The sequence below is a fragment of the Pempheris klunzingeri genome, chromosome 13 (assembly GCF_042242105.1).
Source record: "Pempheris klunzingeri isolate RE-2024b chromosome 13, fPemKlu1.hap1, whole genome shotgun sequence".
NCBI classification, from domain to species: domain Eukaryota; kingdom Metazoa; phylum Chordata; class Actinopteri; order Acropomatiformes; family Pempheridae; genus Pempheris; species Pempheris klunzingeri.
Genome location: NC_092024.1, coordinates 15,351,372 through 15,495,550, shown reverse-complemented (window position 1 = coordinate 15,495,550; position 144,179 = coordinate 15,351,372). Strand labels below are relative to the sequence as shown.

General features: G+C 41.3%; 5 protein-coding genes across 7 annotated transcripts; 3 read left to right on the top strand and 2 right to left on the bottom strand.

Moving 5' to 3' along the window:
- The first annotated feature begins 54,924 nt into the window (after nucleotides 1-54,924).
- Nucleotides 54,925-86,600, top strand: spred1 (sprouty related EVH1 domain containing 1). Its single transcript, XM_070842475.1, has 6 exons — nucleotides 54,925-55,750; nucleotides 68,982-69,258; nucleotides 74,035-74,203; nucleotides 78,603-78,649; nucleotides 83,831-83,986; nucleotides 84,208-86,600. Exons 1-6 carry the CDS (start codon nucleotides 55,719-55,721, stop codon nucleotides 84,904-84,906), a joined length of 1,380 nt encoding a protein of 459 aa, XP_070698576.1. The 5' UTR covers nucleotides 54,925-55,718; the 3' UTR covers nucleotides 84,907-86,600.
- Nucleotides 86,601-91,218: 4,618 nt separating this feature from the next.
- fam98b (family with sequence similarity 98 member B) lies at nucleotides 91,219-93,823 on the top strand. Its single transcript, XM_070842912.1, has 8 exons — nucleotides 91,219-91,341; nucleotides 91,497-91,645; nucleotides 92,126-92,254; nucleotides 92,346-92,521; nucleotides 92,749-92,829; nucleotides 92,918-93,034; nucleotides 93,292-93,459; nucleotides 93,554-93,823. The coding sequence occupies exons 1-8, from the start codon at nucleotides 91,304-91,306 to the stop codon at nucleotides 93,821-93,823; spliced, it is 1,128 nt and encodes a 375-aa protein (XP_070699013.1). The 5' UTR covers nucleotides 91,219-91,303.
- Nucleotides 93,824-94,890: 1,067 nt separating this feature from the next.
- On the bottom strand, nucleotides 94,891-110,485 carry ptpn21 (protein tyrosine phosphatase non-receptor type 21). 3 transcript variants are annotated; one of them, XM_070842034.1, is made up of 20 exons: nucleotides 110,324-110,485; nucleotides 109,154-109,462; nucleotides 107,582-107,751; nucleotides 106,997-107,094; nucleotides 105,644-105,711; nucleotides 105,487-105,557; nucleotides 104,917-105,004; nucleotides 104,701-104,789; nucleotides 104,063-104,150; nucleotides 103,641-103,720; nucleotides 103,411-103,518; nucleotides 102,614-102,674; nucleotides 102,370-102,451; nucleotides 100,725-102,238; nucleotides 99,752-99,892; nucleotides 98,485-98,703; nucleotides 97,721-97,849; nucleotides 97,382-97,616; nucleotides 97,096-97,256; nucleotides 94,891-96,998 (listed from the first exon to the last, which is right to left on the bottom strand). In XM_070842034.1, the coding sequence occupies exons 2-20, from the start codon at nucleotides 109,331-109,333 to the stop codon at nucleotides 96,870-96,872; spliced, it is 3,711 nt and encodes a 1,236-aa protein (XP_070698135.1). In that variant the 5' UTR covers nucleotides 109,334-109,462; nucleotides 110,324-110,485; the 3' UTR covers nucleotides 94,891-96,869. The 3 variants fall into 3 exon arrangements, with proteins under 3 accessions (XP_070698135.1, XP_070698138.1, XP_070698136.1); XM_070842037.1 differs by lacking the exon at nucleotides 99,752-99,892; XM_070842035.1 differs by lacking the exon at nucleotides 103,411-103,518.
- Nucleotides 110,486-111,069: 584 nt separating this feature from the next.
- spata7 (spermatogenesis associated 7) lies at nucleotides 111,070-117,266 on the bottom strand. Its single transcript, XM_070842802.1, has 12 exons — nucleotides 117,169-117,266; nucleotides 116,222-116,284; nucleotides 116,033-116,122; nucleotides 115,812-115,859; nucleotides 115,108-115,211; nucleotides 114,455-114,921; nucleotides 114,302-114,347; nucleotides 112,983-113,104; nucleotides 112,837-112,887; nucleotides 112,596-112,673; nucleotides 112,366-112,423; nucleotides 111,070-112,209 (listed from the first exon to the last, which is right to left on the bottom strand). Exons 1-12 carry the CDS (start codon nucleotides 117,209-117,211, stop codon nucleotides 111,580-111,582), a joined length of 1,800 nt encoding a protein of 599 aa, XP_070698903.1. The 5' UTR covers nucleotides 117,212-117,266; the 3' UTR covers nucleotides 111,070-111,579.
- Nucleotides 117,267-121,401: 4,135 nt separating this feature from the next.
- On the top strand, nucleotides 121,402-136,962 carry kcnk10b (potassium channel, subfamily K, member 10b). The gene is made up of 7 exons (XM_070842799.1): nucleotides 121,402-121,456; nucleotides 124,425-124,840; nucleotides 132,804-132,921; nucleotides 134,429-134,589; nucleotides 134,774-134,966; nucleotides 135,061-135,203; nucleotides 136,309-136,962. Exons 1-7 carry the CDS (start codon nucleotides 121,402-121,404, stop codon nucleotides 136,951-136,953), a joined length of 1,731 nt encoding a protein of 576 aa, XP_070698900.1. The 3' UTR covers nucleotides 136,954-136,962.
- The last annotated feature ends 7,217 nt before the right edge of the window (nucleotides 136,963-144,179 follow it).

Below are 144,179 nucleotides of genomic sequence, written 5' to 3'. Positions count from 1 at the left end.
AACTCTCCCATGGAATTTGAATCTAGACTAAAAACAAATTCCATCTTCAAATAGCTTAGTGTACAATGTGATAATTACATATTTTCACAGCTCAACTGTGATTTAGAGACAGGAAAAGACATCAGAAGTGAGGCTTGAGTTGTTCCTGAGAGATAGAGGAGGCAGCGGGAGGACAGGCAGAGTGCTGGAGACAGAAAGTCGAGGACAGAGAGAGTGTTACTTTTTGGGGGGAGATCACTCCTCACGTTGAGCTGGAGCTGTCGTACCTGTCGCTGCGGTGCTGACAGGCGGTTTGTTTGGACGGGGGGGTCAAGCAAGGAGCAGGGGAAGTGAAAGAATGCTAAGGACACTCAAAGTTAGTGATAGCAAGAGGGGATTGGGCAGCAGAGGTGACATCGTGATTTATTGACTCCTCGGGGGGTCATCTTGACCCGAGTTTGAGGTCACTGTAACCGCCATGAGGAATGGGAATTTTTGTTCCCTTATCTTCACTTTACACAAACTGCGCAGCACGTGTTATGCAAATACATATCAGGACATCTCATGACCTACTCCTCAAAATTCTGCCATTTTGCATTATTTTATGTCAAAATCATTTAAAATAGGATTTTGTTTCAGGCTTGCGTGATTGAACAATGGACCAAACTGATAATGTTGTGTTTAAAAGGTTACAAAGCAGCAGTCTCTCTCACTTGAGCAGAGGTCTGCTCCCCTTCAGCTGTTGTTTTTGTCTTGTTTACTCAACATTCACTGGCGTCCATGTTGTCATCACCTGTGAAATGACTAAGCTCAGAGTATAAAGCTCTAATGAGAAAACACACAAAAGGCGCTCATTTGGCATCGCATCATTTCACAGAGATACAGTATGAACTAAAATCCCCCCAGCTATCCAAACACGTAGCTTTTCATGTGGCCTGTTGTTGCCAGCCGTTTGGCTTGCGTGGCCATGGGGGCAGCTGTTGACACTGTTACCATTGCATTTCCTGTTAAGCCTACCAGCTGCCTCTCCTCTATTCTCCACGGCCCCCTGGAAGGGTGGGTGAAACAAGTGTTACCAGCCGTCTCGACGACAGACAGCTCCTTTCTGCCTCTGGCTGTTACTGTATCGCCGGGCTTTCATGGCACAAAGAAAACCAGCGAGCGTGGCGACCACAATGGCCTCACAACACACCTCACCAAGCCCTCTCTCATTAACACACACCCTTCATGCTGCAGGTTCAACCAACAACTGGAGAGGGGCGTATGGAGGGTGGACTGTATGCCACGTGCACAATGATAACATGGCTGCAGATGAGTGTGTGTCAGCATTAAAGCTGACCACAATGAGATGCAGCTGAATACATAGAGGCTCAATTAAAATAAGATGTTAAACATAAACCAGGAACTGGCTATTGATGAATCCTTGGCCTCATCATTGTAGGAGAATCAATTGCCAAGTTTGACATAAAAAACAACCTACAAGTACAAGACTTCAGAAAATGTGAGTATTGAAACAAGAGTTACAGTCCTAAAGAGCAATAAAGGTACCTTCCTGCTATTTAAGTTAGTGGTAGCACTGCAGAGTATGTCTTTATATGCAAACTATAACTCCAGGAATATGTTTGTGTTTGTGACTGTGTGTGAGGGCCACTCCATCCCCCCTCCAACTTCAAATATTGACTGTCAGAAAGAGTGAAGAGTATTCAAGTAATTAGTTTATATGCATAAGAAAGACAGTGGAGGACTTGTGATGTAGATGTATTATCGCCATGTTAGGGATGTATGTATAGTTTCTCAAAGTGAAGCCAAAACAATGATTGCCTAATGTATGAGAGAGTCTCTTTTTCATAGCGCACAGCCGATAATGAAATCTGACCATTTTGATGGGACAGGGGCTTTTAACAGCAGACTTTGAAAAAGTTCTCGTCGTTATTGATGCCGGCAGTTTTCTCTTGTGGATGCAGGAGGAGGAGGGGGTTGCTGAGAAGGTGTCACATGATTAAAGCGGCGATTGGAGATAGCGGGATCGGTAGGGTATGGGAAGAGATAAGAGGAGAGTAACCATGTTTAAAGTGTGCTGTGATCAGCCATTGCATGAGGGAAAGCAATGACAGGTGTACTGTAGATAGGCTTGCTGCGAGGAAAACAAGAATGGGTGACTCCTCCAAAGCTCTGCTGCTAAAATTAGAATATTTTAGAAGATGTGAACAATAGAGCGTTAGATCAGGGGATTAAGGATTCAAAAAAGTATTTTTATTCCAACTGATAATGACCCTCCATGCTTTTGCATATTGTTAATTCAACAGCGGTGGAAAATATAGCTTTGCCAAGATTGAGGAGCTGTTCCGTCTTGCTTAGCAATGACAAAAGTAAGGCCAGGCAACACTGGAGGACAAGGCCAGCCCTGAGGTAGAGGAGGTGCAGGAGAGGGTGTTTATTTCATACTTTACAGACCTGCCTTGTCAGCATATCATGCTCCGAGCCAGCGTCTCACACATGAAGCCACAGCAAGAGAGACACCTCCATCGCTACAACATTCGATAAATATAATAAACATCCCTGTGAAACAAATTGTTCATAAGCTACCTGTTTAATTTTTCAGATCTCCTTGAACCATATATTTCCTTATTAGTTTGGAGACGTTCGCTTGGCTTGAGTGGATGGATGATGCTGTCAGGGGCCTGGGCATTATGGCGGCTCTGTGTGAGTGATTTCTACCAAGGAAAGCCTATTAGGCCTGACAGGGGGATGATGATATTAGGCCATCATCATTCAGGAGACACCGCCCCCACCAACCCCACTACACCCTCATCCATCAGACAGCCCAAAACACCCAGCCATGCTCCCTCCTTTCCTTGCTCCCCCTGACTCTCTTACCCACTTACTCTCCGTCTTCACTCCTTCCCTTCTTTTTTTTTTGTCCTCCCTCCCATTTCCCTCCTTCCCAGTTTCTCTCCAGCTCTCGCAGTATTCCCCTCACATTCTGTCTTATCCCTTCATTGCTTATTTTCGTTGTTTTATATCTTTCTGTCTATCATATTCTCTCTCTCCCTTTTCCCCCTCTCTCTGATGGCAAACACAAAGACAAATTCTGCCCTTTTCTTAGCCCATGAAACATTTAACATTTCATTCCAGATCTTGGCAGACGCAAGTAAAAAATGACCTAATGAATCTTACTTATTGTCTACCCAGAGTGCAATCACGAGCTAAATATGAGATCCCTGTCCCCTGGCCTGTATCCATTGTCTTCTTGGCCTTCCCTGTCCTTACTCATCCACTGCAGATTGAGATCTTTACCTTTAAGCTATGAAAATTGTGCAAGCCAGAAAAACCAGCACACTTGGGTAAGTGGTTAGCATTGTTACTCTGAAGAGATGTTTCATTTTTTTCATTTCTAAAATATGTCACCTTTGCATCCAGAAGCATGGCCTAAATTATCAGAAGGTGTAAAGGGACATTTTAATTTGTACATTAGGGGTTTGCTTGCAAGCCGACCCATGTAGCTACTGGAGTTATGGTGTAAACAATGTGCACCCCCTCAAAAACATAACTACACATTGATGCCTTGCGTTGAGTAGTAGGTTGACAGGTTTGATTCCCATATGAGTCACTTCTAACTCAGTTGCATGGCATACTTGCTTGTTACTTTTCTCTATAGAGGGCAATACTGACATTTTTCTGTTCCCACAGGATTAGACAACAAACAACAAATGGACGGAGCTCTCTTTAGTGATCCATCTGACCCCTAAGTTTCATTGTCTGTGTCCGCACCCTTTTGTTTGAGTGTAAACCCGAATCAGCCCCACTGACCTTAGCTTTGGATCAGGGTGCCCGTAGCTGTGACCCTTTAGACCCTGAGTCCTGCAGTGACCGGAGGAGTTCTATTGATGAGAAAGCTTGGCTGGACCTTCGCTCTAAGCTTGTTTCACATGGTGATCAGTTCAGCCAATGGCTGCCTGTTGGCCTTGACAATGGACGGTTTATGTGGCAACAGTCAAATGGTGTCAACAAGCCATTGGTCTCACATTGTCCATTGTCAGTCTATTCTGTTTTTGATCAAACATGCCATTGTCTTGTGTTTGAATTATCACTTCTAAATGTAGCAAATATGGCATATGTTGGAAATGAGTTCCATATACGTACACTCCAAATACGTCCATATACGTCTAAGTATGCAGACATTTTTATAGAAACATATATATATATATATATACACACACACATACATACATATATATATATATATATGCATATACATATATATATACACACACACACACACACACACATATACACACATACACACCTGCTCCACAACACTTTATTCATCCTCCAAAGATACAACAAAAGAAACAGAGCTTTCTATGTTAAGTGAAGAAAGAACAATTTAATTGGAGCTCATTATGCACCACGCACGCATACATTTAAAAAACTGATGATTCCAAAACATTCAGGCCCACCACTCCTTCTGAATGATGTTGGCAAAGAAAGGTCCAACACCAAGACAGCCTTCTCCCAGGAGAGCAGTACACATCTTCAAACAGCATTCATGGTTTACTGCTTTCCATCATGTCCTCTTTGAATATTGTCAAAACTTTCATTATGACATGACAGGGCTTGCTATGCAGATGCAGGTCAGATGCTTTTTAAGACGCTCCACCCATATATTCTTTGTTTTTGTCAGTCATCCTCGGAAAAAATGGGTGCTAGGTAAAGATACTACTCCAGGCATTAGTCAATAGGGTTCCTGATGTCTTCATGTGTTGTAAATGTCCCTCAGGCCATCACAAGGGGCCTGCAAATGACTATCTGACAGATTTTGCCTCCACAATAATCCCAATTATGTCAGAAAAATCTAGCTGTAATATGTTTATTTGATGATCTTATTTGACATAATGATAATTTCATATGATTGTGATTGCATCTATTTGCACATTAATTATCCATAATGGCATGACATATGTCAAGGATGCTTGGGATGCGTACATTTTTATTTTTTTTTTTAAAGTGCAGTAAAATCAGTCAAATTTAGCATGATCAGTCAAAATATTTGGAAGAGTTCACTTAGAACACATAAATGTGACGTACATTGGTTAATGGCTGATTACACAAAGGCTCTGGCCTTTAACAAGGAATTATTGTATTCTTTATGCTGATGTAACCAATTCAATGATAGTTGTGTTTTTATAAACATGATGTGACTGTAACAGTGGTTTTGTGCAATAAAATAAACTAGCCTTCACAGAGAGACTGATCATCTTCAGCCCTCGCCCCAAAATAGATTGGGGATTACCTCGGATGCGAATATGTCAGTGTGATCAAAATGAGGGAGGCAGACCACGTTGTGAAGCAGTGGCTTTAAAGGTTTTATGCAAAACATGATATCTGTCCCTGCCTTTCCATTAACTGGCAGTATTGAATTACTTAATATGGTATAGACATTTTGCCATGAAGCAATTAAAGGATTACTCTAATATAAATCGCACTGGCTGTTTTCTGTTGTGCACACCCATTCTGGTTCAGAGCTCCAGCGGAGAATGGCGACTACACATGAAACATGCAAGTGCAGGACAAAAAAAAAAAAAAAAACTCATCCTGATGATGGTTAGTTACTGTAACAAAGAAATGCAAAACCCAACCCGTCTATCAAGAAATGTATGTTGTAGCCTTTCCAGACAAAGTGACAACAGAATTTGGCCACTGCAAACAACTTAATTTGATCAGCTTTATGTAAAACAGACATTTGAGGGGGGAGCGCCGGTGAGAAGATTAATTGCCAATGTTTACAGTGGAATTTGGACTGTGTGCTCAACACGATAATCCAGCCAGGAACCAAACAGAGGAGAAATAACAAATTAATAACAATGGAAGCCTTTGCTTATCACAGACTGCTGTCTGTTTAGTGTGTGAGGAGTCCAGACGTCTGCCAGTCCTAAACACTTGCGCGTACAGTGTAACATGTTTATTTAAGGCTCAACCGTGGTTAGTAGCTCCATCCAAGGAAATGTTTGTTTCTTCCAAGCATTTCTAAAAGTAACATCTGTCAGAAGTTAGTGGTTGCAGCATTTTTCTTATTTGCCCCTCTGTTTCATTGGCATCATTAATTTTCTAAGTTGCTTGTTGATGTAATGTAATGTAATTTCTGCAGCACAAGACATAATTTTATCAGACCAAAGTCAGACTAAGGCCAATGCATTAACATGTTATCTGCCATCACACGATACTGGTGACAAGTGAGGAAGTCATGTGGTAATCGGCTCTGCCTTCAGTCAAAACTATATTATTAACCAGTGTTGTTATGAGGAGTAAACACAGCTCACTGAGCATTAAACCAACAGTTACCATCAACAACCTCTGCCCTGACCCCTTTCCCTATGTTTCATCAGATTTATCCATTCAGAGAAAGAAAAGTAGTGAGTTATTAAACTGTTACTTGAACTACAGAGACCATTAAGTGCAGCATTTCTCTGTTTTATTTTCTGCAATAATTTTTTTTCCCTCAGTAGTCACACCAAATTGTGTTGATATCTTGTGTGTGAAAGGACCCAGTAGCTAAAATAGCTTTGATATTCAGTCTTGCAGATCTTTTCAGCCATTGAAACAAAGAGTGAAAAGGTTTTTTTGCACATAACATGCAAATGCACGCACACGCAAACACACACACACACCACACACGTATTCAAATTATTGTACCTTGACCCTTTACTGAATATGTGTGTGTGTGTGTGTGTGTGTGTGTGTGTGTGTGTTTGAGTCACAGGCAAAAGATGGGGTCAGTCCTTAGCCAACCCCCACCTCTTAAGCTACTCCTAATGCCCCTTTTACCTCCCCATTTTCTCCAGCCTATTCAAACCCTGTCACTCACTACTATGAATTCCATTAAACCTAAAGGGCATCATCCATTCACCTGAAAGAAAGGAAAAATATACACTAAGAGTTGGTGAGCATTTATAATACACTATAACTTTAAATGTGTTTGTCTTTTTTAGAGAAAAAAAAGAAAAGTAAAGATGTTTCCTCAGCTTGTTTTCTTTCTCCAAGTACTGCAAATTCAAAACTAGCATCTCACAGCTCTATTGTCAGCGATCTCACTTTTTCTGAACATTCCCTGAACATTGAAACTAAAATCCTAGCATAAGGTCACATATTAAACAGGAGCAGAAATGAGGAGTCAGCAGAGCTGGCTGGAAGAGAAATGTGTGTCTGGGTCTGAATGTGCTGAATGAATGAATGCAGGTCATGATTTATCGGGCCCAGAGAGCCACTCTCCGCCTGTCCTGCTGAGTCCTGATGGCTATAGCCTTTATGTAAAACAAACCCTGCCTTTTCATTCTGCTGGTCCCATCGCACCACTCTGCAACGGCTAGAAAGCCAGACTCTGCATTCCCCAAAGTAGCCCAACAGCCACAAAATGACCATAGGTTTCTGCTTTATTGAAGTATGAGCTCTCCACATGAGAGACAGTTATTACGCAGGGTCGAGATAAAAAACAAAGGAATGGTTCATTCTGAGCTCTGTCTAACTGGAGGGGGGTCGTGGATTTAGCTGACTGCGCTAATATTCAGCAGGTATCTGTCATTGATCATGATTCTGGCAACATATTAATACGTTCCCTACAGCTTAACATCTGTAACGTTGAGTTTATGTGAGGTATAATTGGTGGCTACTGAAATCTTAATGGTTTTATCACCATTTTAGCATCATGAATCAAAAGTTGTAATCTAAAGAGAAGAGCCGTTTTCTGAAGCGAACATTATGTATTGTTTTAAATGCATAGTCTGTGCCAATCAGTCTCTCCTTTCAGAGACTTGAGCAAGTGTGCTTACTCGGACTGATCAGGGAGTGTGTGCAGAGGGCAGCACCTTCCAACCTACCATTCAAAGGGCTCCAGAGTTTGCACTGAAAATGACCCCTTTCAGTTTAATTGCTGAGAATCTCATTGACCCGACATGTTCTTTTTAGTCCGGCAAGGGGAGGGAGGGGCGTCCGTGAACAGCTCAGCCTACAGTTTGACAGACGCCGTCTGTGGTAACCCCACAGCGGCCGTGTGCGTCCCTCCACTGGCCCGCAGTATTTAAAGGGACTGACAAGTGACCAGGACAAAAGCACTCAGTCAACAAGCTATTTAATATCCATTATTATGGAGTGAACATTGTGCCCCAAGACAGGTAAACACATCTCCATTGATCCACTGATGGCAAGATAGAAATATTTTCTCTCGCCGCTCACCTCCATAAGGTGCCCCCTTTCACAAAGGCAGGGAGCAAACAATACAGACAGAAAAGCAAAGAGGTATATAGGAGGGCTGGCTGACATTCTGCTCCATTGGTAAATAATAGCGTCGGCAAGCTGGCCTATCTATAACCTCTGAAACTGCTGTCTGCCAAGATAAAATGTTGGGCCTGTTTCTCCACAGCCTTCGAAAAGATCAACACGGCTGATGTGGTTTTATTTGTCTTTAATGTCACACTCAGTCTGGGCTCTCTAAAAAACAGTCTCGAGTAAACACTAATGACAAGAATGCTCTTAGACACTTCAAATTGGACGTAAAGCATGGTGCTGAAAAGCCATTGCACCCCAGTGGATCGCTAATCTGTTGAACCTCTGAAGTGGATAAGACCTTGATGAAAAAAACCTCAGGAGCTCTTCACAATACAGATTGATGATGCGTGGGGCAACCTTGTGCCTGCTCACACAGAGTCAAAGGAGAACAGATTCTAGGATTCTTCTCCTTTTTTTTTTTTTTTTACAATCGCTATCTCATAATTGAATTTAAAATATTGCATGTGCCATTTTCTGTTGAAAAACATCAAATTGCATGTTTTACCATTGTAATTGTGCATTTTCATGTACGGCTGACACCTTTCCTCCTCTGCCATCTTTTAACTGTGCGCTATTATGACTTCTCTCTTGTAAGCTGTGAATTAGATGCCTGCTTTTAACTTTAAATGAAGGCGTATCCTTTTCCACGGGCTCTTCGTATGAGCCCTCTGTCAAAGAGAGGGGGACAGACACTTGGTATGCTGTTATTTTGTGAACTACTCCGCTTAGCGTGAAAGCAGAGGGCATCTCTTCCCAGCAGGAAGTGGACAGCTCTTCCCCCTGTAATGACGCATAACTAGTACACTTCCATTCACTCTTGCAAGCCTCAATGAGGATGGCCTCTCAAACCTAACTATTATAGTCTAGCTAATGTCAGAGAGTCAGCTGCATTCAATATTATATTTTGGTCTTTTTTGCAGTTTGATTACTCTCCTTTACAAACACTCAACCCCCCCAACCACACCCACAATCTCATCCATTTCCCTCTGTCTGGCTGTGTGTCCGTCCGTCTGTCTCCACCAGACCTCTCTCAGTCTGTCTCTCTGGTTTCTCTACCATCTTTAATTCCAACTAGGCTCGCTGCTTATTTTCAGTCCTGTTTCGGGCTGTATAAACAAGCACGGTGGGTAATTCACACTATATTAAAAACAGTTGGTGTAACAAAGAACTCTAATCAGTCGAGGCCTGCATGAGCAAATTATCACCGCTAAATTAAAACCCTAAGCACAGCCTAGATGGTAATAATATTGCACATCTCTGGAGCAACAATCGCAACTGAAGTGCTTAACTTTGTTTATTTTTTTACTCGGCAGGCTATCACAGGCGCTCTAACTGCATCATCAAAATGCCTTTATTACAGCATACGTATTACAGGTGACATAGATCGGGATCCGTTGAACCGTATGAATGAGCGCAAATGTGGAGCAGTGTTATGGCTTTTTATTCTGGAAAGCATCCATATTATTCGGTAGATGTATGACAGCACAACAGTATTACTACTTGTTAAGATTTCTATGGTCAAAGTGACTTCCATCTTTGTTTTCCAGAGAATTCACTGCTTCGTGGTGCAACATTAAAACTCCATTACTAGGGTTTCATTTTAGTCTGTAATAGGGTTCATATTTCAAAACACTTCTTTGTTCCCTCTACTGTTGATTGTTAGTCATGCAATGCAAAATATCATCTCCATATTCCTTGCAAGCCTTACACTGATGCGTATCACAAACTCTTGTCTGCCTCCCACCTTTCACGCCGCAGCCTTAATGCGATAGTGTCAGGATTAGTTCTTGTTTAAACTTAAGGTATCATAAACGTGCAGGAACGGGAAATTTGCATAAGCATCAAGAAACTCCATTTAAACATCATCTTACTGGTTCACGGGATTTAAATGATACACAATGTTCTGTTACTAATATACTTTTATCCTGTCTGAAACTATAAAAACATCAGTATTTTGGCTTTTACTAAATCTTAAGTGTTTTTGTAAAAGCATATTGTGCATATTTTCAGGTGCTTAAGTGTTAGGGGTTTTCAGGGTGTTTAGTTCTGGTCGCAGTGGGCAAGGGTGGAGGATTTTTAATGGGAGCACAGTCACATTTTAATGTACCACCAGAACATGTTACCGTTGTACCTCTCTTTCAGCTGTGGCCTTCCTGAATTCAAGCCGATTATGGATAACAACCACATTACAGCGTGATACATCAAAGACCTAGCTTACTGCTCAGTGGGGAGCCACTCTGGCACATTTCAAAAATCTACCCATTCAAGAGCTCTCACTGGAAGCATGTTATGCATTAAATGTGTCACACAGGAAAAGTGTCTTCTGATCCATCCGATTCCAAACCTCACTGCTGCTGCCATGTACTTGTGCTAGTTTCATCAAAAAAAAAAAAAAAAGGAAAAAAAGATGAAAAGAACAAACCGTAGCATAAACAGAGACTTGAATATCACAGTATCATAACAAAGAGCTTGAATAGAAAATGCATAGCATAAACTTTTATCTGCTCATTATGCTAATTTTTCATTCATTACTAGTTTTGAGGCTGTATCATAGATTACTTTGAAAAATTGCAATCACATCGCATTAACTTCATAATCACCGCAAAACTAATACAAATGTTCATTAAATGCTTCACTAAACATAGAACTAACTGTTCTATAGAAGCCATTGGTTCAGGTATCTCTCAATCCTAAACAAGGAGAAAAATATAACACCTCTAGTCAAGTCCCAAAGGACAACTCAGCGTTACTACAAGGCTGCTGTGTATCTATGAACTACATCATGCAACTCTTCTTTGGACCTGCTCAATTTGGCATCTTTATTTTCCATATCACATCTATGCATGTGCATCTGGACACCGACACATGCATTGTAGTCCACTTTAATTGAATCTATTTCTTCTAAACTAATTGCAGGGATGTTGTGTTAATAAGCAGCTGTTTTTCACATGCAGGTGTGAGGACGGTGGGCTACCACAGTGTGTTTATGTATTTGCATAGCTTCACACCTGTTAATGAAAGTGCTTGTTTTTCCAATGAATCTCCATGCTCCTTTAATAAGACTGAGTTTCCTCCCACGGCTACCCTAATGACTGTTATCACACCACCTTCGCAGGTACCAGCGCAGGAGTTATAATAACCTGCGTACTGTAGCATATGTGTGTGTGTGTGTGTGTGTGTGTGTGTGTGAGCACACGGTCATGCAGGTGAGCTATGATCCATGCAAGAGGCGAGAGGAACCGGGGGAGGAGCCTTGGAAAGTGTAATGCACTTCAGATTCAGATCAACTAGACCGTTTGCACCATCTGTAAACACTCAAACACAAAAGTAGACACTTATTGATGCTTTTGTCGGTTATTCTTAATATTCCTTATATGATATACTATATTACACATTCTTAATTTTATTTCTTCTCTTCTTTCCTTAGATGTTTTATCTGGTCTATAAAAATCCAGATCTCAGCCTGACACTGACACATTTTGCAGGTGAGAACAGGTGAGGGCCTGCCAAACCTTTGCCTAAACCCATTAGCAGTCTTGAGAGCTGAAAACATGCCAAGGCTGCCTCAGATAACAAGCAGAAGATGTGGAGATCCTCCTCTGGGCAGTAACAGAAGTAAGAATTTTCATCTTACCCTCAAAAAGCTCCGTCTCAGTGTCTGCTTGTGACTTACCACGCCTGGAACTGTAGATATTTCCTGCAAGCCAGCTGCTCCATTACCGGGAGCTAAATTAACAGCATTTAAGTATCTATTAAAACACCAATGCTTTGCTGCCTCTGGCTGACCTCGCCTTGCCCTTTTTCCATCCACTGCTGCTCATTAAAATGGCATAATTGCAGGTAAGCATCCTGCAGTATCAACACACTTAATTACCAAAGTGAGAGAGGTTCATAGTCCCACATTGGCCCAAATAAACCTGGGTAGCAGTGGAATAAATAACAGTTATCATTAACAGTCCTAGCCTGTTTCATTACTGAGGGCAGGGCCTCTATTGCCTCGTCCTTATTAACAAAAGAGAAATGTTTTCTGTTATTTCTTATCATTGAATTACCAATTAAGTGATGATAGTATTTTTGACAACACTAATAACATTCTGTCTTTTATATATTTTTTTTTTTCAAATTTAACAATTATTCAATCATGCATGCATTCTAATCAAGGAATAATTTATTTTTCAGTCATGGCATGCCAACGGATTACAAGTAATTGGTAATGTGCATTAAAAGGCTGGTAAACTATGGGGTAACAATTCATCACACTGGCTAACAGCTAATGTTGGATTTTAATGGAACTCACAACAACACAAACAGTACTGAAAAACACTCCAGACGCAGTGGCCATATTATTTTTTTTGGTTTGGATTAAGAGCAACGGACCGTGAAACAATCACTGCCCATGGCATCAGGCCAGACCAAACGCCACAGCGAGCAGTGCAAGAAGGTAAGAAGGCCGGCTAACCCAACTTGGACCCGGCCATTCGTCACAAGAATCAGAGATTGTAAAAAAAAAAAAAAAAACAAAGCCCTGGTTTCATCTTGGCGGCCTGGACACAGGTAGTGCACTCAATAGGCGGATCTAGTTCTTATTTTATTTTACTTAATATGTATGCACATGCCAGTATGTGGCAGAAGAGGTGAAATGCTGCCCCCTGTTTATTTGGAGCAGGTAGCCAGATTTTACATTTTACAAATTGCACCTTTAAAATTCACACAAAAAAACGTCTCTCTCTTAGTTAAAAGTAGCGATGTTCTTTTTTCTTTTCAACTTTTATTGTGACCCCACTCATAAATAGGCCTTCGATGTATCCTTGAAAGAGTGCAAAGTACAGAGTATGGAGCTGTATTTACCCCCTCCTCATGTGAAGGTTTAACTATGGTGCTAATCGGCTGTTAGATTCCACTTTTGTCATCTGCTGTCCCCTAATATGCACTAACTGGATATATATTGTATGGGAATGCTCTTAGTTTTTTAGCCTGCCTCTGAACCGTCAAATTTCTGCTTGCTCTTGATCCGTCCATTTTATACATTTTAGGTCCTTTAAACCCCCTCAAAGCTTCTTAGTAACAGTCGGTCGATCAAAGCCACCACAGCCTTTCCATCCTCTCCTGAACTGAAGCACAAGTTTAAGATTGTCTGAAAGGGGACTTGGGGCAAAATAAAATGGCATTGTTTGCCACTGACCTGACTCAGTAAACCAAAATGGGCCATTCTTAAGCACATCACACTGGAACTGGTGCTGGTTTAATTCATCTGACTAAAAGGTTTGGTTTTGAGGGTTTTAGACTTTATCAAAAAACTCTGCAGTATAATTGTAAAACTGAAAAGTCAGGGTGAAATGAGCACTGGTGTTACTATAACACTGATGGTAGTGTTTAATTGGAATCATTTTCCAAAAATGGTTTTTATTTTTACCAGGATTACACCTTGACATACAAAGTTATAAACTGAGCTATCATTATTCTAAGTGCTATATAAATAATATATTAATATGTTGAACCTGAGGATACTGCAGGTTGTTGCTTTTCTGTGTTTTTGCACAAGCTTACATTTGTGCCATCAGTGTAAAAGCACATGTGCACTATGTGTCTGTGTGTATGAGAAAGCAAGTGCGCGTGTAAGCCATGTGTGAATATGTGTGTATGCTCTGTTTATGTGCTTCTCCCTGCATGTGTGTCTGTGTCTGTGTCTGCTCGTGTGGAGGTAGGTATTATTTGGCGGTCTGGGTCAGGGGAGGGGCAAGGTATCAAAGATCACAAAAAGTGTATGACAGCTGACAATTTCAGGCTTTTGATTAGGATTTGTTGATATGACCAGTCCCTGGGTCTCTCCCAAACTCACTCCAGGGATTCTGGGCTGCCTAGCTGTGCCGCAGACAGAACAACCCGTCAGTTGACAGAATCAGGCGGTACAGGCGCCTTCTCCTCATCGCCTGCCTTACCTCCCCGCTGAAACCCCAGTAATTAGAGTCTGGGCAACATGCAGAAAAAACACCTACAGAGAGCACAGTGTCATGGACATCGCCAATTATGCAGCCATTTTGCTCATGGATGCAACCAGCTCTTGTTGTAATGACACACACATACACATCCACGGGCAGCCATAGCCAAGCGTGCGCACACACACACACACACACACATAGACAGAGAGGAAGAGACTCACATACACATGATGCACATGTGGATACAATGAGATCATTACAGGACTAAATCAGGTTTAATCCTGACATATGCTTATTATTTACCAGAGTGTCATGTCAGCAGTAACACCAAGAAGACATGATGTTACTTATTATTACTATTTTGACCACTAATCCCTACCAAGGTCCTCCCCTGCACACCTTTCGTGCACCTGAGATTAATGTCACCAATCACACAGTCATTAACACTCTTAGTATAATATAGTTGTATTAAAATAACTGTCTGTTAAAAAGGAAAGAAGTAATGGTGCATGGTAAAGCAAACAATTGTTTTGGATAGAAAGTTGCTTATGCATTTCATTTAATGACAGTAATAATGTCTAATGACTGTCTTCTTTTACATTTTGTTCCATTAAATCATCCTTGAATAATACAGCAAAATGGGTTATTATCTTCAAATGTAATATTAAGTACCATTGGAAAATAGAAAAGTTTTGCAGGAGCTTGAAGATGCTGTTGACTGTTGGCTAATGTCTTTAAAACACCTTCTCTCCATAGAAAAGAGGACGAAAAGTTAATTGCAGCATTTGCTCATTGGGGAGACAGAGGGCCACTCAAAGCGTCCCCTCATTTGTGAATTAGAGACACGCATTTAGCCACAGGAAATGTAAAGTGGGATTGCTCACCATGAAGAGGAGGTTAAGTGCACTAATGGAAAGCAGTTAAGTGTTTGTTATTGTTGCTGTGTTATTTCTTTTCTCTTCTATATTTATAGTTTCCATTCGTAGATATAAATTTTGTTTTAATGTTTTAATGGAAGTTCTTCAATTCATCCCTCCAGTAATAAACAATGCTGGAGTGTTGCTGTCGTCTTGTCAGCTACCTTGTCCTTGCAGTGCTTTGATTTTGTGCGATTATACGGTGGACAACAAATTTCAGTGGCATTAAGATGGCACAGGTACACAGTACATCACATCTAACACCTGTGGATCAAACTATTTACATGAACACAGGAGAAAAGGATAACAACAGTATGACCCATTTGTGAGCTTCACACCTAAAAATATAATGTTTCTATGTTTCCTTTACGAACTGGCATGTTTTTGACATACAAGAAGTATGAGACTTTTCTTAAAGGCTTGTCAGTGGCCTTTTTTCCTACATGGCACCTTAATGTTGCAGCATAGAGTCACCATCATAATGGTAGAGTAATGAATCAACCCACCACCCCCACCTCCCGCCATGCATGTTTGGCCTTTGAGGAATTTGAGAACACACAGTTTTAGCAATTATTTGCGCAGCTCCCTCAAGTATAACTTGACATGTATTGTAAATGTAATCCTGCCCATGATGTGCAGTGGAATTAGTATTTCAGTATTTTCTCTAACATGGTTAATAGTATTTCCCCTGGAAGAGATTTCTGAGAGGATGAAATTAATGGGTGTATTGTGGCTACTATTGTTGGCTGCAGTGCAGCACATGGACACAGTAAAATGCTTGAAATTGTATTTGTCATGTTTAAACTAAGTCAGCGGCATGCAAAAGAGTAGGTGTCAGAGGAGAGAAAATCCTCAGTGTTGCTCTGAGCTGTCTGACACAGATCTTCAGCATAACATGCTGCCACTTCCAGAATAAAACAAGCCAGGCAAAGCTAGCAGACTTACGGAGCCACCCTGTCTAATGAGAATTTTGTGTAATTGATGTCACGCTATGGCAAGATTGGGATCATTTCTCAGTTTCTTCTCTTTATTTGCTGCCATTTCAGAAATACGCCCTCTGAACTTTAACAGTCATTTATTCTTTCATTCCCTTCTCTAAACAAAAGCGTGGCCCTCTTTATGCTCATCACCGTGCCAGTATGAGAGAAACACCATCTTGTCACGCAATGTAACAAAACCATTAAACATGCAGCATTAAAGGGAGACGAAATGCAATTAGCCAAGAAATTACTCTGATCTTGGTGACATTTGGGAGAAATTGTAACACAATATCCGAGGCCGACGCTTGATTGACAGCCTAATCCAAGTTTGATGGGCGCGGGTCCACGTTCACCGAGCAGAGCGGGTCGTCGGCAGATAACGAGTACAGCTGCACAACTCTGATAGCTATGTCCGCCACGATTCGTCACCGGGCAAATTCCTCTGGTTTAAACGATGATGAAAGTATCGACCATTAATGACAGGATCATCTCCCTGCCTGAAATAAACGCTCTAATCCCTTTTGCCAGGTCCATGAATTCCTAATATGAGTTATATAAACTGGAGCAATAAATCAGTGTTAGCTCAGTTGTGTTTGGAAAATTGTACCAAGGCTCTTTGCCCCCTGTTTAAAATGCAAGATGGGCAACTGAGGACATCTTTGCTTAAGCTGTAACATCCAATGAGTTATTGCTGGGGATAGATTAACTTTCTCACAGCAATAAGAATTGCAAATGGGCGAAGAATAAGGTGGAATTTCCCTTTGCTATTGTGAACTCAGACGTGTGTTTGACTGCAGTCAGTGGATGGTGATGAATATCACAACCTTTCATTGCCCGGGTCTTGAATATGTTGAACATGAGTGATGGGAATATCATACTCATTACATTATAATGACATTAATCACAATCATAGGTAAGTGGGCCACAGAGACGGAGAGAAAAACAGACAGAGGTTAACAGCAAAATCTGAAGTTAGTTGGTGTTAGTGGGTCATATTACAAAGTGATTAAAGCTACAAAAAGAATCAAAGTCCTTATCTGTTAGTTTCCTTTGAGTGCGACTTTTTATGCAGTACTTGTAATGTGCAAGTGCTCGGGCCAAGTGTTAGCAGCAATAAGTTGTATGCTCTCAAACACAATGATTATTTCCACGCCACAAACAAGCGCAACACATTCCTGAAACATTATGTGAACTGTAACATGTATTAATTCAAATGTATTTATCCATCTGCATGCAAACACAAATTACATGTCCACAAAACTAGTTTATTTCAAGTCATTTCAACATGTATGCATTTGTCAACACAGTTGGTTGATTAAAGCACGGATTGCCAACTGAAAACATGGGGCAACATCATTGGTCAAGCGAAGACCTTTGACTGACACTTTAATACCAAAACGAAAAATGTCCACAAGTGCCACACCTGCCATAAAAGCAACAATGCATTCCCTAATGTACCTCCCCTCAGCAAGATGATTGTAGCCTTTTTTTTGGCAGGAGAGGTGACACAATGCTGCCTAAACACAATGATTAGGGTGAGTGGAAAGCAAAAGTGAATGGCTGATGAATATTTCATAAATGTTAGCAGCACTTACTGGACACAAGGCCTGATTGATGGCAGAGTGGCTGTAAAGCTTGGATGCTGAAGGGCCTCAGCCTCCTTTCACGCCAGTGCTTTCTTCGAGCACCATCGTTAATCGCAGAATAAAGATGTATTTAGCTGAAGAGCTCTTCATTAATGCCCTGCTCTAAACAAAAGTAGCTGCATAGGATTTGTGTCATTGGAGCGAAATGCAAAGGACTAGGGAATGGAGGAGAACAACGGGCATGGTGAGAATACAGGGAGTACTTTTCTTGTTTTACCTCTGTGATATTTCCACTGCCATGTTTGCAACTTTAAAGATCAGTAATTGTTCCAGTGGCACACCAATTTCACATTTCATTATTTGGAGTCTAAACACACTGTTTAAAGATACATTTGTAGAAGTTACAGCAACAACACCTCTTTAACTTTAATAAAGGTTTACTCAAAAATAGTTCACTTTTAAGAAATGCACAGAAATGCTTAAATTGGAGGTATCCTGTAGAATGTTGGCGTAAAGAAACAAGTCACGATCACATTGTTTCCCACAGACACACGTTGCTTGTATCCTTGAGGCCTCAACAAACATGTTGAATGCATTTCCTTCCTTATGAAACATTTGCAAAGCTGATTTTCTTTCATATTCTGACCCTCCATACTTTACTTCAATGTTTACTGGCAGTCTTCTCTGCCTTTGCTGGTGCTTTGCCATGTTTATCTGGTTACATCACATGGCACTAGAATATCATAAAACCAGAGATAGACTGATTTTAACTTTCTGCAGATTTAATAGTATATAACTATAATAGCAACTGCAGTACAAACATTCTACACTGGGTTTAAGGTCATTTAGAATCCTGGTCACTGTTACATTCTTTGTCTTCCAGAGAGCACTGACAAGTTAACTTTTTTTTTTAAATGTAAGATATCCAGCGCATCTTGGTCACAATTCTTTAGATAAAAAAATCTAAAGGATCCATATTGAGATTGTTTGTTTATGTTTATATGTGCTTATGGTCAAACAAATTATTGGCTAATATTTCTTTATTATTATTTTCTAAACTCAAGAATGTCGATGTCAGTATCAGCCCCAAAGATAGGAGACCCACACTGAAGGTCTTAGCCTGACTGTGTTTGTGCATTAATATTATATTTTAACTCAGTTTAAGTTATGCAATAATTAAGTGAAACTTCGTTCTGAACCAACTCTGCACAATTTGACAAAACCCTAATTCGTATTAATGGCAAGATAAACAGTCAAAGAAATCACAAACTTGAGCTAAAAAAGAGGCAAATGTTATGGCCCAAAATCAAGTGTTTTAGCATTTAGGCCCATTATTCAGTTCTTCATGTACTATATCTGTCTGGTTTACATTCTTGTCCGATTATTGAACTAGTATGATGAATATTTCCTTTTCATACCAGTCTTCAGAATGAGCATATACGCTTGTGCCTGTGGCTCGGGAACCCTCTAACACATGACCCTGCCTGTACAGATGTGGAGAGACACCTAAATCCACTCTGGATCCACTTGTCCAGCCCTCTTTAATTAAAGCGTGTGCATTTTTCTGTTACCGACAAGTCCATTTGCAGACAACCATCCATCAGACATCTGCCCCCTCTCTGCAGGCATGTAATGAATTGAGCAAAAGTGATTTGTGGTGGTAATCCTTTAGAGAAACTGAATGAAGTGTAAGCATTGCATGTATTTTTTACCCATCTCCCTTTATTTCTTTGTGGATGAATAGTGCCCCATAGGCATTGGTATCGTATAGATGGCAGCGAACATTATGTTGACTAAGGTTTTGGTGCCATTACCATGTATTTCTAATAAAACTAAAGCCTTAAGAATGACTCTCCATCTCATTTTTCATTAGCTTTAGTGCCCTTTACCTGGAGACTTGTGCCAATTCTTCAGCTTTGCCATGAGCCTGCTAATAACTTAAATCTCATTCAGAACATTACAGGAATTGAGGATTTGAGCAGTTCTAAATGAGGTATTAGTGCAGAGAGGGTCGATGGATATTACTACTTGCCATAAAAACGGCCACAGTAGATGTCGTCAACAAAAAATTACAGTGTTTTTAGGCCTATTTGTTTAGCTTTCTTTTAAATCTTTGTTCCAGAACTAACACTTAAAAGGACAAACCTGGAGATATTCTATATTTTGTTATTGTTAAAATGAAAAGACCAAAACCAACAATGCAACTGATGTCTCTCAGTACTTTCCCGTATCCATTGACACCCATTAATTCCAACTGTGAATACAAAAAGAATGAATAAATAAAAAACAGGTGACAAGTACTTAGCTTCATTTTAAATCATTTCCTATATCAGATGGACACTGAAAACTAGGGTTTTATATATGTGGAAATGACTCTAAATAAGCTACAGTGCCAATGCTCATCGTAATAAAGCAACGTTTAAAAAGAAAAAAAAAATCTGAGAACATTATTTTACATGTAGTGTAAAGGGCCTCGACGAGCCTTAAAGCTGTACCGCTGCGGTAACAATTCAGCCTTTATGACATGTGCTCCACCAGGTGAGCTACCACAGAGTCCTGCACTGATGTGTTTTTAATACTTTTTGAGCAAAGATCTATGGTACAGTGTAATTAGCAATATCAGTCTTTTTAACAATTTAAATCACATAAATTTTAAATTAACTACAGCTGTGAACGACATGTAAAACACTGTTCTTTTGTATATAATAAACAGTACCAACTAATCATGAATTCATCATGAAATTTGTTTGCTCAGGAGAGTTGGGGGTCATGAATGCATCCTTTAGTGGGCGAGCCCTAGACATGCCCAGCCCTGCAAGGTCCCAAAGGCCCTCCTGTCAGCCGTGTGCCTCCACCACTGTCACCGTGTGTGTGTGTGTGTGTGTGTGTGTGTGTGTGTGTGTGTGTGTGTGTGTGTGTGAGCGCGTGCGCACACGTGTCCTGCCGCAGAACAAGACCCAATTTGATTTGCTCCACTGGCCTGTGAAGCTCGGCTGTGAGGCAGCACCTCTCTTTATTCCCCTAATGGCTTCCCTTCCCCACTGCTCCTTACTCTTCCCCAGACACCAGTTATGTGCACTCTTGTAAATATACATACACACGATAGCGGGAGAGACAGAGGAAAAGACTGTGATGCATAGATCTCAAGGCAGACACAGAAGAGAGAGAAAGAGTGAAAGGGAGTGGAAGAAAAGTGAGACAAAGGGAGTGGTTAAAAAAAAAAAAAAAAAGGGTGTTCGCTCATGAGAAGAGGCACTTGCTCCGTCAAAGGCTGACCTTGGGGCTGGGGTCTCTTTAATCTAAGGATACTAAGAGCCTTTCGATGGGCCAGGCAGATGCTAGAGTGGTGGGACCTGCCTATCAAAGTGGGAGGGGAAGCACCAGAAGCAGTCCGCGGCGGAGGCCACCAGTCGGGTTTGTCATGGTGTCATTTGTGTTTCACCGAGGATGGAGTTCAGGGGCAGCGGAGGTTAAGCTTTCTGCTGCTGTTGCCATACTCTCTATACCACGGCAGTGCATACACGAGGTATAATACCAGAGCTGTGGATGTAGCTTGCTCCCTCTCCCTTCCCCCATATGCGATCTAAATGGTAGCTCTTGTGAGTTGAACCATATAAGTGAGTGTGATGGAGAGACATGTAAATTGCATTGCACGGGACATGCAATTGGCACAGTCTGTAGCGAACTAACAGCACGGTTCTGCTCAAATAGGTTCTCAAAGCGTCCATGTGTGACTTTGAGTTTAAATGGGTCATACAATACAGGTACAATTCAATCACATATGAAATGAGTTTGCTGCAAGTAAACTTTGGAAATGATTTTCTTTGTCAAGTCTAATGTGTTGAGTTCAGTGCATGTGGTTGTCGGTCTTGGAAAACTGCAAGGGCTGTGTGAGGGGGGGGCACAAATTTAAGAGGCTTAATAATGACCCCCTACTATTCTCTGCAGGAACTGCCTTCATTCGCCCATCACATCACATGCATGGCATGACATGGAAACAGGAGATGCATGTCATTTTTGACACAGCTTGGCACTTACTGGCTGCAGGGGAAACTTCTACATGAATCTCTTGCTGCATTACCTGCCTGTTTCAAGGGGAAACAAGGAATGAGTTGAAAAATCGCTGCCTTTTCTTATCTCCTCTTCTAAGACTGAACGAAACAACACAGTCTCACCGTCTTCCTTTTATACATAAGAAAACAGTACTGAAAATTCAGAGCAGTCAAAATGTACAAATGTAACTTGTTTATCGCCGATATGAGGAAATTGGATGACTTTTGAAACATGTGCCTAGTTAAATGAGAATCTTTGTAAGATTAAGGTACATCTCTGTGTTTGAGAGAGAACACATTCATTGTATTGCCTTGTACAAAAGAGCTGCCGTGAGATTCAAGGTAAATGCTACACATTTCTCCCAGAGACTCAAAAGACGACAGGGGGATTTATTTTTAATTGACAGGCTTTTGTCTATAGCACTCACAGCAGTGACAGGGACTATAAATAGACAAAGTGGGCTTGCTGGCCACATGCGTTTGTGTATGAACAATTTAAATCTTCCGTGCTGTTCGGACTCAATAGATTAATTGATCCTATCTATGGTTGACAAATCAGCATGAGAGCAGTTAGAGAAAATTAAAGGTGAGCTAAGAGGGCAAGGCGCACACCATGTTTGAGGTAAATATCCAGGGATTTGCAGGGCTCGGAAATCCAATTGGATGACCTTTTTTCTCTGGCTAACAAGAAGGCATCGTTGCTATTAAAAGGCTGTTTTGAGCTTCCAGGGAGAATAAAGTATGTATTTTACCAGACTGATAGAGTAAGGCATGTCAGATGCCATGAATGAACAGCACATGGAGATGTAATGACATTGACAGGCACTAAAATGGTGAGGCGCATGACATAAACAAGAGCTCCAGGCCTTAATTAGATACTTTGTATAGCACCAAACTTTGTACTAATTCTTAACATATTAGTATATTTTCACATTTCTCTGTGTTATTCTCATCTCTCTCACACACATTACATGTGTATATATATTTATATATTAGTATTAGTAATTCAGCTCATTTCTATGCAAATACTTCAGGCACATAGGGTTATTTTCTGATATCTGATTCCACAACATGAGTTAACACTTCACTCTTAAATCTGGTTCGCTCCTTTTTTCAGAGACCAAAAACCCTGGGGTGCGTTGCCAGAAAGGGGCCCCTTTGCATTGCCCCTTGATGCAACAGTCACCATAATGCAAGTGGCACGGTGTGTCCGCTCTTAAACGATTCACATGAGAATCTCTCCCTCCTTCTTCCCTCCGTTTATCTTAGTTCTATAGTCTTCCTGTCTTTGACCCATGTAGAATCTAGCTTCCCATTTGGGCCTCCATGCGTCCAGTCATTTACATTTCAGCACATTCAAACCCTTATAAATACGATCTGAAAGCGTGTCATCACTCTGACTGTCGGGAGAGGCAGGTCCCATAATTTCATTTAAATTTTCATGTTTTTTGGGGCGTTTCAGTTCAGTTCTCAGAGGTTACTGTTTTTAATGATTGTGGGCTCAATGTGAATCATAGCAGTATGCTAACATCTTACAGTCTGAATAAAACCCAAAGGAATATTCTTCACAGTTTTAGTTGGGCTCTCTTAAAATCACTTCCTTCATCATAAATTTATAACTGCTGAATTGTAACCAATAGCTTTCATAGTCAGCCACCTAAAAAGGACCCAATGCGACAATTCCAGGTGAATTTTTGATATTTCATTATAAAACGAGCCAACTGTCTCATTTATATCTCCGAATATTCACTCTGCCAAAATCATTGCAGCTCTCCTCGTCCTCCCGGCCCCCCTCCCGTGGAATGTGAGGCTTGTCTGATGTTCTTGGACCAGCTCTGGCTCATCTGGTTATCATCTCATATTCTTCTGTCGTTCTGAAGCATGTTTCACATTTATCACCATTTATCATCATGAAATGCTACTCTGACTGCTAGACAACATTATTTAACATTTTATGTGGCTCTCAGATCGCAAAGAACAGATGAAGAGAACTTGAAACTAGGCTTTCAGAAAAATTAAGGTCATGGGGAAACTGATTGGACATCATGAGATAAGAGTATATTTTATAGCAACCACAGAGAACATTTCCTTGACAGATGATGATTGGGGTAAAATACTTAATGGTGAGTAAACACATGACATTATGTGACACGGCCACCTTGTTATCCCACATACATCTCAAAGAATTATGACAAAACCATCTGCATTTCGGTCGGGAAGAAAGTGTTGTCCAGTCTTCTTACTTACCAAAGATTGCATTAGACAGCTCCTGAATTTATTTCTTTAAACACTTGACAGAACTTCACAACGAACAGGGCCCTGACAAACACACACACTAACACACACACACACACACAAACGTAGACCAAGTTCCTTTCCCCTTTGATGATATTCTGAAATTAGCCCTCTAATCAAACGCGCCATGGTGCTCAGGTGTTGAAAACTCCTTTTTTCTCCCATCTTCCGGAGGTTGTTGTTGTTGGAAAAGAATTCTGTGGATTACACTGGCACGCCACCTCTGAACCTTTCTAACTCTGTAATCCAGGGGAAGCATGGCTCGTTTTTATCAGGAAGCTCAATAGATAAACAATAATAATACATTTCAGCTAATGAAACCGACCACGATGTATGGAGAGCTTACCCGTGCCGAGCGCCTCAGCCTCGTCGCCATTTGTTTGGAGCTGTTTGTTTTTAACTGCCTGCTATTGTTACTGTTTTTAATCCCAGGGAAATAAACTTGTTTGAATGCTCCATGGATTAAAGAAACTGCGATTTACCACTTCAAACACACGCAGCGTGTCGGGTGATAAAACGACTGAAGCTCAGAACCAGAGTTTCATTGTCCTTTTTCCTCCTGCGCCAAATGCTGTTTATTTTTACTGTACCCTTTCTTTTTTTGGTTTCTCAGTGTCTGGATGTCTCTGTATTTTTTTTGTTTGGGGGTATTGTTTACCTCTTTAGTCAAAAGCTGGTTTGAATAATCCTAGAGCCCACCTGCTCAAGACAAACCGCTCTAAAAAAAAAAATAAAAAGGCCACATTGGTCCATGTGTGTGCAAGTATGTGTGCTTTTGTGAACAACCAAACATGGCAATAATACACACTAATTCCTTCCCGAGTTCTAATTGCAGAGCAGAAAAAACAATGGGCCCTTAGGAGGCTCTGCAGCCACAGGCTTTATTTGCATCGCATTGATCCCTTATCTCTGTACCGCCAGTCTTCCATCTACCCGTAATTCCAATTAGCACTCTCCCTTTCTTTGTGGTTTCAGGAAGTCTGGTCAGATGGCCATGGTAAAGGCCAACTGTGCTCCATTGGGGAAACCAACGCCAAGGCCCGAGTGAACGATGGAGAGGAGGAAGTGTGTGTGTGTGTGTGTGAAAGAGAGAGCAAAAGAAATGCGAGAGAGAAAGAGATTGAGAGACATGGAAAATGTTAGAAAGTTTGCATGAATTTCAGGGCTTGATCACACAGATAAAAGATGACAGAGGAGCTGATTGCCAAAGGTATGATACAGCATGAATCAGAAAAGACCTCATATGAATATTTATGAGGCAGCTGTGTGAAGACACACTCATACAACCACAGGAAAGAGTCAGTTATGTCCGGACAGAAGTACAGCCACAAACCTAAATCACTGCTGAATAAATTCATTAGTTACTAAAGACACAGGAAACTATTATTAAAGGGATGCTACCCTGACAACTTACATTAAGCAATGTAGTTTTGTTTGACAGTGAAAGCGGAGGGATATATTCTATGTACAGGAGTTTTTAAAAATACCAATGAAGCGTTTACATATTTTATATTTTACAAAGTAAACCAGACTATTGAACTATCCTAAATAATTAAAGGGATTAAATCAAACAATAATCAGAGGCTGAACTTGAACCAAAACATACAGACAGAATTTCAACAGCTTTTTTTGGTCTAATGATAATCTCGATGGGCAGCCCAGGCCAATGAGGCAACTTTTATGGACTTAACTGTAATTGGCAAGACTACTTTTTGAAATGCAGCTTCTTGAAATACAATCCATGTGTGTGAATTTGCACATTATTATCTCTTTAAAAAAAAAAAAAAAACTGCAACATTCTGACAGTCTAGTCTGTCCCTCCACTCCCACCAACACTGCTACCATCCTGCAAGGCTGGGGGCATTTTAATTGGCCCACTTCCGAACTGTAATTTTTTTAATTGCTTGGAGACACTCTGCTCTCTTTAAAAAAATCAATGCAGATGTAATAATATCTGTAATTGTCTGCCACGCTCCAGGGACACCATAAAAGCCTCAGATCAATGGAGGGAAAGCAGGGAAGCTGGTAGGGGTTAATTTTTCCCTTTCTGTAGGTAATGACAGGGAGGCAACGCTTGGCTCCTGGCATAGAGGCACAACTTGTGCTGTTCCTATTGTCTCTACAGCGCCTAATTGGGCCAAATGCAGTTAGTTCCCCCTGGCAGAGGCTGTCGAGGTGGTGATTAATGAAGCCTCCAGTCACGTAACCTGATAAAAAGAAAAGAAAAGGATGAGAGAGGGAAAAAATATCAACCTGCTTTGTGTTCTTCATCCTTTTTCCTTTCTTGTGCTTTTTCACTGCCTTTGTCAATTCTCCAGAACTTCTTTCTCTTAGTAAACAGGTGAAGTAGTTCAACTTTGCTAAGGTTTATTTCTCCTCAGGGAAGGAAAGGGGGCAGGCCCATTACTGCATAGTGGGAGTAATTAAACAAAAAAGAAGAGAAATGGGGGGGGGGGTCGCTCAGCTTGAATCCCAAGTCTCCAGTCTTGAAGTGTAATATCACACATTCTTGGTAAAAATTGGCTGGAGTGTCTGGCTGAGGTGACAGTGTTTGGATTTTGCAGCAGTCTTTCCTGTACAGTCTCCAGAGACGTGTGTCAGGAATCCAGGATCAAGAGGTCACAGGTATTAGCCTCCCAGGATCGTCATGGCCTTTGACTAATTACCTCATTAAGCTGGTCTCCAATACTTTCCATGGTCTCTGTGGCTCGGCCTTGTTACTTCGTGTAAAGAGGACAGAGTGGACACAGATTCATCCACGGTGACCTGGGTGAGCTGACCGAAGCTTGTTGCTGCCTGGTGGGTGGGTCGTAGGAGGGAAATCAATCCTCTGTAAATATATTAGATGCAATTACATCCTGCTGGACTTTGCCTAACACGTTTATGGAAGCATTAGGCAAAGTCTTCCTTTATCAACCCCCAAAGGCCATTAGGACAATGACACGTAATTTTCACATGTAGGTGGTTTTGGGAAGGTATTGGAAAAAGAGCACGGGGGAGAAGTTGCACGTCTGAGTTTTGATTGCATTCAGAACAATGTGTTTTTTATTACTTTTATTAGGTTGATGTCTTGTTGTGGTTCATTGTTATCCTAATAGGAAGGCTTAATGCAACATGGCAGCCAGGCTTATGAAGAAATCTTAAATGAATGGTTACTTTTACAGCAATAACTAGAGCAAAATGCATAATAAATCACTATCGATATCATCACATATTTGCGATTTATAAATTGTAGATGATGCCGTATAAACCTTGCTATTCCTTTGATCACTTATTAATTTAAGCACAAATATATCTTCAGCTCCATTTGAATAGCTATCATTCACATAAATTAATTATCAAAATTGCGTTTCAGTTTCTCTCAAAGAAGAGACTGATGTCCTAATTTTTAATGTTTCCATTCAGTACTTTGTTATGTGATTAGCAGCAGCTGGAATGTTGTTATGTTATTTCAGGGATTTGATTAATGTTTGTGTCTGTGTGTGTTCATTTTGTCTGGAAAATTACGTAGGCACCTTAATTCCTCAGTGAAAATATGCCCAATTACCATAAAATGTATGAATGATAATTGTGGAACAATGTAATGTCAATAGCCCTCTGATGAATCCCTGTGAACGCAGCCAAATGGCTGGCACAGTAACTCCATAAGTGATAAGCAATTTCATTTGTTCCTAATTACTAAGAGGCCCATTTTGCCACTGTCATGATGAGATTTCTAAACCTCCTTAACCAGCCAGGGCTTATACATTTATAAAAGCATTTTTTTTTTTTTTACCCTGTCTCCCGCTCTCCTTTTGGAAGGTATTCAAGTCTAATTACTCACAAGAGGGCATGTGTGCTTACAGTAGCACAAGAGGTGCTTGACAACAAAGTTTATCCCAAACAGCCAGGACTCTAAGTACATTCAGGTACTTTCTGAGAGGAACAGGAGTCGTCCTAATGGGAAAGAGTATGTGCGTGTACGTGTGTGTGTGTGTGCACGTGTCCCCATTGGGCTCTATGAGCTCTCATGAGTGTGCACACAGCTGCTACTGTGCCTGTGAGTGTTTTTTGGGCATATTATAAGGTTTTTTTTTCATGAGGTTTCAGAGCCAATAGGGCAGGTTTGTTTGTGGTCATCCATGAAATAGCCTTGGGCCTACATGCCATAGGTTCTTCAAACAGCCTGACTTTCTTCCCACCTTTCTCTTTCTTTCAGTAATGGATTGAGGAGGAGGTCTGGTCAGATGGCCTCAAATACAGCATCACACAGTTTTACCTCAGGGCTTCCTTGCTGTCACCCAAAAGCACCCTCAAGACCACTATTCTCCCTCTTATCCCAGACCTGAATTCTTCATTTGGTCACACTGCTTGCTCCTGAATAGTCACCTCTGAGGAGATTAACCCTTTCATTAAAAATGCCTGACCAGGGTCAATCTACTGCCTGGCTCTGCAGTCCCTGTGCTTCGCTTTGATCTATCAGCTATGGCGAAATTATTAGCAAACTTTAAGCCGTGCCATGTGATTTGTTTTTGTAAATTTGTAGAAATTATTCATAATCCTATTATGCGGCCAAGGGGCAAACCTGCATAAAATATATGAGGCCTTTGTTATCATGGGGAGGGCAGAAGGAAGAAATGTTGAATGTGGGTGCACTTGAGTTATGGGAAAGCAGAAGTGTTAGGGATCTGTCCTAATCTTCTGGACCAGGCCTTATGCCTTTGATAAATAGCTGCCTCTGTAACCACGGATGCCACTCACCTAAAATGGAAAAACTAGTGTGCATATTTACCCATTTCCAAACTCTATCCCGATCCTAAGTACACCTCTTTTGCTGCAGACATGGAATAATTGTGACGTTACAAACCTCAGTCCCAGCAGCATGCATTATCAGGAGGTAATGTATTGCACATAACCAGGGGAAGAGGAGAAATCACAATTTTTACACCTCCCATCTCCCTTTCAGGGGCCAACACTTTGCAGAACAAAAGTCAATGTCTCAGCCCAAATCTTGTCTGACAACGCGTAGCAGCCCGTGCTATTTTGGGCTCTTTGTGGTGCCAATCTCCTATCTCTCCCGTGACATTTTTTCAAAGAAAGAGTAGATTTCCTAGAGACTCTGCCCTTTGCAACTTCCACAGTGTATTCTTGCACATAGAGTAAGGACCCTCCTCCTCACTCTAATGCCGTCGCTCTCTGCAGTGACCTGAGAATGGGAAAATTAAGACAGCGTATCAGGCTAAGAGCCCTATCTTTAGCTGGTGGAGTGAAAAGACGTTATACAGATGCTTAATTCCCAGTTACACATTTGGAATAAAAAGGTGCAGAACCTGGGAACATTTTTGCAGGAACTACACTGTAAACAAAAGCTAAATATGTTTAACTCATTGTATAGCATCTGATGAGAATCTTTTGCCACTTTGCTCAAATAAAACATCTTGCGTCACTATTTCCAACTTGTGTTCAATTTATAATTGTCCCTAAAGTTATTCACAAATTCCACTCTTTAATCATCCTGTGTTCTGTTCAGCTATAATTTACAGCTTATACAGAAACTTGCCTCTATGCTTTTAATGTCCCCATTTTTAGATGGACTGGCTTACTGGCAGGCCACCAACTACACATTAATTTGCTGCAGTGTCTGAGTGTACAGGTCTTATCTGGGCCTGCTTTTATTCAGGGTGAAAAGCTGAGTCGTTCTAAATAATACAGGTCTAATTGGCTATGTTTTGCAGTTAATTTCCATAAAGAGCCTAGGAGACTGTCACCTCAGTTTGGGAGGACAAGGTGCTGGAGCTGGAGCCATGTACCTCACCCAGCCGTTAATCAGGAAACACACTTTCGCCTGCTTCGCAAAAGGCCAGAGGTCAAGGAGGAGGGGCCGACACCATATCTGCACCAGAAAGCTATAATTGTAGGAGTGTAAATTGCTGTAGAAAAATGCCCTGTCTCTGAAATTCAGTAAAAACGCATGGTGAGCCTCTGTCGAAAGGGTATAATGAAGGACCAAGTGTCTCTTTATGTAAGCAGAAAAGTACGACTAAAGAAACTTATTTGGCATGGTTTGCTATTAACTAAGCAGACTTAAAGTAAATTTAACAAAATATTCCAATTTCCTTTCTCTAGTCAAATAATTGACACAACTAGTCAAACAGCAGGTTATTCAAAAACTTGGCCGAATTTCAATTCAATATTTTAACATTTTAAGTGCAAATCGCAATCCACTGCTCTACATATCTCCAAATGCTTTAGTTTTAATGTGAAAGTTGTGCCAGTGCATTGACAGGAGCATACACACTCAGCATCAGTAAAAAGATCAACTTGCCTTTGGTATTCTATTTGTGCTCTACTGTACCCTTGTTTGGGGCCGGACTCTCTCTCCTAATGTGCCGTGCTTGATCCCACAGCTGTGATTTTCCGGCTGCCACTTAGCATCCAGTGGCTCCAGGGCCATGAATAGAGGTGGTCTCAACAGAGTCAGGCCCCCTCATTTTATGGCTGCCTGCCTGTGGTCAACAGTCCTCTAGGAGAGGACCACAAAGGAGAGAAAGTCTGAACTCTGCAACTTATCACATGCATTTATGGAGATGTACACACATATATATATGCACATCTTGTGATATATACAGATTCCCTACGCTCTGTGCTGCTTATTTAACTTGTCGGAAGACCTTAGAAGTCAAATCAAAGAGTGGCAGTAAAAATTCAAGATACGTTTTAAACACCAAAACCTGACCTTACAGGTGTAATCAAAAGTTTTCACTTTTAGATGGCAAGGACACAGGTCAATATGTCATTTAACATTAACCAGGTCCTAAAAGGAACACTTCAAAACTTAATAGCAACACTTACAACATGCATGACAACCCACAAAATATAAGAGCTGTTTCCTTTACACTGCTCCCCCCAAAAGGGGGCACAGCCTTACTAAACCGGCTTTATTTATTCAGTTTAAAGCGACCATATTGGGTCCATGGAACACGCTAACCCCCAGTGGTATACTTAAGTGGCTCACAAAGAGATTAAGAGGATGGTGCTGCCAAGTTCGACTTTATGGGGACAATTTAACATAATGGTCAAATAAATAGTGTTGTAAAAAAACACCTGTGAACAGTGGTGGCAGGTTGAGGCCCATTACTATATTTTTTGTGTGACAGTTCAGCGGTGTACAACAGATTTCATTCCATTTTGCTAAAGCCTTCTAGTTTTATATGCTGGATCGGAAATGCAGTGCAAGTACAGCTCAGTGAACCTGGCAGGGTACAGATGCAACAAGAGATGCAATGATCTAGGAAAATAATGAGAAACTCTACTCTTAGTTCCTCATTATACTCTCTAATCATTCTCTTAGTCATTACTCTCTAGAGGAATATCTATTAACACAGAGTCTCAACTTTAGAATAAACTAGAGAAATACCAACCGTCAGGGGACATGAACTTGATACTGTGCCCCATGTTATTTTGGGTGGATTTACCCTTTAAATACATCCTTTACAGAAGGAATTTAATTGAAATAAAACATTTCAGAAAAAATAGATACTATATTATATTGTTAAGTGTGATTGTGATGTGTCTATATAGTGACATGTGTGTAGTGTTTGTTTAATGACGTTCTCCTTGTGTCTTCCACAAAGAGATGCCAGTTGATAAAAAGAAGCGACACTCAGACTAGGTCAGTTCTGGTTAGCACACATAAATAACAGTCAGTGGCACAGGCTCTGATTACTCTGTTTCTGTTTGTCAGGTTTTGGCCTCTCAGCTTAGTCTCAGGAGGGTCAGGGTGATGACTGGTATCTACAAGCTGTCAAAATAGGCCAGAATTATCAACTAAAAGCTGAAATCAATATCACATAATCAAAATGGCAATAATGGCCGTGTCATTAAAATGGAGATTTAGCATTAGTATGTCTATAACTACTTTAGCAGTAGGATGAAACAAGCTTTTAAAAGGAACTGCATTGTCTTGTCTTAATGGTAACTTTAAATACAGTATACTTGATAAATCACCAATACATAATCTAATAATGCTTTATAGATACTTAATATGCATTAAAAGTAATAATAAGTGCATTTTGGTTGTTCAGGAAAACATTGTTACAAAACATGCTTCTACCTCCAACAATGACATAATAACATTTTACATAAACATGACCTTAGGCAGCAACATTAAGACGCCATGTACCCAGACCCTGATATTTCCTCCTTGTCTCAATCTCCCTCAGTCCTTCTGCTCGTACTTTTTGCACTTCACGTCAGAGAGATGACCCCCACCTCACCCCTGGCACAGGGTGTGAGCTAGGTGTCCCAGTCAGACCTGTCCCACTGAATGCCTTATGACAGGCTGTTTGTGAAACTCTTGTGTGCTGTTTGTTCCCTCTCCCCTCCCCTGTCCTTGCTGACAGTGTCCCCATTGTGAATCTGAAGGGCCAGGCTTTGTTTTGCCCGCCTCATTGGAGCCAGTGTTGGTCCAGAGAGAGCTTGCACACACCTTTGCTCATTCTTTGGCATCTGTTGACTTACCTGCCCATTATTTAACTTTTCCTGCCTATTAATTAACTTTTGTGGGATGTTTTATGGGGTTTCATGTGCAGCTTGTATCACTTTGTTTAATCTGTGCTGCCAATACTAACACATAAATTCATATTTAATGCCAAATATCTTAGTATTGGTATTGGAGTAAAACACAACACACATCAATTAATGTAAGTCATTTAAATTTATAGGTTGCACATTGCAAACACGACCAAAGTGGACTTGCTGCCCTTTTACACACGCATAAAATCAATGATTTTGGAAAAAAAACATATCAAATAAAATATAATCCAATCAAATCCAGCCTTGGGTCTACATCCAGGCATCTACGTGATTCCTCCCTTTTCCCTCCTACACCCCCATCTCCAGTTCCTAACATCAGCGGGGAGCGTGGCTAATTTACGAGCGTGGGCAATGCCAACATACTCTCTGAGGAGGGCCCGTTTTAACACCTCCAAATGCTGTAATGCATCCCAGCTGACCTTAATTATAAAAGCATGTGCCTCCCCTGTGCTCCCCCCCACCACCACCACCACCACCACCCCCCCATATACAATCCACAAGGCCGCGGGTGTGAGCCAGTATTCTTACCTGCAGAGAACAACACAGCAGCAGCCACCATAGCAGCTCAATGTTAATAGTTGCATCCTGAGAGGAAATCAATAAAGCTATAAAGGGTGATATCACAGTGTGTCTGGGCCCCCACGCACACATTCTCCCCCTCTCACTCCCTCCCTCCCTCCCTCCCTCCCTCAATGGGACCTGTTTATGAGTGGGTCTGGTGGTTGGTGGGAGCAACTGAAAGGTCACTAGTATGAGGTTTTGATCTAGGGATGAGACACCCTCCCTGGGAGTGTGGGGTAAACGGTGGAGTGGGACCCCTGACTCATCTGGAGAAGAAGTGGATCTTTTAGAGGGCTTATAGCTGCTGTGTGTTGTCAAGGTAGCAAAGCATTAGTGCCTGTAAAGGCCTGTCGATGCCGCCTGGTTACGATCAGAGGAAAGTCCCAGGAGGTAAAACGGGGCCTTGCTAAACTGCTGATGAACTGAGGGAGATATTAAAAGACCGACTCGCAGTCCTCTTCTGTCTGTATTGCAGATTTTTGCCCATAATATTGATATACGCACAGCACGGGGCTGTAGCATCATTGGGCTGATAAACTGCTCACACAATAGATAATCTTTTATGTACCTCCCGTGCACAGCACAAATATTATGACTATTAGTACATTAATTAACTCACTGGCCTGGGGGTCCTCTGCCCAGCCAAGGTTAAGAGCTTCTTTAATTAAAGATCAATACAGTTTTGCAGTATATTTCTACAGCACCGAAGGAGACATGGAGCTCTTAACTGTCTACATGTCACAATGATATAAAAGTTCACAAGTTATGTACAGACAGAGATTCAAAGTGCAAAATGAGACCATTTGCAAGTATAGAACAGTGAACGGATATATGTCAAACTGCTGAAGTGATGGTGTGAAAGACAAATTAATACCCTCCTTATGAATTGAGTGCTAATAATGTGAGTTCACCTTTTTGTAGGTCTGAGCTCCATCCCAAACATAGACACCCATCTAATTGATGCTGCAACCATGCATAGCCTATCTTCCACTCTTTGTTGACACTTGCCTGTCTGATATCGCTTACTAATATACTTGTGCACCGTGCAAGGGAGATGAGCAGCAATGGTGATGGTTGAGATCAAGCCAAAGCCCATTCTCTCTACTGCTATCCATATGTGTGCACCTTAGGATTCAGTTGTTTGTAGAAGTTAAGATGGCAGGGCTAAAAGACCACACCTTCACACTTAGGGCTCCAAAGTTCCCCTCAGATCACCGTAATCCGCCTGGATTATGTTTGACAGGACAGGGATCCTCCTGCTGGTCTGCACGCCTAGCCATTCCAGAGCACAGGCCACAAAGGGTGTTCTGAGCCAAAACGCTAACCCCAGACCTAAACCAAGCACCAATGTGCCTCCATCCACAGAACGATTAAATACATGGACCTTTTAGACAGTTCAGAATCCCCACAGTGTTATCATTTACTGACATTCGAATTCCACTTTCAATTATAGTTTGAAGCTTAATTCATAATTTTGACACTTGAAATTTAAATCAACATGTGATTGCTGCACACTGTGCAGTAACCCAATAGTCCAAAAAATATTGTATAGGTGCAGATGTCCACCCAACCCTGGGGTTGGACTGTGAGCCCCACCGGGTCCGTAGCGGAGAGGCAACATGGAGATAACTAACATATAGTACAACTCAATCTTTATGTGTGTGCAAGACGTTTACATAAGAGTATTTTCATAGTATCATAGTTTCTGTTTACCTGTAAAAATTAAGGTCAGACTTAAACCAAAGATCACATTTCTATACATATGTCTGGGGCCCTCACACAATTACTAACTCACTAGCCCATTTGCAAAATACACTGTAGCTACCTATTCTCACGTGTCGGATATTAAAGGCAAGACATGAGGGCTGTAACCAAAGGAGGACCAATATGACTCAGATTTATTAGTCTGAGGTACCCAGGGGAAGCCACTCACAGAGACACGCAAACACACACAACCTCTTATGCATTCTCAGCCTCTCCCTCCCTCACACACACACTTTAGTAGTCTAACAACTGCACTGGAGATGTGATGGATAAGGAAGCCTCTCTTATCAATGCTGGCCTGGCTCTGGCTTATCCCACCTGGGTCTCTCAGGGCCTGTTGACCAGTCTCTCTCCAAAACCCTGCTTCCTCTCCCTCCCACCACCGCCCACACCCCTTTGCCACACAAGACTAAGACAGGTTAAACAGTTAAACACCAGCAAATCCAGCACTGCCCTGTGGGAAATTTGCTTCTAATCCCTAACTTATAGGCACAGAATCAAAGCCAAAAAGCCTGAGCAACAAATCTGATCCTCCCCCTAACAATCTTGGGCCTCTTGGGAGGGCAGGGAGAAGCTCCACAGACAAGGCTGAGATGGATAAATACCTAAATGATGAGACAGTCTGGGGACAGGGGAGTAGTGTCTGGCTATGGCCGTTCACCTCCAATTTGGCATCCGAGCAATGAAAGGCAATTGGGCGGCAGCCCCCACACAGCAGCCAGTCCTTATTATTATATGTTGAAGTGTGGCTTGGGCAATGATTAATGACAGTGTCAGGGCGAAAACAAAGCACTGCGCAAGTTATCTCCAATCCACCTGCTCCTGTGGCCCGATTGGAAGAGAATGGAAAAGAGTGCAGGCAGCACATGCCTTGATAATGGGAAAGAGAAAGGGGAAGAGAATGGAAAGGAGAAAGAAGACAGGAGGAGAGGGGATAGGGTTGGATGAAGGGTATAGTGAAGGGGACTTATTGACCACAGCAAGGTGACAGTACCACTACAGGGACACTTCATATGCATACACGCAAGTTTACATTTAGGGTTTTACAAAACATACACAGTATAAGTATATACACAGTATAATCACTGTATGCTACAGATTTCATCTTACATTCAAGATTAAAATAAATCCCAACAACCTCACAGGGATCCATTGGTTGTGTCTCTAAACTAACCAAATGCCAACATGCAGGTAGTTTCCATGTGAGGTGTGAACATACAGCTTGTGGCTTGCCTCTATGATTGATTTGACAGACAGAGTGGACTTTCATGGCGTCTGTGTTTGTTACATCCAGGCCCAGTGTCCCCTGCTGTATTGGTGTTGACATTTATGAGACTTGTCGGAGGGGGCCTGCTAGACCTCACTAATGAGAGAACCAAGGCTTCCAGCGGGTAACACAGCCTGACAGTGCCATCCAGAGGCTACTCTGGATAATGCACCTTTGGTATGGCGGTCAATTACCATGTTTACAACTGTTCCACTTCTGTGATTCCTTGACGGTGTACTAAATTGCACTGTTTGCAAATTATCAGAGAAGTTGCACTTAAAGCAAGCTTGAAAAAAAAAAAAAAAACACTAAAACAAGCAACTCCTGGTATCTGTGCGGCCACTAACACCAATTATGGTATTGTGTGTATGGGCTCTAAGGTGTGTATGTGTTTACAAGTGTGATCTGCCTTAAATGCAACACCGAATTTATGCCTGAGTGTGTGTGTGTGTGTGTGTGCGCCACAGCGCTAGCCTCACTGTCACTTGCTCCAACTCACTGTTACATACTGACATCGAGTTGCAGGCACCATAGTAACTGTAAAAGGACATTAGCTATAGAGTAGAGATGCCCTAGATAATGTCACGGTATGGTACAGTATTTTATTTACGCACGTGACTCAGGCTGAGTAGCAGGAGGACAGCCCTTCCTCGCTCATTTATCCGAGTAGAAGGGAAAACAGCGTTTAGTAACCTGCTCACATACACAGAACCTGCACTATGACCAAAGGGATTAGGGCACTGTCTGATATTTGTCCCTTTGAGTGAATGTAAGACACAGTCATCTTTTCCACATCTCTTAAGCCCCATCAAATGATTATGTCTGATCTACACTGACAGTAAGAAATGACAAAACCAACCAAAAAAAAATAAATCTCTGAAACTACCAGTTACACCATTAAACTATAACCACAGCACAACTCCAAATACAAAGGAATGTGTGAAAAATGGGGATTTCAGTCCCCTTTCTTTAAGCACCATCTTCAAAAGCTGCAGAAAAACATTAAATAAAGTCTCATTTTGACCCATGCGAGGACTGAGAGACTCTCTATTAAAACCAGGAAATGAAAGTGCACCACCCCTGGCTTCACTAATCAATGTGTCTGTACTTTCCAAAGAACCCCTTGCTGGAGGTACAATATATTCCCTGACCATCCTAGAGCTGATGTTCCCCCTGAAGTGATATACCAAAAACTGTTTTGTACAGTATGCCAGATAAAAATGTAACTCAAAGAGCTTATGTACATGCAAGATCCTTCACACTTCCACTTTTTTTTTTGCTGCTTGAATATACTTTAATAAATCATTCCCTGGACTGAATTCATGTGACAAAGCTTGCAACAAGGAAAGTGCAGTTTCATTGCTTTAAAGTACAGCTAATGGCCACAATACAAGTAAGATGTACCCAGTGGAGCACAGAGCCAGCAGAATGTAAGGTCATTTGATTTGACCCTCTGTAAATACAGCAGTAGTAGCCAAATAAATGTGTAGGAAATGTCTTTGTCAAAGGTCAGTTTTAGGTGTACGTCAGCAGCCCCTGACAGGGACCCAGATTCACAATGGGTTCCTGAACACAACTCCCTCTAATATTCCTCTATCCAGGTATTTGTGATACCTGTTGTATAGAAGACTGGACTTTTCTGGCCTTCTAACCATTAGGATCTGTCACAAGGTCTTGACCAGGTGTAAGATGCAACAACTAGCTGAAAGTGAGCAGCCCTCACAAAAAGACTAGACATTTCTAAACATCAAGAAAAGTGTGATTTCTCTGTAAACAACCTGTCAATCATTTCCATTAAAAATGTTGTCTTTTTTTTTTGTGAACACTTGTTTTGAGACTTCTCCAACTGTATGCTTTATTTGACAGTTCCAATCATGTAACACTGCATCTTTCAGCTGTAAATGTGGCAAGGGTGTCTTCCCTGTGTAGTTTTCCCATAGTAGTGTAATCTGTGGAGGAAACAGTGGGGTTTTTTAATGAGAAGCCATGGTCTCCTCTTCTTCATAACAGCTCCTGTCTGTCTGTAGCAGAGTGCAGCACAGCACAGCATGCTCCGCTGAAATGTGGTCTGTCTATGTGGGATTGCCGGGGCCCCTTTGAAGTACTGAGCTGCGGCTGTTTCCTTTGTGTGTAACAACGCAAAAAATCAAACCTAAAACCAAAACACCCATAAGAATACCTGAAAGGGGTACAATATAAAAGTGCCATATGTATATGATGCTTTACACATCTCTTCTTTGTTTCATCCCCTCCCCTCTGCCGTGATTATGCATGTCTTCTGTGAAGAGCTGCACTGCGTCTGGAGAGCCCCTTGAATGGAAACTGTGAGGTACAGAGAGGCACATTAAAATCCTCTAAAGCTCTCAAACGAACAACCTAGGGACAAAACATGAATTCCATGCGGTTTCTCCCCTTGTAGTGGTGCAGCTCAGACAAGCTCACATTTAGCACTGGCTGCCATCTCAGACAGTGGGTCCAGTGGGATGTTTAGCTATGTGTTTATCAGAGGATGAACTTCCTCTCATAATGTGGCACATTTTCCCCCCATTCTCTCCTCCCTCCCTCTCCTCTCCTCTTAGACTGCAGTTGAAGGTGAAGCACCCGAGTTCAGACAGCGAGAGGAGCAGCCGCCGCTCTGAGTCACACAGAGCTCTGCTCTTTGGGAGCTCAGGGTTTTGTCCCCTTATAGACGCTGTGGCACACTTACAGCAGTGAGAATGTGCTTGAACATATGGTTAACCCAACTCCAACTCAACTACAGAATATCATATCGGTAACTTGGAAATCAACTTGATTATTTTCACCTGGGAAATGATGTAATTAATAATAAAAGTGGTAGGGGGCAACCGACAGGAACATAAAAACATGACTGAATCACATTCTTGCTTCAATTTAATAAGCTTAATCTTACACACAGTATAATCAGCTAATATTGTGTTATGTCCCCTTTAGGAAAATACATTAACACTAACTAACCTCCTACATTTCTCTATGTATTTTATATATTTTTCTAAGCATCATCATCTGGATCAGTGTGGTTAAAAAGGTTTTCACACAGCATTTCCTCCCACACAGCGAAAGGGAGTGTAAGTCATACAATATAATAAAATAACAGGTGGAGTGTGTTTTATACTTCTATAAAACCTCATTTTCAATTCATGGCTCGCGAGTAGTTATAATGAAGTCTAAGTTATTGCTTCTCTACCGCTCTTATTTGATCACCCAATAAGTAAAACATATTATTTCTATATGAACAAACAAAATATTTTAATCACAGAACAATATAGGATCTGAGTGTACTGTAAGGCAGTGCTAAGTTACCACAACTGTCATAGTATGAGGATAAGAGAGCTGCAGTAGTGCAAATCAATGCAGTATTGATGGCGCTCTCTAGTGGACATGTTGCATTACTGCCAGCGATACTTTGTTCAACAACAGATCCCAAACTTAGCTGTTCAAATTTGTCTCAAAACTATAAATCTGACCATAAACTGATAAGATCAGAATGACAGTTGACTCTGACATGCAGCCATCCACAGCAGATTAGATGCATCATTCTGTTGGACTTGTTAGTGGGGCTGAACAATTTATCTAAATATTATTGAAATCGCAGTATGGCCATGGGCAATATCCAAACCAAAGAAGCTGCAATAATTTGATAAAGGTAAAATGTGTCACAACGGAATATTACATCTAAAGTGCTGTGGTGAAACAGAGACGCCTCAACCTACTAATCATAGTCTCCAGATGTAAGACATTGTTTGGCACAGAGCCCAGCAAAAATCACATCATTTTAATATATTTTCAGTGAAAATGAAATGCAAAATTCCTACTAAAATCGTAACTCAAATCGCAATATCAGTCAAAATAACCACTGTGTGATTTTTTGCATAACGTTCAGCCCTAGTTGTTAAAATTACAAAAACATTTGTGGTGTTTCATAAACAATTTTTGGATGAGCACAGGCACTGCTTACAATAAAATTAGACTGCAGCCAAGTTGTATTTTGACCTGTTATCAACTTACTCAAGGAATTAACACTAATTAGAGACAGCTGATATACAGTAAAAGCAACATGCCGCTGGTGACGTTTGTCATTTCAAATTGACAGTGTGCACTGGCTATAAATGAGAAGCTGCTTGATGTTTTGTACACTGATCTTTGCTAATGATTACGAGAGAGAAGAGAGATCGGTTTCATCCCATGCAGTGAAATGGCCACAGTGTCAAGCCTGGCATTATTTTATCACAAACATTAAATTAAGCCATGATACTTGGCATAGGCACAGAAAATCTCAATTTCTTTGGATTCTCCCAGTGCTACATGGTATATTTCTACATCTGCAGGATGAAGAGGATAAGTTTAATACAACTTTTTTCATTTTAAAATCAGAACACTTGAATGCCACTGATGACTCTGCCTTGGGACAAGGTGCAGTAAAATGCAAAAAAAAAAAAAAAAACAGCTAACAGAAAGGACATAAGAGACATCATAGGTGTAGATTTTTTTTTTTTGAATATCCTTTTCCTTGTCAGACAATTACCACAGAGATTTAAGTTCTCTCTGAACCTTGATCATTTTTGCTCACCTCTAAATTGCCCGTTGTGTTTACATGAGCGTTTGTTCTCGTTAGTTCAAGAATGTCACCCACATTTTAGCCAACATGATGCCAACAGAACAAAGAGCAGGGTTTCCTGTACCATTATAAAACTTGGGCACAGCGCATGACCATTTTTTTTTACAATTTTGTCGTTACTGCCACTGGCCGACAGGTTACACTCCATTTAAACATTTTTCCCTGCCCTCACCGTTAGAAGTTAGGTGCAACAGCACACTGAAATGGACACACACAGCAACCGTCACAGTGAACCAGATGAGGTGAAAGTAATTCATTAACCAAGGCTAATAACATTTCAGTCTGTTTGTTTTGGCTATTTTCAATATTTTTTCACATACCAATGCCAATGTCTGTTTGTTCTTATAAATTATAAGTTCATTGCTGTTTGAAAGGGTAAGAACATACTTTATTATCAAAAGCTGTATCGAGCCAAATTAACTGTGAAGCAACCTCCTTCCTTCACTAACTGCTGCCTCATCAGCTTTGGACATTCAACTTCTCGATTAGGACACTGGGAGGCGCACTTCACCACTGAAGGCCTAGTGATACACCCACAGTGTGATAAACATCAGCAAGCTTATTAACAGCAAATGTCAACTGTATGTCAATTTGTCAACAATTATCTATAACAATGAAAATAAAATATGGTGACTTTTGCTCTTACATTGTGCTTTAAGAAGTAAACAAACCATACACTGACCTGGTGACAATATATTATCTATCAAAAGTAGCTATCATGGCAGGCCTACCCTTAACAACACTAGCCTAAACACTGACTTCAAATGTAGCTGTTCAGAACAATAGAACTGCTACACTGTGCCTGCCGAGTAGTTAGGGTAAGTCTACTGCAGAGGAGTATAAATACCTCCCCAAGAGATTTACTGTACATAAACAATGAGACAGACAGGTTTGCCAATACAATCACTGAATTGTTGTTTTTATGCAGAAAAATATGATTTCACAAACTTTTGAGCAAAGAAGAAAGTTTTAAGCAAAAAAGAAAAAAAAATGCTTAAAAATTCAAAACAAACAACAGCTCAGTCACAGATATCTTAACATAGGCCAGCTTTTGAGTCGTGACACACCAGGGGTAAACGAAACAACATTTAGGCTTGATCTGCAACAAAATCTCTCCTTTAGTAAACAAATGCCTGCCCATACAGGGAGGCTATCTTAACAATAAAGCCAAACTACTGTACCCAAGCAACATACTTAAATATTTTTGGCAAACTCAAACTCAAGACATCCCTTAATCCCTTCTATTTGAGATTACCTTTTTGGTGTTTTGTGTTAACTGACATTCATCACCATCAGAAATGGTGTTTCATGGTGAGTTGTGGAAATAAAGTGAAGTAAATAAGTTATAAAACACTTTTTGCTGATGATGCAATGCTTTTCTGTATTACATTTTAGGAAAAAGCTAACAGAAGAAGAATGGCACAGGAGAAGTGAAAACATCAGAACAAATAATAAATTATTAGTCAAAAAAAGGCAAACACTCATCTTTTCATCATTCCTCTAACAACTAAAAACAATATGTCCATCAGTCATCTCCAGTCATTGAGGGCGAGAACATTATGCTACTAAAAAACAACTAAGGAGCTGCATTGTGCAGGTGTATAAACTCTGTGGCCTTTAGTTCAAACAAAGAACAGAAGAAAACCTGAGGATAAAAACAGAATGATGTTGTTGTGGGACGACTCAAGCATCAAAGCAGACTCACACATAACAGGCAGCAATTAAGTCTATTCTGCACCTTCTCTATGAATAGTTCACCTGGTTACATTTTCCTCCATGTCTGAACTGAATGGCAGTGATTGGTTACTCTGCATCTGGCATTTTATTACTCACCTTTGTTTAACACCAAGGCTAACAGGTTCCAAGGAATTTCACCAAGACTCACTCATCGAGCTGACAAAGTATACGAACACGCACATGACACTCTGGGGGAAGTTGTTCTTACCAAATACTTTTTTGGCATAACTTTGAAGCCAGATGTTGATGCGATGGACAAATGTTTTGCCAAGATGCCACAAACTGACAGAGTTGATGGCGGAATCATAGTTCCCATGTGTGCATATGCATGTGTGGTTGCACTTATGAATATCTGAGATACACGCCGCTGTGCTTTTTTTCTGAACGGGGTGTGGTAAATGACAATGACACTCATCCCTTCATGGTGACAGGATGAACACATCACAATGATCAAAGCACTGGTGACACGCCTTGAGGAGACAGACGTGCGCTTTACGCGTTAGGGTGGGGGTTTGGTCTCTCCGTAAAACAATTCAGACAAAGTTCTTCTCACCATCAATAAACATGTGTTTGTCTCTGATAAGATCATCACTCTCACACACACACACACTCTCTCCCCTCTCTGTTATTTGTATCCGTGTACTGCGACTGTATGTTGAGAGCTCTTCACATAACGCTGCACAACTCAACTGAGCTGATTAATCAACATGAAACATGAAAAGACCTCGTAAATCTCATGCATCCATGCTGAAAGAACGAAGCAGTACCACTCCAAAGTAGAATAAGAAATATGATCTGGTAAAAGAAAAAAAAATGTGAAATGCATCAGCTACTTTATGCCCACACAACAATATACTACTACAAAAGACAATAAAGAAAAGTAAATACGTGTCAGGTATCAACTACAAAATCCCAAATTATCAACTGTAATGTTGGAGTTTATCCCAGCTGGTGTGAACAAACAGAAGATGCAACAACCAGACAAACAGAGAAAGAACGGCCATGATGGAAAATGTGTCTAATCATTTGTGTAAAATAGTACTACTGTGCTTTAAATGTTGTTTGTGAACAGGTCCAAGCACATAAATAGAAGCTGCAAGATTTAACATCAGACTTGGTTTATAACTGTCATTAAAGTTGTGACTGAAGATCAAACTACTTACGATTGCTTCAAAAATTCACCTGCCAGGCTCTAAAAAAATGTCATCATGCACAAATGATGTAGGTATTTCATTTTCAAAATGCAACCATGCAGTAATGAGATCCATTATCTTCCCACTTCGCCATGACTTTAAAAGAATAATAAAAAAAAAACTGTGACTTTTGAAGGATTGAATAAACACTAATTTTCTGAGCTTGAGGGAAAGTGGCTTTAAATTATTTGTAGCTTGCATTTTTTTTAAAAAAGGTGCAACAACACTGTGCTGTAACAGACACGAGCCTGTTATGTTTAGCTAGCCTGAATACCAGCTGACCAAATCCAAAACATACAGGATGTCCAGAAAAGCACAGCTCACTGTCAAAGTTTGACACAAGTTAGCTTGACGAACTGAACTTGAACCAGGCTTAAACCGTTTGATAAAGCCAAGGAAATGGACACCACGGCGGGTGAAGACAAGGCGGACTTTTTCATAAACTTAACAGCAGAGTACCAGCAGGTCAGACAAGTTTTAACGCAAACCAAACTAAACACATTAGCCCATTGACACTCACGGTAGTCGGTGAATCCTCTTGCTAGCTAATGCTAGGTCCTCCTTCTTCGACGTGCTGACGACGATACTGAGAATTAGACACAATTTCCGCTTTGGAAATTCCTTTCTCCTGTCCTTATTTCCATGTTGTTCCATGTTGCTGTAAATCTTCCGCATCTGACGAACATTAACTTTCAAACTTTTCAAACAGTTTCACTGGACGGACTCGACAAATGCGCGGGTCCCTGATTGGGTGTGTTCGATTTAAGGTCTTAGAAGGGCTGGAGGGGCGGTGCAGTGACATTAAAGTAAAGGTAAGTTTTCGTGGTTTCGAGGTAAAGTATCTGTCAATCTAATATATACCACCATGAACACGTTAAGCTGTAGCCACATTTATCATGTACATACGGCATTACATTTGAAAAAAAAAATGGATATGATTAAACTATTGATTATATGACTTGATTGTACAGAACAAGGGGCCCACACTGCCGTCTGGTGGACAGGTTGGGAACAGACCTTTTTCACAGCTGACATCTTGGCTTGTCAAAGCACATTTGTAAATAATCACATTAATGATGGCTCCATTCCATTAAGTGTCTCACTACCAGAGCCCTCGACCTGACTCACCTAATTGGAATTCAGCCATCATTAATGTGATCGGTTCCACCTGTGCTTTTCCGTCTTTGGCAAGTCAAATGTCTTCCATGAAAAGGGCCTTTAGCCTTTTTATCCAATGGACAAACACATGTAACTAATAACAATAATAAATGCCAGGGACCCTCTATTGTAAAACCACAGTTGGGACTAATAACAATTATAATAGCTTTGTTCTTTTTTGGTGTGGCTTTACTAGGCCTTAAATAGGTCAAATTATCTGCTTTGAGAAAGTTCTAAAGCAGGATTTAAAAAATCAAAGCTCATACAAAAAGTCTATGATATATTGTGTTTTGTGTAAAATTGATATAAAATCAACAGGAATGTGGCGCCGTAATTAGTCAAGATTAAAGACAATACATTTTGCATCTTGGTAGACAACAAAAAAGGAATATGGAAATTATTATTATCAGTAGTACTAGTTCTTTCTGTGCAGCTTTAAACATATCTGTTAAAGAAACCCAAGTTGAATGAATGAAACGAGCCAAGTTTAATATGAGTCATAATGTTGACCTCTAGTGTTTGTTTCTGTGTGTAGGATTTTTCCTTTTGAGTACAATTTATGAATTTGCAGCACATTTATTCATTTATTTATTTTGTCATGTTATTAAAGTTTTACAGTGATACTGCATATTTCACCTACTGACTTTGACATTGGTTGATGCTCATTTTATGTTTGACATCATACACGGTTTGAAAAAGCAGCAGACTGATAAAGGAAAAGAGAACATTCATACTTTGGGCAGAGATCAGCTCCTTGACGAGTATATCATCAGCCACAGAGGGGCGCTAAACAGCACTTAATTCACAAAAATGTCAGCTGGTTGTTGTTATTGAATATAGATAGGGACCTTTTGTTAAACTAGGGCTTGTTGTTCCTGACTATGCGCCTGGGCTGTGTTTCAGACCTGTCTCGACCTTCAATCAGTAGGAATATTTTTGTGTCAAATTATGCACTTCAACTCCACACCAATGCAAAACCTGTTAAGGAGAAGTCATAGCTATATTCCAGTCTTATAGTACATTGCAAGACCTGAGTCTTGATTTAAACTCCGTTGGTCTTGGGAATGACTCCACCTCACTTCTGCTAGCCTTCTCCTGGAAAGGATCTTTATTAAAACAGTCTGGATCACACAGACTTGACTCAAGCATTCACAATACTATCTTCACCCACTCGATGGCAGTATAGACCAAAAAGAAAGCAGAGACAATGAAGCGGTTCAAATTTCACCTAGCAACAGGGCTGCTGCTTGTTCATTCACACACCTACATGGTTACACGTGATACCCTTCCACTTTCACATGTACAAACAATCCATCACAAGTACATAGAAGCACACTAGGTCGGGTACAATTACATATATCTAGGCTGATGATTACAAACATGCATAAAACCTTGTTCATCTGCAAACATTAATATATGCAACACATGCAGATAAACAGGGAGCCTCTCATAAACGATAAACCACAGAATTTAAATAAGTGAAAATCATTATAGATACACAAAGAGCAGGCAGCAGTGCTAGAAGAAGAAGCTGTGTCCATGTGACACCAGGGATCTGTCATAGAGCCCAGTGCTACTGTCAGCCCACATAAAGCTACTTTCAGTGTGAATGGAAACACTTTGATTTGGCTTTCAGGCCACGGTCAGAGTCAATGCAACAGGCTCTAATAGTAGAATTACTCCCACCACTTTCACCCCTTCATCACCCACTTTCCCCCATTCACCCTTGCCCACGTTCCTTTTCTCTTTTTTTCCCTCCCCTCCTCTCTGTATTCTCCAATTCTCCTTCCCCTCCCCATTCCAAATAAACACACAGACACTGTTTATTTGTCCAATTTGAGAAAACAGTCCAGAGATCCTGGCACTGTGTAAGAGATCAAAAAAGCAATGCAAAAATCAATTGGCTCTGCAAGTCTCAAGGCTGCCATGCAGTAAATTTGCTCTGAATGATGGCACTATGTGTTTTTTCAAAGTTCCTCTTTTTAAAAAATGAAAACAAACTTAGGTGAATTTAGAGTGCACGACTGTTGTCTTCCTTTCTCAAATGGGACTTTTGACTAAAAGCATGTGATTGGTTTTGTGGTATCGTCATTCCCAAGTGGTCAGACTTACAGAAAGCGGGCTTCTGTGGTTTTTGATGATGTTTACGAGAATGAATAATAGTTGTGTTAAATAACGCCATTTTCTAGACAAATCCATCCAAACATCTTTTCATGCACTTCGCTCCTTAGAGAGCTGAACTTCATCACGATAGTTACATTTGTCAGGACCTTGAAAAGCCATACTTGCTGTACGGAAACAGACTAATTACTCTCTATCAATTAAGAGATCTAGTTTTCTGGTCCGTATGTGTGCTGGCGGGTGACAGATATATAAACCATAGAGGCCAACTTCCCCCATACTTCCTCAGGTCTTTAATTAACTCTTTGATCTGAGTGCTACGTATTGAGCTCAGGCCAGAGGCAGCTCCGAGGGCCAAGAGGAGAATGGATAGCATTTCATATACAGCACAACACAGCAGGAGGAGAGGAAAATGCTGACAAACTCCTGTTTGGATCTAAATGGAAGTTTATATTCTTGTTTACTTTGTTTCTACTTTGGTAATGTGTAAATCCAGGGGAACTTTTAGGAGTTTACACTGTTCCCTATACTGCAGACTGCACTTTAGGGAAGCTCTATACATGTGGATACAGAATATAATGCAATTATTTGTTTCTGCAGCAAAATCTGCTGTGCAGTTGCATCTAAAGTCTACATTTCTGTGCTTTACAAAATAATTACAAGATACTGACTGGGTTACGTGACACTGTGTGGGACTTGCCTGTCAGAGGAGTGTATTGAAGTTCTAGGGGGTTGAAGAGAAGGGGCAAGTAGATCTGGCAAGTTTTAAAAGGAGCTGTAAGTTCACTTTGTTGGTTGGAATTTGCAGCACCATGGAACGACTTAATAACAATGCGTGAAGCAATGAAAATTACACAGCTCCTGCTCGAAAGGAAAAATTAATTGCTCTCAGGTTGCACTCTAGAGAAGTTTGTTCATTCAGGCACACGTGTGCGCGCACACACACACACACACACACACACACACAGGACAGCACTTTTACACCCCACCACCAACACACTCACATATGCACAGAGACACGCAGGTGGAACCTTGGCTGCGAGCACAACCAGGCCTCAGGACTGGATGTGCAACCATGTGTGAGTGTGTGTGAACCTGCAGCTCTCCTGTACTGTGCAGTGAAGAGAGGAAAAGGGCCTGGGCCACATTCCAGCCCTGCCTCCCTGGGCGAGAGACAGTATTCAGCATTCCTCTGCCTGTCTATCAGGCCAGGTGCATTCCACAACACACACACACACACACACACACATGTTTAGATAAAAACGGCACACAGTTCTGTAACACGCATTTAGGCTCAATCACAAATACGACATGTGGAGGCATGTGCATTTGTACCTATGTGTACAAGCACTTATAGGTGATTGTACAGTACAGTTACAGGGTGTACCCCCCCCAAAAAAAAGCATGACAACCAAATATGAACCTATTACCTCATTAAAACTCTGCTAAACACACATCCACCCACATTAATCTGTGTAAGATACACACATAGTACATAAGGTGCATTTTCACTGTACACGCATAAGATAAGATATACTTTATTGTCCGCAAAGGGAAATGTGACTTGGGCAATAGTGCTACACACAGCTGCAATCAACTTAATTCAATACATGGCCAACAAAACACTACAGTGACACACCAAAGACACAATGGTAAATTACATATGACATACATGTGCTACCTCGCTCGTGAATACAAGTAGGCTTAAACCAAAGCAAACTAGTATTGTCTGTGCAGTGCCGCTGTTGCATTCTACATTATGTGAAAAGATGTTCTCTGCCTCTTTAATTCTTGTATGATTCAGTCATTTTTAATGCATGGATTTTTTTTCTGTTTGGAGGAGGCTGAGCTATTTAAAGAGCAGGGGTTGAATACACTGTGAATGTACAGCCAGCCTCTTTTTGAAGTTCATACGGTGCTGCGATGCACTGTGAGTCACACATGACAGTGCAGACGGGGGTGGAGTGTGTGTGTGTGTGTGTGTGTGTGTGTGTGTGTGTGTGTGTGCGTGTGTGTGTCCATCCGGGTCTTTTCTTTCATTTATCAGGAGATTTGCTTTGCTTCTTTTCTCTCCAGACTTAAATAGAAAAATCCCAGGTAGTCTTAATGCAACCAAATAAAGCACAGATAGGAAGAACATGAACTATCAAATCTTCTCAAGAGTGAGGTGAGCAAGTTAGGGGTATGAAATTGGGTGATGGATGGATTGATGTGAAAGAGAATGGGACCTCAGGTTAATGCTCGCCTCACGGAAAGTCAGTTTCATCTGCAGGCTTGGTCAAATGTAAAGGCACAGCAACCCCAGAACAAAAGCTCCATTCAGTGTTAACGCGCTGTTTCCCTTCCACACTATTCCACCATCAGACAGAGAAAAAGGTTGTTGGTTACATGCTATTTGACAGGCACGGGACTCCATGCTTGACAAGCCCTGAATCAGACCATTACTGTTTGGCATTCCTCCCTCACCGTTACGCTTACTTCCCCTATTCTTGCATTCCCCACCGCTATCCTTATCCTTTTTCTCCCTCCTCGTCTCTCATCCTTCACCCCCTCCCTTTCCTCCCATTTACATCCCCGTTCATGTCTGCTGGTAGCGCAAGCCAATTCCCGCCCTTCTCCCACTCACCCCCCCACCCCCCTCAGCCCACTTCTCATCCATTTCCATGTGGCGACTTTTCATCAGTGAAGTGCCTTCCTGGCCCGACTATCCCCAACCGACCTACTCCCTCCGCCACTCACTGAATGGAGGCAGCAGTGGAGATAGAGGGAGAGAGAGGCCTGAAACCGTCCTTCCTTCCTCCTACAAGCGCCACCCCTTTAGCTGTCGCAGAAGTGGTATGTTCCACAGCGAGGACTGCAGAAGTTGAGAGAGCACATTGTTTGTAATCTGGCATTGCAGGGGTCACTTCCTGACTCGTGTGTCCGCTCCCTGAGCCCCGCGCCGATCCCTTCTTTTCCCCCTCCTCCCTGTGTGTCCATCCATTGGCCCAGTAGCCTAGGGCTTTTGGACAAACCCTGTTCTTCCCCTTTTGTGTAGGAAAGCTTCAACATCTGAAAACAATCAAATAATCTGGGCACAATGCGTCTCTTCATGGAGGGGTGCTGGTGGTTCCCAGATGAGCGGGAGGATTAAGTGGAGGAGGCCATAGGGGAGAGAAAGAGAGGGATGGGGATGGGGGCTACACAGCTGAGGAGAGGGGGGGGGGGCAGCAACTTATTGTTACTAGACTTTCATAGCATGTGTGTATATGTGTAGGTAGTTTTGCATGAAGGGATGTTTTTGAACAGGGAAGACAACTAAGAGCAATATGAAGAAGTCAAACTAAATGTATTACCTCTGTATATTTATGGTGGGTCACTGAAAGCGTTTTTGGAAAAATATGCTTATTTGCTTTGTTGCCAAAAATTAGATGAGAGGATCTATACCATTCTCATGTCTGTACAATGAGGAGCTAACAGCCGCTTAGCTTAGCTTAGCTTAGCCTAGCTTAGCACAGAGAGTGGAAACTGAGGGAAACAGCTAGCCTGACTCTCTCCAAAGCTAACTAAATCTCCCAACCAGCACCTCTAAAGCTCAGTTATGAACACATTATATACTGTTTCTTGGCTCTGCTAGCTGTTTTCCCATGTTTCCCATCTTTGTTAAAAGCAGGTTAACAGGCTGCTGACATCAGAATTATATTAATCTTCTCAACCAGCTCTCAGCATGAAAGCAAATGAGCATGTTCCTTTAAGTTTATTGTAATAAAAATGCCAATATGAGATCATGATAATAGAAAAATGATGTCTCTTTTGCTCTCTTTCCTTCCTCTTCTTTCTCGTACACATAAATACTCACACACACACAACCGCACCAGCAAGCGTGTGCCCACACACACACACACACACACACACACACACAAACACATACACCCACCCAAACTTCTTCTTCTCCCGCGTCTCTCAAGCTATTCCTTCTCATCCCCATGAGAATGGTAAATAGTCATCTGTAACTTCCCCTCCAACATATTCATTAATCCCTTCTATCCTGTGGGGCTGGATGATGATTACAGGGAAGCCAACTGAAGCCGCCCAAATAAACACCCCTCAGGCAGCAACAAAGGCCTGTCCACCTCACCCTAAACACAGCTTCCCCAGCAAGATCAGGTTTCAATCAAGCCCACGCACAACATGCAAACAATAGGAAGTAACAGAGTCTCCACCACTGAAAAAGCCAACTGCGGCTGAAACCAATTTAGTTTCCCATTTTTGTAGTTGAGACGTTAGCGACTGGTACACATTTACTGTAAAGCACATCTAGAGCATTAACTGTAATCAAGTCAAGTTTCAAACCTAACAGCCAATCTTAAGAGGAGTGACAGACTGTCTTACCCTTATGACACATGTAATGTGTAACATATAGAAAGCTGTATAATACAATATGAAATGACATTTAATTTAAAGTACAGTGGTACACTTTTGGCTTCTGTTCATTCTGAGCACAGCACTCACCCCAGTGTGGTTTTCAGATGCTCACATAGTTTAATTCTAACAATTTATAGAATTTAAGAAAATCCCAGACATGTGTTTCCATCAAGGGCTTTGCAGTCATAATGACCTTCCATGTGAACCAACATCCTTCTGCACGGTCACAAGACCTCACCCTCTTTAAGCTTGACACACTTAACGCATCTAGTTATCCACATCCATCTCTCTACTAAGACATTCTTGGAACAAAATATTGAAAAAGAAAATTCCTTCACGCTGCTTAAATAACATCAGAGATTTGTCAGCCAATATTCTGAGGACAATTAAGCAATGTAATGAGTGTTTACATGTTCAGTTCCACATTGGTCATATTGGTCATATATATATATATATATAAAGAGAGAGAGAGAGAGAGAGAGAGTTAGTACCGAGCACATAGTCAAACATGCCTGAAGGCCCTCACACTTCCTTCCCCTCTAGCCACTACACCTTTTCTACTCACCACCCTGCAATTAGCGTACCTAAAAGTTGCAGCCTTCAGAGGCCAAGCCCACACTAATCATAGGTATGCATTGTTGTGTTCAGCTGCCAGGTCTTTAAAAATCAGCACCTCTTGTGCACACCACACCTCTTTGGCCCAGGTTGCCGCGAGTCAACTGCCATTGTCCGAGGGGTCCTACCGACAAACTGGAGAAACTCTACAGATGTGTGGTGTTTGAGAATGGAAAGAAACCACACTAAGTCCACGCAATGACAACCATTACAATAACCCAAATGCTTTTACAAGTACATAATAGAGAAAAAGCTGGGAGGTAAAACAAATAAGAGGCAGAGGATCCTGAGATTAGGTTATTTACCAAGAGCTGTCATCAGCCATCTCCGGTCTCTCTCTCACTGAAATGCCCTGAGGTCTCTGCAGACTGTATGGCGGCAACTACACAGACACTGAATTTCCTTTCCATAGTTGCTGTACAAAGAGAGGCCTTCACTTCTCCTCTCTTGTGACCAGAGGCTGCCTGAGCTGCTGGGAGCTGGTGATCACATCACCTGTGTTTTGAGGCCATCATCTGATTCTAGTCATCATGGTCCAATACAAGGAATGAATCTCCTGTGCTGTATTGAATAAATGTGGCCATGGAGAAATGTTTCTGGGTTGGGTTTTTTTTAAAGCCATAAACTGGATTTTAGATTATCCCTCATCCTCACTCAATTTTCCAGTTTGTCAATTCAGTCTAATAAAAACATTAATAATAATAATAATAATAATAAAAACTACAGACCAACAGATATACACAGACACATTTGTTTTCATTCATTCACAAATCAAAAGTAAGCTTTCATTTATGCACTAAATGAAAACCTCTCAAGTTCACAAGTGGAATAACTAGTCAAATCCAAGACAAATAACAAAATGAGTTTATGAAATGAGTGTCAGTGCTAAAGTAATTACTGAAAAGTGAAGAAACCTGCCTAGACACAAGTCACATCTGACTATGATCTGCGAGTTATTTCAGCCATCTTCCTGAAAGTGAAACAGGGTTCTATTTGCATTGGACTCAGATTCTGAATGAGGTTTGTGTTGAGCTAAACACAATCCTTTATTCTGCGGCTGCTTGTTGGCAATACAGGAATGTTAGCTTGTTTACCGTCTTAAAGAGAATTGTGATGACCCTGATTGCACTTAGTCAGGGAAGTCAAGGGATGCCTCTGTCAGCTAAACATCCTGTTGCCTTGTTTAAGTACACTGCAGTGTGTTGTGTTCAGTGTGTGAAAAACACAGGAAATGCACCATGGCCATCCACGTTCGTGAGATGAGAAAGAAGGCTGACTTCCTGAACTCTGAATACTCTAAAGGATACAGGCATGCTAGTGGGAAAATTCATGGTCATTGCTTTTTCTGCTGCATTTGAAACAAGGGACACTTTATCTGGGCTTGTAAGCTTGATCATGACAATGGTAACCCAATTCAAAAAGGAAGAAGTGAAAACAAGTGGCCACATTTAGTTAAATGCAGACAGAGACGATCCTCTGTGACTTGATTATTCACTGTGAGACTTTTTAGAAATGCAGATTGTCCGTGTAAATAAGCTCACGTAACGTTCACAGCAGGCTGACATCTGTATTTTTTGGTGAGAAAACAACCCAAAGAGACAATGCCCCTTTCCTCACAGGAAGTCATCAGTACAGCAGTGCACACCACAGATGGAAAATTGAATCAAATACCAAAGGAAGTGTACGACATGCGTCAGGGCTTCACATGTGAGGGTCCTGTATGCATGGGATATCTATATACAGTAGCACAGAGGGATGTTTTATATGGCTGCAACATACGGCTGTGGCACAAGCTGTATGAAAGCCTGAGAAATACAAAGAAACTTCTCACACAACATGCTGTCACTATGACAACCAGGCAGAATCATTTAGCCTGATCTCTTGCCATTCCACACAGCACAGAAATCCAATAGCATTTAAGTCTTACGCAACCAGGCCACCGATTCACTCTGCAAAGATTTTAACACATTTACAAATAACGTTCATAGGCGCATGCAGGGATTTTTCTGGTAACTTCCAAAGCTGTTTTGTTTCGGAGGGCGCTCCAGCTGCCTGGGGAGAGTTCGGGGTGCAAGGTGGGGCAGCTTTAACTGTATGACTATACCTGCTTTTATGTATTTCAGCCCCCTCTTGAACTAAATTTGCCAGAATAAGCTTCAGACCATAAATTTATGGATTAATAGCGATGGAGGTCCATCTCATGCCTCATTTTTTATTTACAATCTTAGGCTATTGCATTACTGAAACAATACCACACTCTGCCATTTCAAACTAGCCCTCATAATAGATTAGTTGTGCTTCAGAAAAATCCTCATTTTCTGAACTGCCTTTCACTTTACATATTTGTTTGAAATATGCATTATGAATGACAAATAAAGAGAGAAACTGAGGCAGACATACTACATTGGTTTTAACCACATAAATCATGAAGGGGGTCTAATGTAATTCCACGTGCTGCAGTGGTCGTTGCTGTGTGCATGTTCTCACAATTTTACATGGAGGTTTTAAAAAAGTGCTCCGGGGGCGGTCGATCACGCTGCTTAATGAAAGAAAACGGCAGAAATTGTTAATGGCCGAGTGTGTGTGTGTGTGTGTGTGTGTGTATGTGTGTCTGTGTGTGTGTGTGTCAGCCCAAGTCCTTCCTCCAGATTATTTTCTACTTTGCGTGCTATCACACAGACGCTTCCCTCTTGTATCAATGCGTGATTGAAGGGAAACTTCTTTTGGGAAGTGCGGGGACTACTTTAGGTCAACTTTGGAAAGAAACACTCCCAGGTTGCCGCGTACGTCTACAGGGGAACGCGTTTTAGTCCGATATGCGTTGCTCTTTAAGTAGACACAACAAACCGTGTGCCTCTTGAGCACATTTTATCGCAAGAGTGTTATGTTTTTACTACGTCGCGGAAGGATCTAATTTTCTCAAGCGAGGGTCGACACATCCGCCCAGTTTTCCGATGTTTCATTCCCCCCGAGTTGAAAATGGAGTTCGATTAAAGCAGATGTCCACCAACTTCTCAAGGAAATTTCCAGCCTGTGCGCTTTTTACTTCGCTCGCCAGTGTCGAAACTGAAAACAGTTGAACCATTTTTTCGGCTTTGGATGCCTTTGCTGCAATTTACTCGGACACGTTGACGGAGCAACGCTCCACAGCCGCTTTTTCAAGTGTTGTCCTGGACCTGAAGTTGGCGAATGGATGGTCGACAGCCAGCCATAAATAACCTGCCAAACGCCACAGTCCGCAGCTATTTCTACGTGTTTTGAGGATCTATTCGCGTTTTTGCGAAGCGGGGACCTGCGTTTGGTGAAGAGGATGATGCCGATGGCCCATTTGTTGTGGTCGGATTTTACTTCCAGGGAGGATAAAATGAATCAACGGTTGTCATTCCTCCTCGCTATTTAACGTTACTTCCAGGCAGCAAAGCTAACGTTAAGCTAGCTCCTCTCGGTCCTCACAGGGACGCTCAGCCAGGCATGCCCCTTTGTACATCCTTCACCTACTATCCTAAGCAGGGGTAATTTCTATATGTGAAGGAAAATGGTGATATTTGTGGTATTTTATCCCGCCGTCACTGCGTCGTCGATGCTATTGCTAGGATTTGGATCCCCGTGAGGAAAAAAATGAGTGAAGATTCAACAAATCCAAACAACGAGTGAGTAGCTGTTTATACATGTATTATTTTTCTTCTTCTCCATTTCCAGACACTCACACACACACAATGCAAAAAAAAAAAAAACCCCAACAACAACCGTGCACTTAACGCTACATATCTTTAGATATTAACACACATGCTTTACAAGAGGAGACTGCCAGTTCCCAATGACATTTATAACCGAGCGACGCTGCTGTTTCACCACCGTACTGTCTTAATATCAACAATAAGAAACGCAGATTTATAATCTTGTTGATTTTAGTGGGTTCGTAGGATAGTAGAGAGGTACTCTATGGATTCTATTGTGAGTTAGAGAAGATCTGCATGTGACAAGCAATGTCATAGGCCCGTAGTAAAAAGATCCATCTCATTCTTAATAATCTGGCTCTAATAATTCAACAAACTATCATGTATGTTGTGAGGCTTTATATTAGGCCACAGTGTACATAAGTGAAATAATGATTGTCTGCATATACTTTATTTAAAAGGAGCATGATGTGACTATGGTATTTATTATTGCTCTATAGATTGGCACTTATAAGACATGTTATGAGGGATCACTCGTTTTAGACATGTACACAGCAATAATCCAGTCTGAATATGATTTTATGGACATGTCTGTCCGGCACATCACGGCCAGAAAACGCTATATTCACAGCCTAGATCTGTATGTTACTGTTGTCCGCCATTATTTCGTAACATAATCATCGATTAAAATCGTGCAGATCATGTTTGTACTGGAGTCCAGCCTTTCTTAAAAGAAAACCCTTCGAGCCGATTGCGGCAATGTCATCGTCGAAAAGCTGAAGATGCCATTTTTTTTTCTCAATCACACTCATTTACATATCACAATCCCCATTCATAAAAACGCTTAAAAACGGCGTCACAATCACGTCCAAACCACCACAACGCACGAACACGAACTGTAATGTGCACATGAGGTGTTTTCGTGTACATCGCGCCCGTTTCGAGTCGCATTTTGGTATTGTTTTAATGGGCTGATCCCTTGTGTGCGGTTGTTGACAGTCAGTGAGAAATATCTGCCTCGGGAGGTGCTGCGGTCACATGATCCCCTCCATTCATAAAGTACCTGCCTGCCCATTCACAGCACTGTACACTGTTTCGCATTGCACCGACGATCACACAATGATCACATTTCCTGCATTAACTGTTCAATGCATTACACATAGACACAAGCGCTTGTCTGTCGGTCGTTTATTTTACATAGAGGCCGCACATGTTTTATTTAACCGACGTTTCTTCGCTATCTCAGAGGATTTTCTTTGATAATGTATTTGTCACAGAGGAAGTCATATGTCCTTCAGCTATTTACAGTGTCATGGCTAATTGTTAGAAACACACCCATGTTTTTCCCCCTTTCCATGTATCTGGCTTTTATTAGGTGGATTGATTTTAATGCATGGAGGCTTTGTCCTTGAACTACATTTTTCTTTTTATGTAACATATACCATGGAGTCCTTTTTCCTCTCATCAAGCCACACCAAATAGACTACAATTAGACCACGAGTCTTCAGTTGACAATATATCGTTGAAGGGGAATTTATCTGAGATAATTTTTGTGGTTTGTCAAGATTTAGATTAAATTGGGGAGAAACCTAGCACGTTCAGTGCTAGTAGGAAGGGTGAAACCTGTGATTCGAACAGTCGTCTGAATACATTTTCTCACCACGCTAACCTCCAGTGAGAGAAATTAAGGTGGAATGAAATAATTCCTGAATTTGCTGGGACCCCCTGCAATAACCTCAGGGACTGGTCGAGGCCCCCAGGCCCCACTTTGGCAACTGCTGCCATAGGCTACAGATCATCAGTGGTGTGCAAGCTACAGTATATGCTGGGTTTGTTCCACACTGCGTGATGGCAGCAGCTAAGATGGCGAAGTGATCCAAACATTGTTGCTATGATTCCACCACCTTTCTGCCTGTTGTATGATTCATTGTAATGGAGTGAACAGAATACAGAGCGTTGCCTGAGCCACTTATATTTGCTGAAGAGAGTCTCCTTAAAATGCTCTTTCTAATGACACAGCTATTCACAAAAAAATCTAATTTTTTGTATTGCTCATTCTTTTAGCATCAGGGATATTTTCATAATAACCAAAAATGTTTTCACAGTTGTGTGTCTCTTTTTGAATTGTGACATTCTGCTCTTTTCCATTGATAAGATGAATTCAGATCTTTGATGAGTCATTTGCTAAATCCTTAAAAAAAAATCAGCCTTTTCTTTTAATATGTGGCAATTGTTCCTATAAATGCTTGTTATCTTTTGACTTTATGCTTCCGTGTACACGTGCAATTAAGGAAAAATATGTTTGTTCTCCTGTAGCCTGCATTGTAAATATTTAATTTGAAAATCTTCCAAAAATGTGTGAAGAGATAGTCCTGGAATGGTTTTGTCTAAATGATGGGTGGTAAGCCAAGCTGGTGTACACACAGCACACCCTTTGCTGAGAACATGTCACTTGGCCTTGGTGCAACTATGTTCACAAGGCTGAAATGACAAGAAGGCACATAAAATCTTGTCAGATTTTGGTCTGAGCCTGCTCTGGGATGTGTGTCGGTTCTGGAGAGCTTGGTGTGATGTAAGGCTAATCTGAATTTTAGCAGACGATGACTATGGTCATGCTGGGAGAAGTGGGAGATTTATGAAAGTATGCACGAGCTGCCTTTCTGCTGAATGTCATGTTTATCTAAAATATTTATCTCAGCCAAGGCAGTAGTGTGTTTAGGTGGACTGTACAAGCGACTTTTTAATCTGTGTACTGATGATACTCTTTTAGATAGTCATTGTATACATGTGAATAGCTTGCTTTTACACATTATGCCTTATGCTGTGCCAACGTAAAATGTCACTTTTCCTTTTTGGTAGAGGTTTCTTTTCAAAAGCACGAAATTGCTTACAGTTTGGTTTAAAAATCAAAAAGATTATAATGTAGATTTTAGTTCGTACGGGCCTTTAGGGTGCTTTTGCTAAAATTCATCACATGAATCCCTCATCCATTTTTATCTGCCAAGGTCAGCTGCCTCTATATTCCATTGAACATGCATAGGGTATGGCCCCATTGTTTTAGATTCCTGCAGTTCTGTGGTATTGTCTGTTGCCAGTCAGGTGATCCTCGGTGATTCATCTCTCTGTGTCCTCTTCCTATCTGTGTGATTGATTTGACAGCTCGGTGTTTTATCTGCCAATGTGGGTGTCGTGATCTTATCACCTGAGGTCTGTTTTGCACTCCCATTCCTGTTGCAGAGCTTTCCAAACACATTCCTCCTAAACAACCCCCATCATGCCCTGAAACGACAAAGGCAGACAGCTACTTCAGCTGTTAGGGCTAGTGCTTTATGGCCTGGGTAATTGCCTATATCCTGTGGCCCTTACGTTAAGCTAAATAATTTCCTGGACCTTTTTTATAGATAGTGTAATTTAGGGTCCTTGCCAGTTGTTGGATATGACCTCCACGAACACTTAGCTTTACTAGTTGAACCAGTCTAAGCTATCGACATGTCTTACCTTTGGCTAAGTCTGCTGAGCTGAACACATCTTTGGTTTTGCTTCTGTATTCTTTTGGGGAAGTGCTGCTTGTGACTACAGTGGTTTACAGAGACTAATGAACTAATGTTATTTGACAAATATATAGGACACTTTACTGGTTGCAAGGCATGGTCTCATGTTGTATCAGATTTAGTAGTCTGAGATATACATATATTGTGCAAAGAGTCTTTACATTAAAGCTCTCTCAGTTTCACCTTATTTACCTAGAGTGAAAAGTTACATAATCCCAAAAGTAGTTTTGCATACAGAATATTAATGCTCCACTGTCTGCATGTTCTATTAGAAGGAGTCGTATTGTTTGTGTGATTAATGACAATGATCCTCTGTATAACCAGAAGGCTTGGACTGTCTGTAACCGAGACAAGCCAACAAACTGAACGGGCCTTGTATAGTGGTGGACTGTTCCATTCCCATGGCCAGATTTAGGCCTGGATTCTGTGTATTTTAAACCCAAGCCACTTCCCTCTTATAATTTTCATTTCCTCCTCAAGTATTTTAGGAGCAAGCCTAAACTGGCATAAATGTCAGCAGTGTATTTAGGGCAGATTTTAAACAAATGTTCTTATTTGTAAGACAAAGACCTGGTGGGCACCTATGCTTTGTAAGCTGGCTGTGAAGTCTACACTAAAAAACTTGCTTATATATATATATTTTTTGTGTCTCCATCACGATATCCAGATAGCAGGGTTCGTTGTTATTTCTTTGTCAGGGAGGGCCTCTGATGTTCACAGACCATATCTCAGTGCCTCTAAGAAGTGCTTTTAGCACTAAGTGTCTGAATTGTGGATATTGTTTTCAGTTGTGCTGCATGCGGGAGCATGAAGGCTGGGCCTTGTTGTGAGCTCTTTGCTGCAGCTGGGCTGAGATGGTTCTTTCCTGCGAGGCCACAGACATAAAAGGGCACAGATGTAAATCCTAAACCTTGTGTCTTTGATTGAGTTTCCAAACACTTTGAAAACAGGAAGGGGTTTCTGTGTGTGCGTCTGTGCACACAGATGCTTGTGTGTTTATTTCTCCGGGAACATTTGGCATGTGTATGTGTTTCTGGGAGAGATAGGCCCGGATCCTAGATGAGCAAATTTAAGCAAACATAGCTCTGTGTTATCAAATAAATGAATTGGTGAGTCAAGTTTTCAAACAGGATTAAAATTGGAGGCCTATAAGAACATATATTTTTATCTGCTCAGTAACGTTTGATCAGATTTCCTGTCTTGTGGCTATATTTAGATTTTGGAACAGACTTTCATTGGTTGGTAAAACAGTTGTTGATTCCTTCAAATCTTTAAAGGCAGAGATTCATTGACTCAAGATCAAGATGGACTAATCGGCTGGTTTCTGATGCTGATGATAATGTTACGTTATTCCCAACAACAGGGCATGCTGCGATGGTTTACAACTTGTCATAGCAGTTTCTCTTAACATCCTTGGACCATCATCGTGGTTTGGTGGTTTACCCTTCCCAAGTTGCTCCTGAGATGTCTTGATGGTTTCTCCCACAGCTAGACGGCTGTCTTGTTCCCTCAGCTTCCCGTCTCCCGCTTGGCTTCAGAGTAACAGACGAGTAGATGCTCGGGTCCCTGGGGACTACTCATACATCAAAGAAGACCAGAGACGCTGCAGCAGCCGAAATTTGTGGTCCCCTTCTTTTTTCTTTTTTTTTTTTTTTGGTAATGGCAAGCGCAAGGTTTTAATTTTCCAAATGCTTGTGGTTCAAATTAAGATCATCTCAATATGTGGCTTTGATTGATGTTTGAGAATAGTTTTTGGCATTTGATACACATATGGGATTCTTTTTGATCTATAGTGCCACGGCGCAGCAGCACCTAGAATGTTGTTGTTGGGGTTTCAAGCCCAATCCAGTAATAGAGGGGTTGGTTAGAACATCAGTGTTAGAAACACTGTCTGAGTGAGCAGTTTTGATATTCACTTGCTGGTTTAGGTCCATCTTTGATCCGGGTAACAGGCAAATTCGACCCACTAACTGCTGTCAGTGACGGATGCTACCAGAAGTGAACGTGATCAGTGAATTTGTCGTCATATTAGGTGGCATTTATGTGAAAGAGCGGTGGTAAATGTGATGTGTAGGTTCTCTGTGGGGTGCAGCAGCAGAGTAGGCTTGTTCTGTTTTTTTTTTTTTTCCTGAGTCAGTTGGTAGCTAAGCTGAATGTTCTTGTGAGGGAGATGACTCACCAGCAGCCTGAGGTGTTGAGAGGAGATAGGGCAAATTTCTCTTTCACTTCTCTTTCTATAGCCAACGTATTAGTTTTCACTGCAGCTAATGTAGCAGGCTTGTGATGCTGGCTGCCTGTCGGTGTTTCCGTGGGCACTGTCCCATTATTAGGTCTGTTTTATTAATGGCCCCAGACAGCCCCTTCAAAAGTGTCTTGTTCTGGCCGTATGTCATAATTTGCACTGCATCCATGTTGGGTCATGTTGGTGTTTGTTTTGGATATGTCTGTGCCCTTGAGCTTGCCACTGGTTATTTAGGGGATTTGAACCGTGGCTAATTGGCCAGCTAGTTTGCACCGTTCAGATTAGATGCACTGCTGGAATCGACGGTCGAGTCCCAGATTGCATGTTATTCATTTCTTCAATGAGCCGTGATCACAGTGAGGGAAACTGCGCCGCTTTATCCTCCAAGAACTTAAGCACCAAGTTATCGTTTGTTAGTCTAGATTTTTTGTTTTTGGAAAATGTTATGGTGAATTCGATTTTTTTTTTTTTTTTTTTTTTTTTTTTTTTTTTATCATTCTTGACTGCATTCAAATATTACATACTTTTGTGCTACAGTATGTCTGCAAGACTTGGACTTGTGTCGGTCTTTAGGCAAGTTGATCCACATCAAATACATCAAGTTGCTAAAGCTGAAATGTGAAAGTAGCGTATTTTATCTATGATTACAGCTCTTGGAGATAGCCACACATTTTAGTAAGCATAGAGAATGAGTCACAACCCGAGTAGCATTTCACGCCATCTTCCATTCCCCCCTCTACTTTTCTAGTGATTGCTTTCCTTTCGGAGGATAATCTATAGAATCGGATTGGGATAAGTAGCTTGTGTTTATTTTCCCAATGATATTTTAATGATACACCCCCCCTCTCTCAAAAGTCCTACAAACCAAAGTGGTCTAGTGGAGCTTGACCGAGCTTGACAGCCTTCCTCCGGTTTTGATACGGGGAGAGATGGGGAGGAAAAGGGGCGATGGAAAAAGGCGGTAGGGGGGACTTTTCTCCCCTTTTCTGATGCTAATGAAAGGAGGAATGGTTTTCCAGCTTTTAGCTTGCAGAGTGTGTCTCCCCTGCAGCATGCTCCGCTGCCTGGACATTGTGGGAGGACAAAACTCCAGGCCCGGGATCCAATAACGTGAAATTTCAGCAGAGAAGCGGCCATTGTGTAGAGAGAGGCAGTCGGGGAGGGGCTGGGTAGAAGGGGGGAGACTGAGCCGAGGAAAGGGAGGGTGACTTGGCGAGCACCCAGGGCTCAGGCCACATCCTTTCTCTCTCTCCTCTCCTCCTGCACTCCTCCTCTTCCTTCTCCTCCTTCCCTTCTTCTTCCCCTCCTGTCTTTCTTTCAGTATCCCCCCCCCCCCAACACCCCTGCCCTCGCCTCCCCTCCACCACTCCCCTCTGGGGTGAGAAGCCCAAGGCTGAGACAGGAGCAAAGCATGATGGCATGCTGGAGCCCAGTGAGCCATGGGCCGGAGCAGCAGACAAACGGCCACTTTGTCAACTTAGGAAATGGTTGTCCCAGGATCCCCCTTCTCCACCATACACTGGAGCAGCCGGCCTCGAGGCTCAGGCCTGCCTGGTCTGCACATGCTCTCCCATCACGCCTTCTCTTCTCTTCTCTTCTCTTCTCTTCTCTTCCAGTTTCTTTCAAGTGGAAACTGAATACTAATTTAAATCACAGTGTTGTGTTTGCTCTTTGCTCTCACTTTAAATAAGGTTTGAGCTAGTGAGATACTGTTAATGTTGTTGTTGAGTATGTAATATTGTATAGATGCCATAAAGGCCTACGCGAACCCTTTTTATGAATTGAAAAGGCCACATTCAAATGCGGGTGGGAGCTGTTGACTGTCACCTTGGTCTCCACCCTGTTCCCATCCACAGCCGCCCCCCCCCCCCCCCCCCCCCCCCCCCCGCAGTCCTCCGTTACACTCTCACCCCTCCCTCTGTTTTTCTCTCCTGCTTTTGGTCGGAAATGAAGTCAGTCATCCAGCAGAATAACTTGGAATAATTTGGAATGGGGGGCTCCTTTCTCTCTATCTCTCCCTCCCCCTTCTCTCCCCTGCTCGCAGGCCTAGGCCAGCTGATCTGCTTCCGCTCTCAATTGTGTGTCCAGTCGACTGTGTGCTCCCAGCAAGGGGCGTGGAGGCCAGCCTTTGTCTCCACCATCCCACTCTGAACTGTGTGTGTGTGGATGTGCGTGTGTGTGTGTTGCAGCAGGTTGTACTCAAATATCTTTTTGGACCACTTACTGTTTTTACCAAAAGAAAGGACAGATTTTTATCTGAGGAAGGAGGGAAGAAGAGGAGCGGATGTAACCTTTTATTCACCTGTTTTAAAGTTTTTTTTCTTTAAAGTCCAGTCTACTCTAGTTTATTGTTGGTTGACTGTAGTTGTCTGCAGGCTTCAGAAATGTGCCTTAGAGATTTGATTTTAATTATTGACCATGCAATTACAGTAATTATTAGTACTTGTCGAGACATTTTTCTTGTTCATAAAACATGGTTGACATGGATATTTTAAGCAATATTCAAAAATGCACGCATACATAGTTCACTTTACTTCCTCTGTAGGTCCAGCCCCCCTCCCTGTGAGTGTCATGGTTGCTAGCATGTGTGTGATGGTAGGTCTGAAGGGTCAGGCCCTGGTCATTGTGCCCTGGTCATGGCTGAGCGACACCACCGCCTGCCTTCTGTTCACCCCAGGGACCCCTGCCTGAGTGACAGCCCCTCCTGCACCCATCACCCGCATCCTTTATTGGGGGCCATAGAGGGGTGTAACAGCAGCAGTATTTCCCTCTTTTACTGCCTGTTATCCTGCTCAAAAATGCATTTTTCTGCTGTGGCAGGGGTTCTCGTGTAAGGTTAAGCACTACTTCTATGGCACTGTTATGAGGTGTAACCAGAAAGGGTATTGCTGGGAGGTTGCAAGGAGGAAGTTAGTCATGGTTGTGTTTTTCTGTAAGTCTCCTACAACCATTTACCGTTTTAGCTCGGTCGTAGCATGTGACAGAAAAAAACGAGAATCGCGCTAAGATTACATTTGGGTTAATAAGAGATTCACAATGTTGGTATTTAAATAGATTTTTTATCTGTCTTTGTCCATCTCTACTACCCATTATTATTTTTGCCATATTTATTTGATTGGTAGAAAAGGCTAGTTGCTTATTTTTGGATTAGTTCACTCATTGGGTGCCAGAAAAATCACAACATGATATTTGTAAATGTCCTTGGAATTATGATGATTATAATAACAAGCAACAGACTTACAGTGTTGTCCAGTTTTGTTTGCACCATGACTGTCGAAGCTTACTGAGAATAAAGACAGATTGGCTGTCTGAACAGGAAGTATAATGCACAGTTTGACCACATTTGATATCATTGAAGGATTTGATAATCATTCAGTCTGACTGAAGGATTGTTTGGATGTATATGTTTGTGAGGAGTTGTGGGAAGGTCAAAATGAGCTAAGATAATAAAGGATATAAAGAATATTTAATAAGCTGGAAGTATATCATAATGCATAGTTAGCTGCCTGTCAAAAGACAGAAGCACATCGAATTACCTTGCTTAGATTTCAAGCATTAGTAAGAAGTAACTCAGCAGCATTATGTAAAACTATCAATTTTCCAAATCATTTGTTGCAGATTACTCCTCAGCTCCTACATTTGAAAGGAAACTCATGTGTTTGCTGCTCAAGGATAACCATAAGAATGTTATATGTTAGCTTTTGTCGCTAACCAACATCAAATTTCGCACATCTTCCCAAATTTTTATGTATATAGAAAAAACAAAATGAAATTTCATAAAAATGTCATAGAGCTATTGTACTGAGAGAATGGACTTTTATTGCGGACTGGGGATTAGCAAGTCATATTTTGTATTTTGATTTTTTTGAGTTTTTCTCACTATAATAGAATTGATTAAGAATGAGAAGCTTTGGCTAAAGTTAAGTTTAAAGCTGAAATAAGGGATTTTTTGGCCACCCAATGTCAGTTGTTGAAACACATAACTGACATATCATCTTTTAATTTGAGCAGTGTTGGAACTTAAGTCCAACATTTAGTCTCTTTGATCTCTGTTTTTGGTCTCTGCTGATTCCTGAGAGAAATATCTTGGTCTTTAGTTGTTAAATGCTCCACTGTGATAACCAGGAAGCTAGTCTTGTCTGCCATTTGGTATTGAGCAGGTAGTGTGTGATACTTTCTAGAGCTTTTTTGCCTGCCTGCTGCTGCTGAATTGTCGATATGAGAGCAGTGAGAGTGAACTAAAACAGAGGTTGCAGGCCAGATAGCGTATAAGAGACATATTATACTAATTTTTAGGTTCATACTTTTTATTTGGGGCTCCTTCATGCTGTAATGTTGAAAAACACATTCTTCTCATACTGTGTATACTACTCTTCACCCTTTTTCTGAACACACCATTTTAGCTCTAGTCCGCTCTGATTGGTCACCTCCAACAGACCTGATCAGGCACCGCCCACCAACTCCCGCATCAGCTCTACCGGTGTCTGCGGGAGCCACATTAGCTGCGCAAATGCTAACCCAAATTCAACAGACTAACTTGACAAATAAACAGTAAAATAACATAAAATAGACAAGACAAACATTCATCTTCCAAGTGTGCAGTTGGATCACAGACAGCTGGTATAGATCCATCCTTGAGCTTGTACCGTTATTGACCCTCATTAAGAAAGCAGTCAACCAGTTTTTCGGTCATTGTGGGAAAATTTGTCACATTTCTTTCCAAAATAAAGTAAATCTGCTGTAAATCTGCAGCAGAACAATGTGCATGCTTTGATCGAACCTTCGACATTTTAATTTTACCAGGACCAACGTTATGTTGATAACAACAATGGCAGCATTGGTCATTGGTCTACAGGACAGTCAGTTTGTCGAAGAGCTGAAGGAAGTCACATGTTCAACAACCTTGGTTCTTACGTAAGAAGAGGAGTCAAATCTAAACCGCACGTTTTAACATTCACTGAAAGATGGAACAGGAGAAAAGGAGAGAGGGGATGGTCTTTTCTTATGGTTTGAGGGTCTTGAGACACACCGCGGACACATGTTTATGATGAATATACGTAAGAAGCGCATTCTGCATGATATGTCCCCTTTAACAAAGGATTTATACTTGCTATGAAACTGAGAAGAGCTACAGGTTCAGGTGATAACTTTCTGTGGGTCCATCACTATGAGCGACCCCTTTCACATTGTCACATTATAATTTCATACACCATTATTCTGAAAATGTTGCTTTATAGACGGTTTAAAGACCACAGTTAAATAAAGGTTTTGGTTAGTCAGAGGAGATAGTGGCATATGTGGCAATAATGTTTTTAATTAATGCAGAAAATATTTTCATATATATTGATGATTTTGCTGATGTATGTTTATCTTTAGAAAATAATATTGTCTGTGTGTGTGTCTGAACAGACCAGAATTTGCCAGAATTAAGTGTGTTGTTTTGTCAGTTGGTTTATTTTTGATTTACCCATATTCATCATGCTGATCTATCTTTTGAGGAAACTGTGGTAAACTATTACCAGCTGCCAAGATATTGAAGCTTTCACATGAAGAAAAAAAATGGCTTCAGATTTAATGCTCACTGGCTCTTAGATTAATCACTAACCAATAACCTGGGCACTGAGGTTTGCCAAGGGTGTGGAAGGCAGCAAGCCAAAGGTTAGCCTTACTGCACAGGCCAAGATTTAGAGAGGAGAGGCAGTAAGGGGGAGGATGCAGCCATTCTTCTTTTATCAGAGCAGGAGCTACTATTTAACTATGCAATGATTATCGGAGAAGAAATTCTTAAAATTTCAGACCCTGTGACGTCATTGTCACTGGTCACCCAGGACGCTGGCCCGGAGATCAGTGTCCCAGGAAGACATCCGGCAGTCACATTCTTCACTCTGTTTGCCCATTTCTGTCAGCCCTCAGATCTCCCTTAGTCTTTAATATGTTACCAGGAGTTTCTGCAAAATGCTGCCCTCAGCACATCCTGACCTTTGTCATTTCCGGTGGCCCAATGCAGTCCGAGTTATCTAATCAGGGAAATATCTGACTCCAAGAGAAGGGACAGAGAGGCACAGGAGGTGGGGAGGGACAGAAAAGGGGAATGAGGCACAAATAGATGTAGAATTATGACATATTATTAGCCATAATAGTCGGTATCAAAGTACGGTGTGATACAGTCTACTGATACACTGGGACCAATATAGCGACACATTCAGTTGTGATTATGTGGTAGAGGTGTTTCTTTTCTTTACTGCAGACTTGTAGATTTTGATTATTATAAGAGCTGTAGATCAAATTGCTAATCTTATGATATGTGTCCATTATATCAACCTTTGATGGATGCGTTAATGTTGCTGTAGCCCATGTCTAAAAAAAAAAAAAACGGAAGCTCTATGCATTTTTGTGTACACCACCTTATGTCAGCTGTTAAACCACTGAAACTTAAGTTTAATCTTATAATGTTGTAAATAATCCCCCTTATGTTTCATTCCTGCTTTGTAAAAAAAACACACATTAAGCTGTTTATTAGCATGTTGCCTTCAGTTTCATAGATAATCATATGTATTATAGATAACTGTCTTCCCATGTATTAAGCTGTGTTCAAAGCCCTTGTAGGTGATATGAGAAAGACGAGTGAGACAAGCAATAGCCGTATCATCTAAAATAAGAAAGGACAGGTTGATGTGAGCTGGAGGCCCTGTCATGTGTTGTCTAGTTTGAAACAACCTGCTGTAGGGGGAAGGTTGGAAATCAGCAGTGGCCAGAGCCTGAACTTGGCCACATGGTCAGTCACCCTCTGGCTGGGGTTAAACATACACTGACGGCTTCAGACTTTAGAAATCAGAGCCAATAGTCTGTTATATTGTGTACTAAAGGGAAAATACACATTAAATGCAGAGTTAAATCATTGACTTTGCTTCTTCACGTTCTATTTTTAGTTTTGGTATAGATATTAGGCTAGCTTGTTATTAGTAATAGCTTCTGCTGCCACCCAGATCTCCCCACTGTTTTATTTGTTTAATTTAATATCAATATCAGTGTTTCTAGTGGGATGTAGCATATGGTGAACTCTGTTTAAATGCTCAAATTGTAATACACGTGTGATGTAGACACTTAAGACTCATCTCTTCGCTTGATCGTATCCGTGCATGTTCAGTACTGTGACATAAATACATATACATATATATTGTTTATGCTGGGGTTTAACTGCTTTACATGTGTTGATTTCATGATGGATTTCTACTTTTGATGGTAATTTTGTAGTCCAAAAGGTATTAAAGGTCACCAGAGATTTTTTTTTCTTTTTTCAAAAAATCTGATTACTGGTTATGTTCAATAGCATTGTTTTTCTTTTGCTCTTGTCCTGTCTTCTTATTCCTTCGTCTTCCTCCCTTCCTCTCCTCCCTTTCCTCCTCCACAGTGACAGTTATGCGCGTGTGAGAGCAGTGGTCATGACTCGGGATGACTCCAGCGGTGGGTGGCTTCCCCTGGCGGGTGGAGGCCTTAGCTGTGTCACCGTCTATAAGGTCAGCCGGGCGGAGGACAGCAGCAGCACCCACAGTGGAGGCAGCGGAGGAAGCAGCAGCAACCTCAGCCCTTGTAGTCCAAGTCCAAGTCCTAGTCCCAGTCCCAGCTCCAGTCCCAGCCCCACTGCTGTGGAATTCCACATCAAAGGCGAGAGGCTCAAAGACAAACTGGTAAGGGACGCTCATAATGTGAATGCAGTTATGCTATGGTGCATAAATTCATGTTCATATTTTAAATGGACTAGCAGTTGATGCGTTTACATTTTCAGTTATTTTGCCATTTGTTCTCTTTCATGCACATTCAGGGGCACAAACTAGAGATGGTGCATTCTCTTGGATGAGATCACCCTAAGCCCCCCCTTTCCCAGACTCCCCTCTCTTTGTTTCACTCACACACAGGAAGTGGTTGTTTGGCTTTCCTCCATGGCGCAGGTATCTGAAAATAGGATTTGAACTGCGTGATGCCGTGATGCATGATGATATCATCAGGGAGAAGAGCTGATTACTCAGGAGCAAAGAATATGGGATGAGGGATGTGGGAAGCGCACAAAGAGCTTGGAAAGGAGCTGAATGATGGAATAGGGGCCGGAAAGTTACACTCACTTGTGTTTTTCATGAGTACACAAGTATTTGCCCACCTTATCATAAGCATTTCCTCTTCTTCACCGCAGTGTCTTTAGTTGTGGCCTTGTAGCTATGTGGCCTGTCACACTGACCATGTTTAGTTGTTTTGTTAGAAAAAGTAGCCATTAAATAGCCATTTAGATAGTATGCACAAGACATATTTAGTTCAAAAAGCAGGATTATTTACAGTGTAGCTGCAGTTAACGATCAACAATCATTACAGATTTTCATTTTCTAGTCAGAAAAGGCTGTAAGGCTGTTTTCCAGAGCCCAAGGTGACATAAACATTCACTTAATTATCATATGAGACAAAAAAAAGCAACAGATCACTTTTTGAAGCTGTAACCACAAAAATGATCCAAAGGAATAATTAATTACCAGAATAGCTGCCAGAACAGCTAGTCAATCATTTTCGGTTTCAGCCCTAACGTAAAGTGTACAAACTAAGCATCACCATACTCTAAATGAGTTGCAAGTTTCTCTTCCAAACTCTTTGCAGTCACTGAATGTGTCTGACTGCAGCTAAATGAGCAGAGTTTAGGGTTAATGGACCTTTTTGGTCAATTCTAATTAAACAAAATAGATATTGATGTAGAAAGATATTTCTTCATCAACATCAATCAACAGTCCAACAAACAACAACTTTTACAAGCACAATTTCTGAATAGTAGCAGTAAATCTAGCAGTTCATTCACAAATAGCAAAATGTCCTTAAATTGTTTAGTTTTTACACACATGTAAATGCATAACTTCCAAAAAGTATGATCATTCTGTTTCTTGTCTTGTTCTAATCCTTGTGGCTTTTGCTGTAGTTGCTGTTAAGCCCATGACCATCTTGTCACACACTCATTCTGTGATGTAGATGTAAATCAGATCCAGTAGATACACTAGGATAATCCCGGTCTGTGGTAATGAGGGTGTAAATCTGAGTGAGTGAGTGAGTGAGTGAGTGAGTGAGTGAGTGAGTGAGTGAGTGAGTGAGTGAGTGAGTGAGTGAGTGAGTGAGTGAGTGACAGAGTGACAGAGTGACAGAGTGACAGACAGAGTGATGTCTGTCAGATGCCAGGAGACAGAGGAGGCCACCATGATGCACAGAGTCTGGTGGCTCCTAACTATCCGACATTAGAGGTTTGTTACAGCAGGGCGTCTAAATCACCTTTTTTATCTTCTTTGACTCAACGCATTTTATGTGTGCTTTGTGTTTACAGCATGTTTGTGTTTTGTGCGTTGCTATTCAAGTCTGTGTGCGTGTGTGTGTGTGTGGCACAGGAAAGGGTGTGACGGGAATGCTGTTGTTCAGACAGGGTATAGACATGGCTCAGAGACCCCCTTCATCTCTTCTGGGATGTGGTAAAACACCCCTATCACCGCCAGACTCTACCCCCAGCCACCACAACAAACACCCAGCCATATGTAGGTCTGTCGGGATGCCACCCAGTGCCATGGTGTTGGCATCAACCACAGCGCTACCGACAGTCTGAAGGCACCAGAAGAGGAGAGGCACAGTGATGAATCCATGAAAACAACAGCCACAAAACCACATAAGAATGTGTCAGCCAGATTTGGAAAGAAGGCAGCACAATATCAGTACATGTTACCACAGTGTTGTCTAAAACAGTAACATAAATATTTTTATTTCAGAGGTAAATGAAAGACGGCAATTATGTTGAATGAGTGATAATGTAAAAAGAAAATGAGGCCAAGGGAAGGGCCTGTGAATGTTTGAGAGGATGTTTGGCTTGATTTGTCTAAAAAAAAAAACACAAGCAGTTCCATGTTTTAGATGCATTTTTGTCCTCTTAAGGGATATCATTTCAGTGTTTTAATTCAGCCAGAAATGGACAGAATAGAAAAGCAACATGATGACATCCCACCTCTGATAGGAACCTGAGCCAGATAGAAGAAAACGGATCAGAGATGCAGTTATTTTGAAATCACAAAGGCACAATTTTGGCTGGTAGAAACGAGGTGATTGGGGTGCATAAGATATGAGATGAATCAGGGAGAGAGATGTGTTCAGTCAAAGAGCAGGAAACAGAGGTGGAGCCAGATAGATGGGAGACGGAAGAGGTGGAGGGGATCTGTCTATAAGCGCAGTGATGCGGCACAGAGTGTACTGGTGATGACTCAGCTGGCTCTCCATATAGCTACCAATCACTCTCCTCCGTCCCCCCCCCTCCCTCCTTTCTCTCCCTCTCTCAGTCCCTCTCCTTCACTCTGATTTTCTGACTCATAAAAAAACTACAGATCTAATTGGTTGATTACTTAACCGTACTGGCTCTTGGATTATGACAAACCTCAGGCTAAGCTCTCACCTTCCTTCCTGGCGTTCATAGTCTGGCTCCGTCTGATTGATACAGCTGTGAATGTGGTGAAGTTCAGGCTTACTCTAAAAAGCTCTGGCTTGGGGCAAGGGCCCACTTGATGCTTTGGCTTGTTTCTACTGTTAACCTTGCTATTTGATTGTTTTCACTTGTCTTTGCTAACAAAATGTGGTTTACTAACCTTCACCCAAGTTTTGAGGGGGAAAATGTGTATTATTGCCTCCTACTAAGTCTTCAAAACTCAGCGCTTAAATATTATTGCATACCATCTTTCATGCTTCTGTATCTATATCTTTGATGCACCAATTCACAGCAGAGGACTGTTATGTGCTCAAAAACCCACTAGAGTTTATCCTTTTATTTCAAGAATTATTATTGGAATGAGTTTGTAATTACAATTCTGATGGCAAAGGCAGTGTCCATAGGTTGCAGCCTCATGTTTTTCCCACCTGGTTTCTTGAAGCCAAGTATAGTTAGAAAAAGTAGTAGTCTCTCTCTCTATCTTCCCCCATTTCTGCTCTCACGTTATCTCTTCAGTGCTCTCTGTGCGTCTCACCTCCGTCTGTCTCCGTCCTTCTCCTCCTCTAACATCTCCAGCCTCTGTTCCGTTTCTGTCTCTCTCTCTCTCTCTCTCTGTCAGTTTGGCTCCTCCTCCTCCTCTCTTTTCTCTGAGCACAGTGTGGAATGTGGTGTTAAGTATCGTCCTTCCATGCAACTGTGATACTTCCTCCTCTGTCGGCCTCGCAGCGCGCTCACCTTACCTGCTCCGGCTCCATTGAGTCTCGCCCCCACAATCAGACCCAGAGGCTCGGCGGGACCCATCCCCCACCCCTTTTTGCTACCCCATCCTCCTCACATCCATCCCACTCTTCTTCCCTCATCCTCTGGCTGGGTAAACACACATGCTTAGCCTTTGCCCCTCCTTTTCTTGGGGAGATATGTATGCAGTAATGACACCAGGACATAATCACGAGACATAATCTTCCAGATGCAGAAAAACAATGTTATGGTACACTTGTAACCGAGTTACAGGAGGGCAAAAAGCAACTCTGGCTCAGACATTTCCGAATGAAAAGTAAACCTGTGTGCACTCTCGCTGACACACATATCACATATCATCAAGCCCTCACACAGCTGCCACGTATCAACCCCTTAAAGCGTGCATGTTGACTGTTGTCCAGATCAACGGGGAGCGGTGCCATCTGTTTCAGTCGTCGAGTATTGGTTTGTGACCGTTATCCTCCGATGAGGCATTTGCACTGCAGAGATTGACAGTGTAGCACTTGGGTCATTGAGCTTTTCATCACACCAGCTCCTGTGCTCACGCATTCTCTCACGCAGATCGTCATGTGCACGCTCGCACATTCACACCCCATTAAGCCACCTCTCGTGCACATCAGTAAAAAACCTCAAAGACTGTAATGGCCGTCTCTCATTTCATTTAATCTGCCTAGAGGAAGGCCGGGAGGTGGCCCAGTAGCTCTGATTAATAATAGGCTTTGGAAACACAGTCTCTCTCTGCCACACACTTTGGCTGCCTGGTTCCAAAACATACTCAACCCCCCTTCTTCTGCCACCACCACTGCTCTCCAACTTTATCATCATCTGTAATGAAAACCCCACCATTTAGAAGGTGTTTTACAAATTATCCAAAGAAGTATGTGAAATTATTGGGTTTAGGATGATTTTTTTTCCCTTTTCTATTCTATTCTATTCTATTTAGTAACTTAAGTGTAGTTCCAGATGCAGGCCTCTACTCTCAATCTCTTACTCATGTTGCTGTGGATTGATGGAATGTGGCACATTTAAACAGCTTAGGGTGAGGAGTGAGATGAAGGATTTACATGTGTTCCCCAGTGAGTTTCATCAACAAACCTTTAAATGATACAGTTTCCAGTCTGCATATTAACAACTTTGGCTTGGCCAAATGTAACTACAATGCCGTTGAGTGCTACTATGCCTTGTTTCACCCTAAAACTGTGTGTGTGTGTGTTGTCAGGTGGTGCTGGAGTGTGTCCTGCAGAAAGACCTAATATACAACAAGGTCAACCCAATCTTCCATCACTGGAGGATCAACGACAAGAAGTTCGGACTGACTTTCCAGAGCCCTGCTGATGCCCGTGCTTTTGACCGGGGCGTACGTCGGGCCATTGAGGACATCAACCAAGGTGGGTGTGTGTGTGTGTGTGTTTTGGTGGGTAGTTATTGGTGCCTGCATGTGTGCGTTTTTAGAGTTTAGATCAACAAAACACCAGGTTTGATTAGCATTCCCTCTAAGAGGTTGCTCTATACTCTGTGGCAGCCACCTAATACATGTAAAATGATATGGGTGTATGTATATGAACATGGTGTGCTCTGTGTTAGCGGGTGACTACAGCCTGTATTCCTACCTGTTTGTCATTGGCTTGTAATGGCTGACCTAGCATCTGTTCTAGGAGAGATGCATAGTGTTGATTAGCGTTGATGACTAACCCCCCCTCCCTGCTACCTGCTCACTCACCCAAACATGACCCCTCCTGCGTTATCTTATCAGCGCCAGCTGCCCAGATAAACTCTCGACTTCCTGTACAGACTGGCAGGGCATGTTATGCCCAAACAGTGGGTGATATAGGACCGGGAGGGTTGGTAAGAATGAAGGGGTCGTGAGTTGGGACACACAGAGGGAGTGGCAACCTGAGATGGGGGCAGAGCATTAGTCAGAAGAAACTTGACCAGGTTGGGCTTTTGTGCTGTCAGATTTGAGGAGTTGCTGGTTTAGTCTTAAAAAAAAAAAAAAAAAAAAAAAAGGTAGGGATTGGCCTGTCTGTGTTTAGTGTGGCATTTCTACATTTTATTTGAGTTAAACTAGATGCACTTAGGTGGAGTTGAGACTCTAAGTTTAGTTAGCAGCTTTGGGTCCTGATAAGCATTATTTTTCAGTACAGTGCCAGAGGTTGCAAAGTCATCCAATTAGCAGGAGAATTGCCAGCTCAGCAATCTGCCACCCAGCTCCATGTTACACAAGAGGCTGGCTGGCTGGCTGGGGAGCCATAATCTCCTTTACTCTCTAGACCTCAGAACCCTGGGGAGCATAGAGGAGGTACAGCAGAACATATCGTAAAGGCTTATCGCTGCTAGGCATCAGTCGCTTCTTGCCCACAAGCGTTTATCTGAGATTTGAACTTCCTGGGCACAAGTCCACACACAGTCTAGGTAAAAGGTAATCATGGGCAACAACTATAGGGCTGGCTTTGCAAATAGCTCCGACTGTGAATTTCAATTGAAACTGGAGAACAAAGAATCATGGATAGCTATAAACATAGCGCTGTAATAATGAGAGGATGACAATGCCATCTCAGGTCTGCTTGGTGTAAAAGAAAGTTGGTTTAGGTTGTTTTACTGGATTTAACATATTAGTAGATTAACAGAAAGGTAATCAGCAAACATTTCAATTTTTGAGCTAAAACCCCCAAAACGTACTACTTGCAGTCTGTCAGGTTTGAATATTTGCTGCACTACAATAGCATAGAGTACTTTGGAGTGTTGGCCAAGGAAGCAATATGAAGCTCTGTGTTTTTCACTCATGTCTGACTTTTTGTCGACCAAACGATTAATCGAAACAATAATCTGAAGGTTAATTATTTTTGAAAATCATAGTTGCAGCCCTAGTTCACATGAGAGGATGCTGTGGGCAGATGGTTGAACATCTGTGAAAGCTGGTCAGTGTGATTAAACACCTTCCCCTCACCTCACCCAGAGGCTGCACAGTTTCTGTCTGCTGGTAAATGCTTCAACTCTTTGCTCTGAATGTCAGCTATAGCAGGTGATGGTGAGTTTTGTCTCCACAGTGCACCCCCCCCCCTCTCTGCTCACCTTTATCTCTCTCCTGGCATCCTCTGTATTCTGCCAGTGTTGTGTAATGCCTCTCTTCAGCTCAGGCAGGCAGGTTCTTCTGTATTCCTGTTGCATCGTTCTGCTGCTGGACTGCTGTGCGAATGTGTGTGGGGAGAGAAGAAGAGGCAGTGAGAGAGAATATGTTTTGCCTGTGTGTGTGTGTGTGTGTGTGTGTGTGTGTGTGTGTGTGTGTGTGTGTGTGTGTGTGTGTGTGTGTGTGTGTGTGTGTGTGTGTGTGTGTGTGTGTGTGTCCGTCTTGCAGTCCTCTGTTGCCATGGCAACGTCGGGCACATGGCTCAGGCAGCTTCGCAGCCCAGCACTGCCAGAGTCGTGCTGCAGGAAGCCTCTTTCTCTCTGTAGTGGAGAAATGCATACACACACATGCACACTCGCACACAAACATGCTTTCCATGTGATACAGACAGACAGGCAGACTTGGATGGACTGACTGACTCTACCACAAGCCTGGTGAATTCTTCCGTCCTCTCTGTGGCAGACACGGCACTGCCCTGTATTGCTGTATCCCAGAATGCAGACAGGCTAACTGATGCCTCAGTGCTTCAAATCAGGCCTCAGTGATCCTAATTAAGTGAATGCTCTTGATGCCCCAGGTACAAATAGATTTCCCTTCATCCCAATGGAAATGGTTTAATCCCTGTTTTCTAGCCCCAACCATTGGATTTCTTAAACAGTGTTTTCTTTTAATCATGAATATATTTGGTGGCTGCTTGAAAATCGAATGCTAAATATGCTGTCATCAGACATGCACTAGTGTCACAATCCTAGTTTATACTGTACTACATAATACTCTATTGTATTCTTAATTATGCAGCTGGCATAACAACGTACATTGTATTTACCTAAACCAGTAGCATTAACACTACTAATGGTGCTGAAATGGTATTTATTTCTCAGATTAGACACTTAAAGTTTCATTTGACAGATGAGTTGGTGTTCAACTTCACATATTGTAACAAAATTGGAGCCAAGCCAACCCACACGAGAACATGCACACAGATAAAACCCAGGTTCAAACCTGGATTTGAACCTAGAACCTTCTTGATGTGGGGCAACAGTACTAACCACCACACCACCATGCTGAACCAGAAGAACAATGTTTGCATAGCTTACATGCAGTAAGCTACGCAGTAGCTGAACCCAGGTTCAAATCCTGGTGTGAACCTGGGTTTTATCTGTGTGCATGTTCTTGTGTGGGTTTTCTCCGGGTACAACAGCTTCCTCCCACAGTCCATAGACATGCAGGTAAATTTGTGACTTGCCCGTAGGTGTGAATGTGAGTGGTTGTGTGTCTCTATGTGTTGGCCCTGCGATTGACTGGCAACCTCTCGCTCAAAGTCAGCTGAGATTGGCACCAGCCCCCCTGACGGATAAGCGCTATATAGATAATGGATGGACATTGTTCTTCTCTTTTGTAGTCGGACTCCATCACATATCCAATCATGCATGAGAAAACAGAGAAAATTAGAGAACCTTTTAAGCTTAAGTTGCATGCTTCAGAGACCAAAAATGGAGGATTAAAAGAAATAACCTGCAACTCCTAAATTGCACATAAATCTACCAGATTGATTTTAATGACATTGACATTGCTGCTTGGTATCATTTTGATTATTTACACTGGCACTAGTTTGTCACTAAAGACTTCATATTGCATAACCTCGTACTTTGCCGACAAGATGACACAGAATAGTTCAATGTCAATTATTTTACTTTTTGAATTAATGACTCTAAAGTATTGAAGTAAACCATATAGGTATTCTTTCATTAAGGACAATAATGCTACAATATTATGTATACTGTACATATAATTAATTAAACAATGGTTCTCTCAGTGTGTCTCAGTTTTTGTGTAAAAATATCAGTAACATTAGTTTCTCTCCTCGGGTTACACCCTCCACAATTTCATTCTGTCTGGTAATGAAAAGCTGTAACATGGTCAGCCTGATACCTGAAACATAAGCTCTGACTCCAGCATCAGCAGACGAGGTGTTTTGGATGCGGAAATGGCACATGGCGTTTTAGCCGAGGTCGGGGTTAAATTATTCTAGGCATGCATATTTCATTTACTTCTGTGTACCACACTGACACAGAGCAGCTTTCATTTCCCCATTAGGCTACAGTCGGAGCAAAGCAGAAGCAGAGGAATCAGCGAGTAAGATCTGTAGGCTCAAACATGCTTTGTAGAGATGACATCCATTGAGAGTGAAACAGTTTTGATATATACAAGACAAATTACACTTATTCTTAGAAATGTAGCTAAGGCTTAAAAATGGCACAAGGAAGTGGAGGAGTCTGGTACACGATCTCATTGTTGTTCTATGAAGATTCGCCCCCTAGTGGTAAACCTCCAAAAACAAGTCTTCCCTTGTATTTGTCAATAAAATGTAGATGCTTAAGACAGTAAAAATAGCGCTGTGGGCATGCACCATTACACAGGGTTTGTAATGTACAAAACCTTGATGAGATATTTCAGTAATACCATTGGTGTCTGTTTGAGGAGTTTTTAATGCCACAGGCAATGATAATGCATAGATTGTGTGCTGTTAAACGTCACAGTTACAACCTTTTACCAGCTTATTTAACTGTAACAAAGCCTGCATCAGTTTGAGTGTATAAAATGATCGAGTTAAGCCTCTAATCTTTTTTCCTGTCTGTGTTCTTCCTTCTATCCTCCAGTTTGTCGGTCGTTTGGGGAAGGGGATACACCTGACGATGGACTACCGGTGAGTGGTACACTGAGAAGAAAGAAAATGTGTGTTGTGTGTGTACACATGAGTACATATTTATTTTTCTGACTTTTAGGCCAAATTTATTTAACCTGCAAGTATTTCCACCAGATATATATTTTTGGAAAATCTGCTACAAAGTAAAACAAATTCACAAAAACTAAACAGTCAACACGGTGATTAATGTCTTAAGTATCTTTGTGACATGGAGTGGGAAATGGGTGAAATAATGTTCAAGTGCGTGTACTGTAGGTTTTTATGAGGCTAGATTTATGACTCAACTCTCACTCTCCATTAAATTGGAGGCAGGTCATAGCGAGAACCTGAGCCATATGTTAGAGCTGTGATGTGTCCCACCCAGGCGCTGACACCTGCCTTTGTTTTCTAACAGTTGTTCTCAGAGATTTACAGGTGTTTAACCAGTGCCAGCCAGACCCTGAGGTGAGGCTGGGTGTTGGCCAGCGAATGTGCTAGAGCAGGCTTAGCTGTCTCTATCAATCTAACATGTTAGCTGTCACTCTTTTTTACAATTGATGCCAATATAATAACTATTGCCTCGGGAGCTGGTTGTTCAAAGGCAGCTTGCTGAAAATGCTCTCTAATTTCAACATCCTCCAAACTGAATGTGTTTCTTCCTGAGCTGGGCCTCTTTTCGTTGACAGGTTGAAAACTCTTAAGGTGAACAATGTTAAGAATTGTATATATTTGCCTTATTGCTGACATGTGACGCTTTATTGGCTGTCGACTTGTGGTTGAGAATGCCGTGTTCTATTTCACAGAGAAAGGCAGCAGGTATATAGTTCAAGTCTACACACCCATGTTCATTTGTTTTAGATATCAGGCCCGTTGCAGGAACGTCAGTCACCTGTTCTGCCTCTGATTGCAAAGTAGGTGAAAAGACACCTTCGTGGGAGGAGGGGCAGTTCTTGTAATGCACACTTGCACAGAAACACGGAAATACAGAAACCACTGCTCTTTGTAATGCAGTCCAGTACATACAACAGTACAGAAATATATGCTACCTTTGCGAAACTCATAATTAATTATTGTTGACACTGTCTCAGGGAGTTGTTAATTCAACCCTGGTAATTTTTTACATTGTAGTTTGTAGTATACACAAAGGCACAGCTTTAAAACATAGAAAAATTGACTCAACACACAACTAGAATAGTAGCCTCAATAAGTATTTATAACAGGAGTACTGTGCTGCGTTGCATGATGTTTCAAATTTTTGGCAACTGTTTGGTGAAAATGCTCTACCAGTTCAGCCAGGGGTCCTTATGGTCTTCCCTTTGACATCACACTGGACCTCCTGTGACATAATTTTTTAGCTGTGAGTTCATTGCGCTTGTCAGAGGCTTGTCCTCATCACCTTTGACCTGCCTAGTATCTTATATCCTGCATGTTTTGGACTAGAAGAGCAGCGAAGGAGGGAGAGCTGCGTTCCTGTTCCCGTGGCGAAGTTCCTCTTTAAGGAATCAGCCTGAACATACAGGAAATCCAATGGCACCACTGTTGCTAGACAACGGGAGGGGGGGGGTAGAAGGGGGTGTTCACAAGGTTCAGTGAGTGAGCCACCGAGGGTGTCACCATGGTGATTTGGCATCCGAATGTTGCGGTCGGAGACCTGGGCTACAGAGAAAGGGAAGGGAACCAGTGGCAAGGGCTGCAGCAAGGGAACTAGCAAATACCACCACACAGCAAGGTGTGATATTAGCTGTGTTGCTTTATACTCCATCATAATGTACACTGTGGCTTGTACAGATAACCTGTCTCTGAAAACACACAGAGGCTCAGGGAGGAATGTGGTATATACAGAACAACAGGTCTAAATTCTGTGTAGTGGCCTTTAGTTTGTGTTATTGACTCTTTGAGAAGCAGGAGTAGCCTTGACCTTGCAGAGAAAACAGACATCGTTTTCTCATCAGCATGGGAGGTCACCATAAAGCCTTATTTCATTCCTTGATTAAATTCAGACATCTCTAAAAAAAAAAAAATCTCGTGGTCTTAGAGCTGATAGCCTTGCATCGTTACAAGTGGTGGACTTGGACTGTGTGTGTGTGTGTGTGTGTGTGTGTGTGTGTGTGTCAGTGCATGCACATGCGTTGAAGACGGTCTTCTCCACCCACATCCTGCCCACTGAGGCTCAGCACCCACTTGTATGCCCTTCACAAGCTCACCACATTCTTCCTGTCACTCTGAAACACACACACACTGTATGCACATGCAATATATTTCACCCATATAAAATGTGGTTGCACAACACCCCTCTCAGCTGTGATGACCCACTGCCAGGAATTATGCCGTACCACCACAGTCCTTCCGCAAGTATAAAGTAAAATGATTTTTTTTTTTCTTTTGAATGCCACAGGAAAACATCCGCGTCCAATTTAGCACCGGCAGGAAGTTTTCTCTTATCAGTTTAGTACACAGGCGTTTTGTTGGCCAGTTGACTTTTACAGCCTCGCTCATAGAACAGAAACTCTCAGATTAGTTTGGTTTGTCTCAGTGGTGCTCCTTAAAACATTGTGGAGCCAGAAAGGGAGCGGTTTAAAGGATTAGTCTGCCATTTTTTGAAATGTGTTGGTGTCCTTTGCTCCAGAGAGGTAGCTAAGAAGTCTGATACCACTCTCATCTGTGTCTGTCAAATAGTTGCTTTTTGCACTTAGATTTTTGTACATTTCAAACAAACAAGACATAAGGTGTTAATAAGTAAGCTTTAGAGATGCTGTCAGGAGGGTTAGGCTAGCGATTTCGCCCCATTTCTAGTCGCTATGCTAAGCTAAGCTAACTAGCTGCTAGCTGTAGCCTCATATTTACCCTTTGTCTTAACATCCAAGTCTCTGCAACAAAGCTAATAAGTGTCGAAACATTAATTTAAGGGACACGTGGAGCACCCTGGAACTTGGTTGTACATGAAGATAATCTTTTCTCTGTCTAATGCAGAGATGCAGTGTGTTCTGAAGGTTTTTAGTATGTCCCGACCTCAGCCTTCCCTATCCTGAGCCCCCTTTGCCTTTGAGGGCAGAAGTGCATGGATCCCTGATGTTGGCAGGGGCAACCTGGCTCCACACCACCTCCATCCTCTCCTCTCCTCTCCTCTCCTCTCCTCTCCTCTCCTCTCCTCTCCTCTCCTCTCCTCTCCTCACCCAGCCACATCTCTAGGGTCAACTCAGCTTCAGATTGGCCCCCACGCATGCCTTTGAATGGTGGGGCTTAGGCAAGCGCTTTAAAAGGAAGCCCAAGTCTGTTTCCCATTTCACCCCCCACCCCTTCTTTCTTTCTCTCACATACACACACAGCTGTCATCTGGCTTTTTAAGTTCTGTGCTGCATTTCTCCAGCTGGAGCTGGTTTATGACATTCCCTCGGCAGACTCTTTGGCCTCTCTCTCTCTCTCTCTCTCTCTCTCTCTTTCTCTCTCTCTCTCTCTCTCTCTCACACACGAATACAACACAAAGTCATTTTTTCCTGTTCTGTTCTTTCTCTTCTGTCCCTCCACTGTCTCCTATTCCCCACATTCCCCTGCAGACGCTCTGGATGTGTGTTACACCACTTGGTATGTTTGGAGGCACAGAAGGAGCAAAGTCACACACATACACACACCATGTGTTAGCAGGCCGGAGGGGGGCAAGCGGAGGAGAGAGAGGGAAAAAAGAAGAGAAAGAGAGGGAAAAAAAAGAAGTCAAAGGAAGCATCTCTTAGCAACCACAGGACAGTAATTACTGTAGCAGCAGCTGGGAGCAAACCAGATTTCCGCTGTGCGTTAAAGCACTGGCGTGGGCTACTTTACACACGGCACTGACTAACCAGAGCCAGCAGCCTCCTCCACACGCAGAGCAGAGAGAGGGAGAGAGAGAGAGGGTGGGAGAAGGAGAAGAGAGGAGGACTAACCCTGCCTTGATGAGGTCGGGGTGTGTGTGGGAAAAGAGGGACAGCTAGCCAGTGTGTACAAGGCCTGAATACGACTGGATCAAACTTGTACGTGTGAAGAAACAGCGGCGTGTGTCCTTGTTTGTGTATTTCTGAGTGGGACTTGAGCCTTAACCTTGAAGTCCTTTATTTTACAGCTTATTTGGATCATTTTCAGACAGTTTATCTCTAAAGACTCAACTAGAGAGAGGGCACATCTCAAGTTTTTAAGTTTTAACTGAACCCTTATTCTGCTTATGTTCAGGTAGTTTACAGATGTGATGTTTGGTGCACGAACAAGCTGGAAGTCATCCAGGTGGTTGTGCTGAAATAATGTTGGACATGAAATATCATTACAGGGCTCTTGATGTAATAACCGACTATCCTCCCCCATCTCTCATCACCTCTGCACACATGAATCGTAGCCATTAGCCATCGCTCTTTATTTTGTTGCCATGAGTACTGAAGTATCGGATCTAAAACTATTTATTTTGTTTCTGTCAACGTGTAGAAATATATTCTTGCAGTGTTTATATTTCTAAATGCATCTGATTCAGATTGTGGCATTCACAATATGTTATTTATAGACATCTCTTTCTGATTGATGTCAACAGTGAGCTTCCCTCTTGTAATTATGAGATTGTTTGGCGTGAGGTGGAAGGAATGTTCGCTCTGCCTCACACGGTTTCCAACATTTCTCTCTATTTTTTTTTTTTTTTCTCGCGTGTTTCAAGTGCCTTTTTTTTGGGCTCTTGTTTGTACATTTTGCATCAGTTAAAATCTTTGTGGGAACACATGCAAGGCTGATGGGAACTCTGAGTTCTTAACAGAAGGGCCTTGAGTCATCACCACACAGCACACTCATTTGGCCAAGCGTGTGCGCAGGATGCCCCCTGGTGGTTACAAATGGAACACACACAGCCTACACACCCTGAGTCAAATCAGTAGTGTTCATGAAAACTGAATTGATCGAACATTAGTGCTTTTGACAATGTAGTGGTAACATAGAATGTGAGAATGGTTGGTGTTGAGGGCTTCATTCAATACCGATTTTCATCGTTTATGCCTCTTTTTAAAATTTAAATATAAAACAATCTGTCACAATTTATCAGAGCTGTAAGTAATACAATAAAACTGTCTAGGAATGCTTTGCCTGCTGACAGAAAATCCCAAAGTATTAATTTATTCTCAAAGATTCATTATGTGTGTGCTTCGAAATCATCTATCTTACCTGACTGACTTGAATGTTTTTTCTGTATTTCTCTAGGTGTGTGATGAGCCTCCTTCTATCTGCACCCCAATGAAAGAGCCCTTCTCTCCCCTGAACAACGTCGTATCCACCGAGCCATTCAGGGGCTGCTACGTCCGCGCCCAACCCTTCGACGAGTTCCCCTCCAGCAACCGCCGCTACCTGCCTCCACAGGTCTTCCTCTCCGCCACGCAATTAATCACATCTCCAAAATCTGAATTATAAGATATAAAAACATAAAATTGTATCTGATTTATGTGAACATATGGGGCCTTGAATGCAAGACTGAAGCTTTTGAGATAAAATTATATGAATGAAGTATATTTAGTTCCCACATTGGAGTATTGTATTCTTGTTGGGTAATCCAAAAATGATCAATTTCTCCTCTCTCAAAGGTCTCCTTCAAGTCGACTCGTCATGTCAGTTTTCACATGGACGAAGAGGAGATTGTTCGCATCAACCCACGCAAGGACGTGCTCATCCGCGGCTATGAGGACTACCGCCACCCCGTCATGTGGAAACAGGAGGCCGACCGCGAGGACCTGGACTTCCCTACCGCCTTCCACAAACTGGACAGTAAGAAGTGCGAGTACCTCTTCCCAGATGGCCCCGGTGGGGACTCCCACTCTGGTCCTGGCATGGGCATTGGAACAGGTATGGGGCTGGGTTTGGGCAAGGACACAGCCATTAAGACTCAGCCCTCGCCCCTGCTCAAGTCCAAGAAGGGCCGGCGGCGGCGGGAGGACGGCGAACGTTCACGCTGCATCTATTGTCGGGAGATGTTTAACCACGAAGACAACTGGCGGGGGCAGTGCCAAGACGCCCCCGACCCAATCAAGCAGTGCATCTACAAAGTCAGCTGCATGCTGTGCGCCGAGAGCATGCTGTACCACTGCATGTCCGACTCTGAGGGCGACTTCTCAGACCCCTGCTCATGTGACACGTCTGACGAGCAGTTCTGCCTGCGTTGGCTGGCCCTGGTGGCGCTGTCCTTCATTGCACCCTGCATGTGCTGCTACCTGCCTCTGCGCGCCTGCCACCACTGTGGTGAGGCCTGCCGCTGCTGTGGGGGCAAGCACAAGGCCGCAGGGTGACCTGACGGCAGACTCTGGGACACCCTCAAAGCTAGCTAACACAGGAAGTGGATAAAAGCGGAAAATTAAAAGCCGGCATCCTTTTTTCATTCCCCTCTCAGACGGGGTGATATGTTGTTGATCCCCAGCTCTGAGGGCTTTTGGAGATTTCAGTTTGTGTTTGTCGCCGACAAGCAGCAGTGGAGGACAAACCATATGCTTTGTGGGGGCTCTGAGCGTCAAGCTAAGCTCAGGAGCTTAATCTGAGGAGAAGAGGAGGAGGAGTCATCAAGATTAATAGACTTGGAGATGTTACTAAACACATCTGTACACACAGACACACACACACACACACACACACACACACATACACACACACACACATCTCTCTCTCTCTCTCACATTCACACTCATGCATTGACAAAGCCAGGCCACAAATGTCAGAACTCTACTACAAGTAATGTGTAACCTTATGAAGGAAAAATTGTCTTTTGTACAGAGAGCGACAATTTAATGACAAAAAGAAAACACAACTATTCTGCGTTCAGAAAAAAATACTTGCTGTTTGAGTATGCTAAAAGGGATATGTTCTTGCTTTTTTGTGAATTTGCAGTTGGGTAACAGTGGCCTTTCCTTCACGGCTTAAGCATTTGCTGACAATGTAATTACTAGACAGAGAAAAGTGCACTAGAAAATGGTATTCCCCCCCCTGAGTAAAGGTAACCCTCTCAAATTTTTGTGGTACATTAACCACCATATTTAGTGTGATTTTAACATTTGAGAGATGTTGCCGTGGTGGATGTATGGCCAATTCCTTGTTTTCCTTTCCATCGAATGTTGGGGGGAAAAAAAAGAAATCAAAAAGTAACAGCTCGTTTTTGAAGGTACAGCTTGGTATAGCTTTTGACATTCACTTTGAAGATGTTAAAATGATTACCTTGCTTTTCCCAAGTTGATTCAGACCATTTGACTGCATTCCAAAATAAAGGGATCGATTCCATGATTAGAAGGGAAAAAATGGTAATGGCTTTACCATTGCCGAGTTCCCCAAAATAGTTTTTCCATATTATGAAAATAGCATTAGAACCTCTTGAACCATTTAAATTGAAACCAATACATGACAATTTCATTCACTCCAGTGAATTCCAGTTGTAGTCCAGTTATTTACTGCTGTAGTGAAATTGGTGTTTTTTTTTTGTTTCTTCATTGTTACTTTCCTGCTCATTTTATAATCATTTTTCAAACAAAGGCTGAAATGTTGCTCAACCAGCAAGTTTTGTTTTGGTGAGTAAAGGGGTTACAGTGCTCCTTGCTTAAATGACGAGGCACTTAAATCAGGCTATATTATTAAGATTCCCTCAGATTTAAAATTCTGTACATAAAGTTGACTTAATTTAACATCCCGTTTGGCATGAGGGAAAAACCCTCCTGAAAGCACTGCTCTCCAAGCTTTGGTTGCAGCACCCTCTCCAAAATTTCCATGTTTGTCCCATGAAGCAGTTTTATTGTTTTTATTGTTTTATTTTCCCCTCACATCTTGTGTACATGTCGTATTGTGTTGTTCCTCTAAAGCTGAAGTCCACTCCTTCCGTATGTCTTCATTTAACAGGTCCTGAATGAATGGCTGAATGAATGAATGCATTGTTTGAGGAATGCTGAGTATCTTAGCTATTAAATAACATACAGATGTTATATGTGTGTGTGTGTGTGTGTGCGTCTGTGCGCGCATGTGTGTGTGCATAGGTCTTCATATGCACTATCGATCTGATGTCATGTAACGACACCACTGACTATATGATTATGGCTTTGACTAGTAACAGTGCAGACCAGCGCCCTGTTTCCCGAAGCATCTTTCGGAGAGGCGATCAAACTATTAAAGGAATAGTTTGGCATTTTGGGGAGATTAGATTGCTTTCTTTCTGAAAGTTGGAGGAGAAGATTGATACCACTGTTTTAAAAACATGGAATTAATCTTCTCATCTAACCCTGAACAAGAGCCAGGGTTCGTACAAAGTCTGGAAAATTTTAACCGTTATGTTTTCAAAGTCAGGAATATGCTGGGATTCAAATATACTTCTTGGTAAATGCTTGATTTTTAACATAATCTGGTGTTTCATCTACACAGTCACTCATGTAAACCAAAAATCTAATTGATATTAATAACTGAAACGAAACGATCCTGTCACCATACTTTTTTGTGTTTATACAGTGAATGCTGTGTGTATGAAGGAATGCTGCAAACTTTTTCTTTTGCAAAAGTTTTTGGTTTAGGTACCATAAAAGCGCTTGAAAAGTGCTTGAATTTGACTCTTGAAAAGCTCTACAAACCCTGAAGGAAGCAAAATAAGTTTAACTCCCAAAATGGCTAACTACTCCTTTAAGATCCTTTAGGAAACAGGGTCTCCACAGACTGTACGGCAGAGTCTAGCTGTGTTTGAAACCCATTTCCCGCTCAGAACAGTAGAAATTTTAGACTGAACATGTCTTGCTCACTTGCTAATTGTTGACTCAAACTTTTCTGATCAAAAACACTCAGATTACAGACGACAAACCCCCAACGGTTCGGTTTGAACGACTGGCTGAAATAACTGAAATTCTCCCCCAAACTACAGCATTGGCACATTTGAAATTCCCAGCAGATTTGGTACAACATCCATGTCCGGTCGCTAACAAATATGCATCTCTTCTCACTTCCTGGCACCTCGGTCTCAACACGACTGGATTACAGGAGCAACATTTATTTTCCTAACTGCACCCCGACCAACGCTCCTTTTACCTTCTATGCAAACTCTCTAACGTGGGAAACACACTGACCTCTCTGCAGGCTGAGTCAGTGACGGGACAGGACACTTTAACGCTATGTAGGTAGACGAGCAACCCCTGGTACCAAACTCCAAACACCTGTAAATACTTAACACTATATTTAAGTTCTGATAATAATCCCAGCTTTTTTTGTCTTTGAAATTTTAAAGATAGAGCTGTATTTATCGTTGCTGTCAGCATATACTGTAGCTTCAATTGACAGCATTATGTACATAGGTCACCTTTTAGTATTATTTCACATTGAAAAGTAGAGGGCGTTTGTGATGGAAATGACTATTGAGCTTCTAATAGAGTTTCTCTCTAGTTTTGTACGGTAGAAGGAAGGATAGTGCTAACACGGTACAGTAGTGGCAGTCCACTTGTTTCAAAAGTTTGTTATATAAATATATATATATATATATATACATACATATAAAGCTGCTAGAAACAATCACTAATTTTATTGTGTTGACAGAGAAAATCAGCTATGAACGACTGTTAAACCCTAGTTCTCCAACAGCATATAACCATGACGGTGAGTTTTTAAACGTTTGAATGCTCTGTGTGATGAAGTGGACACTTGTGCATGCGTGTGGGTGCGCGAGTGTTACTAAATATGTGCGTTCTTTTGTGCCCACGAATGTGTATGTGTGAGTGTGAGCGTGTGCGCGCCGTTCGTGTGTCAGTTTCCAGCGTGATGGCGGTGTGTGCGTGCAGGGTTGGTGTGTAACCAAATGTTTGGTTGGTTGTCATATTCTCCCATTGTAATTGGATAGCCCTGCATTATTGCAAGCTGAACCAAGGTTTGATGAACCTGATTAAAACTTGCTGGCTGAGAAGCAAAATGTAGGACGTGCATTTATACAAAGTGTAGAGAATGCTGAAATAACACTTCTCATTCTGCATTAACCAGCACAGTGCAACTTCCTGTCATGTACTGTATTATATATGCAACATGTGTCTGTCTGCTTTAATATATATATTTTTTTGACCTGCATTATATAAGACTTCAGTTTTAACCACTTTGCTGCTAGTCTTTTATCCTCTTTCAATCTTGGAAATTGTGCATATCTTTGGGAATGCATACAAGTGTACATTCTTGACATTGTGTAGATTAAAAAAAGAAAAAAAGCTATATAAACCTGTTTCTCTTCAGTGTATTGTTTTAAAAAGGTTACTTTTCACAGCAGTTGAGTGGTTATGTTTCAATTCTCCAATGCTTTGGTGCACTGATGATACTCTATGTAAGCTTTTTTTCATCTTACGGCGCTTGATGTAACATTTATGTGATTAGTTCTAAATAGTGGAAGACATTTGTGTTTTGAAACTTGCAGTATAAATGGTACTACTCTTAACTATTCTGTAAACACTGCCTGTTTTCTTTCTTTTTCTTTCTTTCTTTCACTCTCCTTGTGCATATTTCTTTCCTGTGCATCTTTTTATTTTTCTTGAAGTTTCTTAGTGCCATCGGCTTTCACATCCTGACAACCTCAAAAAAGTGCCTCACGTCCATCCTAGTTTCCATTTTATAATTTAACATCTTTGTTCTGGTTCTATTGGTTTCTACACGTCTAGGTATTTCTTATCATGGTTCGAGAATACCAAGTATATGATGTAAAATTTATAGTCCCAATAACTCATGTCATAGTTGTATTTTCTTTATACAGATGTAGCTCGTTACTTTTCATAAATATATAATGTAAATATGCATACATATGTTTGTAACTGTTTTTATGTTACATCATACACTTGTAATTTGACATATCAAATAACATTATCATAATAAAATGGTGAGTTTTAATCTTTTGCTGTGCGGGCTTTGTTGTGTTTCTTTTAATTGATCCTTATCCATGTGAAAATATTGGAAACTTGAGCTTGAAGGATTGCAGGCACAAAATGCCAACGAGCATTTAGTGTTCAAGGGAAAGTCTGCTACTTTTTACATGCAGGTCGAATCAGCGTTGGTGGTAAATGTAGTAATAAATAGCAATAAATAGCTCAACGTGTGTTATGTCGACAGAGAAAACTGAGTTCTGCTGCTGGCGAGGCTGTGCAGGCAGTGCCTACATTTACCATGATGCATTGCGGACAAGCGTTCTTACTCCCAACCCCCAGGTCCTCGCTGCTTCACTCTCTCTGACCACAGACGGCTCAAAAAGGACAAAAAGAAGACTCAAGTTCATTGCAGCAGATCAGGCTGAGTAGCTGAGCTGACGGAGCCTGTAGTTCTTCCTGGTCTTCAAACGACAGCGCTGGTGACCAGGAAGTACAGCAGATTTTGCCACAGAACTCCGTTTTCTCAGTCAACACGGCACAGATCGAGGTATTTATTTCTTCAAGTGATTTCTTCATTTACCAACAACAGTGACTGAACATGCATGTACATTTTCCCTTTATACTATCCCTTCATGAATTTATATCAAAGTTTCCCTTTAAAGTCAAAGTGATCAGGTCTGCTGTCATTAGGAGACTAAAATCTACTGTGAATCCTACTTCTGCATTTTAAAGATACCAACACTAATGTGTGTAACCTATGACAATTCATCGATCAACAGAAAATTAATCCACAACATTTCTGATAATCAGTTATCACTTTCTTCTGCTTCCTTGTGTTTTATGCCGTTCTAGACTGAATATTTTCGGATGTTTTAAACTGTCAGACAAAATAAAACATCTGAAGACGTCACCTTGACCTCTAAATTGGGAAAGATATTTTTCTCTATTTTAAGGCATTTTATGGACGCAATGATTAATTGAAGAAAAGAAATGGATTAAATTGATAATGAAAATAATTGCAACCTAAAATAGGTGACAAAACCTTGTATTATACTGTCACTGTTATGTTTAAGGAGATGATGAGTGAAATTGGCAGCACTGAAAATACTTGGATGTGTTTACTAGCGAACCTTGAATGAAAACTGAATACAAGCATTAACAACAACTGAACTGGGAAGAAATAACTAAATATGTTCATTCAAGTACTTCACTATTTTATGTATTTCCACTTTGTCATGTATTTTTACTCCATGACATTGGCCCCATATTACCGTGCACATTGAAATCTCACATTCAACAACATTAAAAAAAAAATTTGTATTAAGTTTATTGAAAAGTAATTCACATAATAAGGAATTTGCTGTTTTGTTCATACAGAAAGTTAACAAAACGCAGAGGGTAGGCCGACTGCAAGCCGAGAAACACAAATATGAAATATGAGTATGAAAGAAGATATAAATATATGTACAAAATATTTGTCTTTAAAATGAAAAGCTGTGCAGTTGTGTAGCACATAAGGATTTTAGAAATGTTTCTCAACGTAGAAATAAATTGTAATGTGTTTAGAGATATACTCATCATTTCCTAATATCAAGCTTTTATTTAACACTTTTCTCTCGTGGTGTTTCTGCAAACTTCCCCTCGTGCCGCAGCGGAACCTTTGCAGCGGAACCTTTCTTAGACAGTCGCACGTTTCCCTGCGGTCCACGTACGTAACCGGAACAGCAAGGAGGCATGAGAGCGCCGCCGGAAAATGAATGGATGCTAAAACGTTGCTGTACCTGCAACTTGGTCATGTTTTAAGTAGACAAACACACGTAAAAACCTCGCGGATTCAAACATGGAGTGCGACATTTTGGACTCGCTGGAGCAGCTCGGGTAAGCTAATTTACTGCTAGCATGGTGCGGCACTTGTGTAGCTAAACATAATGATAAATACATGATACAGAGTGACTGCGTTACGTAGTCGTGAACAACAGCGTCTCGGTCTGACATGTGGGTGTTTTGGTGGTGACTTGACTCCTCTCTCGTAGCTACGACGGCCCTCTGTTGGAGGAGAAGGCGCTGCTGGGCGCCGCAGAGGGAGGCCTGTCCTCCCCTCAGTACGTGGAGCTGTGCAGGTGGCTGGTCACCAGGTTAAAGCCGCTCTGTGAGCTGGAGGAGAGCATCGCGTCCGGTCCAGGTGAGCCACATCGCGACCACATCGCCTCTGATGTCCAAAGCTGTCCCACCGAGGGGTCCAGCAAAGTCTGGAAAGTTTTTGGGGGAAAGAAAGCTTCATTGTAGCTGCTAGAAGATACTCCTTTAAAAATGCTTGATTTTCAAACATAGTCTGGTGATTCATCTACACAGTCACTCATGTAAACTAACAATCTTTTGATATTTAAGATGAAGTGATCCTGACATCTTATTTGTGTGTTGTCCCATACAGATAATCATGATAAAAAATATGAACGCAAATATGAACAACTAGTACAATAAAGTGGCAATAAGCGTTGATTGGTGTAGGTAGTAATTCTTTAATTATTTGCAATTGCATGTTCAGTAAGAATTAAGCTTCAAGAATCTGGAAAGTTTTAGTTGTACTTACCCTTTAAAGTGCTTGAATTTTACGCCATCACAGCCTGATTCAGCCTGTTTTCCTCTCGGTCTCTTCCTGTAGACGACATGGACGGCCTCCAGCTGGAGATGAGCGGCCTCCTCAGGGAGCTGCACTGTCCTTACCAAGAAGTCGTGTCGGGGATCCTCAAGGGCAGCGAGCTGAACACCAAAGATCACCTCAAGTTTGTCCGTATGTACTCAGCGGGGCCGCTTACTCCAGTCACCGCGTTCTCTCTGTGGTCCGATAGTAACTCGATGGCTTTTGTGTGTCTCTCGTGAAGTGTTCCTGAGCTCCGAGCTCCAGGCAGCTCAGATCGTGACGAGCAGAGGAGTCTCGGGTAAAACGCAAGAGGGGAGTCCGGCGGGTGAGGAGCTCCTGGTAATCTGTGAAACTCTGAACCTGCCAGAGCCCAGAGGACAGGACGCAGCAGGAGTTTTCTCTCAAGTCCAAGACAAGGTGGGACTATTTAACACCTGTTTCAGTACATTTTTATCAGAGGGAAGGTGCTGTTATACTATATTATTAAAACTACGGGGATTTAATTCTGTCCGTGCTTAAATGAAATCAAAAATCAGTGCATTACACCATTTGTAATTAACATTCCTATTAAATATGATTCCTGGTTTGGGGGAAAAAGTCACTTCTGTTTATATTAATCGCTGTTTGTACATTTTCTATTGTAGGTCAATAAAGTACTCAAAGATCTTCCCAATGGCTCCACTGGTAACCCAGTGCTGAAGGCACCTCTATCCAGTGAACAGTGGGTGAGCACATAAACATCTAGTGTGATTTGTAGAAAGCAAAATGTATTTGAATGAAACTAAATGAGTCTTTGCCGTTTTATCTCCGCAGGAGAAGCTGCACAACATAAACACACACCTGTGTTCAGAGTACGAGTGTCGGCGCAGGATGCTGATCAAACGGCTGGATGTCACAGTTCAGTCATTTGGGTGGTCAGACAGAGCCAAGGCACGTTCATACAATTATTATGGGAAGATATGGTTAGTCTGTGACAGCTGCTCATTGTTAAATCACAAGTCTGAGCCCAAACACTGAGTGCAACCATGTCAAATAAGTTGTGACTTCTGCTTTTACTGAGTGATGCACTTAGCAGGACAAGAACATTTTAGCTCTGTGCTTAAGATTTTACTAGAACTTTTCATTTCTGTGAGCAGAGCCTTTTCTTCATCAGCAGCTGATCTTATCGCCTCTTGTGGTTTGCTCAGGTGAAGGTGGACAGCATGGCGAGGGCCTACCAGCCTAAGAGACACTCCCTGAGGCCACAGTCCACAGTGGACATGGCCGAGCTGCTGGCCGCCAGAGAAGACATCTGCAACGTGGTGAAGACCAGCAGCGGCTCCACCAGGGAGAAGACGGCTTGTGCCGTCAACAAGGTAAAAGAGAACGTACCCCCCCACTCCCAATAAATGCCTTCAAGCTGATGTTTTCCTCCGACGTGACCTTTGCTCTTGTCTCTCTCATCCACAGGTCCTGATGGGGAGGGTCCCCGACAGAGGAGGACGTCCCTCTGAGATACAAGCCCCGCCTCCTGAGATGCCGCCCTGGCAGAAAAGACAAGATGGAGGAGGCGGTGGCTGGGGGGGCCGAGGTGGTGGTGGAGGAGGTTGGGGAGGAGGAGGAGGTGGAGGAGGTTGGGGAGGAGGAGGTGGTGGTGGTGGAGGAGGTTGGAGAGGAGGTGGCTGGAACCAAGGAGGACATGGTGGACATGGAGGAAAGAGAGGACGGTACCAGTATTAATTTTTATTCTCCAGTGTTGGTATGTTTTGTTTTTGCTTTGTTTTTTTAAAGATGAACTGATGAAGATTGAACTCAATTCTGTTTTATGTGGAGAAAACAGTTTTATCTGATGGCAGTTTAGATGATCAATAATACTTTTGTTACATTTTGCTTTTTAAATTATTCCCCTCAGTATTTTTTTAAAAGTTAAAACTAGTATAAAGTGCTATTTTGTACAAAAACAACCTGTTTTGCATGCGCACTGGGCCATAATACTGTAGCCGTGTCCCACATCCACACTGCACACTGCTTCTGAGGAGGTTTGAGTTCACAACGTAAACATGATCAAACTAAACTTAGAGCAGTATTTTTTGAGTGTGCAGTTAATGGGCCCTGTTCTCCCACAGTGGACACTGGAGGAGCTGCTCATAGGTGGAAAACATTTCCATTTAACAACTGTTAAAACATGAACCTCTTTAATACAAACTGCAAAACAACACAGAATACTATAAATATTGATGTACTATATACAGTTGGTGTGTAGGATGGAACTGGGACACGGCGACAAACACACTACATATGATTTCCTACAAGTTTTTTCACCGTAATATTTTGTCTTTTATGCTCATGTAATTCAAGTATTAGAGGGGATTTAAGGATAAAGTGAAGGATGATGACGATGATCAAAAATAAAAACGTAGACGGGCCACATGACTGAAACCGCTGCTACCTGTTCGAGAACAAGCTCTAAGAGGACTGGACTTAAAGACGAGGAGGCTGGACGTCTAAATCACACTGTCGTCCCACTGTGTGATCCTCTGCTTCTCTCTCACAGACAAGAGACTTTTTAAATCCAGAGTTTTACAGTTCGGACAGAAAAATATCAGCTCTCGCTTCCTTCCCCTGTAGATTCTGTACCAGCAATCATGACTGTGATCCTCTTTCACCTGAGTTTATTTAATAAAAATCTCCAATAATGTAAACTCTTATGGTCAATGTGATTAATAGATACAGAAGTAGTGAGACCCACTGGTTGATCCCCACCACAAGGTGGCACTATACACTGACGAAAACTAAATAAAAAAAGACATTTATTTCCAAATATTTATTCTTGGCTGAAAAGTTTTTCTACAATTGTTTTTTTTCCAATGGCATACCATTTTTGTTCAATAGATAGTTTGTTTTTTTTACATAGTTTGTACAATAACTGATATTCATAAAAGCAGAATTTTACACTGTGTACATTATGAACAACAAACCTGTACATTGACACAACAGTTACACCTTGGCCACAAAAATCACTCTTTTCAGTCTCCACGCTAAGACTCAATCAGTATCTTAAAAACCAAAAACACAAAACCAAACTAAATTCACATGGGCCATAAAAATATCCAGTTATAACACGTCACTGTAAGTTAAGGCGGATATTTCTCCAGTTAAGAGAAGTCACGAGTCTGACACCGACAAAAACATGAGGGTAAGACACACGAGGGATTACATCACTTTGGCCACGTCATGAATTAAATTGGCGCCTTGAATTGACGATCCATCAAATTGTGGAAAATGTTTAACTTAATGTAGGTTTCGCCTGTAGCTGTGGTTTCTGAACAGGTGAACTTCATAGTTGAGCTCTAAACACCATCTGCAGTTGTCCTGCGGTCAAATGTGAACGAGGAAGTGTTGACATTTCTTACTGGAGTGAAAACAAGCGTGGCGACCAGGACTCTGAAACTAGAGATGGTCTGTATGTCAGACTGTTTGCTTCACACCAACACTGAGCACTGCGGCCAGCAGAGGTGAAAACCAACACGCTGTTCAGGACTGTTGGTAACATCTGAATACTGTCAAACAGCCTTGATTCTGTCTCAGTGCTTCACAGTGACGCAGAGACCAGACCGTCTCAATTTAGGGGCTCTAAGTCGAGTTAAGAGGTCTCACGATCGTTATCGTTTCCTCTTTATGCTGAGATGTTTCTCAAATGTATCAACTGGCATTAATAAACACATATCACTGCAATCAAACAAGCAATAAATGACACTAATGGAACAACTTCCTTTCTTTCCTTCATATTGTGCACAAATTCGCAGCCCTTTCAACTCCACAATGCAGACATTCAGGCACTTTGTCATGACAAAATAATTAAGTAGATTAATCTTGCTCAGAGTTCTCGTGATTTTACAAAAAAAGTAATGGAAATGGAAAATTAGTTTTACTCTCCACCCAAAAACCTGCTCTGTCATTCCTTTTCTTCACTCGCCAACTAAACATTTCTGGAACCTGTGCAATGCACCTTTACCTCCCATCAGTCAGGATTTTCAGACTAATCCATCATCTCCCAACCCTCTTTGTGGCACTGAGAGAATTGTTTTTTTTTTAGCAGATGCTTAGTTGTGTGTATTGGGCCTTTAACATGAAAACTGCTCACCAAGCAGCAGCTGAATCACAGGGTTCAGGGTTTACAGAATTCTGCTGAATGTAAATCTCTATATTCTTAAGTTAAACGCAGGGACAAACATCTGTCTACACCACAAGAGGCTACATGATTAAGTTAAAATCCATCTGAGCTCCGCAGTCAAACCTTCATATGAGACGATTGATATTTTCAGGGTTTCATCCTCTCTGTCTTCATTAGTATAGAGAAGTCCTTCATTATGAGAACCAATAGCTACCAAACGGCAATCAGAAACATATTTATTTAAAAAGAGACCTTCGTCAAATGAAAATACAACTTTTTCTGATACACATCTATAATAAAGATTTTTTTATGCAGCTTAACATTAGTTCATTATGTACAGCAAAGTACTGTAAAAGTGCTGGGCTTTATTAAGCAATGATGTATGTAAAAAATAATACATATAATACTGTTTAGAGGCAGCTCGTAAGTCTTAATGCTCCATCACATGGCATCGCTTCTGTCATCCACGTCTCTCCTTCAGCCTCGCCTGATTTAACGCCAAATACTGACCGCTACGTCGGGCAGATTTATACAGCTGCATCACTGCAGTGCAGTTTGGTATAAATCTGGAGCCGACTCCGTCCTGAAGCTGGGCCGGACAGACGCTCATGCTCATATGAGCCTGGAGTTACGGAGATACTGGATGAGGACCTTGTAGATGAAGGTGTACTGAGACAAGGTCTGAACCATCATCATCCTCTGAGCGCGCAGCTTCAACAGGACTTTTGGGACATCCAGCGTCTGAAACAGACGAGACTTTTAGTGTGAACCAAGAAAACCACACCAGATGTGGTCGTAACTCGGAAAAACTGTACTGCAGCTCCTGCGACCAGCTTACCTCATTGTGCTCTAGACAGGCTATCATGATCTCAGACAGGATGACCACTCCGGTCCGTCCCACTCCAGCACTGCAGTGGACCAGCACAGGTAGGTTGGTGTTCTTTGGGTCACTGATGCTGTTTGTGTGTCTCCTCACAGACTGGATCTCCTCCAGGTAGGCTGGAAGAAGATTTCACACAATAAAATAATACAGCTACTACTCATATTTTCCATCGTACGGGTAGATATTTGATCATAAAAGCAAGACGATCATAAAAGGATAAACGGATACTGATCCCACTCACTGAGGAAACCTTTGAAGTCCTCAGGACAGCCGTGGTCAGGCCAGTCTGTGTACTGCAGGTGCCACACAGTCCTCTCCTGGCCCGTCAGGAGGTGTTTGATCTTCAGCCCTGTGGTGGCGTAGCAGCCCGACTCCGTGCGGAACCGCGTTGTGATCTTGAAGCGACCGTACGTCACCGTGTTGTGTCGTGAGCCGAGCCGGGGCCAGTAGCGGTAGCTCTTCTCTCGGCCGCTCTCCTGGAAGAAGCAGATGACATAAAGGAGGTCAGTCCGGGTGATGATGAGGACAAAAAAAAAAAAAAAAAAAAAAAAGTGGAGCTGTAAATGTGAAATAAACGCACCTCTTCAGCAGTGACCATGGCGATGATGGAGACACCCTGTTCCCACACCATCTGCCAGAAGTCCTGACACGTGTTCGTCAGGGGACCCTGTGTGGCAATGTAGCTCCACTCCTGTCCACTTACTGTTACCTAATGAGACAGGACATGAGGATTTTTAAAGTCATTAGTCATATGAATCATTTGCTACTGTTCAACTGAACGTTATTCATTCTGGTCCTTCAGGAATAATAATAATTCTCTTAATGAGGTCATAAAGGCTTAAAGTTGAACTCTTTTGCATGTCAAAGTCAGTTTACTTGTCATTCGGAGTGCTACTCCGCCTGTCTAAACTATTGTACGAGTAATCCAAGTGATTTCATCAAAGGCAACTTGGAGACTACAAATTTATAACTAATTAATACATTGTGTTGGGTGTGTAACACAGACATGGGAACTTGCTCGGCAGGAAGAGTCTAGTGTTAACAAAACACAACTTCAGTTTCTTTATGGAAACTATTTCTAACTGACTTTATTTTGAAAATCCCGCCATTCGCTGGATGGACTTTGTTGCATGCTGCAAATTGAAAAGTAGTAATAAAAAAAATAATTCAAAAATATTTTGATTTTCTGATGTAGTCAAGAAGCAGCCAGATATGAACAGCTAAACCAAACCTTTTCCTTCCTCTGGAGGGTTAAAATGCCATAAACGCTTCGTTATTGTGATTGAGAACAACATCCTTTACAAGTGGTTTACAAGTGTTATGATACATGTCTGCACAGCTTACTCTAATATGTGATGCGTTGATGTAGCCTGTGTTGTTCTCTTTAGTGGGAACCAGCTCCACCCGGGTGTCATCGTAAGGCAGGACGTCTTGGAAGCGGTTTTTGTCCCCGCTCTCTGGCAGCTGGGCGATGGTGCATTCCCCTGATGGACGCCGTTTTGGGATACTCTCGTACTCTTTTAACAGCTCTCCCCTCTCCATATGCTGCTCCAGCACTTTACACTGACACACACAAGGAAAACAAGGAAATAGTAAATACATCACTGACATTCATAACGCTGTCCTGACTCATAAACCCATTTACCTCATTTTGACTGCCGTGGGCCGAAATGTTTAATTTCATTAATGCATAAATGATGAGATGCACGGTATCATTTCCTGGTAGTTTATTAAGTGACAAGCAGTGACAAAAAAAATGAATCAAATACTTTCTCTTCTTTCATACTTTCTATTACAATAGTTTAACTTTCTATTTCCTTAAACTATTGAGCTTCCTATAAGAGGACATAGTTTAGGACGTAGTTTAGTAAAGGACGCACCAAATTCTGGATACATGAGGACATAAAATCTGAGTAGAAAACAATTTACATTGATCTGTAAAAATCTGTGAAAACTAATGTACAAATATGTAACATTTATTTGTGAAACACTAATTTAAGATGCTTATGTTTTAAGAAAATTTGATTTGAATTCTGTGCATGATAAATAGATGGATGATGTATTGATTTGAATAAATAAAGAGGTAAACAACTGCCATGTGTTGGAGTGACGACTCAGTGAACTCCAGGTTTACAGGTACTGTAATAGCCTACAGCTTTGGGTATGCTCACAGGTGATTCATTATTAACAGTGACAACTTCATTAGCCGGAGAGCTAATTAATGTACAAAGTGTCTCGAATCAACCTTCACTGTCACAGCAACAAGCATCAAGATTAACAAGGCTGACGAGATCAGCTGTGTGTTAATGTCGAGAGCAAGCACACTGACGAAGACTTTCTCCTTCATGTATCCTTCATAACCGGACCTCACCTACCAGGAGGTTACAAATACTAAACACTACCAGCAGCTCCTGGTCATGATCTCTTTTTCTAGCCAAAGCAACCTTCCTAACCGGCAAGTAAGTAACAACACACAAGCAAAATGTAACAAACCTCACATATCTCGTAAGTTTCAGTCGCCAAAACTAAACATTACATTTATTTTTGCTTTACAAGCCCGTTTTTCAAGAAGCGAACCACTGATAAAATCAAAAACTGTGAAGTGCCCTACCCTCTCGTCATTGGAGGCTCTTTCAGGCTCATCCTTGACCTCGTCATGCACTGGCTGCCTGGACACTGACAGGCCATTTAGATGGGCCACCTTCAGAGGGCCCATCTTCTTCACCTCTGACCTAGCTGCTTTCTTCATGCCCTGGTATAACAACAGAGTAGAGACAGAGAAAATGTGAGGATGACTGTGTGTGGGCCTCACAGAGAGGGAGTGCAGGTATACAAGAGGGGAGGGACAACACCGTCTCGCTGGGTGCTATCTGGGAGAATGTCACCTGTCCGGTTTTCCGAGGTAGTCATACTGCATTCTTTCAACACGTGTCAGAGTGAGCCCGTTTGCGTCATTCAAAACTGGCCACTGAAACCTCCTCAAATACTTTGTGCCTGCAGACTCGTGATCTTTTTATGGAGCACTGACATGTTGTGTTGATGAGGAAGAAACGCAAGCCTACACATACTATTTTCAAAAACAGAAAAAGACACTGGGAGAAGTTTTTTGCATTTTGGAACCGGGTTCTCTGAGGTATTACAGTGCAGCTGCAGAGCAAAATAAAGCAGGAGTGTTAGTGAATGTTGGGATATATTAGCAATAAAATAGAATAATGTTACTCAAAATAACACTACAGGGCAAATATAATATCTCTCAGAGGTGGAGAAATAGAAATGTCTATGGGTGCAGTTCTGATAGCTGGAGCAATAAAATCATTTTCAAATCAATAAAATTGTCCGGAATTTGTGTCAAATAGTTGGATAATTCAAGGATTCAATTCAGGATGATTTAAGAGCTGCATTGTGGATCACCCTGTCGGAGTTCCTTTTGCAATAATATCCGGCGCACTGTACATTATCCCTTACATGTACTATGCTAATAAATGTAAACTACATGGCTATATTAGTTGACTTAAAAAATAAATAAAAAACAGAAGACAAGAGGATGGCTCTGAGCTCACAAGGAGAGTGGAAACAGGACTCACCGGAGGAGGCAAACCTTCCACAGTTTTCTTCCCAGGAGGCACGTCAGACACAGGCCTCTTCTTGAAGTCCTTCTTTGTCTTCTGCTTGGCCTGTCCACTCAGGTCTCCCTCCGAGACGGAGGGCATAATCCTGGGCTGTCGTAAATCTGACAGCAGGTACAGAGGCTCGCCCTCCTGGATCAGGGGGTGAACCTTGTAGGTCAAAGAGCTAGTTATGGAGGGGTCAAGAGAGGAGCCTATGGGATAAGTGGGAGGCGGCTCTGTGGGAGTCTGTTGCTGAAGCACCAGAGAAGACAGAGGCGGCTGTGACGGCTGGTCAGGTACAATCGCTGCTACTGCATCCTGAGACAGTGGAGTGTGGCGTCCACTGTCGTCCTCAAACTCCTCTTCTTCACCACTACTGTGGACCAGCATGGTGGCATCTGAAAGGGACTTTTTGTGTCCATACTGTACGTCCTCCTTAATGTCACCCTGGTCCTCCGTCTTGGTGCGTTCCAAAAACACGTTGAGCTGGGAGCCCTGAGAGCGACCGCCATGCAGGGGTGGAGGGGGTGTGGCAGTTTCACCTGCTGAAGAAGACACAGTCCGCTCTTTGACTCTCATCCCCTCGAGACTATGTGCTAATCCGGCAATCTCAATGGAGTTACGCTTCTGAGCATGATAGGGGTGTCTCTGTGGGGGTCCGCTGAAAAGAGGCTCTGACACCTCCTGCAGAGAGTGGGCAACGGGCAGGCTGTCCTCTTGGAACGTCTGCACTGAGTGATGCACACGCCGTGTGATGATCAGGTCCGGGTTGCTACTGCTCACATACAGGTGACGTGACAGGTCAGGTGTACTGTTAGCAGGCCGAGGATGAGCGTATGGGTAGGGTGGAGGCGGTCGGTACACGTGCGTTCTCATGATGTTGGGGGCTGGATACTCCTGTGCTTGTTGTAACTGGACGTTCGTGAGCTCTGGGACGCTAACTGCCCCCACTACGGGCCTCCTCTCTGTAGGATAGGGGTATGGAGAGGGGCTGTGGAAGCTGGAGCCCAAATGGAAGGGATAGTGGTGGTGTTGGGCTGCTCCGCCATGCTCTCCTCTGATCTCTGGCTGGCTGTAAACTAGAGGGTCTGGTCTGCTGTAGGCGTACGAGTTTCCAATGTTCAGGTTCCTCATGGAGTGGCTCTGCCGGTGCTCTTGAGACAAAACCATCCCGCCTCCTGCTCCTCTGGTCTTCTGACGCATCACTGTCTCATAATCCGGAGTGGCGCGGTAGGAAGGTGGGATGAGAGCGCTGTGGCGATGTGAAGGGACATAGTCCGGCCTGGTGATATCGCTAGTGATAGAGGGGTTGGAGGACATGGGTGAGGGCTGAAGGTAGTGCTGGGGATTGGTCAGAGAGCTGGTGCTGTGGGCGCTGTACACGCTGCCATTACGTAAACGCCCTCCGCTGTTGTATTCCAGAGGAGAGCAGTCGAGGCTGGTCTGGGAGTGGTAGTAATAACCGTTCTGACTGTTCATGTACAGGTTGTCTGTGAGGGAGCAAATTAACAATACATCCTAAGAATGGCAATAGATTATAATTACAAAACAAGACAGTGCAGTATCTCATGCACTCATTCTCAGGGTCCTAGTTGCAAGCCACTCTCTGTGTAGTACTTACCTTGTGATGATGTGTAAGGCTCTGTGAAATGGCCATTGTAGTGCATTTGCGGAGGAGGCATCATGTAGGCCTGAGGCTTTGGCTGTAAAACGAGAGAAGGATTCAGTTACAGCTAATGTGATCTCAACACTAGAGAATTAAATATAGCTGTGTGGTCACACATCGCTAGAAAATGATTTTAATATACATCATGTGCTGAAATACAAGCCTGAAATGGCTTTACATGAGCAGAGATACACATTACCAGAGATATTCTTGTAGAGGATCTCCGTCTGACTGGGTTGACAACAGTGGGCTGGGTTTGGCTGGTGGGAAAACACAAGCTGATCAAAAAAGGATGACCTAACCTATTAGCACTACCACTAATAATACTTTTTCCAATAACCTACGGTGTCTTTTTTCATTTATCTTTATTTCATTTATTTCAAGGTGCAGACCAGGTCAAGTTTAAACAGTGCTAAACTTCAGTCTAAATTTAGCAAAGTAGTAAATTAGATCTGGAAATTTTGTGAGCAAAGAAAGTAAACGAGACTAAGAATCTGAGCAAGCATTATATTATTATATTTGATATTTCATGGCCACATTTCAGTCAGCACTCTACAAGTACTAAGGTCTGATATGCAGCCTTAGTCACAGGCCTAGTAAGACCTAAGAAGATTTGATACCAAAAGACTGATACCAAATGGCCTGAATATAACAGATACTGAATGACAGACTGTTATCAAGATTTAAAATGCCCTCAAAGTTAAAAATGTAAAAGATCTGTTCATCTTTATTGTGCAAAGAGTGGATTTTTTGTACTGCTTTAATTTCTCATTTCACTGATTACAATACCTATAAGACTCATTAAAAGAAAGGCTTTTTTCTGGTGCAACCACATATATGAAGTGAGCAATCACTTTGTGCTTCACAACCCAAGGCGCATTACAGATGGAGAGAGCATGTTTGCTGTGCCATTGTTTGCTAGGCAATCAGGAAGGGATGGGTGTTGGCACCTGCTTGATAGGGATACTGTAGGTGGTGGCTGACAATGTTGCTCACCCCTTATTAGAAGGCAGAGAAGGACGAGAGAGCATTGGAAAGCGAGGAAAGGATAGAGTGAGAAGGGACTTCTGGGAGCCCTCAGAAGGCAGGGGGTCACACTCCTCTCTGAAGAGAGAGGAGGAGAGGAGGATAGAAGTGAGGCTACACCAAAGAGGAGACAGGCACGAGACGACAAGGAACAAAGAGAGACAGGAACTAGGCTAGACGTGTTAAAAAAAAACACTTACAGGCTACTCTTGTTAATCTTATAAAACTTGAGTCTGGCCAGACACATCCGGCACACATATTTGGAGGTTTCCATGTCTTCCTGCACAAAAAAGGAGAACAAAATCATTAGATGGCGAGACAGTTAGTGCAGGGGTGGTGTTTGCTCAGTTATCTCTGAGCAAAGCCATTCCTGTGCATGACCTCAAATACTTATGCACTGAGTTTCAGCTAATGGTATGTGACTTAATGACCCACACATACGTAACATACCCAAACAAACCCAGTTACAGCCCCACCTACACACAAACATAGGTGCGTTGTTAAGGCTAGCTGACGGTAAGCTCCGGGACGAAGGCGATTTCATACTTTGCTAAATCCAATGAGGGACAGAAATGCCCCTGGGGATGGCTAAAGAGAAAGTGCGACGGCAGCAGAGACTTACGGTCTGGAACTGAACACTCTCCTCTCTGTTGGCGAGCTCCAGGGCAAAGAAGGACCTGTTGTGACTCATGTTGTTAATTTCATTCCACCTACACAGCCAATTAAAGCACAGTGGCAGAGGAGAGGAAGAGGAAGCGGTGAAAAAACACATGACGTTATGTTGGTCACAAAGCCTTGCAGCATTTTTTAAGAGACTGTGGCACTGCTTTAACAATGTATAATAAAAAACATACACATGTGGGAGTCAATCAAAAGGGTATCGAGTACTCATAATGGTACGTGGATAGATAGAGTTCAGCCGAGGTCAAGAATGTTCACTTACTCACTAGACTGACAGATAATGCTCCTATAATCCTTTATCAGCTACCACAGTCTACCTGACTCATTTCCTCTTGGGCCACATTTAGGTATTCGAGAACATTACAGGAGACAAACTCTCCTAAGAATATCTGTGAGCTGTGTTGTAAGACTCAATCTACACTGACAGAATCATCTGATTCAATACAATCACTGCTCAGAGTCACAAGTTACCAGACGAAGCTTTTACTAAGTGCTTCATATTAGTGTAGTGTATTTCAGGTCTTTTGTGCATTGCTGTAATAGTCAAACAAACGTTCTCTTATTAATTTCTAAACTCACCTAAATAAAAGAAGCGGCCTGCCATTTTTGTGTTTGACAAAGATGCCATCGAGGCAGGATCCCAGGCTAACATCTGTGCCTGTGCTGTCCTGTTTGCATAGAAGGAGACAATAAAGACAGTCAGAACAGTCTTTTAGATGAAAGAATACAGAGGATTGTTTTTAGCCAGCAGTTCTTTAGTCATGCTGCATAGTATTGGGGACCTTGAAAACATACCTTTGCTTGGTAGCTTTCCTGGCCATAGCCTTCCATTTTCTCCACCTCCTGCATGTACAACATCTCTGCCTCTGGGGCTGATAAACCCCTGGAAAAGACACATTTGGCATCAAAAACACAAAGGAACAATCATGAAAACCAACTGAACCTACACAAAACACCAAGAAAAAACAAGCAAAGCACTGTATAAACTTGTGGTATTGTCATTCAAAATCATTGTGCAGCTCAGTTTGTTATAGTGGTAACAAGTTGAGTAGTAAAGAAAAATCTACAGAGTAAAGGGGATAGATAGATTGATGAGAAACAAGTATCTTTGGAGTAAACATTTAGGGCAGAGTTAGCAAAAGAAAAGTGTGGTACCAAGCTAGCTTTATTAGCCTGTTCAAGTGTAAACCACAAGATATAAATAGTCTCAGTGACTTTCTACATGAATCCAAATGATAGATAATAAAACAGTTGATTGCCTGGATAGATGCAAGGACTGTGTTTGCCCGTGTGTATTTAAAAATCAATCGAATCTATTGGTTCACACACAGAATGGGCTAGCGTGTGCTCTGAACGCTTACTCACCTGAAGGACTGATAAAGAAGAGCCACTTTCTGAGTGGCCTCCTCCAGCACTCGCTCATCCTGGATCCAGTCCTGCAAAGACACAGTCAGGATTGAGACAATGCTCATGTTCAACACAAATGAGCACAGGAGCTGCATTTTTCATTTCACATGCTTACAATAGGGAACAGCACAAACTTCTGGAGGAACTCCTGGGAATCATATCGATTGAAGTCTCCAAAGTCAGCTGTGGACAGAAAAGATGCATCAAATGAGTAAATACAGCTAGGCATGCTCTGCATGACACTGCTCTCTAAAAAAAAATAATTACATATTCACTTCTGCATTTAGTACAGGGAAAAATAGACAAGAACTTCAGAATGGTGTAATGCCTTTTGGAAAGCTGCAGTGTGTGATGACAAGAAGACTAATTTTAGGATGGGAGGGGCTCATTTGTTATGAAAGGGAATTGCTTCAGCGTCTGACAACATAGAGGTCCAAAAGTGGTACCAGCTTCAGTCAGTGCTGGCAACATTCACAACAATGTCGAGTATCCCACGCATCAGCACTGTTCAAAAGCTACAACTGCCCTGCACTGAAAAATATCCTAAACTGGGACACAAGATAGGAACTTAGCAGCAACAGCATAAATGCAAAGTCTGCACAACAACTCAGGGAGTGACTAAATCTTAGGGAAACTTGCAATAAGTTTCTAAGGGCGTTCCTTCTAAGCACATGTTGCATGCTGGCCAGTCATTTGAAAATGGCTGCAACAGTAAGTGATCTCAGCAGCTCTGCTATGCTAACACCCAGGCCAGTAAGTTGCAGTGCCTGATATAACTTTGCCAGCAGTGTCTGAGATTCTTCTGGCTGGGCAAAAGTTGGAGGACGTGTCAGGGCTAAAGCCCATGCAGGGGGAGTTCACATTCACACGCAAACCCCTGACCAATTTAATAGGCTGGTTTAAGGTTTAATGGTGCTTGTTAAGCGCTGTATATGACAAGAATCATGAAAACCAGGACAGAGGTTTCAAACAGACTACTGTAAGCAGCAGACACTTAAAAGACAAGGGATATAAAAAAGCATATGTAGTTCTCAACAATAAGTAATGAAATTCAGTCCCATTTTTCTAGCTGTGCCTCGAGAAGAAACTATGTTTTTTTCTCCTGCTCTGATGGCAATTAAAAGGTAAGTATTTGAGAATTATTAGGCTTATTGCAGTTTACTTCTAGCCTAACTCTAGCAAATGTGCAGAGTTTGGCAATGACCTTAAGGAACTGGCGCATGCCTCCTGTGCAGAAATCATTGAAAAAAGAAAAAAAAAAGCCCCAGTGTTTCCAGTACTTTTTGTAGATGTACGATGTGAGTCTCGCAGGGTGTTGCCTGAAATCATAATTTGTCAACAGCTACTTTGTAATTGCACCAGTGATTCCTCTGCGTGGGATTTCACCACATTGAGACTTATGCCAAAAGACACTTGCTTGTCAAACAGAAGTTTCTGCTACATAGCTAGTACCATACATTCACATTACCTTGCACTGCCAAGCTAGCTAAACGAATAGCTTGTTCTAGTGAGCATGAGATCCTGCCCTCCAGGACATCCTTCTTCAGCTGTAGGTAGTACTGATATCTGTGGAGAAAAGGGGGGGTCACTTAAGAGTGGAGAATAGACAAGCAGCCAACAACCAAATATGGCAACCTTTACAGAAACAGCTGAGAGGTCATTATAGTAAAAAAAAAAAAAAAAAAACGTCCGTAATACAGGAATATTAAAATAACCCATAGCTTATTTAAACAATTAATACTTGATACTTCTCTGCTTGGATTTTTGCAATAAAAAAAAAACAGACGGTAAGAAGATGTCACTATAAACTGGTGTTTGTTTCAGGGGACCACTGTGGATCAAAGACGCTTCATCAAGTTCTTGCCCAGTGGGCCACTGTAGCCTGACAAAAGCTTATTTACAGGAATAAAAAAATGTAAAACAAAAATAACATTTAAAAAAAATAAATAAATAAGAACGACTTTCTGCCTGTCATTCTTTTAAGACAACTGATCTGAAGCTAATAAAGTTAGGTGCTTGGAAAAGACAAATCGTGCCACTGATGGAACATCACCTTGTGATCTCCTGTTGCAGTTGGGTGACACTGGGTATATAAAACACAACTCCAAAGTAAACTGTGGGCTCCAGCCCATACTTGTCCAGCTGCTTTTTCAGGGGCTTCTCCAAGTCAATCCATCTCTGCTGGTTCTGCTTGTTGAAGTACCACAGGCTGAAGTACGTAATCTGACAAGCAAGGAAAGCAAGCACAAACATTACACCTGAGCCATGCTGTGGAAAGACATCCTGTAAATCTGTCACAACAATTCAGGTTTAAGTAAACTACAGGGAAAGCACACTTACCAAAACTTATATTATATATCAAACTTTATAACACTATTATTTGACTGTTTGGGATCAATAAACATGCCCCCTGTTTAGTTAACTTATTTTAAGTGCAGATATCTTGAAGTCTTTCCCTATTTATCAAAATAATATTTAAAACATATGTGGACCTAAAAGTCCAAGCATTGCATACTTGTCTAGATTTATAGGCTGTTGGCAATCCTTGTTAAGTCTTGTGACTGTCTGAACATCTCACAATGAACACTGGTAAGAAAAGTAACCCCTGTAGGCTTGCTGTTTGTAGAGGGACAATCGAGCTGAAAGAGACCTATTGTGATTGCAGCCACTCTCAAACCACAACTATAAAATAACTAGCCAATTTTTATGCCAAATAGCAATCGCAGTAAGCGTTTTTTAAACATTAAACAAATGTTTTTTAATGCTAATGTGAAAGAATAATAAGACAATAACAAGAAATTAGGCGGTCTGAATCAATGTAGATTTTCAAACACAAGACCTATTTACCCTTGTAGAGCAACCATGTAATTAGCAGTGGTTTGAAGCGTGACAGTGAACTTTTGGTTGTCTTATCACTGAAAACAAATACCAATATTTGTCTAAATATAAAATCTAATTCCTACACCAATTACAGTGACAGGACCTACACATCTTTTCTATGACTGACATTCAAAAAGAACCACATGAACAACAATATGGCATTACGCGCAACAAACATACTAGAAAAACTGAATAAGAGTGGAGGCCTGTCACCCACACCACTAGCCACACCAATGACAAAAAAGCAGACTGTCACTTAGTGCAAGTCTGTGTGGTTGATTTGAGGTGTAACTGGGTATGACAGCATCTAGGCTAACATCTCTTTCAGTTCGTCATTAACAGCTGGTGTCACTCTGTGACCCTAGTGACCAAACACGGACATGAAGCTTGGTACATTACTCAATCCTGACTCAGAACTACTTTTCTTGACTATAATGTTCATGCTACGTCTGCGCTGGCTTTTGTGTTTGAATGACAATTTGGAAAACATAGATAATGTGTTTGCTAATGAGTGTGTTGAGTTGATTGCACATATGTGATTACATATAGATGCAAAGTATGTCATTGATAAAATCCGAACTCAGAGATTTTATTCAATACATAAACAAATTGGTTTGAGTTTCTGCTGTGAGTGTGACCAGCAGACAACCTTTACAAAAACACTTTCTTGCAGAGTTGGTGAGTCTCAAAAACGCCTATAAAAGAGAACAATCAGCACTTGTATTGCATGAAAACACATACATACCTCTCTTAACTCAAGTCTCTGAGCAACTGCCTCCAAACATTCCTGCCCAGTGCTCTCCACCGAAAGTGTAAACTCAACAAACTCTCCATTGAGCAGCTGGATCCGAGTGACAAGACAGCTCTTGCTTGAAACAGTATACCTTCGAGTCCTTTTGAGTTTTAAGCCAAATGGCAAGGGCATGTTTCACACTTATTCGACACGGGGTGGGGGGGGGTCCTTCACTTAGTCCAGAGAAATTATTCTCCTTGCTGTCCCCTCGAAAACTGTGTCAGTGCTCCAAGTCATGAGGTTCATCATCAAGAGACGGATCTGAAAAGACAAGACACATCTGAAAAAAATCTCTAAATTACTGCAACAAAAGTAGTAAAGTGCAGTCTTGGAAAACGGGGATGTAAAACAACAATTTAAGTGGTCAAACTCAGCACTATTTTAAGGATTTGGGGATGGTACTTCAGCATATGGTACAAGTTCACAACTGATCTGTCCCCCTGAAACCAGACTAGACAAACATTAGACTGAACGTTAAGTAATCCTCTTAAATGTGGCATTTTCTTTTAAGTTACCTAACTTAGCTATCTGAGATTTGCTACCAAATGGATTTAACGCTGTTTTACAGTCAGTTCTTTACGTGTTATTGGTTTTAGCACTCTGCAGAAACAATTACAAACAGAACTGTTGCTTCTATATGATATGCGACAGTGTGCAGTAGGCTGCCTGACCTGTGTAATTAGCGATGTCTGCAACAAGTTTTGCTAGCCGTTTTTCCAAGCTTGTGGTTAAATTAATCCCATTCCGGTGAATAGTCTGATCCCTGCACTGACAAGAGCGACCTGATTCAATAGGCTGCCAGCCACTTCTGACGAGCACAACACTGCAAAGTCCCTACATTCATCCATTTCATTGTAAATTAGGCTATTTTGCTTACTTACAGCTTAACTAACTTGAGTAATACGTTCAAACTAATTTGCTCCAAATGTTTGCCATTTTCCTGACCGCCTAACTACTTTTCCAATGGTAGATTTAAAAGTCTCAACATGAATCGTTGACTAAAGCTGCTGTTAAATTAGCTTCAATGTTAGCACGCTAACTTCTCTTCCAGCAAATAGACGACACCCTTGGGAAGCTGACGTCGCCGGTAAATATTTTGGGCAAAAAAGACGTTAACGTTACCGTTAGCCACCGGTTGCAGTTCAGCAGTCCAACTGGGAATCCGTCCAAAGTGAATCCGCCATCGAGCTAAACAGATAACTACTTTTTTATACTTGCGGGAGTTATAAACGGCTCATTTGTCTGGTTTGTTTTTGGACCTAAACTACCGTAGCACCCCATGCCTCTGGGTCCGTCAGTTCACTCAAGTTCCAAGCGTGTTTCGCTTCCTGGGATTGGAAGAGCAACAAGCGTATTCCCTCTACATCCGCGGGTCGACACTCTGATAACTGTGCTTCAGCGATTGATCAACCACCGAATTACACAAGAATATGCTCTAATTCTTCTAGAATTTCATTTAAAAAAAAAAAAAACATGGATTACCGTAGTTTCCTGAGCAGACGCCTCATTATGCATTGTAGTGCCTCCGTGGCGGAGGGATACACGGAGGCTTTCGGAGCCATGACATCAGACAGCTGGAATGCCGAGCGGTGAAAAAGCCAGAAATGGGACAGCTGCCTGGACCCGCTGGTCGCTGACCTGTCTGTTTACCTTTTACATCGACTGACAGCTGTGGTCGCAAACATATAGTGCTGTGCAATGTTTCAAAAGTTTCCCTCTGTAATTGTTTGCAAAATGGTACAAGTCACGATCCAAAATGTGGTAATAATGGCCGCTGCTGTTTGCACGCTGAGTGATTTCCACTTTGTAACATAGTCTTAGAATTAAGATGCATGAATACAAGAAGCAGAATAGAAAATTTATTGCAATTATAAAGACACTTTCTGGTGACAGTCAACTCCTAGTAGCCAGAGGCATATGTCAAGCCAAACACACTGAACACATCATAAGTTTCTTTATAACAGAACAGTTTTTTTTCTAGAAATCTGAAAATGTAAACTAAACTGCTGCTACATCATACTAACTGGGCACACACACTGCAATCCACTCAGACTAGAGGATACTACTGATTCCACACATCAGCATAACTCTGGAGCTCAACTGCTACAGCTCAAGTATGTGCACGCTTCACAATATCCCACATGAGACATTCAAGTGTCTGATGTGTCAGCTTATGTGACATTTTCATTGTGCTTTTGTAAACTCATAAGAAAAGCAGAACAGAACTACAACACTGCAGTCGGTGGGGCAGCCAGCGTTAAATCACATCTTTAAAACTACACTTTCAGAAATTGCAAAATTGCAAATTGAATTTCTTTCTGTAAAAACGCTCACTTGGTAACAAAAACATGACATTTAATCCCTGAATGCAGCAAAACTCAGAACTCGTCATCGCTTACAGAAGCTACTGTATCTGTATGTTGCTCAGCAGCAGTCTCCGCATTGTTGTGTGTATTGCTGGATACATGAAGTGACTCTGAAAAACTTCTCCCCAGATCCTCGAGATCTTGAGACTGTCCATCATAACTAATGTCAGCCTCGTCTTGATGGAGCCCTTTGTCACTGGTTGTACTGGTGCATTCATGGCTATCATTGCTGACTTCTCTGTTTGTCGCAGTTGGGTCTATTTGATTTTGATGGAAGTCCTCTTCGCCGATTCCTGTGTTATCAGACACATGCTCACTGAGCCAAGGAGAGCTAATGCCCTTTTCAAGATTGTCATCCTCTCCATCCTTTTCACTTGTTTTAATTGGTGAAGCAGTCCTTTCAGGAGAGTATAAAGGTGTAGACACCAACAGGGGATCAGCATAATCTGTTGAATCGTAGTATGTACTGAGGGACACATAAGGGAACAGGTTACTGTTTTCTTTGGCCTTCCCTCGTTTCCTTCCTGATCCCAGGAACACATCAAGTAGACAATTCTCCTTTTTTTCAAGCTCTGTACTGGATATGTTGGCTGGCTCTTCAAAATCTTTACGCAGCTTTTCCAGAAGGTGGCGCATTTTACCCTAAAAACACACAATGCAAAACAGATCCTCAGAACAGAGGTTTTTGTGACAACTATTTAAAACTGTTCAAATATTTATTTAAAGCTGTGAGTGTAAAACTTAAACAAAACTTGAAGCTTAACATATTTTGTACTCTACATGAACTTAAATACTCACCTCATCAAGCTGATGTCGATTCATGTCAATATGACGCTTTGTCACACGGTCTAGAACCCTTGCAGAAGAATATAAGATACTTAGACTACTTAGATACTTAGACTACCACTGCCACTGTTACTTGATTACAAGACAAATGCTTCAGCTATTAAGAAAGTGTCATTCGGCCCAACATAAAGCATATTAACATCTTAACTAGTAGTAAAAAAGTCATAGAAACAATGACAAACCTCTCAGAGATGTGCCCCCTGGACAAGATATCCTCTGTTACAGCAGAGATGAACTCAAGGTACATTAGTTCTTCTTCCCTGGTAATGAACAGATGAGAATTATTCACCTCACAGACAGATTATTTTAGATGCTCCTTAAGAATCACACTGTCAAATCCTTGGCACATATATGGCAACACGTTTCTTCTATATCAAATAAAAGAATATCTATGAGCATGAGACATTATCAAAGAGAACTTACTCTGTACATACACTCCTCATAATGGGAGATTTCCCGCTTCTCGGTGAGGCCCTGCAACATTAATTTGTTTAGAACTTGACACAGAAAATATATGTTATAGCCTTATGGCTAAAATGCAACATAGTATTTCAACTTCATGATTTTACCTGGATGAGAAGTCAGAGAAATCATAGTCTCTGCTCTTGAGTGCCTGACTCTGTTGTCTAGATGTTGACAAACGTGTGTCATTAAACTCATCCTCAGTCCACTCGTGCTCTGTATTATATCCCTGTAACACAAAAAGGACTGTAAAACGAGAAGACATATTCAATATTCTCAAGGCTGCCTCATGATTAAATGTTTCATGTGGCTGTAAAAACACCAGTTTCGGAGCTCTTCGTGGTTTAAAGGGACATGAAACCACGCAGTGATTACTGGCCTTGACCGATAAATAATCATTCGCTACTCAGCTCATAGTGTTGAGCTGAATACTGAATACAGAATGTAATAAAAATCAGTCAGTGTGGGTAATACTAAACCTGTTACAGTCACATTCGCTGAAATAATCATGCAATAACCAGTAGTGGGTAGTAACGCATTGCATGTACTCAGTTACATGTGCTTCAGTCATTTTTGTAATAAATTGTACTTCTAAGAGTAGTTATTCTGCAGAATACTTCTTACTCTTACTCGAGTACATCAGTCATAAAAGATATGTACTCCTGTGTTGGGCTGCAACATTCTCACTACTTTTATTGATACATTTAGCTATAAATCATTTATATACTCAGCTGAGCACACACACGACAGCAACCGTCCGACAGCAAGAGATAGGATAGCCTAGCCAATCAGAACCGCAGGTGGAACGGGGGTGTTGCCCTTCCCTCTCCACGACCCTTCGTCAGATGACTACAATTCATGATCATGGCAGGAGATTAAATGACCCTGTGTCTTTCAGAAGAGGCACATGCACATCACTGGCTCAACATCCAGATCCTGTTTGTCTTTCAAATGACATATTATGCACCATCTACTTTGTATGTCCAAAACAGTGGACATTCAAGACATTCAAGTTCATGTTTTGGACACTGAATTTATGCGTCCACACATACACACATACATGACCAACTGCATCCAAGCCTCTTCTTTAATAACAATTAGCATGCACATCAAATTTTTATTGCTTGTTGGAAACCTATTTGAATGTAAAAGGGCTAAACAATACTTTTACTTTACTACCATTTTTGTTTAATCTGCCCACCACTGGCATACCAACAAAGGCATGGATCAACTCTACTTGCCACATTTTATATCATTATGAAATTGCAACCCCTTTTGTGCTCCTGATCATTAACTAAGTAGGTAAGTTGAAGACATCACTTTGATAACATGTGATGGACATTTGTCATGACTTAAAAAAGGGAAAGTAATGTTACATGCATTACAAAATATGTCTGAATAATCAAATTGAATCCTCAAACATTACCTGAGATGGCTCATAAAAGTCCTCTGTGAATTCCTTATTTTTTGTGCTGCATAAAAAGATAGACACATTAGAAAAATGTTTCAAAGGGGATTTTTTTTTAAGACACACATTCATTGCATTCCTTTGAGACTCACTGAGATATTGGGTAAGTACCTTCCATGATATGTCTCCTGTCGGTTCAGTTTTGACCTTGTGCAGTCCTGAGTAGTTTTCCTCCGTGGTGCTCTGTAGTAGCGATACTTTGACAGGTATGAACTCTTTTCTGATTTCAGGGTCTTAGGGGTGAAAGGTTTGTCTTGGGTAAAGTGCTGTGAATGTTTCTGGAGCAAGTCTCCACTGTATGTCTTCTGAACAGGGTCCTTGAAAGTCTTGTAACAACTCGGATCTCCCGAACCTGCCAGTGAACACGCCGACTGCTTTCTGTGTGAAGTTGCCTCTAGGCTCTGGTACTTTGTGTCTGCTGCTGTGTGAGCATAATGTGACTGGTTCTGTGAACCGACTTTATGCGATGGATAAACTATCTCCTTGGCATGAAAGGAGGTGTTGAACCTTGGGCTGGAGACCATGGAACTTCTTGAGCAGAGGTAGGGGCTGTCATCATACTGCACAGATGATCTGCTCTGAAAAGTCAACATGTAATATTCAATCAGATATTGCACATACTGAAAAATTGCCATTTAAAGCTTTTGAGTGCATGTGATCATCAGCTTTTCTACACAGGCAGTGTCATGGCTACTGCATAAGATATGCTGCCTTCACATGAATCAATGAGAGAAACTCTCATTGACTCTGCCTTGATTTCTTACCTGGGGTGAGGAGCAGAGGGCTCTGCTATTCCTCTGTAAGAGAGAGTGAGCAGACTGAGGACGACCCCCTTTCCTCAACCGCTCCTGTCTGATCTGGTCATTGTCTATAAACAGGAAATTAAAAAATGAAAAGACACAGGAAATAGCGATAAAAATAATGTAACTAACATTTGTGTTGAACCCGTATCTCCTTTTAACCTGCTGTGAGATTTGATTCATTCCAAAGACTCACTGCACTTGATTGTGCAGTTTGTCAGGGTCCATGGATCAACTGTGATAGCACAGCTATAAGGAGAAAGGATGCCTTTTACCATAAAAGATGAGGATGAAAACACGTTGCATTCTGTACTCAAGTGTGATGAGTGGCTGCAACTCAGTGTTGCTTACTGAGACTAATGTCAGTGCAGCAATTCTCCTCTGTCTGCACTATGATTCATGTCTTTCTGGACAATTGAGCGTTGGTGCACTCAGACAGAATTTGGTCTTTGATTCTGCTTACCACAGTTAGTGGTTACATTTAGATGGCTGAAAAGCACTTTTAATTTAATTGTTGTGCTGTTAAAAACCATTTTGGGTGTGCTAAAATGAGAAATCTATTACCAATAAACATAAGCCCAAAAACATAAAGTACATCTTCATTGCAACAGCAAAAAAGTTTGTTGAGTTTGACATAATCATTTAATATTTGATACTTGAATACTTACATTTAACACTAAGTATCAAGCTTTTGGGTACTGAGGCATCAACGGCAGCTGTGGAACAAGGCAAAAATGTAAAATCACAACAGATTATTAATCTAATTATTGTGCAACAGAGATACACATTTTTACCACTTGGACATATCAGCATATTATGTGTGCAGGAGCTGAATTACATACTGAATGTCAGTGTAAGGATCATAATGTGTTCCTGCCATGAACCTCACCTTTAGCTGAGTAAACCTTTTTGTAATGAGACACCATGTGGTCTTTAATGATGGACTGCGTCAACTTGCTGGAGGAGAGAGGGCAGAAAGCTAAAAAAAACACAAAGCAGAGACCAAATACATGTTACAAATGACCAATACTCATTTGACATATTTCTTGTTATAATATCAGAGCACATTAATACTCACGACTACTTTTCAAAGTCTGTCCTCTCACTCCAGGGCTGCACCCCAGTCCAGATGATACACTGCCTAAAAGGAACACAGATGGACGGGTCAGCTAAAAGATTGACAAATTATAAATGATTCTCAAATGTGAAGGTTTGCTGTTTTCTTATTTTCTAAACTGTTGTCAGGTGAATACCGTTCGGGTATTTTTGTGTACTGGTCAAAAATATAAGTGATATCACTTTACGCTTTGATAACTCGTGATGGGAATGTGTCATTATTTACAAGATCTATTGACTACACAACCAAAAAGGGTCTTTCAATATTGGTCAAGTAATCATGAGTATTGTTACATGGATTTATGATTTAAAAAATCTTGCAGTCCTATAGTCAGGGGAATTGTCCAGTGTTCATACATTTCTGTTCTAGCTCTACCATGATATTAGTTGGATGTATTTATTTTTCAACACGTATGTGAAACAACAAATACATTATTTTCAAAAGGTTTCTATTTTTAAATTACTTGGATTTGAGCTTATTCATCTTCTTGTATTTGGGCTGCTAATCTTTTTATAATATAGAAATAAATGATAATACGGTACTGTAAAAACTAATACGATTGTGAAAATAAACCTTTTCTTGGACACGGGAAAAATCTAAATAAATAAATACATAAATAAACTATTGCCTTCAGCTCAGTCTATCTAAATACTGTCACCTAACCGTAGCTAAATTCAAACATTGGGTTAAAAGCTAACGTTGCTATCTGAGTTGTGGAGTTTAAGGCTTGAGAACAAATAATGTGAGTAAAGGGAGGGCCATTGTCTCGATAAACTTGCAACCTTATTAGTGAGTGTATACACAGTCAGCAACAGTTTATCTTTGAGTAGCTGGCTAAGCACAATTTGAATTAGCTTCTGCCGATTAACTAGCCAAATAGCTAGCTAATGCTAATACTATTTGCATACCTATTCTCGATTCCATGATAATGTTACACTCAGCGTATCCCATTTTCCTCAGAAATATTCTGCGGCAGCGACGGCAGAGCTTGGATACATCCTGAAAATACAGTGTACTTAACTGCAAACATTGTAATGCTGTAAGATAATCAAGTAACGTAAAGGAAACAACCTAATGCTAGCTTGTAAGCAGATGAGTGGCGGAGAAAAGCTTCCCCGTCGCCATGCTGGTTGCTATGATTGCCTTCGTCATCACGCTCATGCGTAAGGAAGGACACGCCACAAACCACCGACCCCACCCACACACTGACACACTGACACACACACACACATACACACACACACCTTTCATTTGACTGAGGAAAATTAGCTGAAATTACAACATGTCAGAAAACATTTGATTGCAGTTGCAATTCTAAATTATTTCTCATGCAATACATGTTTGACTTCATTCTGGTACACCAAAGAGAGCAGGAAGAAACCCTGACAAGATGACTGACATCCCCCATGAATATCTGTGTTAGTGTTGTGTGGGATTTCAGGGTGGGGATGTGATATTTTTGGACAAAGAGGGCGAGGCGAGCACAGCCAGTGAGAAGCCCATAAAAGCCATCAGGAAAAGCCAGCCTGTATTGTCCTCACTGGTCATAAAACACAGTGGGGTGTGTACTGGAGACCTTGTGCCCGCCAATTAAGAGCAGAATTGCACATAAATGACCTTGTACTTGCAATTTATTTTATACAACTGCCTTCCCAATAGCATAGTTAGTTACATTTTCACCAGAAGAAGAGGCAAGACAGCAGCTAGAACTTCAGGGCCTTTTAAAAACAGCTCTCAGGAGTCCTGAAACAGTAAAATTGATTCACATTGCTTGACACGTTCCAGGGATCCTGTCTGGCACCGAGCAGCCAGAATAAGAGTCTCCATCCAGATGAGAGAAGAAAGCAGAATTAAGAACTATGACTTAATGCATAAAATATTGAGTTACTTTAGAAAATGAGAAATTATTACTGAAGTTGTTACATTTCTCCTTCAGTGAGAGGTAGAAAAGGTCTGAATTACTGGTGTTGTTTTACGCTGTTCTCATTAATTATAGGCCATTTTCACAGCAGGTATATTGACTCGTCACCGTACAATAGGCACTATTTTATTCAAGTGTTCCAGTAGCCATGACAGAGTGACAGTAAGCCAGCATGTGCAAAAGTCTGACTGAAACTAAAGCAGTTGAAATACATTCAGCCATCATTAGTTCCATTATTTACACCCACATTTTTCCTACGAGTGTCAAAAGCAAAAGGAGAAACTATGGTTGTTCTGGTGGCTATAAAAGCTAGAAGTGTATAAATTGGGATTATTAGCTCTGTGCCATCCATGCTCCCCAGGGTTTCGAAATATTTATCAGGTGCACCAAGTTTATGAGTGACCATTAGAGGGCTGGTTGGCTGTCTTGTTTATTACCGACGTGCTAGTTTCAAGGCAGTTTGTGGTATGGATGCACCATCTGGCCTGCTGAACATCAGACTGTGTGGCAGTGTGAAAAAAAGACCAATGTGGGAAAACTCAGAGTGCAACAAACATAAAAATCTGATTTGCTGAGTACATGTTGGTCGTAAGAACATTCTGTCGGCATCATATTCTGCCGTGTTCCTTGTATTGTTTGATAGACCTTTTAACCCTGTCACGTCATTTACTAACAAAAGATTGTGAGATGGTCGCATGTGCCTTTTTGAACAGCATAGTCAGCATTACATCAATTCATGCTTTATTTTGTTTTCCTTAATGTTTAACAGTTTGATTTTAATACCAGATGAAAATGAATTGATTTAAAATGGCCCATTATGATTCTGCACTCCCAAATTGGGTGACACGAAACAACATTTATATTCCTAATGAGCTCTCATGCTGTTAAAACCCTGGAAACACCATTGTGGGCTCATCCTTGTAAACACAGGAGAAAAACAAAGCTATATTTTCAGTTACAATGAGCTTAGAAATTTTTTTTGGCTTTGACAAATCGGCCTGGACACAAAATTACAGCTGGAGTCTCTGGAGGCTCTTAAACTTTTGCTGCTCTGAAACAATTTCATGTAATTTTGCTGTCTGAATAAATATTCATCTGAATCTTCATCTTGTTTTGTTATTACTCCCATATGAATCACATTCAAACAACGCTTTCACAGCTTGGAGACACAGGAGAACCACAGGTGGAGCAAATAACATTAATGACGACTGCAATGCAGCAATTATTAGAATGCAATTCAGTAATAAATGTTAAAGTCAAGTCTGTCACAGTCTGCATCTCTCTCCATCTTCAGCCACATTTCCACTTGACCAGGCCCAATCACCATTATTCTTCACCCGTTCACCAGATGTCCTCCACTTTCCTTCCTTTCTAAAACACCTGACTGACCGCCCCACCCATCTACAGACCTGCTCCCACTTCCCTCATCTGCTCCTCAGTTGCCTGGCCTTCCCCGCCCACCTTTCCCCCTGCATTTTCTTCCTTCGTCAGTCACTCACTACATATTCCACTCTGCAACCTTCATTCTCTTGCCATCTCGTCAAATGTTTCATGTGCCTTTGCGTTCAAGCATCTTTTTTTTTTGACCTATGACCTGGCATCTGTTACCAGCTGGTTTTCAACCTCTGCCTGCACTGTTGGACTTTGGATTTGTTTACTGTTTGAACTACCTTCCCAGTTTTGACCTCTACCCTTGTATCCTCTCTTCACCAGCCCTGACAAAGTCAAATCTACTCAACTTGCGTTTTACTCCACGTCTTCCCCTGGATGCATGTGTCCTCCCCTGCCGGTATGTTGGTTCTGTGTGTTGAGTGTCGTCTTTAAATCACATGTGTTACTGTTTTGGATTTGCTTTACTTACTTTCCTGGCAGCCATGGCTTTTTTTTCATGGCATGTCTGTTAAATCCCGTCTCAAAACTCATTTTCATATGAAGTCATTCCCATACTTGTACCCTTGTTTTTAGGCCAATTCCTATTTTTTTTCTTTAAATCAAATCACTGTTTGAATATATTATTTATTCAATTTTAGTTTGTTTGTTTTGGTAATTTTGTGTGTATTGCAAAAGAATTGTAAATAAAGATTATTATCAATATAATCCAATGATGCCTTTGCAGGTGAACATTGTGTTACATTTAGAGTAAAATCACTTTGACAATAATAAACGTAGCTCTCAAACATGCTTTTGCCAACTGTACAGTTTATTGAAATGAATATGGTCTTCTTCTTTTAAAAATATAACCTTCCTTTAGAACTTGCAACACCTGTAGGATGCCTTTGCTGCACAATAAAAGTTCAAAGATTTGAGAGTAACCCACACACTACAAGCGTACAGACCTATTCTGTAGCCTTAATATTCCCTATAAAAGCTCCTCATAAATTACACAATAGCAATAATCAGCCTCATCTCCTGATTTTGACACAGTTTTTGGGGGATCTGACGGGATGGAGGAGGTGACTTGTCTTTTAGTTATCTCAGTTCATAAATAATGCACCGATTCTCATACATGTGAATGATGTAATGGTTTAAATCTGCTGCTGATTTGGCGTACATCTCTGACTTGCCGCCCTGCGCCATGTGCTCGGTCGCCGGTTGCCAAACGATAAGAGGATAATCCAGTTTTTGGGAGGAAAAAACACAAGAGTGAGTATTTATAAACGGATTAGCTTTCTATGACTGAAAATGTATCTGATGCAAAAAGCTAGAAGCAGATTTCCTCCGGCTAGTTATAGTAAAAGGCAGGTGGAGCGGTGCGCTTTGGGGATGAGAGGGAGGAGAGCATCCCTCACCGTTGTTCTTGCTGAACGCGTGGGTAAAGTTGCTTGTCTGGGCTGTGTTAGTGGATCGGACCGCTGGTGTGTGTGTGTGAGAGAGAGAGAGAGAAAGAGAGAGAGAAGGAAAAACAGGGGGGAGAGACTGGATGTGGTCTGGTACGACAGCCCTGTGAAAGGTCTCACAAGTACCTCAGTCTGTCAGACCAACACCGCGCGTCCAAGCGAGGTGGAGAGAGAAAAAACACACACAGGAGGGAGGCAGCAGAGGCAGACAATGCGGTTTTGAGATGCGTTTAATCCTCCGTACAATTTACACCCACATCCACGCAAAGATGCTGCGGAGAAGATGTGGGGGAAGAATTCCTCGTGATTTGGCTGTTTTTTCTGTATCTCTATAATCGCACTGAACCAATTCCTCTACGTTTTGACTGAGAACAGAAATAGAGATGAAATTTCCAATAGAAAACCCGAGGAAACAAGTTAACTGGGACCCTGAACAAGGTTGGTAAATGATGCTTTTTTTTTTTATTGTCCGACAACTTCAGATATATATATGTGTTTTTAATAGTACTCCTAATCTCATTCATCTCATGGAGATACCTGACACACAATAAATCACACCAGGCTCCGTTTTTCACAACCTTGAACAGTTTTGGACGGCTTCCTATTCATTATTTTCTTTATTTGACTTCCTCTGTATCTATTCTATGAAAAGGAACCCAAGACAAAGCGGTTTGGGGGGGTGGGTGTATTTCTTTATTCTCCACCCTTGTGCTCAGATGCACAAGGCATCGCTGCTGGGAGCGGAGCCTCAGCCTCTTCAAGGTGGCAGGAATGATCAGTGGGAAACAGGAAAAGACGTCAAAATAAATGCATGTAAAGTTGTTGCATAGAAAAAATAATAATAATGTTCGGGAAAAAATATCTGAAAAATTCCACGCTATAAATATCAGATAAGCGTAATTTTTGAGAGACATGGCTGGAATATAACTATTTTACAAAATAAAGGCCATGACTCCTCCTCCATGGCATCTAATGTGATTCTTATTATTCTGCTATTCTCCTTTGCAATTAAATGTTTCAATTTTATTTTTGAGATAAATACAGATAGACTGATCAACTGTCTACGTTTTGCAACTACCACGTTAATTGTTTTATTTTGAAATTAGTTATCACCGGAAGTTCCTGGCCTTTCTGTGCTACTGAGTCTGATTTGACGCTTGGTTTTGAGGCTCAGCTGGTGATTTAAACGCCTACAACCTGTCTAGTGCCACAGGGAATAACCGGGCCAATAGCCGACCTGAGCCAACCCAAAATCTGCCCTCGTGTTTACTATCACTACATTTGGCTTGTATTTAGTCCACTAGTGGGTAAATAAGGCTTTTGTGCACGTGAGATGCAGCTGACACGCTGATATGTTGACAAGCTGAGTGTTTTATGTGTCCCACCACAACTGTGCCCCAATAGTTTGGTAAATGACTAATGCAACATTTCGTCATCATCATAAAAATCCTCATCATTACTTACACATTTACTTTCTTTCTGTGGCTGAACTGCAGAGCATCTCTTCGATAAACCTGAGTCTCCGGAGAATGTTTCTTCCTCTTCTTTGGCCAGACAATCTGGAGACAGAGAGCAAGGGCTTAAGGAGACCGTGTCAGATAGCATCAGATAAAAAGCACTACTTTCCACTCAGGCCAAATTTCATTTACAAAAATCAATATGAAGCAAATGTAGGGTAGGTTGAAAAGGATTTTAGTTGAATGTCACACAGCCTCAGAAATTATCACAGTTTTGGTTTTGCCTCTGTGGTTTAGATAAAGACTCATAACCTTTTACTTCCATTTCATCACTGATTGCCACTTAGTTGTACTAAGGTCCAGTTTTCTGGACTGCCCTGCAGTGTATATCTGCCCTGGTGAATAGAGCTGATTTATTCAATTTCGCTCACAAGATAAAATGAGAAGCAATTAATCAATTATTAGTCTTAATTAGTCTTAAAAAGACTAGCCAAGGGTCTGTCCAAAATTTTAATGAATTTACCAATAAATGTTCTGCATCCCTCAAAATGACCAGCATCAAGAACAGCATCAAATATTGATGTATTGTCATTGTCTGTCAGCTGCTTCACCTCTCAGTCTTAATTTTCTAATTCATCTCATGTTCTAAAAATAGCCAGCCACCGCCCTTAAAGGCATATACTGTAAATTGAAAGTGGCAGTTTTGCACCTTCCCAAGCTTGTGACACCACTTTGCTGTTATTGATTCACTCATGATACAAGGATTAGCTAACAAGATTCATAGCTCCTGGATCAGGGAATGACACAATTCCTGGACGTCCTTGACTCATCAGGGTGGGGTGTGTGCACGTGAGTGCGCAGACTTTACTTAGCATATCCCATAAATGATGCTATTCCATTAAGCGAAAGAGTGCTTCCCTCAAACAAGTCCATTTCTTATTCCTACCTTTCAGTGTTGCATCATTGTGGAAAACAAGCTCCGCCTCTGGCTCTGAGGAACGCAATGCTCTCCAATCTGAGAGAGGAGGGGGCGTCAGGGGTGAAGGCCGGGGCTTTGAATAGCTTACACAATGCTTTATAAACATTAAAGGAATCTACATTTGGCAGCCTCCTAGGTGCTGCCCATGACTTGGCTGACCTGCTCCAGCACACATGCATTTATTATAAAACCCATCCAGAAGCCTGTGACTGGAAGTGGCACTTATCCATCTCTTACAGTCTACTAATACTGTACGGGTACCGTCGCAAGTGGTGTTTTAATGTTTTTCTTACTTTTCCTTGTTGTGCATGTACATCCATGAAATATTCAACCAGTCATTTGATTATTGACCCAAATTCAGGATGTTTTTCTGGTTGCTCAGTCATTACAATAACCTACCGATGAGGTTTTCAGTAGCTGTGGAGCTTTGAGGCTCCTTTTCACAGAACAAATTTAGAACTCACATGAAATGCTCAGCATGGCAAGATGTTGAGATGACAGTGAGTCTCACCACAGTCTGGCCTTGACGCAGCTGCAGGCTGGATAACAGGTATTTTTTCTGATAGCTTTGACAGTCAGCTTTGTGAAAAGCCCTTTAATAGCTCAGAATAAAAGAAGGAAATCTAATTCCCCAAATGGGAGGTTATACGTTTTCAATGGTTGTAACAAGTTTTTGTTTATGGTGTCAGACAGTAGTGTTCAGAGTGCAGACCAGACGCACTCCATTATTGTCCAGGTCCAGGTCCAGAATTTTTGTTCTATTACTCAATCTGTCACATTTTTTCATATCTAGTCTGTAACAGATTCAGACAGAGTCTTCAGGCAAATTTTAAGAACAGTCTGTTAATTTCTGCTTGGCTAAAATCATCAGAATCACTTTCAGAAGACACAGAATGTACTATTTCTGTCTTGGCATCCTACAACTCAAAGCAACACAAAACAGAAATGAATCTATTCTGCTCTTTCCTAGTGGCGGTCCAAACCAACTTGGTCCCTCCCAAGAAGGTCCAGTCGGGCATGGCGAAGTCGAGTCTAGTCCAGGCCAGTGTGGCCACCATGCAGAACCCCATGGGCTGTGACCCTAAGACCAGTGGCCACTGTCCACTGCCACGGCTGTCCATCTCCTCCCGCTCTGCCAGTGTGGTGGCCAGCATGGACGCCAGCTACGACGGCTTGGCAGTGGCACTCCACTCAGTTATGAAGTGGAAGACAGTGCTGGCGGTGTTCATCGTGGTCGTTCTTTACCTGGTTTGCGGAGGTCTGGCGTTCAGGGCACTGGAGCAGCCATTTGAGAGCATCCAGAAAACCAGCATCACTCTGGAGAAGGCTTCTTTCCTGGAGAGACACCCCTGTGTTACCCCTGATGAGCTGGAGGCACTCATCAAGGTGAGTGATTGAGAGTGGAGATGAGACTTTGGAGTTTCAGACAAAGTGACACATGGTGAGAAATTTCTCCTGCCAGCCGCTCAGACGGCCTTGGAATAGTACATTAAATTTGCTGAACTATTCATCACCAACAGATTAGTTTGAAACAGGACAGGAAGATAAGAAAAACTTAATGAAAATGATCTGTTAAATAATCCTGAGTGTCACTGAATTTGATTGGTAGATAAGAAGAAGAAAGTCAGAGGACTAACCTTCATACCAGCAGTTTTTTAGATGGTGATTGCTATCAGGGGTAATCAGGGGTTGTCAGGGTAATTAATTCTGCTTTCATTAGCTTGTCACATGATCTCGAAAAGCTTGGGTGCTGCTTCCTTTCAGGTCCAGATTGTCCTTCACCAGATGATGCCTTTAATTCTAGTGTCCAGCGACAGATAGCAGCTGCTGCAGATTGTTTTTTTGCTCATGTCCACATAAACGTTGTTATGTAACAACATGTATCATGTTTGTTTTAATCATTAACAACGTATTTCAAGAAGCTGTAATGGATATTTTAATACTAACAGTGTATGAAATGACGACATGAAACAGCTCACTCGTAGTGATGAACAGTATGGAGACTTATCACAGAGACAATCTGGAGCTTCCCTTTGCTGTACGGAGCTTTAGATTGAGAGTTTCAGCTCATTGTTTAGCTGTCAGGCCCACAACTTTATTGTTTTGGTTCACAATCACCGCTTTCATTCAGTCATTTTGGTTGCAGCAGGCAGCCATTTAAGCTTTAAGCCTACCGCACACTACCTGCTGAGGGCAAATAGCAGACAGACACAGTTAGCTGCTACCTGGTGAATATCCATCCATATCCATCCATTGTCTATAACACGTATCCATAATTGATTGATTAAGTGATTGACAGGGCCCTGGTGAATATATTAGAGCATTTAACAGCTAAAGAACCCCAGGAGTTGGTAGACCAATAACAGAGCTAAAAGGAGAATATTGGACTTACATTTGCCAAGTTGCCAGAAATATGTCTCCAAATGATAACGACATGCTGTTGAAGGCTCAGAAAAAGCTAGCAAGTGGACTTTTTAGTTGACACCATTTTATCACATTTACTCTTTCCAAGGTCAAGAATGAACTTCCATGCTCAAACCATTAATGGCTGCTTGTTTTTTCCTCATAAATTAGTATTTATAGCTTCAGTCATCATAATTAGATTGTATAAGCACTTACTTTGAGCAGTTTAGATGTTGTTGCTGTGGAGACAGAAGCTTGAGAATCATCTTTTTAGATCTTCAGCTTCAGTTCTGCCTACTCTAATCCGACTCAGCCTCTCTGCTATTGTGAAATACCCAGTTTGATGTTTACTATAGATAAGCGTCCGTACCTGTTGCTTTCATTTTTTTCTGAATTTTATCAAATGACAAATTCTAGTATCTGTAAATCTTTGCTGAGATTGTTACTACTAAGCACCTCTATTTAGGCACACTTAGCACCTAAATATGTACGTGAGTGGGTTTGTTGGATTTGTCCACTCGCGAAATCAAGGGCACCTGGTCGAGGGTTTATGTGTTACATTGAACTCAGTCACAACATTTCCAGTTAGTAAGATCATTAGGTGTCTTCTGTCCTGCTATTCTCTGCCCCCAGTTGATGACAGTTGATAAGTAAATATCATCAGCAGGAAGCACAATAATACATCCAGGGTCGCCTCAGAGACACTTCACATCTCTTGTGTGCTCATAGGTGCAGTTTTATGTAACATAATGGCCCTAAGATGTTGATCCTCATAGGGAATAAGCTCAGTCACTGCCACCTTTTGTTGTGTCTTCACTTCATATGTAAACAAATGGTGATAGTAGAAAGCCTACATCTGTAGGTCCAGTGTGTAAAACCTAAATGTTTTGTTACAGTATCACAATGAGTTCTTTTGAGAACTAGATTTAGTGACTGAGTTGTATCTGAATGCCTTGTACCTTCAATAATAAATGTAGTAGTACAGTATGAAATTCCAGAGCAAGGATTCAACAACACCCACACATTTTAAATAAGGAAACTAGCTCACGGCCACAACAGCAAATTCTGTCTTAACCCATCTCTTCTGTCAAAATCCTGTGTGATATGTCTCATATTTTATTAAGAGATGCAGTGAAAGTGAGTGTTTTGAATGAGCCAAGAAGATTCAGGAAATGAATGACTCTCTGGTACTTAAGATACATGACACTCTATCAAAGTGTGTCTAACCATAATATCATTTTGATCATATATGAACCTGGACAAAATGGCCAGTTGTTAAAAACATTGACATCTGACTGTGACATACAGTACATTCAAGCTGACCTGAAACATGCTGTCAATGTAATGTTCCACATTTTACCAATACGGCTTGTAAAGTTTTTATTATCAACCAATATCAATGTGAACTGGACCAGACAACAAGCGTGGAAAAAAAATTCCCATCATATCACGACTTAACTGTGCATTTTACAGTGTCTTTTTACAGTGTCAGCCAAACACAAGGTCTTGCAATGCTTCACGCAGCTCTCTGACATTACACCCAGAATTACAGGTCGAGATTTAAGGTCACTATATCAAGCTGACATGTACAACTGGAAGCGGGATTGGAAAATGATTTGAGATGTGTTGGCGTGCCGTTGGCTGTGTGGAAAGTTTGATTTGTGAGGGAGCTTGGTGATAGAAAAATGTGGGACTACGATCAGTCAAATACACCTTTGCAGAGGATGTTTACAAGGAAAAGAGAGGGACATTCAAGGGTGCACTATCAAGGGAGATTTTCTTTGGAGAGTAAAGACCAAATCTCAAATCCCTTTTATTAACAGGAGTACCTAATTAGCAGCATGATATGTAAATACAGTAGCTCATGCAAATAGTCAAGAATCTTTTTGGAATAATTTGCTTTCCATGTTTTTATCATGTAGTCTAAGAATGATAAACACAAGATTAACATTAGCACCAAAGTGGGGTCTTCTTATTCTCTTCAACTTGAAATAACCCCAAAGAGAGAACCTACCACACAGCATTTGGAGTGCTCCACTTTTCGCTAGAGTGGCTTCATTTGACCAACACTGCCCCAGTGAATATTGGGCTGCCTATCTGTCTCTCCTTCTCCACACCCACCTCTGTCCTTCTATTCTTTTTTCAGATAAGCATCCTTTTCACTTCTCCTCCCCATGCAATGCTCAACTTTTAAGCCACAAAAACGCTATTTAGAGTTTGTACAAAAAGAAATCAATGACAGTATTTCCTAAGGAGATGTGTGGAATAAAAACCTCTTGCATGGTGCCTGGGGTCCGGAGGGAATCAATTATTCATTGCACAGGCCAGCAGTCACAAACCTCCTGATGCAAAGCAGCAGTGCTAGTGGCAGCAGCTGAATCACAGACAAGGCTGTGTCCTGTACAAATGATCTGATTCACATACATGAGATAACATATGACAGCATGTCTCACCAGGAACTGATGGCTAAGGAGTTATTTGCCAGTATGAAATTTCCCACAACTTGTAAGACTAATTTAATGTATCAAAAGAATAATTTAACCTATTGAAAGAATTAGATGAGAAGATCAATACCACTCTGATATCTATACAGTAAACATACAAAACTGCCATTAGCAGCTGTTTAGCAAAGCTTAGCTCAAAGACTGAAAACACGGGAAAACAGCAGCTCTGTCTGATTTCCCTGATCGAAATGTGCATTTCAAGACGTTTGGAGAACAAGTATTCGACAACAATAGCATCTGCAGTGGCATAAAAGTTCTGTCAAGCAGTAATACATGAGAATCAGATTAAATTCTGCAATAAATGATCCAAGCTGCCTTGCCAGGCTCCAGGTTACGTGTTTGTGAGACAGCCACAACAGCAAGAAGCGTTTGTTTAAAAACAACAAACATGATGCTAGGCTTCAGCAAGAGTTTTAACTACGTTATATGGTTTGTTGATCTGATTGGTTGAAGTTGGCCTGTATCAGACGGTGATGGACAGATGGTTCATCCAATGACTTGCCAAGTATATTTTTTTTAAAAAACGTTCCTGCCCTTTCCTGCACTTTCTATGGACGTCTTCCCAGATGGTTCTGTGGAACAAACCATCTGGCGCGTCAGGTTACTCCTCTTTGCTCTCTCTCCTTTGTATTCACTGCTTGCCCATTTCTCTGTGACTCTGCACTTGTCTCTGCTGCTTATGTGTATCAAAAATAATTCATAAAACTTATACACGCCTTCTTTATTTCATATTTGTGTTTGAGTTTGCATTTTGGATTTGTCTCAAACAGTACATAAATGTAAGCAAACTGTGCGTTATAAAATATATATACAATAATACCATATTATTCCACTGTAATTATTCTAGGTGGTTGTGTTGTTGTTAAATTGAGCCTATAGGTTGAGTTCCACTGTAATCACCAAATCCTGAAATGATCCTATCCTGAACATAGTGGGCAGTACCTGGTCTTCCTCTCTCATCTCTATCTTCATCACCTTCTCTTTATCTTAGCTTGCCTTGTCCTGTGTCCCTTTTCATCCCAAAATTGATCTTTGATTGACGTCTTTTCATTTTTGTCTGTAAATAGTACCAGCCTCCGCTAGGATAATCTTTCAGTAAAAATAAAAATATATACGGGCTCCTCATCTTAACATGAATTTCAACCCTTTACACAACTGAATTGAAAGAAAAGCATTTCAAGTTTTGTTAAAAGTCTATTAGTCTGACATTGGATGGATGGATTTAACGTTATGTCTGCATCATGATGGATGGCGTCTATTTAATGTAGCTTGACCACACACAGGCAGGTTTTGTTACTTCTGACAGAGCCTGGCCAGCTGTCCAGACATGAGTGGTATCAATCTTTTCAACTAACCAGCAAAAAGTGAATGAGTACATTTCCCATCGTGTGAAACAATCACTTTAAATCAGGGGATATAATATTGATTTATCACTCTAACTGGTAATGATGGTACTTCAAGCCTAAACATTGAGTAATGAATATCATGCTATGTGTGAAGCTCACACAGACAAATGACAGGTTTTTTTTCTTCTGCTGTCTCAAGAAAAGGCCCTCAGGACATGCTTCTTCACAAGTACCCCATAACAGAGTCTGTCTGGTCTTCTAACGGGTTCCGTTATCGGCCTGTTCGTGTTGTGTCACGCCTGTCACTCAGACTCTGTGGCCACACAGCAGTGGTGACTCACTGTTGTCAAACTGTTTGGCAGAGGAGTTGACAGAAAAACGGCAACTTACGCGTATACGTACAATTCGTGTGTATGTGAAAAATGGAAGAAAATGATGTAAAGGTTTGTGTTGGCTTTACGTGTGTGAGTATGTGTCCGCGCACTCTCTGTTGACCTCCTCATGTCTGCTCCTGTATCAGTGCTGTCCACCCACTTACTGTGTGCCCACAAAGACAGCAGACCTAATTGGCTCTCCCAGCGCCTTTGGGATGACTCACACTTTGGCACGATGTGAAGCCGCTCTCTTATTGACACCAGTCAAGCTTCATTTATTGATGAGTCACTTATCTCCAAATAAACTATTACAAACACTGAGCTACCTGCAGTTAAACTGCATGAGGACACACAGTCGACAGCAAAAAAAATTTTCTTATAACCTGCATTACATGATTTTCCGTTGTTAGGCCTCTTTGTCAAAACGGCACAATGACCAATGATGAATTGGCTGCAGGAAACTTGTAATGGAGCATTTTTCCAATGTGGTCACTATAGTTTCACTTAGGATAAGTAAAGGATCTGAGTATTATCAGTACTCATTTCAGTGGGTCAAAACTGTAAGACAATCACAAGAATTATGAATAAATAACAAACAAAAGCAAAAGCAGGCAGGATTTTGTTCAAGGTGCATGCAACTTCAACTCAGCCTTATCTGTGATTGACTCGAGTCTTGCTGTTTGGCAGTCTTTAGTGCAGCTTGAATGCTTTAGGGTGGCTGGAGTAAAGCAATGGATATTAGTGTAAGTGATGCAGAAGAGAGTGCTTGGCTCTGGCTCAGAGTGAGGGTGGGTGAAGGAGAGAGTGAAACACCATGCTGGTTGGATCACTGCCGTCACCTGCTGTGGGGTAGAGAGACACACTGAGAGGATAAAAATCTGCAGCGAGTTAGCCTGCTCTGTAATGATCCTGCCGTGTTGAAAATTAAAACACACATTAGCGAAGAGCCCACCATGATTGTGTGTCTGCAAGAATATCTGAGAGAGTCTGTGTGAAACAAAATCACCATTTGTTGTCCTAATTAATATGCTGCAACACAAATCAAAGTCACCATCCTCACGCCTCAAAAGGGCATGTGGAGAAGGAGGATTTTCCACATCTCTAATGCAGCATGAACTTGGCTGTGAAAAGGGTTAGAGATAAAAATAGATCTTCTCATAAAGTATTCAGACACATTGTTAGACTATTTATAGCTCTCCCTTGATGCCAGAATTGGGTTATTTGGGGTTTATTATCTAATTACTACTTTGATTTTACCCCTATAAATTAGCTGTGTGAAATAGCTTTACTGTAACTGGCTAATTTTAGATACAAAAAACAATCTCATTAAGGGGCCGCACTGATGGAGCTGAGGTAATCACATGCATGATTATGAGTAGGCATGTGCAGCGATGTGGATAAAAGTGGTCCTTCACTCTGTCTGCTTTGAAATGTATGTCACGAGAGTTGATACATATTTTATTAGATGGACCTGTATCTCACTAACAGCTTGCATGGATAGATTGGGGGTTGCTCTGAATGAAGAAGCTCTACAGTATACCTCATCAGGAATGATGGTAAATGCTGAAGCTATTTTTCTTCTGAATTCATTTGTCACGATGACTTTCATGGCTGCAGAACCAGTGTTTATTTGAGCCCAGCACCGAAAAAGAAATAAGAAAATTAATGAGTTACTTATGAAATGTCTATAAACAGGGAATTCAGAAAGAATACAGTAGATTAACTTCTCATTGCTACATAATGGAGCAGAGACAGAGATCGATGAGAATAATGATGCAGTAAGCACAGAGCATTGCGGCCTCTTAATGTTTTCCCCACACTAGACAAACTGGGGCTAAAAAAAAAGCTGTGGGACTGATGGAAAAGGCTGAAACGGAAGAAAAGGGAGGTAAAAGCCTTCCTGCTGCAAGTGAAAGTTTATGTAGTCAGTGTGAGTAAGAGTGCTGAGTGGAGGAACAGCTCTATGTGAAGAGCCAGACATGGAATGATAACAGATTTAGCACAAACTGCATATAGATATTATATGTTTTCATAGATTGACATTATAATGGCTGATTTTGATTTTAATGTACATGTTAAACCAGTGATGGTGTATTTGTGTGTAGTGTAGTGATTTTAGATTTTCTTATAGAATGTTTTGATTGCAGGAAATGTTATGCTTATTTTCCTAAATTCTTTACATCTTCAGGAAAATCACACTTTGGTTAAATTGATCACAATAGTGACAACATGTATAATGTGATGAGGGTTTGCAGGTAGACATGGCTTCATTTCAGGGGGTCACAAGCCAAAAAGGTTGGGAAAACTGCTCTGGATAACCAGCTGGGCTCTAAACTACATATAATTCAAAAGGAACTTATTTCCCTTCCCCCATTTTCACGATCTTCCCATCAACCTTTTTTCTCTTTTTCTCTTCTCTCTTGTATCAGGTAGCGTGACCTTCCAGGTTGATCTGGAGATATTCACACGCCATCCATCCTCAGTTATCTCACAAGTGTTATGCAATCAGTGACAGGGGTCACACACGGACACACATAACCAACACCTGTACACAGAAACACAGAAACATTGGCAGGAGGTGGGGGTTTATTACTCTCTTCAAGCCATCGGGGCTTATGACACGTGTTTGTTGTGTTGCCGTCTACTGAGCTGCACGCGATCGTGACCCTGAACTCTTCTTAGAATTATGATCAGTATGATTTATACAGTTTGCTCTTTCCAGCATGCTATAGATGCTGTGAGTGCAGGAGTGAGTCCTATTGGAGACACATCCTACAATTCAAGTTACTGGGACCTGGGCAGTGCCTTCTTCTTTGCTGGAACAGTCATCACAACCATAGGTAACATTTCAAATAATACACTCTTTAATGCTCTGATACCACTTAAATGTGCATTTGCATTTCCATATGTGTGTCTCATTATTCATTTCTAACATATTTTTGCTCAATTACCTTCAGCTTCAGTTTGTCCTTCCTAGTCACTACAGTGTGTAATGTTAAAACCTAAAGCAACTTAAAGCTCAGTCCATTTATATCAAATGCAATTTCATACCACGAGTAGAGACTTAATAATTTCTTACATTGTTATTATTTTTTTCTGCAAATTATCATTTCATTTATATATTTCACATAAGTCATTGATGTTACTATCTTCTTCATAATTACATAACTTATTTATGTATATAATATTGAACACTTTGGGGCTTCATAGAAATCCACCCAACCTGGCAACATTGCTCATGTGTAGCAAATTGTGTATATTGTAGCAAAATGTTCCAAAAACACGAGCTCATGAATACAACACTAATGGGCAATAATGCGTTTTTCAAAGGGCATTTAAATGCTTTACATGAGATTTGTCCTTTCAGTTTGTCAAAGGTGTTTTCTCATTACACATCTCTGTAAAGCTGTGTAAATCCTTCCCTCTTATTACTGCCCTCAGGTGAGTTTTACAAATCCCTTTGCCACTGTGAGATTGTGCTAAATGATGCAAAGCCCAAGCAGTGTGGGATTTAACAACCTGTGAAGATCAACATTATTGAGAATGCTGACAAAACAGACACTGCTGACGATTCGGTTGTATTTAGTGTCAAGGTCTCTCTGTGAGCTTTTTTCCCCCCCTTAAAACGCTTTCTTGCTTTTACAAGGCCAACATTAAAAATAGATGATTCAAAATTCTTTTCATTTGAAACTGAAAAGCCTGTCCCTGATTTACAATAGAAATATTTCCACTCATGAGCCAGAATTCAACATCAAAGCTAATACATTAAATTATTTATTTTCTCTTTATTAGCTGCATGTTCCTTCACTGAGTGAGAGGAAAAAACACAATGTCCCTGACCTGTTGTCGTGGTGTAGTCTAGAGATATAATTAACTATGCCATTTGCTAATACGTTGCTGAGCAGTGGCTTTCAGTAAATATGCTACAAATAGAATGCATGTCATGCTAATATTCTAGTCACAACAGGCTGAAATTGGTGGGGCACTGGGTAAAATATATTGTATGCTTTGCCCCTTGTCCTGCTGACTCCTTTGTTGTATCTCCGTAACTGTAGGGCCATAATTAACGCAATTTCCTCTAAGGGAAAACTAACTGCTGTCTTTCTAGGAACTTATTCATAACGCAGACCCTTGCCAGAGGAACTAATTGGCATTACATAAGACCTTCAATTGATTGTGTTGCATAAGAATGTCTTGGTTGTTTCACTCTTAATCCTCCACCTCCTCTGTTCCCTCCTCACCACGTCTTCTCAGCCTTCCTTCGCCTTAATGTCATGTTTCGTCACTCATTCATCCTCTTTTTCCTTTCCTCTCTCCTCTTCTGTGTATTCTCCTTTGTTTTGACAGGTTATGGGAACATAGCTCCCAGCACGGAGGGCGGGAAAATCTTCTGCATCCTTTATGCCATTTTTGGCATTCCTCTTTTTGGCTTCTTGTTGGCGGGGATTGGAGATCAGCTGGGGACCATCTTTGTGAAAAGCATATTGAGAGTTGAGAGGATCTTCAGGGTGAGTTGAGAAGTATCACAACATATTGCTTGTTCCTTGTTAATTTGTTGTAATGTGTTGCAGGTCTTAGTGATACTGTATGAGAATGAAAAGCTCCAATATGCAGTATTATTCCAAATATTCAGATGATCTTTTGTAATTGCTTGTTTTTGCTCTAATAGCATCTCCTATTTGGTTCTCTCAGCAAAAACACAAACAGATCAGCCAGACTAAGATCAGAGTGACGTCAACCATCCTGTTCATCCTGGCTGGCTGCATTGTTTTTGTCACCATCCCTGCTGTCATCTTTAAACACATCGAGGGCTGGACCACACTGGAAGCCATTTACTTTGTTGTGATCACTCTCACCACAGTAGGAATAGGAGACTATGTGGCAGGTAAAATTATGCAACAGATGGCTATTCTGTCATGATGTAGATGAGCATTTTGCAATTTATTTTGGATCACGCTGCTATTTTCCCTTTCCTCCAGGTGGAAACCGTAGGATCGACTACATGAAGTGGTACAAGCCTCTGGTGTGGTTCTGGATCTTGGTGGGTTTGGCGTACTTTGCAGCTGTCCTCAGCATGATTGGAGACTGGCTTCGAGTATTGTCTAAAAAGACTAAAGAGGAGGTAGGGCTCATTCAATTACACTGCTCACTATTACATTAGAGAGGTAGAAAATAAAAGGTCACTCAGCTGCTGCTTCCTCTGAACCATGTGTCTGCTCTCTTATTTTCCTTATTAGTTTTTAAAACTTAAACCTCGTCAAAAGCTTTTGTAGCAGGCTGCTATTGTTTCAAGTGTTCAAGATGTGCAACTCTTTCACCAGACAGAACAGACAGATGAGAAAATGAGTTATTGATACTCTTAGAGTACATGTCAGTTTATCATACTCGAGAGATTATCATGCGGTTTCATTTTTTATTTTGAAGGCCTTAAAAGCTTGGTTTACAAGATTACATGCAGTTTCACTCAACATTATTCAACCCTCATTGCAAATTAGGTGTATTGGCAAAATTCACAAACTTTCAGCTGTGTTCAATGAACACCTCGAACAACAACAACTGAAATAGTTCAACATAACTAATATTACAGTTGGTTTCTCCAAATTCAACACAACATGCCACTTTTAATGACTCTTGTAGTCTCAAAATTATTCAACCCCCTGAGTAGAATCCCAAATCAGATGTCTCACGCACGCCTGATGCAACTAATCAAGGGCCCTATTAGTTGCATCAGGTGTGCTTGAGATAGAGCACATCAAATATCTGGTTTGTTAAGTGCTCTCTTATTGTAAATGTTTGTAAATTTTGCCAATACACCTAATTTGCATAGGGGGTTGAATAATTTTCAACTGTATTTCTCTTTAGCTTTAAATATTAATCACCAAATAAGCAGAAATCAAAGTCTGGAGGTCCTTCATCAGGACTGTGTGGCTGTGGTGACATTTCTGCATACATAAGCACACAAATGTCACCACATTTTTATTCTAATGGGAGAGCACATTTTCCACCTCAAACCCTCCCCGGTCAAAGTCAAACCAGTGTAAAAGACGAAACTCTGTTATGTGAAATCAACAAAACTGTTCCAACTCAAGTGGACAGTTTTGCTATCAGTCAGGACCCCATCACTCATACTAAGAAGCTGATGGAGAAATTGGCTTTTAGGGTATTTAGGAAGCAATATTCTTCCCCATATGCTTTCCTCATCTGTCCCTAATATTTTCCTCTCACAGGTTGGCGAGTTTAAGGCTCATGCAGCTGAGTGGAAGGCAAATGTACGAGCTGAGTTCCGTGAAACGCGACGACGTCTGAGCGTTGAGATTCATGACAAGCTCCAGCGGGCCGCCACCATCCGCAGCATGGAGCGCCGTCAGCTTGGCCTGGAGCAGCGCGCTCACTCCCTGGACATGCTGTCTCCAGAGAAACGGGCCTTGTTCGCCAGCCTGGATGCTGGCCGCTTCAAGACTTCCTCCCAGGAGAGCATCGACACCAAGCTCAACAACCTGAGGCTGAAGGGGGCCTGTGAACCATATGACCATCAGGGGAGTGAGCAGGCGCAACAGACAGCGTCTTCCTCAGAGGAGAACCTCTTCAACCTGCGCTTCGGATCCCTCACCAAACTGGCCAGACGCAACAAAAACCGTGAACCACGCAGAAACATTCCTGAAGATGCACGACGGGCGAGCATAGGCATAAACAATGGCAGTGCCATGCTGGGCGAGGAAAGGACGGAAGAAGAAGATGGGGAGCCAGATGAGGAAAACGGAGAAGGGAAAGAGGGAAACACCAGCCTGACAAACCTGTCACAGTATGCAGTAGAGCGAAGCAAGTTGAATGGGTTCATACCAGTTCAAGCCAAAGATGAGGAGAACAATTAGGTGTTGAATGGAAGACGTCACTTCAGAGACAGAGAAAAAAATTCAGAGACAGAGACTTCGAACAAGAGTGCATGGTCCTTTGAGATATCAAGAAATGTGCCTTTCTGTTTCCTATGCTTAGATTGGAACTGCTCCCAGGAAATTCAGTCATCGTGCCATAGCCATGGGAAGAAAACATGTTGCCAAAAATGAATGAATAGACAGAGACAGAAGAGGCTGTAGTTAAAATACCTCATAGTGGATGTTACTGAACAATGGGCTACATAAAAACATGAATTATCTTTACATTTTCATTGTCTTTCAGCTCTTTCGACTCTTCTGAGAGACTTGGTCAACAGCTTAATGCTGAATCTTGTTTTTTAACAGTGTGGGCGGGACATTCAGAGAGTCAGCTTCATGTCATCCATCTTCAGAAACATTATCGATCTCTGCTTTGTCATCTCTTACTGTGGTTGCTAATTTTAGCTCAGCAGCCGGCTACAAAAGGACCTCTATGCTTAATGAATGGAGGGTGGGAGGTTCTGTTGGATCAATAGAGAATTCAAGCATTTACATGCTTGTACAGTGACATTTACTCCTACATGGTATGTGACTTTGAAAATGTAACCTTTGGGTATACACTACTACATACCAAGAGCTCATAAAAACAAATCATTCACCTTGATTGTGCATGGTTATCAGAACACAACCACAGCAGTTAATTGATGCAGGCTAATTTGAAATCTTGAAATTATGGCTGTAATAATGTTTCTTTTTGTCTTCTCAAAAGCTGGTATTCACCTGACAGATACATTTACAGACACATTTAATCAACTTTGGCCATGAGATTGTGATAATGTTGAGAAAACCTTTTTTGTATAAGACTTTCATTTCATCACAAATGTCATCAGACTGCTTAAATGGATTTTTAATTAATGAATGGGATGCTGTTGATTTTGCTACTCACCAAGCATGTTTGCATCTGTGTTTACTGCTTTTCATATCAGCCAACCACTTGAGTTGAATTTTCCATTGAACTGTAGTACATGAATTTAGCATGTCATGTTTTTTTTTTTCGTATATCTTTTCTGAAACAGTCTGACAATGTGACTTCAGTCATCTTTACACTGAAATGTGTTTTCCTGTAGTCCCTAGAGGTTTGTTTTACAAACAGGCACCAACACTATTAACCATCTACAGAATTATCAAATGTATCACAAGCGTGCATTGCATGCATTTCTAAAGCTGAATTACACACACTGGTTGTACTTGTAACTTGTTTATCTGGTATAAATAGCATTAACCTTTCCATGACCATGACCTGTGACAAGTTGAGCTTGTTGTGTACAGTTTATCTTCTGAACAGATCTCATTAAATGTAGTGAGTGCCTTTTTCCATATAATAAACATGACAAAAGAAATTTAAAAGGTGGCAATTGCTATGTTCATAACATAATTAGCATATTAATGCAACAAGCCCCAGTGGTATCAAAGGGCATATTGGAAGGGCATTGCTTTGACATCATATTGCAGCATTAAAGCCATAATAGATCTTTTTACAGCTGACAATATGACTTGTCATAGTAGAAAAAAATAACTGGTGTTAATAATAAGATTCATCATAGTCTTTAGAATCACGTGATAACATGTTTTTGTTAAAGGTGCTGTGTGTAGGATTTAGATGCATCCAGTGGTGAGAATGCAGATTGCAACAATCTGAACATGTGTGGGAAAACCTACAGTGGCCAGCAAGGATTCACCCTCTCTTGCTTTTTCTTTCTTCTTCTTCATCTTCAGTGTATTCGCACCCCAAATTAAAGCTGACAAGCTGCCATTTTTACATAGGGCCCTGTTTGTCCACTCTGGGCTCCTGTAGAGACATGACGTTACAATATGGTGGAAGAAGATCCTCTCTGTGAATAGGTATAAAGGTCTCATTCTATGCTAATGAAAGCACACCAATTCTTAGTTTCAGGTGATTATGCACTACTGAAAACATAATTAAGAATTATATATTCAATTTCTGTATAAAAAGATCCCCCTAAATAGATCCCCCTAAATCTACACACTGCACCTTTAAGTAATCAAAGCTATTTTTGGGTGTTCTCACTGAACTCATGCATGTGTTTGTTAGAACTGGCCATGTGGTGAACAAAGAAAATGCACATATTCCAGTGTTCATTAAAGCTGCCGAGCCTCAGAGGTTCAGGCTATACAAAACAAAGGTAGATCATAAAACAGTCACTTAGCCGAGCCACACACTCACGCCAACACTATTTTGCTGGTTAGGTGGAATAAAAAATAGAATTGGAAACAGAGGTGCATAAATAAGCAAGAATGCAAACTGTTCTTACAGACTTAATTATTTTCTACTTTTTTTGGCCATCATCCTTTTGGCACACATATGATTGCCAGCTCAGATTAATATGTAATTAATGACTGTTTTCCAGTTTTTAGTTATTCAATTATTTTTTTCAATCTTCTATACAACGTTTTCCCTTGTTAAACATTTGCATCATTTAATTGGACATTTCTAATTTCTACTTCTGGTAGGTGGTTGTAATGAATTATTGTCCATGCAACACCGCTGAATAGGATATGGTTAAATTTGACCTTTAGCTTTATGTAATTAATTCCTGGTGACATATTTTTGAAAAAGGTGAAATAATTTTTTAACATTATATGTAGTTTAAAATTCATTATCCAAACAACTCGACAGCTATTCTGTATTCTGTATTGGTTTTACTCTTGGGTTTCACTGAATTTACCCACAGTATGTCAACAAAGCATCGCTTCTCTGCATACTTGAGTTTATTTCTATCCCTCTCCTCTAAGCCGAACCAATTTTTAAAAATGTACATTATCACTGTTAATTTGCCTTGATGCAGCTTTTGGGTACGTTAATGACAGAATTCATTGTTATGTAATTTACTCCAAATGTGTTGCATGATGATGCTGGAGAGCGAGGTCTCCATCCGTGCATTTCTACCTCAGAGTCACAGTCACGTGTGTCAAAGTGTGTGTGGCACCCAGGAAAAAGGCTCAGCTGACAGCACCATAAAAGAAATTAGTCAGGTAGGCAGGCCAGTAAAGGCAGAGCTATAAACTGCATGTAATAGAAAGGGTGTGTGTGCGAGTGCGTGTGCGTGTGCGTGTAGGTTTTTCCTTCAAGGTGGAAGTGACCTCAAGCTGCTCCATCACCCTCCTCTCTCTCTCTTTTGTGCATCTCTTACTATCTGTCTTTATCTCTGTTCCTCCTGTTTTTCCAGTTTTTTTTTCTATCAATGAATTATTTAGATTTACATTCATACGTTCATTTGTTATTTTCTCAATCAGAATCATGGTCCGGAAGAAGCAGGTGGAGTCAGTTTTACTACACAGCAGGAAAGAAAAATACTTGTTTTTACTGTATAAATTATGGCATTGTGTAATTTTCACATATGAAGCCTTATACCTAGAGGAAAAATAAGCATTTTTATTTTTCAAGAATAATCATTACCTCAAATGATCATGTGCATTTGAGTAAATGAAGATGTACAAAAAAATGTTTTCAATGTGATGTAGCTCTAGTTTCTACTAAACACAGGCTCAGCACTAATCAACACTTCACGAACACAGTGTCAGTGAAAAGTTTGAAAAAAAAAAAGCTGTTGCATTGGATTGCACACGTGTGTCTAATAAACTGGTAAATCAGTGTAGCTTCTAGCTCCTTTTTATATTAACCCTCTACTGCATATCACTGCTCGGAGCCAACACAAATGACTCTTAACCACCCACATGATGCTGTCGCTTCCTCTTATTGTGGTAATTCATTACCTCCGTAATAACGTACTTGTCTGATCAAAAGCTTGAAAGTTACTTTAGGCTGTATCAGTCTCTTTGGCACGTGTAGCTGAAATTGAATTAGCACATGTAAAGAGAGTTTGTATGGAAAAGAAAAAACATTTAAAATAAATATAATATACATTTTAATGTGGTACCTTGGCAAAGCATATTCATCCAACTGGCATTCAGCTATGACACTTTGCTAGAGGGAGAGTAACTAAAGATTCCTGGACTTGTAACTCCATCTGGTGTTGTAGCTTTATATTGCTTTCCCCCATTAAAGAGCTGTGCAATTTACCCCAGGGAGTGTTGTTGAATAACAAATCAATCGAACAGGAATTGTTTTAGAGTGTGTATGAATAAGAACAAAGGCTTTTTGTGTCTCGCTCGGAAAGGATGGCCCAGCATACACATCCTCATCTTATCACATTTACAGCTGCCCTTTTAAATGAAGGCAATTTCAAGGTAGCCAGAGCAAACAGAAAATCCCTCCTCTTCCACCTGGGTGATGAAGGGCTTGGCAGGAATAATGAATTCCGCCCACTTTCATTTCCCTTTAAACACGCTGAAAAAGGCCATGAATCACCCTCCCACCCGTCTGAGAAGCTTCTGTGGAGGCTCGCTCATCACCTGTATTTGTACATTTTTAGTCATGCATAAAAACATGTAACAGGCAGCTTTTCTCGGAAATTTCTCAGACAGAAATCTGAATTTGCTCTCCTGTATTACTGTAACAAGGATCTAAAGGTAATTCTGTTATGCAGAGTTTATTTTGCTTAAGTTTGACCTGTATAGTAATGTGACTCACCGTAGCTGTGGGCGGGATTGACCTTGTGTTTTCGATAACATTCAAAATGGAGGAAGTGTTGTTGCTATTTTAGGTAATCCCTAAAGCAGCAGAAATCACAAAAGTCTTATAGGACACAAGAGGGAGAGCGGAAAGGAAGCTGCATTATATAAAAATGTACATTTTTTTTCAGTTAACGGGAGACAATGTCAACTCAAGCACACTTACATATACTTACCTATATTACGTTGTAGCAACCCTTTAATTTCAGCAAAACTAGCAATTAATTATGGTCTGAGTCAGATGTAAGAGAGCAAATCACTGATCCTGCCATATGAGATTATTGTAAAACTAAGTATAAGCGAATCATGAAAAATCTTTATATTTATATTCAAATTAAAGCATTAAATTCACTACAATGGGAGATACATGAGCATCAAATATGAATGCTCCTGTGTGTTTTGATTGTGAACATAATTGCCAAAGAAGACATTGTCAGTTTTAAGATCATTTATCTTCTGTTTTATGAAGTGGATTCGTAAACTGAGTTTTAAACATTCGAAACAACTGAACATATTTCAGTATCATTCAGATTCTTCAGCCACTTTTAAAGTTGATTGACAAATGCTTCTTGGTAACAAAGCAACAAGGCATCCAAGAACACAACAAAATGACCTTTTTTTCAGATCTGCTGTCTGGCACCAGTTGAGATGGAAACGGTTAATTAGACACATAATCAGTGAAAATGATTACACCTGATCTGCTCTGCTGGAGTCTATAGAAACCTGGCTGCTCCTAGGCTGCAGCTGAATAGTCTTTTGTTTTTGTTGCTAACTGAGTAGTCTGGTCCTACATTCTTTCTCAGGGAGATGTGTCTCCTGAACTGAGCCTCTTGCTGCTTAAGTCTTGTGGAGAGGTGTCGGCAGATGTTGTTAAAAGTAGCCCTTTACATTCTGTAATTTTGGATGAAATCTGTTGTTGTGTAGCCATTCATTAACGATGCTGCCACTCCTGGCTCCAACTGTGCATCTGCACACACCTCCGTATAGAAGTAGCAGCCATCGCTCTACAAATAGCCATAATTACAGCTTTGGCTTTCTTTCTCCTCATCCATACCTCATTATTATCTTCAAATGAATTCACTGGTCTCCACTGCATATCATTGTATAAATAACACTGTACATTCTGACTTCAGTGGCCTTGATGTTTACTTCTTATAACAACATACTGCACGTGACTTTTTTGTTGTTCTTCTTCTTTTGCATATAGGGTCACATCTTTTGAATCAGCTTTTGAAATGTGGCCAATATTAGATTGGCCACAGTTCAAAAGCTGATTCAAAAGAAAAAAAATTTGATCTGAGTAATTAATCCAAATTGAGCCCTAAGACTTGAAATGTGAATGAAGCCCGAGTGCCAGTGATGATAAGAACTGGTTGAATTCTCTAAATACAAAGGAAAGTTTTTCCTTTCTTATCCCCTTTAGCAGAGGACACACTCGACCATCTTTTACAAGGGGAAAGTGACAGTTCTGTCCCACAATTCTTTGTGGCACCACCACATCAGACCCATGCCAATAACATTCACCGTTGTGTATTTACGCAGCTTATTGTAAATGCAGTCAGACTGTCTTAGCACTGCAGTTTTGTCTTTCTTGTCTGCCACTGTTTCATTATTTGTTAATGTATCTTGAAACCTTTTACACACGATAACTTTGTTCTTTTTAGTTGTAGTCGGTCTAAATGATATAAACGAGAACAAGTTCGTAACAATGTTTTCATCAAAAATGAAACTCCAAAGAAAAATTATTTTTTTGTCACCTGGAGAGAAATTGAAAATGAAGATAGAATTTCAACTAATGCATTCAAATCAAACACAAACATTGACAAAGTATAATGCCAAGACTCTTTACCCTCTCTTTAAATGATTATAATTTTCCCACAGTGAATTTTTGGGGTGTTGTTGGCAGAACAAGGAGTTGTCGTGAGGAAGGGAGAAGTGTGAAAGTGCTGAGAGCGATGGGGACGATGATGATGAGGAAATGTTGAACGGGGTGTCAGACTGTCACCCGGAGGAGCCCAACGTGCTTGACATCAACAGGGGAGAGAAGTAAAATCTGCCTGACATGTGCCTGGCAGCTGAGATACTGAAGTGAAGAGAGGTGTAATATGATGTCATCTAAACCAGTCAAGAGAAACTGACAAAACAAGTAGGCTAAATGTTGTGACACTTAAGAAACACAGACAACTTTAGTTCAGACCAGGAGTTGAGTTCGAACTTATGCTGCAATCCACTGCAACTTTGAAGTCTATAGTTTCGAGCTGTGGTCAGTATTCCTGACTTCCAATGCATCCTAATACATTTCCTCTGGAAAACATGGACACCTGCAGCAAAAGAGGGCCAGCATATTTGTACAGGTGCAGTGGAGAAACAGGTTTAGACACTGGACATAGTTGAATACGACTTGATGCCCTTGTAGAAAAATAAAAAGTTTCTTATTTCCAGGGGTTTCTTTTTTCAAACAGCATTATGTTACACAAACATCACAAATGGCAGGCTTGGAAAAGGAGTCACAATGTAACAAAGCTCTCCGATGCTCTCTGCCCTCTAATGACTGAAGATAACTGTTATTATGG

Bases quoted from the DNA above. Each gene is read 5' to 3' on its own strand.
- spred1 (XM_070842475.1), top strand. From the start codon at position 55,719: ATGAGTGAAGATTCAACAAATCCAAACAACGA. The intron at 69,259-74,034 runs GTAAGGGACGCT...GTGTGTTGTCAG, and splicing joins AGAGGCTCAAAGACAAACTG to GTGGTGCTGGAGTGTGTCCT. The intron at 78,650-83,830 runs GTGAGTGGTACA...GTATTTCTCTAG, and splicing joins CACCTGACGATGGACTACCG to GTGTGTGATGAGCCTCCTTC.
- fam98b (XM_070842912.1), top strand. From the start codon at position 91,304: ATGGAGTGCGACATTTTGGACTCGCTGGAGCAGCTCGG. The intron at 91,646-92,125 runs GTGAGCCACATC...CTCTTCCTGTAG, and splicing joins GAGCATCGCGTCCGGTCCAG to ACGACATGGACGGCCTCCAG. The intron at 93,460-93,553 runs GTAAAAGAGAAC...TCTCATCCACAG, and splicing joins CGGCTTGTGCCGTCAACAAG to GTCCTGATGGGGAGGGTCCC.
- ptpn21 (XM_070842034.1), bottom strand. From the start codon at position 109,333: ATGCCCTTGCCATTTGGCTTAAAACTCAAAAGGACTCGAAGGTATACT. The intron at 103,721-104,062 runs GTAAGTCTCTGC...TTTTTTGTGCAG, and splicing joins AGAGTGTTCAGTTCCAGACC to GAAGACATGGAAACCTCCAA. The intron at 102,239-102,369 runs GTAAGTACTACA...GCTCCCTCACAG, and splicing joins GCCTTACACATCATCACAAG to ACAACCTGTACATGAACAGT.
- spata7 (XM_070842802.1), bottom strand. From the start codon at position 117,211: ATGGGATACGCTGAGTGTAACATTATCATGGAATCGAGAATAG. The intron at 116,285-117,168 runs GTATGCAAATAG...TGTTCCTTTTAG, and splicing joins TATCATGGAATCGAGAATAG to GCAGTGTATCATCTGGACTG. The intron at 112,424-112,595 runs GTTTGTCATTGT...TTCTTCTGCAAG, and splicing joins AGGGGGCACATCTCTGAGAG to GGTTCTAGACCGTGTGACAA.
- kcnk10b (XM_070842799.1), top strand. From the start codon at position 121,402: ATGAAATTTCCAATAGAAAACCCGAGGAAACAAGTTAACTGGGACCCT. The intron at 124,841-132,803 runs GTGAGTGATTGA...TGCTCTTTCCAG, and splicing joins AGCTGGAGGCACTCATCAAG to CATGCTATAGATGCTGTGAG. The intron at 132,922-134,428 runs GTAACATTTCAA...TTGTTTTGACAG, and splicing joins AACAGTCATCACAACCATAG to GTTATGGGAACATAGCTCCC.